Source organism: Mangifera indica, chromosome 11 (genome assembly GCF_011075055.1).
Source record: "Mangifera indica cultivar Alphonso chromosome 11, CATAS_Mindica_2.1, whole genome shotgun sequence".
NCBI lineage: Eukaryota > Viridiplantae > Streptophyta > Magnoliopsida > Sapindales > Anacardiaceae > Mangifera > Mangifera indica.
The window spans coordinates 6,756,957-6,888,333 of NC_058147.1; the positions used below are offsets into that span (position 1 = coordinate 6,756,957).

Below are 131,377 nucleotides of genomic sequence, written 5' to 3' on the forward strand. Positions count from 1 at the left end.
ATATTCAATATTAACTATAACTTTAAGGACTATGTGAATATAACCCAAAAAATGGTTTGTGTTAAAATCATCCAAATATATAAAGGAGCTTTGATTATGGTTGACCTTGCAAATCTTCTATTTTTCATCAATTTTTCAATCAAATTCATCTCCCATATGGGTTATAAGATTAGTATTAATTGATTGTTTTAACTTTTATTGATTTGTTTTTCATTTTTGTTTGGAATTTCAAATTTTTGTGATGAATATATTTTTAAGTTTGAAATTGATTATTAATTTATGAAAATTGATTATTTGTTATACTATGGTGTAATTTGTGTCTTGAAACTATAAAATTTGTTGAAAAATTATAGATTTTATGTGGATAGGAAGTTTAGAGTTTATAGCTAAATTTTCGAATTTTTCTTTAAATGGTAACATTTTTTAAATTAAAATTGGTTGTTGATTGATGGAAAAATATTCATAGTTAATGAATGGTTTGATATGTGGAGTGAAACAATGAATTTGGTCGAAAATTTGATGATTTCTTATTGGTCCCAATAGGAGTGATAAGGCCTATCTACTATTCATCACAGGTAGGAAATAAATTGATAGGCAATGTGACTACTAAGGGCAAATGGATATTTGTCCAACCATGCCTACCTATGGGGAAAATGATATTTTCTATTAGGGGTAAAATGATATTTTACATTTCTGTTTTTTTTTTTTATATAAAGTATGATTGTAAAATTTTCTAACATTGTATTTTATTTTTACATTTAATTGAATTAATATGAATTTTGTTTCTTTATATTCCATAAATTTTAAGGAAGGGAGAAATAGGTTCCCTTTAGTGCAATATTTTATGGTAAAATTTACAGTTAAATGATACAAGAACACATTAGCAAACTTCTAGGAAAGCTAAGTGAGAGTTAAGGCAACTTTTTTTTGGGGGATGTGCTTTGCACCTTTTATTGATGTTGAGAAGCATAGGTTTAGTGTTATGCTCATCTATTCAGTGTTCTTTCGGCAAATCAATCATGAGACTCATTAGTAAAGTTTTGGTTTTGACTTAATAGAGTGGATGTCTGTTTTAGCCTATTGGAGTTTGTCATGGTGCCCGAATTGATGCAATCAATTGTAGAGACCCCATAACCATATGTGTCGGTCTTAAGGACAAACAAATAGAAGTCGAGATATTTTTCTAGATGTAACTCGTTAGTTACGAGGATCTATTTTTAGCTTTTGAGGCATAGGTCTAAGGGACAACAACAAGGATTCTATCAAAATCATGGTATTTATTTTCATCACAATAGGTTTATCATAACACCCTTTCTAAAAGTCTTACCCTTCGAAGGAAAGTATTACTAACTCTTAACCAACAATGTAAAATAGGGTAAAATAAAAACCAAACTCATTCATTCTATCCAAAATTACCAAAATATCCTAATAAATAAAAGAATATGGAAATATCCTAATCTAGGTTGAAAAAGGGATTCAACACCCTAGTCATGTGACTCAATCTTTCAAGCTTGAACACTTATTGAAAATATCCTAATCAAGGTAAGCAACCAATAAAGTTTGCAAAATAGAGATTGTACACTATTGAACACCCACTAATAGTTGTTGAAGGAAACCTTATATGGGTTACTCATGCTTCTGAATGGGCATGCACTTTTTTTCCTTTTTCTTTTTTCTCAATTCGAGTGTATAAAGGATGGTTTAGAGATGCATCTTGAACTGGTTCAATGATTGCTATGATGAAGGAATGTGTCCTAATTAAAAGGGTCAAAGAGGCTAGGTTGGGCTTGACCCCTATATTTTTGGCATGGTCGAAATCGGCCTGACAAAGAAAAAGTGGGTCATGCTAGGCCCACAAGCTTTAATAGGTTATGCCTTGGGCCATGAGATAAGGCTTCCAAGCTAGTTTGACACAACCTACTAAAAATGTTAAAAAATTATATTTAAAAAAAATTATTTAAAAATTATTAAAATTTCATAATTTAGTAGGTCGGCCCGCTAAAGGCCTATGGGGGCATAACCCTAGAGGCCTTGGGTCTTGCCCTAAGCCTGATGTTTTTGTTAGATCAGCCTAGCACAAAGGCTTGCCAAGTGGCAAGCCTTAACCTGACCTAATATGTGTATCTGGTAGGTCATGTTGGGATCAGCCCACCCTGACCTACTAACACCTCTAGTCTCAATTGGATGGTCCTATAAGAGTGACATTATGGTTGAACCTTAATTCGTTAGAATTTTTGTAACATGGTGTTCTCTCATTCCATCTTTCATGAGCATTTAGGAAGTTGTTTTACAATAAAAAGGAAAAGGGAAGTTGAGTGTTATAATGTGTAATGAATAGGAACTTTCTTCAAAACAAGGTTTTCCTTCTAACATCAAACTATTTATGTGATTTTTGTATACCAACTAAAAGTATATAATACATTAGTCTTGCATAAGAGACGCTATGATAATAGTGATTAGAATTTTAAGATAAATTTGTTATCTACTATATATAATGATTATATGTGAAATATCAGGTGAAATTTTGCATGAGCAAATAACAAAGAAAAAAGAGTTTTAACATAGTTCAGCTCATCACTCAAATGTCTAAATCTATTGTTATATTATTTATCTTTGAAAAAAATATTCCAACAAAGGTGTGATAGTTTTTACAAGGAAGTTATTCTCTCTCTCCTCCCCCCCCCCCCCCCCCCCCCCTTACCATTGTGCTGGTCCTTTATATTTGTTGAACGAAGAGGTAAAGCTATGAGTAGTTATTGTATTAAAGAATCCATAATACAATTATACAAACATGTTTCTAGATATTTATCTTATTATAATTACAAATAAATAAGATAATTATATTGATAATATGATCCTAGTTTGATAGGAAACGCTTGTTTTCCCTCAAAGACATGGGATGGAAGAGAAAGATAATCTCATTCAAGTTGAAGAGTTCAATTGTGAAGTAGAATTCTTCTTGTTGTCTTTGAGCAGCGAAATTTCTATCTACATTCTAGTTTGACCTATAAGTAGATGACATGTCTAGTCACTTTCCTTGTAGCTTGTACTAGGCAATCACTTCCTAAATATTATTCTTATAAGTTTGGACACAGAGTTTTGTTGTATAACATTATGTAATAACAAAATCCTTTTGAGAGTTAGAAATAAAAAAAAAAAATTATGAGTTAATAAATACTATCAAATTTGTTTAAACACCCAAAATCATGATTTTATTATTTAATCTAGTCTTGTTAGAAGTCAAAAATTATAATTTTTTTTTTGTTTGTTAGTGTTTTGCAGTAAAACTCCATCTTGACCAAACTCGCAGAATAACATCCAAAAAGCAACAAGCTACTCTGAAGTGACAATTTATATACTTAACAACTAAAACATATCCTCTACATGTAGATCAACCGAACATTTGGATAGAAATCCCTTCACCCAAAGACAATGAGAAAGATGCACTTGGCAGCTTAAGTCCTTAGCTTCTACAAGATTATCTTCTTATTTTATTTAATGTCTACATAGGAAAGTAACTACTTCATTCTAAATCAAGGTCATATAATTGATATAATTATCTTATTTACATATATTTATAATATGAATAAACTCTTTGGATTTATGGTTGTATTAGAAAAGTAAAATAGCATACTTGCATGTAATTTTACATTTTTGTCTTATAAATATAAAAGATTATACACCTAAACAATTCTTATGTAATAATTATTGATACCTTTGTTGGAATTCTTTCCAGACATTATAAATAATATAATCATGAAGGTAAATTCCTGAGTAATAGACTGAGCCACTATTAAAAATCTTTTATTTTTAATACTTAATCAGAAAGAGGTTTATACTTACACCATTTTTTTCAATCTTTACCCAATATAATAGACACAAAATCACTCGACTAATTTCAATCGTCATTATCATATTCTTACACAAAGTCTAGTTTTAGATACTTCTTGTTAGTATACATAGATTTTCACATCAACAATTGGTATCCTTAGACAAGATTTACATTTTTTAAAATTTTCACACCAAAACATTTTTATGGTTGATCAAAGGTACCAATATTGAGTATGACAGAAATTATTTTGATAATGTTGTTTGCTACATCTTATGAAACCAGTAAATATATGTGAAATGAGAGCAACAATATGAACGACATGATAGCATGATTTTCAAATGTTGGGTGTTATTTTGTGGTGTGCCACCGCCACACTGATTAGCTTATTAAAGAAATTTCATTTGAGAACCCAAATCTAGAAGATCATTCATCTTTCCTGTACACAGATAAAATCTATGCCTCATTATTCAACTCCAGAAATTTGTTGATGAACTAATCTACACCACACGATTGGCCGACCGATATCCATATTTTATGATGACATTTTGTAAGCATCAACTAAACATACTTGTTGAAAATTAATCATGCTGCCCATGGAAACCCTTTTTCAGAAATAATTTCTATTTGCAATTGGCGGACACAATTAAACCCATGTTTCATATTTGGCTTTGATATATTAATTAATCACCCATTAAAATTATATTTATATATATACCTTTGAATTCTAATTTTCTCTTTAAAAATTTTAATATTTTATTAATTTTATTTTTTTAATATAACATATACTATTATTAATAGGGTAGATTGACTATTAGATGGGTTTTTTTTTTTAATCAATAAAACTAAGTTAGGTATGATATTACTCCAAAGACTGTCTTCTTCTTGTATGTATATGGTGAAGAATTTAACTTATTAAATAAAAAAAACCTGAAAACGAAAGTGAACAAATCTTGTGGGGAAATGATGGCCTATTATTGCACAGTGATGGGTTTTTCGATAAAGTTGAAGAAAAGTTGAGTTGTATTGAAGCGGAATCAGAGGGCCATGCACTGTAACAGGAGTGAAAGAGGGCGCCCAACTCAGCTTTATATTTCTGACAAAAGTTTAATTGTTTTTTCTACTTAAAAAGTTTTATGTCTTTTTCCAACTTATATATTAAGGGTGCGTTTAAGGCTACCTTTAACTATTAAAAATAAAAAGATTATTTTAAAAATATATTATTTTAAAAATTGTTTAATATAAATTATTATTATATTTAATAAAAGTTAATAAATATAAATAATTATTATATTTGATTAAAAAAATATTATTTTACTTAAATATCTTTAAATAAATAAAAATATAATTATAACAAAATTAAAAGTATCTTAATAATCTTTTAATATATATAATAAAATCATAATTAGTAATAAAAATTATCAAAATATTTTATTACTTATAAATCAAATAAAATAATACAAATAGTAAAACATTAATCACAAAAGTAATATTTGAAAATAGTAATCAAACGCCGTCAAAAAGTTAGACATGACAACTCATGGACATTTTCAAATAGTAATATTATATATATTTTTTTTGAGTATACAAAATAAATATACAAATAATATAATTTTATGTGATTGAATATTATTTTATTCTTAATTTAAAATCACTTAATTATATGATAATATATTATCTGTATACGTATTTTATATATAAATGATTTTATGAATTTCCGTGATGTAATTATTGATAAAGCTAAACCTTAATTTCACTCAATAAAATATATATATATATATATATATATATATATATATATATATATATATATATATATATATATATATATATCATTGCATTTGTGCAGTCTGTAATTGATGAAATAATGAATTTGTGATAAGAGACTTATAGTTCAAGTTATAAGCATAATTCATGATGAGACTTCTTTTTCTTTATTCCTCTTTCTTTTTACAAGTGTCGGATACTTTTCATAATTATAGATATATTTTTTTTTCAAAGTATTTTCTTATTTTTTATTTTGACTTTTATTTATATTTATCAATTTATTCAATTTAATAATTATAAAATTAGTTATTAGATTTGAAATTTAATTTATATGATATCAGATTAGATGAAATTATCATTATTAAAAAAAAAAAAAAAGCCTGATATTTGGTCCATATGAAACAAAAATTTGTTGTCATGTAAGATTCCAACAACTACAAAAACATGGTTGTGTCCTGTTTGTTGTGTGTTTGGCTGATGTCATAAAGGTTTTTTTTTTTCAAAGAAAATAATATAAAGATTTTTATGAAATAAAAAGTGCAAAGAGGGAAAAGTAAGAATGTCTGTATGTAAGCGGCAACCGTGTTTGTTTCAGAGAAATGATTGTGAAATGACATGTGGGCACATGGAGGACCCACTCTTCCACCTCAACACCTGGCAACGCATGCTTCTTTGCTCATCATTTCAAATGCTGCCTTTTAACATGGTCTGGTCTGTGCGAAATTCAACCATCCAGCCTACCATCACTGTTTTTAGAATTCGACTGATAATTGATTTTATTGTTTTATTGTTTTATAATTTAATTAGTTTAATCAAATAAAATAATTTATTTTAAATTATAATATATCTTTTTAAATATTATTTAATATTTATAATTTTTTAAATATAATAATCCAATGCTATTTATTTAATTTTTAATTAAAAATATTTATATAAATAATTAATTTATGTCAACTCATTAAAATTAATTTAATTTAATTATTTTTTAATTAATGTTTGTTTATTTTTAATAATTCTTTTTTTAATTATTATTTATTTATTTTTAATAAAAATTATTTAAGTTCTAACCGATTAATCAATTATACTCTTTTAATATTATCTGTTATTATTTTGATTTTTTTAAATATTATATAAAAAACAAATGTTAATGTTTTTTAGACGAATCCGATCCGATCAAATAAAAAATTATTTGAGCAAATTATAATTATAAAATTGATGTGTTGGGTAAATAGGCCCCCTTTATAATTATTGAAGGTGGTAAATTCAATGTAAATGTGAGACATCTAATTTGACATATTTAATCATCAAAATTAAAACTAGAAAGATCAAACTCACTGGATTCCAATTTCAGGTTTTGCAAATTTAATAATAGTTGACATATAAAAAAATAGCTTACTCTTTTAAATTTTCATTCCTTAAATTTTAAAAAACTAATATTTCATCCATTTATTAAATTTTTTAAAAAAATTTATTAATTTTTTATAAAATTATTAAAAATCAAACCAAATAATACTTTAATCATTTTATTAAATAATTTTATACCACAATTTGTATTAATTTCAAATAAAAAATACTAAAAATTATTAATACAAATATACATAGGGGTGTTAATAATGTTTAATCACATCTTTGAGGTAAATTTTGAAGATATTAGAGGTGTTAATGAAAATTTAATAGGTTTTTTTTTTATTTGAAAAAAAAATTGGAAGTATTTTCAAAATTTCAATATTTTCCTTAATAGTTTCAAATTTGAAAGTTACACCTCTAAAGTAAGGGATGCAAATGATACATTACAAACTATTTCCACAGCCTACTATGCTTGCAGTCCAAAAGCCCTGAAAAGAGAAACAACATAAACACATTGGATGTGAATAACAAATTGTCAATGAATTAGACTTATATGTTTTTATGTACAAAACTAGACTTGAGAGTTTGTATTATAGAATTGTATTCGTATTATGTTAATTCAGATTTTGTATTAAAGACTTTCAATTCTAACCTGACTAGAAATTTGTTAACCTTAACCCAATACTTAAATATTCGAATTGACTCGATCTAATCCAAATTATCCGAAATTATCTATTGTTTTTTTCTCTAAAATGTTCTTACCATTATAATTTCTCCACCAAATTATTTCAACCTGTTATTAATAAAACACATAAGATAATATTTTGTTTTATTTACAAGTGGTTTAAAAATTACATACTATGAACTTTAAAGCACATCATTATTCTATCTAAATAAATCACATTCTTATTACTTAATAATAAAATAAAATATTTAAATAAAAATAAAAAATATTATAAGTAATTACAATTATATAAATATACAACTATATGTAATCTACAAAAATTTTAACTACGGTTGATATTATCTTTTAATATTTTTATAATTTATCTTTAACAAATTCTATTAAAATAATTTTTTTTTAAATATTTGAATCAATTCGGATCCTTTCGGATTATCTTCATGTGAACTTTAACATTATCTAATTTAATTTTAAATTATGTCAGATTTTTTTTTTTTGTATAATGTCATATCGAATTGATGGATTGTATTAAAAATTACGAACTTTATACAAACGTTGGATGGATGTTGGTTTTTAGATGAAGGTCAAAGACGTAAATTAATAAAAGTTGACATATAAAACAAATTAGAAAAATACTCCACTATCTTTGTTAACTGTTTTGTAAAGGTTTTGTTTAACACTAGTTTCTATTTACTCTTAATTTTGAGTCCTTTCCAATAGAATTTGGGATTTCGGTTAATTTTCTTGATCACGAGTGACATACATGATCCTCCTTTTTTAGGTAATTTAAAATATTTAATTATTGAAAGATGGATCAAATTAAAACTGGTGAGGGAAAACAGAGGAAACACACTGGAAATGAAATACGGGATTTGCAAATTACGTAGTGGTACACAATTTAATTATACTAGATGACATAAACTAATAATAATAGGTTAACGGCCAAAAGACTTGTTCCCCCTCAAGTCACAGTAAAATCTCTTAAAACATTACCTTTTAATTTTTAAAAATTTAAATATCTACCTATCAAATAATTTTTGTTAAAATTATTAGTTAGGGTTAAAAGTAAAACTGTTATTTATTAAAAATCAAAGTTTAATCATATTTTCTTCTGTAAGTTTAAAAATCTTATAACTTCCCTCCACCCAAAGTTTAAAAAGTTACAATTTTTCCTTAGGGTTTTTTTATTTTCTCTTCAGCAATGATTCATTGTTTCCGATTGTCGATTGTCCTCCCTCCAACCTTATCTCCCCCTTGTCTCTCTCCTTTTGCTCTCCAACGACTTTCCAAACGAAAATCATGTAGAAATCCAGATGAGTCGTTTGGATGCATCATTGTCCAAATTTGTCTGGATGATGACGCGTCCAGGTAATTCATTTGAACATCGTTTGGATTTACAAACTATTTTCGTCTGGAAAGTCATTAGAGAGCAAAGGGAGAGAGACCAAAAGGAGAGAAAAAACCAAAGGAAAGATATAGTTGGAGACAACGAAGATAAAAGAAAAAAAAAAAAACCTTAGAAGGGAAATTATTATTTTTCAAACTTTGAGTAGAGGAAATTTGTGAAATTTTTAAATTTCAAGAGAAAAATATGATAAAACTTTAATTTTTTTAATAAATAACAATTTTATCCAAACCGACCACTAAACCATGGACTTATGAATCCCGGGAACCAATATCTGGGAATGTTATTGTCACAGCCGCCAAATAGCATGTTGTTTTCAAAACTGTTTAGTTGAAAATTCTAAATTAAGCCATCAACAATCTCTGCCTTAAATTTTATGATAGGGTATAAATATCCCCTCAAAGTGGAACCATTACCCACCAATAAAAACAATGTCCTAAAGCTTATAAAAGATCTAATCTTTCAGTTGTGTGTTTGATTTGTTTTCAATTTCAAAGTATAAGAAGAGATGGAATGCACTGCTGGCCAGGTCATCCGTTTCAAAGGTACACTGTTTTGATATTTTTACATAAATAAAAGTTGAAGAATTTATGCTTAATGTGGACTCAGGTTTGGAGTTTCATGTGTCCCAGTTATCACTCATTTCCGCGACTAATGAGTTGTGTATTCTTTTATGTTAGCTGCTGTGGCGTGGGAAGCTGGGAAGCCATTAGTGATTGAAGAAGTTGAGTGGGTCTTCCACAGGCCAATGATGTTCGTTTGAAGATCCTCTACACTTCCCTTTGTCACACTGATGTTTACCACTGGGAAGCCAAGGTAAATACCTATACCATCGTAACTTTACAAATAATAACTTTTTGTGGTGATCAATTTTACACAGTGACTGAATGCATCAAAATGATTTGTTTTTTGTTTTCCAGGGGCAGAACCCTTTGTTTCCTAGAATCTATGGCCATGAGGCTGGAGGTTATGTGAACTTTTGCATTTGTAAATCAGTTTCAGTATGTCAATGTACATTTAGTTTATGCATATGCTCAACTGATTCTGTATGGTGTTTATTGGTGAATAGGATCGTGGAGAGTTTTGGTGAGGGCGTGACTGATCTCAAACCAGGTGACCATGTGCTCCCTGTGTTCACTGGAGAATGCAAAGATTGTGGTCACTGTAAATCCGAAGAGAGCAACATGTGTGATCTTCTCAGGATCAAAACTGATAGGGGTGTTATGCATAATGATGGAAAATCAAGATTCTCCATCAATGGCAAACCAATTTATCATTTCGTTGGCACATCAACCTTTTGCGAATACACAGTGGTTCATGTTGGGGGTGTTGCTAAGATCAACCCCTTGGCACCTCTTGACAAAGTTTGTGTTCTCAGCTGTGGAATTTCAACAGGTACACAGGAATTTTATTTAATTAATGCAAAACTCAATTCGTTGTTGAATTGGTTATTAATTGATGTCTGTTGTTGTTTGTAAGGCCTTGGTGCCACTCTTAATGTTGCCAAACCTGCAAAAGGGTCATCAGTTGCAATCTTTATCTACCCATATGAACTGTTTTAGTGCTCCTTTTTTTCAAATCCCACACCAATATTATGTTGTTTCCATTTGATTAGGCTGCTGAAGGAGCCAGGATTGCTGCGGCTTCTAGGATTATTGGTGTTGATTTGAATTCAAATAGATTTGAAGAAAGTAAGCTATCTGTTTCGCACAGCCAAACCATAAGGCATTGAGTATTTACTGAAACAAATGCTTCATATTTATCTGTTCAACTCTCAGCAGAGAAGTTTGGTGTGACTGAATTTGTGAACCCAAAAGACCACAAGAAACCAGTTCAAGAGGTTTGTCTCTGCTTTCTTTTTCCTTATATTTGCATCAGTGTTCACAATCATATTTCAAATGTTCTGAACAATTAGCCTACACATATTGAATTACTAGGTTATTGCTGAGATTACCAATGGAGGTGTGGACCGAAGAGTTGAATGTACTGGAAATGTTGACGCCCTGATTTCTGCATTCGAATGTGTCCACGATGTAAGTTCACTTTCCTCCTACATTAAACTAAGTTTAGCTTCAACTATTAGTTTAAAAATCCTCTTTTTGAGAATGGTAATGAGGCATGAACTATAATCTCAGGGTTGGGGTGTTGCTGTTCTAGTGGGGGTACCTCATAAAGATGCGGTGTTCAAGACTCACCCCATGAACTTACTGAATGAAAGAACAGTCAAGGGCACATTCTTTGGAAACTACAAGCCTCGTTCTGACCTTCCCTCTGTGGTGGAAAAATATATGAACAAGGTACACTAACTAATTCCGATCCCAACAGTTTTAAGAGTAATTATCAATTTTGGAAAAGTTTGATAGTGACTAAAATTACACTGATTGACTTGATGTAAAATGTTGCAGGAGCTTGAGCTAGAAAAGTTCATCACAGATCAGTTTCGTTCTCAGAGATCATCAACAAGGCCATCGAGCTTATGCTTAAAGGTGAAAGCCTTCAATGCATTATCCGCATGGAAGAGTAGAATTTGGTTTAAGAAAGCAAAGTTTCTCGAATTGGCACATAAATAAAAGTTATCTTTATAATGATTTTGATTCGTATAACGCACTTGGAGTAAATGTTGTGGAGTACTGTATTCTGTTGTATCCTTTCCCAGATAAGAAAATACGTGAATGTGTTCGATTGTTCAACTTTGGCTTATTTTTCATTTTGTATAATGATTTTCTGATTAGAACATCATTTGGGTTTGGTGAGGAAACACCCTTGCAAATCTATTTATATGTGTTTGGTCATTTCAATCTAGAAAAAACAATATATTAAGATATTTTTAGGGAAGCAAAAATATAGGAAGAAATCAATACAATCAATGTATAGACTTGGTGCCTACTTATAGAAATTTGGAGAAAAAGTGTCAAGCAATCCAAGTCATCTAAGATAGCATGACAAGATGTGTCGTAAAGCCACTTGCAGGCATAAAACGTATCCATATGACATCATAAACATCTTCATTGACTCAATAAACATAAAACTTGTGCATTCGATATATTAAATACAAAAGACAAATCGTCACATTAACAACAAAATGATTCTAACTATTTACATCATTCATCTGTGTAAAGAGAAAAAAAGTTTTTGAAATCCTGTTTGTACTCAAAAAATTAAGAGATAATTGTTATATACTCAAAACTCTTTTTTGATCAAACTCATAAATACCGACAAATAATATACCAACTCAATAGGTAAAAAAAGACTTTGACAAATATATTACTTTGTACAGAAACAATAAAACAAAGGGCGTTATTCATCATGAGTACTACAATTTTTTTACCATTATTAAAATTAATTTCTTATTGTTTTATAACCGTTTTTCACAATTTCAATAATTACAATTAAAATATAATCAAGATCTTAACTTTAACTATTACAATCAAAACATGATGATAGACAACGGAAATGTTGGAAGAAAGACTCATTCCAAATCTTCTCGTTTCCTAAAAGTCACTCTTAGTTTCTCAACCAATCTATATTAAAAATCTGAGTATCCCTTTAATATATATATTTTTTCTCTCTAAATTTCACAACAATTTTGAATTACTTATCGTATGCAAATCATCTCATTACCGATAGGAATTTCTTAAAATATTAAGATAATTTATTAGTTTTTGTATTAATGGAATGGGAGAAAGCACCATTGTCCATGATAAATTGCTTAAATTTTCGACATTTTAACTCTAAGCATGTATACCAAATTCAAAAAACATTTCACACCTTCACTTCTTTATCAAAAATCCAGCTAAATTTCACGCCATGTGGCTTCATTTTCTTGGCTCGCTCATCCGCTACCTCTTGTAGCCTCCTAATCCTCGGCGCTAATCCACACACGAATTCCTGTGCGCGTCTCCCTTCACCCGTCAATCCCTCCACTTTCTCCAACCCCCACTTTCTGACCAAGAACTCCAATATGTCCGCGTAATCACGAGCAGTGTACACGCCAAGCCGTTGAGCCACAGCCGAGAAGTGCTCGAACAGCCGTGGGTCTCGCCCGTCGTACATCAGGTGAGCTGGCATCGTTATCTTTTTCTTCATCAGATCTGAGATGGCCATCATCGCGCCTGTAGGGTCTACTTCCAAGAGCTTCTCTACGATCTTCCCGTATGCAATCTCGTGCCGCTTCTCGTCGGATGCAATCGTGCCGCATATACGCGCCAGCACAAGATCACCGCTCTCCTTGGCTAAGCGAGCCGTGTTACCGTGTGATATGAACGTGGCTCGCTCTTGAAATGACGTGTACACAAAGCCCAAATACGGATTGTTTTCCGTTCCCGGGTCCTGTTAAAATATAATTAATAATAAAATTTACATTAATTAATTATAATTAAAATATTAATCAGAGTAACTCACCATGCCGGATCCGATCAAATACTGGACAGTCCTTTCAATCATGAGCATATCAACCCGACCCGACAAATACAGATAGGTCCGAAGCAAATCTCCATGTCGGTTCTCCTCAGCGGTCCAAGCCCGGGTCCACAAGGCCCACGGGCTGGGGCTTGCCCCGGTGTCGTCCTTGACCCCATCGAGTGTGTTAATCATCGTCTGGTAAGTGGGCAAAGCGTCCTCAGTGATCATATCGCCGATCAAAACAACAAAATACTCATCAGGAAGCCCGCTCGTGCGCTCACGCAATGCACGAACTTGTTCATTGAACTCATCGACGGGCAGGGCCGGGTCGGGTAAGAAGTTCTGGGGCTGCCAGCATTGCTCCACGGGTTTAAGCAGTGGCAACACCTGTTGGGTTGACCAGTCTTCAAGTGACTTAAAGATTTCGATTTTTTCAGGTGGGAGGGAGTGGGTTTTCTGGGGTTTTGTTAGCGCTGGTGCTGCCACGGCGGAGATGGGTGGTGGTAATGTCGGACGGAACGTGATGGTGGGTGTGAAACGGTGGCGGTGGGTGAGATTTGTGTTAATTGGAGTATATGCAAGAGAGTGCTGGAAGGCTTGCATGGTGGTAGTTGAAGAGTTGAGTGAGTGTGACTGGGATTTATAGAAACAGATCCATTACTTCTGCAGTTAATTATGATGATGCCATCATCTGTCTTGGAAAACCATGGGTGGGAGCAGTAGTTTTGAAAAAACAAAGAATGAAGAAATGGGAAACCTGTGGGTCTAAAATAAGGCAAAAAAAATAATATAGTTTGGATACTCGTATTAATTTAGGGAAAAGGACTATTCCCACCCAAATTTTAGGCCACCCACAAACCTATATCCAAAGAAAATGAAAAATCCCTATTCTTATCCATGACCAAACTGTCGTCCAAATTTTCAGTTAGAGACAAGGGTAAAATCATCATTTGAATTATAAACTTTAAAACTTTACCATTTCCCCCTCTAGGTTTTAAAAACTAACAATTTAACTCATCCTCAAAGTTTAAAAAGTTTAGATTTCACCTCTAGAATTTGTTTCCTTCTTCGAACACCACTGACGGATGGAAACTGAAAAACCCCTATTCTCACCCATGACCAAACTGTCGTCCAAATTTTCTATTAGAGACAGGGGTAAAATCATCATTTGAATTATAAACTTTAAAACTTTACCATTTCCCTCTCTAGGTTTTAAAAACTAACACCTTAACCCATCCTCAAAGTTTGAAAAGTTTAGATTTCACCTCTAGAGTTTGCTTCCTTCTTCGAACACCACCAACGACCGATGCATTCCACAGATCTCCTATCTTCGACTATAAAGAACGACAAAGGACAACCTTTCGTCATCCAGATCTAGAAGAACAGACGAAAGACGATATTTCGTTGTCCTTCGTCGTCGCATTGTCCAGTGACGAAGGACAACGAAGGGTCATCCTTCGTCATCTGGGTGGAGTGACGTCTTTTCGTCGCACGGTGGTGCGACAAAGAGATCTTCGTCTTTTCGTCGCACCGTACGACGAGGAGACGAAAATCTCTTCATCGCACCATCGCTGTCGCACCAAGAGAAGGAGGAGGTCGGAGAAGACATCGGAAGATGAAGTTGAAAAATGGGGGTGAAATTGCTATTTTTGAAAGTTATGAGGAGCAATTATGTTTTGAAAAATATGAAAACCCTAGGTTTGGGGGTAAAAATATTACTTTTTAAAGTTTAAAAACTTTAGGTAAAAGTGAAATGTTAGTTTCTAAAACTTAAGAGGGGTGAAAAGTAATAAACTTTATAACTTTTTAATATAAACAATAAAATAACTATTTTACCCCTCCCTTTGATAGAAAAAATTAACAGAAGTTTGTTTATGGGTGGGAATAAGGGTTTTTCATCTCCTATGGGTATAAGTTAAAATGGTCTAAAATTTGGGGGGACATAGTCGTTTCCCTTTAATTTATAAATGACAGCGCATTTTGCACTTGGGCTAATTGTTTATCAGAACCTAACGAACCTTTTATTGTCACTACATATGTTGAGATATCTAAGTCAAATATCAGATTTTCCCAAATTTGGATTACATTTTAGTCTTTGATTTGTTGCAACAATAATCCCAATTTGCACTTTAAAATTTTTATTTTAGTTTTAATAATTAATGAGTATTTTTGTCACTTATACAATACATAATAGATATAATAGCATTTATACTTTCAATAGAATAAACAACCTATATTTCTAATTTAAAAATTATTTTATTTTTCATTTGATTTTTCTCTTTTTCACTCAAACACATTGCATGTTTAGTTATATTATGTTTGTACCCAACAGAGGTTATTAGCAACTTTTTAGAAGGATTGTCTTTTCTCATCTCTTCTATTATTTTCACATTTTTGACCACAAGATTGACCGTCAAACCAACTTTGACGTTACACTTTAAAACATTACACACAATTATAAGCTAAACGACTACATATCATTATGCAAACACCTCTGGTCTAAACCAAAAAATCTCATTGTGTGCACTCTAAGGCATTATGCAAACACCTCCACTCTAGAATAAAACTAAGCTCATTTCAAGTCGGTCATAAAATCAACCATAATGGTTAGTTTATCCTCCACCATAGTCCCCAAATCTTACCACTTCTTCAACATCTCTCTTTTTTTTTTAACAAAACCACTCCATTTTTTGCTCTACTAAATTACCACAATTTTTTAAGAGGGGCAATTAAAAAAAAAAAAGAACTACTTACATCATTTATTTTGATTTAGAGAAGAAGAAACAAACTATCAAGATTGAGAATTTAATACAAGCGAGCGAGATCACCTCTAAAAATGTGAATATTCATATCTTAGATTATCCAGTAGTTAAGAAGTTAGCAAGGAAGAAATCCGGTTTTTTATATTGTTGCTACTATGATGTCTAATTTTGGAATTACCTCCATGGCTATTATGGGTGTTTATTACAAGTTCTATTGGCAAATGGAGGTAAAAAACAAAATTTGTTCTTTGCGTGAACATACACTCTTGTTGATGTTCATATGTCTAACAAGACAATTGGGTTGTTTTTTAATAGGGTGGACATGGTTCTCTCTCTAAAATGGGGGAGGAGTGTCATTATTGTTTAGTTTCGGTTATGACAAAAGACATTTCTTTCTCCACACTAACTCTATAAGTGTAGGAAATTGTTGTGTCGTCAAAGAGTAGAAAATAATCATTTGGCCTCTTAATTGTTGTAAGCTCATAACTTGTATGTGTTTGGTTGGGCATAGTTTCAACTTACATGGATTTGGAATGCCTAAATGATACCTTTTTATATAAATAATAAAAAGATGATTTAATAAAATATAAATTGAGAGAAACTTGATGAAATTTAATAAAGTTAGAGGGTTAAGAGTAAAAATGTAATTGAAGAAAAGAGATTAGAATGTTTAGAGAAAGAATAATATTATATATACAAATAAATTGTACAAATTTATCTATGTAAACTAATGTGATAACATCTGATTGAATGATTTTGAAGTGAGAACAAAATAAATATTTATATCATACAATCATAAGCTATCATTTCAATTTATACAAAAAAATTTGTATAATTATAATTTTTTTAAAATGACGGGTTAGAAGAGTATATAATTTGAGTATATAGATAATGTATCATCATATAATTAGGTGTTACTTTATCTTTAATTCAAAATTATCTAATTATGTAATGATATATCATCTATATATTTAAATTAAATACTAAAATTGTGTGTGTATAGTTTTATTATAAAATAAAATATATAAAATTGTTATTTTTTTAAATTAATTTGACTGTTGGGTGTGATCCTAGGGCTCGGGCTCTGGAGGCTCCGGCCTTGGACACTACCTGACCTAGGCCTAGACACCTCTTCCGAGGCCTGGACTAGCTTGGGCCGACCAGGGATCCTGCCAGAACTAACAAGAAAAGAAATCAAACAAACAAAACTACTATATTATTGAATTTGCAAAAACGTCGATAAATATTACAATTCAGAACTTAAATCATTTATCCACAAATAAAATATGATTAAATATTGTCAGACTGGTGATGATTATCATGTCCCAACGAAGAAGAAGAAGCTCCCACCTGAAGCCGACCGCTTGCTTTTCTCTCCGAACCTTTTTCATGCAACCCTTTTCCGAATTCTTCATTCTTCCTGATAACTTCATCAACATGCACATCATCTTCAATCACCAGACCCACAGCTTCCATTCCATGAGGTCCTTTCACAAAGTCCTCTTTCACCTTCAAATGTTCATCAACATGCACCACCTCCGTTCCTTGAACACTCTTCTTCCTCTTCTTCAAGAAGTAGCAAAGGGCAGCTGCAATGCATGCGAGGAAGAGAATGCCACCAAATGAAACAAAAACTACCACAATCACTGTAGTGTGGCTGCTCGGGGATGGAGGATGTGGGGGTGGTGGACGACGCACAGGAGGAGGTGGTTGGTAGTGAAAGAAAGGTGGGAAGTTGTAGTAAGTGGGGGAGGCCATTTTGATAATGTGTGATGATGATAATAATTTGAAGGTGAATTTTGTTATGGGAAAGATGGAGGATGTGGTGATATTTGTATTGGGAGATGGAGAATTGGCAAGTTTCAAGTCACTTGACTCTCATTTTTTGTTATGGAAATGGAATTGTTTGCATTGAAAAACACTTCTCTGTTTCCTTTGTTTTTGTCTCTGTTGTTGCTGATTTAAAGATTATGTATTATGTTTTTGTGATTTGATGGGCATGTGAATATTCAAAAAATTTTGTCAACGAATGACAAGAAATTGAATGGACAGTCAATATTTAGAAATATTTCTCAAAATGGTGTTGCCATTTCTTAAGTTCTCTAATTTATGCCACATTTTTCATTTTTTTACCAAACCAATAACTTCAAAAAGTAATTTCCTTTCCGCATAATGAGGCATACGATACAAAGGGTTTTCTACTAAGGATGATCTTGGCAAATTGAAGACCCTAAAGGGTACAACATAATATATATCTTTATGCTTGAGAGCAAAAACAAGCAAATAATATCACTTCTAAACAAAACTACATCTCTTTTTCTTCAATAGGATATAAAAGAAGGCTTCACTTGCATTTCTTAAATTTTTCCTTGCTAAATTATTGATATTAAACAAATTGTCACATGTCCTAGTAAAACATTTTCTTTGACTGTCTTATTGCTCTTAGAGCATCAAGCGGCTTGCATGAACAAAATTTTACATGGGGAAATGGCTCTTAGGTCTACATTTGCCTGAAATACAAAAATATGTTCAACATGACCCAATTTACTATGGTATACATGATGGTCACTGGCTTTAAGTAAAGGGGGCTATCAAAAAGTAATGAGACCATTTTTCAAATACATGTTGTTCGAATATATTGTTTTAGCCAAAATCTATCCACTTATTTTAAATTTAGTTGGCCGAAGCCCTAGTTTTGACCCAATTCAGCCAAAGTAAAACCCAATATTCAAGAAATCTAAAAAAAAAAAAGGGGTTGGAATACCCTAAACCTCAATCATATAAAGTCTCAAGTCTAGAATAGAGAACTGAATAAAAATAAGTGAAATAGGGAAAGTAACATTCTTCACAAAAGGGGGTTTTTCTGTAAAATAAGGTTTTGCATAATGTCTATGCAAACTCCCAATTTTGTAAAAATTATGTGAACATAGGTTCATGTGTATTTTTCTCAGTTTACATAAAAATCACACAAACGGGAAATTTCACATGTTTTGACTTGAGTTTCTTGATGTTTTCATAATTTATGCATATCTAAATTTTTAAAATAGTTTACGTAACATAAAATAACACGTTTCACAACATTTACAACACCTTAAATATCAAAACAATTGTAACACTACCAGTATATCACACAGTAATAATACACAATCATTCTAGGTGTAAGATATTAACTAGTGAGATATGTAAATGTAACAATCTTTCTTACTTAGTTTCCGCGCTAAGATTAATCTTAATGATTGATGTAATGCTATTTATTTGCTTGATTTTGTGTTTTAAATATGAGATTTTTCTTATAAGTTTAAGTATGATATATTGCAAATGAAAGTTAGAAATTAATAGGGTGTAGGTTTAGTTCAGGGTTTTTTTCAAAGGTTTGGGGCAAAATTGTATTTACATAAATTGATTGATTACATTCTATAGGTCAAGGATTATTGGTTATCTTCGTATTAACTCTTTAAAAAATTTGTTATTTTATTAATATTTATTTTTTATTGTAAAATATTAATTTTATTTGCCTAGAGATGCAATAGACTCTTTTTCTTTTTTAATCTGAAAGTTCCTGCATATATATTTTCCTTAGTCCAGTATGGAATCTTATCAGGCTATGCAATGTTTGCTTGAAATCAGATTTAGTCATTCAACCAGTAAAGAGTGACAGGCAAATGATTATATCAGAGAGTGAATAACATTTTCCCACCTAATATTTGGCCAAAGAATACTTTTCTATCCTTTAAAAGAATAAATCACACATTTCTATACATAATTAAACTTTGTTTTAACAGTTAATGGTATAAGGGTAAAATAGTAAATTTACCATATAAAAATGATGAAAAATAAAAAAATATATTTTACATATCACAATTTTATATTTTAAACATAACATTTTAACCTTTTTACTGGGTTTTTCCCTAAATATTTCCCCAATATATTTTTGATAAGAAACAATTAATTAATATAACCACATAACACATTTAAATACCAAACCAGTAATATCAGATTACTACAAGTTGATTTAACTTCTTCAGGAAACAAGAATTTCATTCCAACTTTCAATCAATTGTTAGCATGAGAGAATTTTAAAAACTTTTAACAGCAACTTTGTCCAAGTACCCTTGGAATACAATTTATCATCAACTTGGGGGCAGTTAATCCCACAAGCTCAGTCTGATGTCAATAATCATCTCATCAATCTTACCATCCTACTCACATTGTATATCCAGCAGCAAACATTGAATTAGTCAAACTTCTGCCCATACTGCTGCTATCATCAACCATCTTCTACTAGCCAATTATTCATGCTAAAAATAATTAGTAGAAGACCTTATTGTGAAGAAGATAAATAATGTCTTACAGTGCTCCTCTTCCCACCTAAATTCAGAAGCCAGAATTAGTGTTCAAAATCCAACTCCAAAATATGTTAGGCTGTCCTTTGCAAAGTGATCCTTCTCTTCCAGATCACTGACTCTGACTGCCACATTGTGAGACAGTAACTCCCCAGAAACTTATTTTTATTTAACATGGGCCAGTAAGTTGATAGACTCTACTGGCAAAATGCTGAGAATCTCTTTGGCAAACCAGTACAAGGGTCTTATGTCAATTCAGACCATTAAAAACTCTGGCCTTGCATGCTAATCCCCTTGCCCTTTTATGCAAATTGATAAATCAATATATTCCTCATAGAGCATGCATTAAACTGAAAAATGACTAACAGTTTCACATCTGGTCAAGCAGGTATATTTGCAATAACAATCAAGGGTCCTCCCTCACATTTCATCATGCCAAAAAGATTCGATTTCAGGGAGATGGTGATCCTTTTTCATTAATTCTGTCAATTCCTTTAGTACTGCACGAATATCATCTGAATTAGTATGAGATGTATCCCCAGCAACAAATATGTTTGTTTTCTGTCCTATGACAATCCAGCTACATCCAGGAAGCTTTTTCACTCCTTTTTCTCTCATTTCCCTCCTCAAAGTGTTAACCTCACTCCACTTTCCTGATGCTGCAAATATATTAGAAAGCTGCACATATGGAGAAGGATTTTGGGGTTCCAACTCAATGAGTTTCTTGGCAGCCCACCTTCCCCTTATATCATCTCCATGTATCGCACAAGCACCTAGCAGTGTAGCCCAAATCTTAGCATCAGGTTCAAAATTTAGTTTGTTGATGAATTCCTCAGCCTCTTTAAGAAAACCCCATCGACCAAAAAGATCAACCATGCAAGCACAATGATCTATTCTGGGGTTAATCCCGTAGTAGTTTACCATAATTTCAAAGATCTGGTGACCTTCAGATACCTTACCTGCATGGCTGCATGCTGTGAGAACACCAAGGAATGTGACATCATCAGGCATAATATGCGTTTGCTTCATCTCATCAAAGATCTTTAGTGCATCTTCAGCATAACCATTTTTCGCAAATCCAACTATCATTGAGTTCCAGGATATAACAAAATTTTTGTTCTCCATTTCATTGAAAACTTGAACTGAACTTTTCACATCGCCACATTTAGCATACATGCCTACAAGTGCACCACATGTTAACTCATCTAAATCATAACCAATGTGAAAAATTAGAGAATGGATCTCTGCACCATCTCTCAAAGAAGATAGGATAGCACAAGCTCTAAGGACACTGACAAATGTAGCCTGATCAGGCATGACATTGTGGCTACGCATTTCTCGATAGAAATGCAAGGCCTCCTCATTGAAATCATTTTGAGTGTGTCCTGAAATGATAGCAGTCCATAAAACTGTGCTTTTAGGATTTTGGAACTCTGAGAAGAGAATACTTGCATCTTTATTTCTCTTGGAATTCATGTACATACCCAATAGAGAGACCCCCAAGAAGTCATCATCATACAAAAGGCCCCTCTTTATTATAAGACAGTGGATTTGTGTTCCCAGATTAAATGTATGAGGTCCATCACATGCATCTAAAAGACTTGCAAAAGTTATTTCACTTGGGTTCAATCTTTGAAGCTGCATCTCTTGATACAGAACAATGGCTTCCTCTAAATTATTTTGAGCATGACCAGCAATCAAGGCATTCATTGAGACCACACTTCGTTCAGGCATACAAGAAAGGACTTTACGAGCAGCCCCAATATCTCCGCACTTGGCATACATGTCAATAAGCGAGCTTCCTGAGTAAATACTTGTTTCTAGACCAACTTTGACTGACATACAGTGTATCTGTTTCCCTTGCTTGAGACCTTGAACATTGGCACAGGCACTGAGGATGCTGGCCAAGGACACTTCATCAGGCAAAATCCACGATAAAACCATTCTTCGAAACATATGAAAAGCCTCAAACTCATCCCCTTCCTGCACATATCCAACAATAATTGCATTCCAAGAAACATTATCCCGATTCCTTATGCGCTCAAATTGTTGTCTTGCTTCCTTCAAAGCACCAGACTTAGCATACATGTCAACTAATGCATTCCCCACAAATAAGTTAGATGCAAAGTTGTTCTTGATAATTACAGTATGCAACTGGCGACCTACTTCCAAATAGTCCAGGCAGGCACATGAACTCAAAATGCTAGTATAGGTAAAGTCATCAGCATGAAAACCAGAGCCCTTCATAGTGGAGAACAGTTCCAGCACTTCATGGGCATACCCACTCTGTGAATAACCTCCAAGCATAGAATTCCACAAAACAATATTCCTTTCATTTAAAGATTCAAAAACTTTCTTTGCAGACTCCATTTTTTCACACTTAGAATACATATTTATCAAAGAACTCCCCACATAAACATTAGAGTCTAAACCCTGTTTAATAGCCTCAGCATGAACTATCAAGCCAAATTCAAGAGCGGATAAACCTGAAATGGCACTTAATACACTGCCTAACGTGGATCGTGAGGATTTAACACCAGCTTTCCTCATTCTTTGAAAAAAGTTGATCGCTTCTTCCTCGTAGCCTCTCTTTGCATGCCCAGATATCATCACATTCCATGCCACAACATTTGGGTTTTGCATCTGATCAAACACTTCACATGCTTCATCAAACTGACCTAGACCAACAAACGCATTTATCACAGTCACAGAAGCCACCTGGTCTGGAACTCGGCCCAGTTTCTTCATCTCATCAAACACTTCCAAAGCAGCTTCAGGTGAACCAGCCTGAATGTACCCAGCAATCATTGATGTCCAAGAAACTGTATCCAAATCCACTGCACCATCAAAAACCCTCCTAGCATCTCTCACATTACCACATTTAGCATACATATCAATAAGAGCACCCTCACAAAAAGAACTCATCTCAACCCCAAACTTAACAACATGACAATGTATTTGCCTACCGTAATTAACATCTACTAATTTAGCAGAAGCAGATAAAACCATGGCAAATGTGAACTCATTTGGCAACACCCCACAATTACACAACAACCCAAAAGATTGAACAACATGTTCAAACAACCCACGCTTCGAATACATGGACAAAATAGAGTTCCAAGCCAAAATATACCTCTCTTCTAGCCTATTAAACACCTTCTCAGCCAGGTCTACATTGCCACACTTAGCATAAAGATCAACTATAGCGTTTCCTAACAACCCGTTTGTCCCAAATCCAAATCTGAGGCTCTGAGCATGAACAATTCTGCTTGTTTCCAAAGCGTGGGTTAGTTTCTGAGGCCTTTCGTCGAACATGTGGCGGGTATTGATTTGTTTGCATTCTTGAAGACAAGTCTGTAACAGATAAGTGTACACGGGATTTGAGTTGAAGGAAGTAGAACAGGAAGTAATCTTTAAGATGCTTGAGTATTGAACAATGGAGCGTGGCTTGGAGTTTTGTGATGATGTGAAGAGAAACCGGAGGCGCATTGACTCAGTGACTACTCTACTCTCTTAGTTATTCTCTAGTTGGGATTATTTTTCTACCTAAAGTTACAAATTTAAAAAGAAAATTGAACATAGCGTTCGAGCCAAAAGCAGTTTGTCCTGCTATATGCGGGGAACAATATTCGTTGTGAGCCGTACAAGGTTTCCCAGTGAAACTTTGCACTCATTGAGGAATTTGTAAAAATTTTCAGAAACATCAAATCAAATAAAAATTAGAAACACTGTGACGTAAAAATGGAGTGAATTGTGCAAATAGCGAGCAGATTTTTGAACAGAAAGTTAAAGGTTTATTTGTCAATGTTTCATAAAAGGAAACATAGTTTATTATTTTACTTTCTAGGCCAAGTTGGGTACAGGTTGGGGAAGGGAAGAAAATCTTTTCCTACGACTAAAGATATGTGGATCCTATATAGGATAGAGCAGGGACAGAGAAAACATCTACACCCCCACCCCCAACCCCACCCCCACTCCTTCCCTCTATAAGGATGGAAATGAGAATTAAAACATTCGACCATCGTTTTGTTGACACCCTTAACTAAAAAGCATAAATTAAAGTTTCACATTGATAATAAAATATAATGGTTTAACAAACTCAAACGACAATAAAAGATATACCAAAAACTCAAGATAATCATATTTTCATATCCGGAGATTGAATGTGGCTACAGTTTTGTCATATTTGATGCCAAATTTTGAACAAAAGATTGGTTGGAATTTTGAAAATGGGTGACAAATGATGAAAATCTCAGTTTATATAGAGGGCATTCTTATGATTTTGCATTACATAGGTCATAGAAGTTTAGTCTTTAAAGATTCGAAACCGTCATTTTAATTAATAACACATTTCAAAATCAGCCCATTGTAAAGCATTCTAGATCATTTGTAACACTTTCAATCTCAAAATTATCTCTTGATTTGTCTCTCAAACCAAAAAAGTTCAATTAAGAAAGAAACCAAAAGTGGTTAACCCATAAGCAGGAAGAACCAGCATATCATCAATGGAAACAAATAAAAAAGATAAAAGTTAAAAGAAGAATCAACAATCAATAATTTAAGTGCAGCAAGATCATGTCTAACAAGAGCATGGAATTCCCGCTGCATTTCAAATCCACAAACTTCAATGTCAAGAAATACAGCTAAAATAATTGCTATCAAACAATCAAACTTCCACCTATCCATAAAATGAAATGTTCTATTTATCACCAATGAATATGAAGAAAAGACCTATATTCAATTTTCCTCCATCCTCCTAGACTACAATGGAAAGCCTTCTTTTGTCCCTTTGGGTATCTGTAAATAATGAAAAACACGACAACTTTACTGTCTTACGAGTAAAGAAAATTTAGAATCATGAACCAATTTGAATCCCTATCACATGGCTGCAACTCGAAAAATATTTCTTCTCAATCATCTATAGAAGGGCGTGTTGTGTTAGGCAGTCTTCGACCGTGCACAAATGAAGTGAAAAGGTGTAAGGCTCTTGATGGTTGTGCATAGGGTACCATATGAGCAGCACTCCTTACTGTGGCAAATTTCAACAAGTTTCCATACTCAGTGACCCAACCTCCCACCTGTGACAACAAAATGGATACTTAGGAAGAAAGTGATTAAGGGAAAATGATGAGATTGATGGAAGGCAAGTACCTGGCCTTTGTGAAACCAAACTCCATATGGGACTGTAACCTTCAACTTCAGATGATGTGCTAGTTCGCGGACAAGTGTCCGGGACCCCAGAAATGGTACAACAGAATCTTGATCCCCACTATAGTTTATCAAATTTAACAATCAGATTATTATTACCGAGTGAAGAGGGGCCTGAAAGGGGTGGGGCTAGCAGATTATATAATCAAGTTTATTAGATCTTACCTAAATACCCAAACAGGTATCCCATTCTGAAGTATCCTTCCAAGCAGGGGAAGCATGTCTCTGTTACCATCAGTGTCACTATAATTTAGAACCCTGCCAAAAACATGAAATTGCTATAATCAGTAAAGAAAGTAGTTATGTGTTAAAAATTGCTATACCAATTGTTTATTTTAACAGAAGAGTTTGATGATTTTCTAGTTCAAGCTAATTGGTGACATAACTCATGCAGAGATGCAGTAACAGTTGCTATATACGTCAATATACGTATAGGATGAGGATGCCTGCTAGAAGAGTAAATTCATACCTACTGCACATAGACCAGCCATATGGTAATTTAGTTCGATTTGCATGAAGAGCCTTCTGAACCTCAGGAAGGTTGAAATAGAATCGTCTTTCGTAGGTCATACACACATCAACCCCAACACTTATCTTGGTAGCCTGTTCATATGAAAAGAAGAACAATGTATCATTTCTTTACCAAGTTTCAAGTAAAAGATATCTTGAGAATAACGAAAAAACAAGTATACCACTTGCCGCAACCGCAGCTCTTGCTCTACTATAGATGGATAGCAAACATCAAGAATCACATCATAATTATTTATATAATTGCCAACAATGTTGTTTGCTTCTTTGATGGCGCTGTCGCACGAGTGAGACATATTGTGAGGACTAGCAAAGACATAATCATCAAAATCACATTTGTTCATGATGGCAAGGCCAACTTCATCAGAAATCATTCCATGAGACCAAAAGAATTCATATGTTGCTTGAGCATCGCGATCAAGTTTGAGAAGTGGATTTCCAATCTAAATAGAGCAAAGATAAATGAAAGGATTAAATGAGAACAAAATGACCAAAGATATGAAGGAGCACCGCAAGAAACAAAGATACTAGTCATATAATGTCAGGTTTTCTTACAGCAACTCCTTTGATATTGAACTTGAAACCAGTTGAACGAGCATTATAGTCCAGCAGAACATCAGCCAGCTGCGGTATGTAATGACCTGGCAAATAACACCAATAAATGTAAAAGAAATTGTTCAAACTTATAAACCAAGATAATTAAAATGAGATCAAATTAACAGGAAATGAAATGAATCACAAGTCTAGTGATCACAGACACTGAATTAGAATTGTAGCTTCTGATACCTGCATAACTTTCCCCTGTAAGAAATAGTTCTCTTGATTTGTATTCTGGGAACTTCTTATGCCATTTCAAGAAGAATGTGCGCATATCTTTGGCTGTAAAGAAATTTAAATTAGCTTTCGCCACACCAAATTGGACAAGGAACCAAAAACTTCTTAAAGGAAAAAAAATAGATATATGCTGCTTTTTTTACCAGTAGAGTCATCCCCACAAGTATAATCAGCAGTTGTATTAGAGTATGACCAACCAACTCCTGCCGGAGATTCAACAAAAAGTAGATTTGATGCTACAAAAATAAAGACTGAATTGGAATTTCTCATAGCTACATGCTCAAATTAATTCCTAGAAACATGCTATATTAATATGTGTTACTGCTATACCTTTATTCCATGACATGGTGTTCCTTCGAAGTCCTCGGCCATCACCTCTTGGATAAAATGGGCCCAACTCTGTAAAGGCACCTCCACCAATAGATGAACACCCTGGACCTGTTAATGTGAATTTGGCATTTGATGACCTTTTAAAGATCAGCACTATACAGCATTTGCTCACACAGAAATGTGAATTTGGCAGTTGTCTATAGTCTAATCTGAATTGTTTGTTTGCCTCATACAGCATTTGGTCACACAGAAAGAATGAATTGCAAATTTAACAATCTCGTACGTTGCTGCAGTTGATTTATAAGTTTATTCAAAATAAGAAATACCAGCATGCAATTCAAAGCATATGTTACAGAAAACAAAACACAACAGAGGTAGCTTATGGGCAGTCCAAAACTTTATTATAAGATAAACAGGAACCTATATGCAAAGGAAACAAAAAGTAAACACTAGACAAAATAAAATAGTCCAAAGTCTAACCAAAACCCACTTCAAAAACATAAAACAAAAACACTCCATAGTAAACCATTTCCAGATTTGCTTAGTTGACCAGATTCAATTTACAGAAAGAACCAAAAGAGATGCAATCAGCTAACCAACCTCCATTGAGCCAGAGAGTAAGAGGTTTATCCTGAGGGTCAACCACAGCTTCAACAAAATAGTAAAACAAGCTCCTGCCATGCTTCACATCGACATCAACATACCCAGCAAACTGTTTGAACTCAACCTCGGGTTGACCAGGCAATCCGACCACCAGATCCTCAACTGGGTATCCCTTCACTTCAACATTGCTGCTCACAACCAACCACCAAACCAACAGCAAACCTAAACACCACCTACCCGAACCCATTTCAAGATCCTAACTTTTTGCATAAATCTCGCTGTTTTACATATCCATTTGCACAGAATTGCAACTCCATATATATAAGCCAACCAAGATTTAAAAAGATAACACAAAAAAGAATTATATTAACATTGATGAAACCATCAAGGGATTGTCTTTATCACGTGAATTCTAGAGTTGCTACATATAGCGAGTGAGAGAAACAAACTGTTTAAAACCTTGCAGACAACTTGGTTTGAGTTCAACTACCTCATTATCCATACATTTAAATAAAAAAATTTTATTAATATATCTAAAAAATAATTATATATGATAATAAAAGATATTGTTGACATCTTTTAAAAAAGATCAGGTGAATCAGAAACCTTTTGAAATAATTATATAAATATTTATTTATAATCAATATAGTTTTTGTTTTTACATATTATTATTTATAATATGGCAATATAAAATGTGAATTATATTTTAGAATGAAACACTTGCAATCTTGTAAAAAATAACAAAGTGGAATAGACAACATAATAAAAATAAATATTTTTTTTATTTTCCAAATGTTTTATCGAATTATCAAAATTTAATAGTTTTAAATTATTCAATATTTTTATCATTTTGATCATGTGAAAAATGTCATAGATTAGCTTCTTTTAGTGTAAGAGAAAAGGCAAAGGAATTAAAATTATATCAGTTATTTTATTTTTACCCAGATTCTATGCCCCAAAACGTTGCAAATTTCTATTAATGGGTATAGTGTAAGTTTATATTCTAAATGCCAAATGACTATTTTCCACCCAAACTTTGATCACCCTTAAGTTTAGAAAGTCCATTTTTTATCCATATTTTAAAATGGAACTACTCTTGACATTTAAAATATATTTTTATCACTTTATAATATATAATAAAAGTAATATCACTTATAATGTTAATAATATAAAAAAATTTATATTTTCTTCTTACCTATTTTATTTTTTAATTTTTTACCTCCTTATCTTTAAGTTTAATAGACAGTTGGGGAGATGATTTTTTTTTTCCAAATTTAAAGAATGAAAAATGGTCGTCTTTTCAAATTTGGGGTGAAAAGAGAAATTATTCAGCATTCTTCCAAAACTAAAAGGGTGTACTTTTACTTTTGAAACTTGTGAGGGTGTCGAGAAAACCTCAAAGTACGAGCCAATAAATCAAAGTACAGAGGAATATCTTCTATGGAATACTTTAGACCGACGCTTGGTGACGTATCATATTTGAGAATTTTTTATGGCCACGCGCATACGGAGCAAGTGTAGCACACTGTAAAATCAGTGAACCGACATCTGATGAATCCATCTCTGGGCTTGAGTTGCTGGAATCTAGGTTAATATTTTCTACTTTGCCACGGAATAAAGTCGCGACAAATTTAGCCGCCTGCTTGACTTTAAATAACTGGAGAAGGGACATGAGTGCACGCTCTGGTCCAGGATGGAGCCCAGACGCAAGCGCGGGGCTGAAATTGACTCGAAGAGTAGACTTTGACTATTGTCTTTTCTGTACTAGATTTTGGCCACAATCTAGGGCCACCTGCCCGCCTTTCTCTCGGTTCTCTTAAAATTATTTAGGCCAAAAACCTTAATCCCACACAAAGTTTGCGCCGACCCTCAATATTCATTCATACTTTAATTTTGATTATCATTATTATTATTATTAAAAATAAAATTATTATTTAAATATTTTATTTAAATAATAAAATAATTATCTTCTCTTTTACCTTAATTTTAAAAATTAATAATTCTCTCTTAACTTTTTATTTTAAATTTAAAAACTAACATTTTTTTATCAATTTAGGGATCCAATCTCTTATATTTTTTCATTTTTAGCCCACCCTTAGCCTTCTAAAAAATTTCAATTCACCTTCTCTTTAGCTTCAACTTCCATATCACCATCAACATTATTCTCCCTTTGTCTTCGACATTTGAGATCGAGTCATCATGACATTCCCGTCACCATCTTCCCATTTATCTCCCATTTGACAAAAATTCGACCAAAATCGAACAAGGCCATTTGCATCGACACTTTAATCCAACCAAATCGATGTCTCATCGTGCTTCTATTTGATGAATCGTAAGAAGGAGATGGTCCACCATTGTCAACCATCGAAAGAGAGGTTGATGACAACACAAAATTGGCTAACAAATCCAAGACGAAGCCAAAACCCTAAGCATCTCTTTTATTGATTCAGTCAATGACCAATACGTGATTGGCCTTCGTTGTTTATCCATTGAATCCTAAGTGAGAAAGCACCAACGAAATGAAGAAATGCGCTAGAAAGCAAGGGGCAAACTAGAGAAGATAAGGGAATGAAGGTTTCAAAGTATGGGGTGGGAGTTGAAAGAGTGAAAAATATTTGGGGAGGGGGGGAGGTGTGGTTAGCTGTTAGGTTTCAAAAGGGTAAATATGAAACCTTAAAAATAAGAGGCAGTGTCAATTTTATAAACATAGAAAAAATGACTTTTAAAACTAAACTTAGAAAGAATTGTTAGTTTATAAAACTAAGATAGAAAAAAAGATTTTTTTTTAACTTTAAATAATGATTTTTACCTTTAATAATAACAATCGAAATTAATAGATAAGTGAATATTTAGGTTTTCAAAAATTAACGGGTATAAATTTGAATTTACATTCAACCTTGGGTGGAAATAAGTCTTTTAGCCAATTATTTATTTATCTCTTACTTATTGAGAAAAAAATAATATTTTAGATTTAATCTAATTATTAATTATAAATTTTAAAACTTTATTAAATAAATTGTTTGTGATTAGGTCAAAACCCAAGTAGCAATAAATTAGTTTATCAAAATTAAATATCTCATGTGAAAAACATAGCTTCAGATAGGTCAATTGATCAATAATAGATCAAGTTGAAAATATCAATACCCCTTATACTAAAATATGTTGGCTGACAAAAGGTCTCATAATTTCAAATCAATATATGAACATCTGAGGTATTTTACCTTGAAGATATGTGAGGGGACTTGAGGCCCATGATGAGTGTGGTGCTGCTTTCTGCAACTCAAAGCTGTTAAATTTGCAGAGTGGTTAATCCCAGGTCATATCAGTGGCTGCATGCTATGACAATGATGAAAACAACTTTAACAAAGCTAAAAAATGAAGAAAATACCAAAAGCACAAAAAGGGTTTTATTCTAGGCCAAAGGACTTATTCCCACCCTAGGTATAGTGAATTCTCCAATTCTCATCCATCAATTTTGAAAAATTCAAACACCTATTCACAATCAAATTTTCGTTAAAAATTTCAATTAACATTAGAAATAGAATCATCATTTAATAAAAAATTAAAGTTTTATCACATTTTTCTCTTTCATATTTAAAAACTTACATTTGAAAAGTGACAAAACCCCCCTAGGGTTTGTTCTTCTTCCTCCAGCTCCGATTTCTCCTTTCCTAGTCGTCGACCGTCCTCTCTTCCTCTTTACCTCTCCTCCGGTCTCTCTACTTAGCCTCTCAGGCTGTCTTCAACCGGAGACGAAGACGAAATCGTCTTTGTTGGGTGGTTAATCCCAGGTCATATCAGTGGCAGCATGCTATGACAATAATGAAAACAACATTAACAAAGCTAAAAAATGAAGAAAATACCAAAAGCAAAAAAAGGGTTTTATTCTATTCTAGTCATTTTCCCTGGATAAAAATGTGTTTTTCTCTATTCTTGAGCCATAAAAAGTGGGGCTGCCCAGGACAGCAACAAAACTATGAATACTTTGAAAAAAAAGAAAAAAAAGATTTTGACAAGAATCCAATTTAGTGTTTGGTTGTTAATTTAGCATCTAGGGCTGCGTATTATAAACTAATGTGTAAGATTTTTCACTTTCTTGTTCTAAAGGCTCCTCTCCACTTTTGGGGCATAAAGTTTCTACTAATGTAATTACAGGAAAGAAGAGACAGAAATAAAATCAGGAAGAGGGACAAGTGGGTTTTGATGATACAGAAAGATGTTCTTTTCAGTCAAACTCAAGTGCTAAACATCATAATTTATGAGTTTCAAGAATCTTAGGAAGTGCAATAAAAAATCTTGCGGCTTCTTGAATTTCGTCATCACAATGAGATATATGGCACAAATGAACCATTAAGTAAATGCTTTTAGATCACACACTCATTAATCTTCTGTGATCAAGAAGTTAGAGCTGAAGAAAATCAATCACTATCAGGCTCTATTTTTCTTTCACTCCTTCCCTCTAAACCTTATGTTCACTAAAAGGGAGTTCATCTTCACATCCTGCCATTAAGCTATGGTTTCTTATGGACAATTGATATCACAATGAACAAAAAAGAAAAGATGATCAATAAAAGTTAGTTTGTATTAGGTTCTTAGCAATCAAATGTGGCAATAGTAAAAAGGCCAAATATGGCTCAATGAGAGAGAACACCAATGGAATTTAATACGAAAAAGATTTCCTTTCAAAGTATCCACACTGATGAAGACTGAAATATAAATAAGCAAACAAAGGTTTATAATAAAGAAAGCAAGGACCAAGATAAACAGCTTTAACGATTTTGAAAATTAAAAATCAGGACCAGAGCTAAAGTAATGAGACAGACAGATTCTGTAGTGTAATGTTTTCCAAAGTGCACCAGTCAAGCAACCAAATAATTACAATTATTTGGGTCTCTCAATATTTAAATTTAATCAACCCCAGAACATACTTAAAAAATTCTGTCACACAACCAACATACAATTGCAAAAATACAGAAATTGCAATGAGAAGTCAGAAATTTTTTTTAGTTAATGGTAGTGTGCAGGCTGTTAGTTATCCGACATGAAATTTTGTCAGATCATGTTATGTTTAGGCTCAAAATGTAAAATGACCAGAACTACCAAATCTATATTCTGGAAAGGTATCAGCAGCCCAGAGGATGCTGAAGGATTTGAGACAGGCCTAACTTATTTTCTGCTTAAGCTTTCACCTTAAGCTTCTTTCTAGCAATTTGGAAGGTCCCTGAATCTAGACAATAGAGTCACACAATTAACAATCAAATACCAAGATACTACTGGTATTTAGATCCATTTTAATAATTAGTTGGATTGGACTGAAAGGACTAAACTAAATATTCAACAAGAGGCACTTGTGGAAAGAAACCCTACTCACTAAGCTACTTCTCAAGAATATATATATATCATGCACCAAAAGCCTGAAGGACAAAAATAAAAGATCCAATGGTGAAGTCATACCTTAATTTCCAGGTAACCAGAGTGAATGCCATGAAGCCGAAATAGACTAGTAAAACCTTACTTTTCAGTTTCAAATTGCACTGCATCAGAGGATGTGACATCTTTGGTTTTTTCAGCAATAAAGTAAGAAAAAAATCCATATAAACTTCGAACTGTCATGACATGACATCAGAGTCCTACGTATTTATTTCAGTTTCTAGGACTAGTCAAGGTGGTGAGGAAGTTCTGAGCACAGATTGAAAATTTTAACCCAGAACCTCTCTAAAACTTTACCTATTATGCTTACAAGTAGTTTCATTCATCCCTGTCTCTTCTTATTCTTCTCAATCTTGACCCCGTAAATTTCAAATCTCCATCAGTTTTGTCTTCCTCATTTTATTTATTTTATTTTTTTTGATTTTATCCAGATAAAATCAGTAGTATATATGCACATAAGAAAGATCTTACAACTCTTACTCGTTGATAGAGGCCTAATTACCAAAGTTTATTTCCGCAGGCCCAAGAAGAGAATAGAGGAAGCAGACCCAGATTCAGAAGAAAGGATGAAACTCTCAGCTGAAGATTCCAGGATGGACATGATGGAGGGCAATCTGGAAATTACAGAAGCTGATCTGGAGCAGAATAAGCTTGGCCATTCAGCTGTGACCACTTGGCAGTTTATGAGTGAGCAGGAGGCAGAATTCGGTTAAGGGAAATCATGCTTTTATAGGGCAGCAGAAAAAGGAGAAGAGAGTCTGGTTTTGTTATGAAAATGATGTACTGAAGTTGTTATGAAGAAGGAGAGATCTGGCTCTCGAAATTCCAGAATTATCAGTGTCCATTTATTTTGTTCCAGTTTATTTTTCCTTTTAGTTTCAGTGCTCTGTTTTGTTGCTTGAGTTGAGTTGAGAAACATTTGGTGTAAACTTTGCTTGATGAATGAATGAATGGGAATGGACTGCATTGTCTAATGGCTGGATGGAGTTCATTTTATTGATTGAGGGCTTATTATTTAAACTGAATGCTGCATATTGAAATCTGGAAATTTTACAGACTTTCATTCTTTCACTTATTTGGGCTAGAATAAACTGAAGCTTGAGCAGGGAAGGTTGCCGACCAACAGGTACGCAACAAACTTGGTATCAGAGCCGTTGTTGCTGGGTTATGGTCAAAACCAGAATGGAAGGGAGAGTGAAAGATTTAGAAGAAAACCTTAAAAACTTAATGGAGAAAGTAACCATTACGGATGAAAGATTCACAAAAGCTGAACATCACACAGCTTCCCGATTTGATAAGCTGGACGAAAACTTACATGAGATAAGGCAGCTATTGCTTAAAGACATGAAAAGTAAGGGGAGTGAAACAGTAGCAACCTCACCCACCGTCATCCAAGAACCACCACAGCATTTCCCAGAGAGGGTACCAAATGGAGGAAACTTTGGGTTTCAGCAGCCGATTCCCCCACCACAGCAACCTCCCTACCCACACAACGACGGTGTAGCGTTTGGAGAATCGTCCAGAAACCATCGACCACCGCGTTACGCCGCCACGGAGATGACAAATCGTCGTGACCATTATCACCGAAAGTTGGAGATGCCTTTGTTCAGTGGAGTGGACTCATGGGGGTGGGCAGCCAAGGCCGAGCGCTATTTCCAGATGAACGGCATGGACGAACGGGAACGTTTGGCGGCAGTAATATTTTGTTTGGAAGGAGAGGCGTTGAGTTGGTTTCAGTTCAGGGAACTCTGGAGGCCATTTCGTGAATGGAGGGAGGTGAAGGAGGAGCTTCTTTTGCGATTCGGATCAACACAGCACCGGACGCCCTACGAACAGATCATCTTGCTTCGGCAGACGGGAACGGTGGCCGAGTACAGAACTCGTTTCGAACAGCTGGTGGCAATGCTTCCGTCGGCACCAGCAGAGTGGGTGCGAAGAGCCTTCACTGCCGGTCTGAAACACCGAATTCAGGCCGAGCTTCGTCTCCAAGCACCGGCGGATCTTTTCACCTTGATGCAGCAGGCGGCAGATATAGAAGAAAGAGACCGGGTCGTGCACGGGTCGGATTGGGACCCGGATCCAACAGGGGCGGCCCAAGCCTTTGCAACTCCAACCAGCGCTCAGCCCAGCCACACAAATTCAACTAATTGCCCAGCCCACCCAAACGCGTTTTCCACCACACCACTTTCAACCCAACCCAAAAACACCAGCCCACACTATCATTCACCCACCCAAACTGCTCCAACACCCAACCCAACCCAACCCAAAAGCCCGCCCATCAGCCTGACCCATACCCATTCCACCGACCCGACTCAGACCATAATTTCCCACCCACGCGTTCGACTTTCTCCCAGACACACTCTAATATTTCAGCCCCAAATTCAGCCCCACCTCCGACGATTTCTTCCGCCATTCCACCAAATTTCCCACCATCAGAAGCTATCCATCACTCTCCCCATAAACCTCCTACGCCCAACCAGCCACCAATTCCTTTTTCTCCTCGGTTCAACTCGTTCAATCGCCGCCCTAACCTACCTTCCAGACCGGAATACCCACGCCTCTCTCAATCTGAAATTCAGACCCGCATAGCGCAAGGCTTGTGCTTCAAGTGTGCAGGCAAGTTCGGTCCGAACCATCAGTGCCCCTTCAAACAACTTCGTTTGATGCTCTGTGATGAAGATGAACAGGACCCACCGGAATTTTCAGAAGACACCAGCCAACTCAAGCTCCGACACAGTGACGAAATAGAGCTTTCCCGTCACTCTGTTGCTGGTATCAGTACCCCTAAAACATTAAAATTTTTGGGCAAGATTCACTCTTCCCCTGTCATCATTCTGGTGGACTCCGGCGCTTCCCACAGCTTCATTTCTCAACAACTGGTCAACAAATTGCAACTTCCATGCTCACCAGCAACCTTCCAAGTGATCATCGGAAATGGCAATTCCGTCGCCGGCGGAGAGAAGTGTCCAGGCGTTGAGCTACTGTTACCAGAGATGAAATTTCTTCACGACTATTTTGTCTTCCCGTTGGGCAACGTGGATGTCATTCTTGGTGTGGATTGGCTACCTCACTATGATGTTTCACTGGGAAGGACGGAAAATTACACTTCAGGGGGATCCCTCATTAGTCACCCAAGAAACTTCTCTTAAGGCTGTTTCAAAATCACTTAAAATGGGTACCCATTGCTATTGGATTCAATTAGCTGCCTCAGAAAATATTTCAGAAGAGCCTCCAGAAGCAGTTCAGAGAATTCTGGTAAATTTTCAACATTTGTTTGAGGAGCCCACGGGGTTACCGCCATGCCGAAAACATGATCATGCCATCCGTTTGTTTGATGGAGTCGCACCGTCTAACGTCCGACCTTATCGGTATCCACATCACCAGAAGACTGAAATTGAGAGACAGGTTCGTGAAATGCTTCATGCTGGAATTATTCGCCCAAGCCACAGCCCATTCTCCAGTCCTGTTCTTCTGGTGCAAAAGAAGGACGATGGCTGGCGTTTCTGCGTTGACTACCGCGCCCTCAACAAAATTACCATTCCAGATAAGTTTCCTATTCCTGCTATAGATGAGCTGTTAGATGAATTATCTGGTGCTACAATCTTCACCAAACTTGATTTGAAATCTGGCTACCATCAAATCAGAATTATTGATTCTGATGTGGAGAAAACAGCTTTCCGGACACATAACGGCCATTACGAGTTTCTGGTCATGCCCTTCGGCCTGTCCAACGCCCCTGCCACTTTTCAGGCCCTCATGAATGAAGTTTTTCGGGCCCATTTACGGCAGTTTATTCTTGTCTTTTTCGATGATATTCTGATTTACAGCAGCACTTTATCTGCTCACTTGCATCATCTCAGTTTAGCATTGCAGCTTCTTTCCGACCATCACCTCCTCTTGAACAGAAAAAAATGTTCCCTTGGGGTTTCTCGTTTGGAGTACTTGGGCCACATAATTTCAGCTGAGGGTGTAGCTGCTGATCCTCAGAAAATTCAGTGTATGATTGATTGGCCGCGACCTCGCGATATTACGGCACTTCGAGGGTTCTTGGGACTTACAGGCTATTACCGCCGTTTTGTACGCCACTACGGACAAATTGCAGCCCCATTGACACAGCTATTGAAAAAGAACTCCTTCCACTGGAATGAAGACTCTACAGTAGCATTCGAGAGGTTGAAGGCAGTCGTGACTACTGTTCCAGTTCTTGCCATGCCTGATTTTACCCAGCCTTTTCTAGTTGAGACGGACGCTTCTTCCACAGGCGTCGGGGCTGTTCTCATGCAGGGGGGTAGGCCTATTTCTTTTATGAGTCAGGCTCTCTCCCTAGAAACAAAGTAAAGTCAGTTTATGAACGTGAATTAATGGCCATTGTCTTAGCCTTGCAAAAGTGGCGTCACTATCTATTGGGGAAGCATTTTATTGTCCGCACCGATCAGAAGAGTTTGAAACATTTAATGGATCAAACCATCATTAGTGGAGAGCAACAACGATGGGTGATGAAACTACTTGGTTTCGATTTTGAGATTCAGTATCGTCCGGGAATGGAGAATAAAGCAGCTGATGCCTTGTCCAGATTACCAGAAGCCTCTCTTTCTTTACACTCCATTTCAGCCGGCCATTGGATCGAGGGGGAAGTGATTGATCAAGAGGTTCGCTCCGACAACCGGTATAAACAAATCATTCAGCAGCTCCTCCAGGACCCCTCCAGCCACGCCAACTTCTTATTAAAGAATGGCACTCTATTTTACAAAAACAGGTTGGTGATGCTTTCCTCTTCTGCCCTACTTCCAGCCTTGCTTCGGGAATTCCATTCTTCACCTTTCGGTGGCCATTCAGGGTTTTTTCGCACTTACAAGAAAATAACAGCAGTTTTTTATTGGATTGGCATGAAAAAGTGTATTAGGGATTTTGTAGCCCACTGTGAAATCTGCCAAAGAAACAAATATCAAGCCATGAGTCCTGCAGGCCTCTTACAGCCTCTTCCCGTCCCTGATAAAGTTTGGGAGGACATATCTATGGACTTCATTGGGGGTCTTCCAAGAACGAAAAAGGGAGATACCATTTTGGTGGTAGTGGACCGCTTGACCAAATACAGCCATTTCCTTGTGCTCTCCCACCCGTATACGGCCAAAGAGGTGGCCGCCTTATTTGGTAAAGAGATAGTTAGGCTTCATGGTTACCCACGTTCGATCGTGTCGGATCGCGATCGCCTATTTATGAGTCAATTCTGGGGGGAGCTTTTTCGTTCCGTGGGTACAACTCTCAAGTTCAGTAGTGCATATCATCCACAATCTGACGGTCAAACAGAAATTGTCAACCGTGGCCTTGAAACATATCTCCGATGCTTTTGCTCTCAACAACCAAAGGATTGGGTTAAATGGATCACTTGGGCGGAGTATTGGTATAATACCACTTTCCATAGTTCTCTTGGGATGACTCCCTTCAAGGCTTTATATGGGAGAGATCCCCCAACGCTCTTTCGGTGGGGTTCCGAAGCCTCCAAAATTGATGAGGTTGGCGCTTTTCTACAGCAAAGAGATGCCATTCTGCTTGAGTTGAAACAGCAGCTCCATAAAGCCCAAGATAGGATGAAAAGTCAAGCCGATTTGAAACGTCGCGAGCTCCACTTTGAAGTTGGTGAGCAAGTGTTTCTTAAAATTCAGCCTTATCGTTTCAAGACTCTTGCTAAGAAGCTCAATGAAAAATTGAGCCCTCGCTTTTATGGTCCTTATTTCATCATTGAAAAGATTGGTTCCGTTGCCTACCGTCTTGCTTTACCTTCCACGAGTAAAATCCATCCGGTTTTCCATGTGTCACAGTTAAAAAGGGTCTTAGGGGCTGCTATACAGCCACAACCTCTGCCTGGCTGCCTTTCGGGGGACTTAGAATTGCAATTACAGCCGGAAGCTTTATTGGATACTCGTTATTCACAAACTGGTCACCTGCAGGTCCTCATCAAATGGCATTCTCTTCCGGACTGTGAGAACTCTTGGGAGGATTACATCGCTTTACGGGACTGCTTTCCCGAATTTCACCTTGAGGACAAGGTGCGTCTCCGTGGGGGGGGTATTGATAGAGGCCTAATTACCAAAGTTTATTTCCGCAGGCCCAAGAAGAGAATAGAGGAAGCAGACCCAGATTCAGAAGAAAGGATGAAACTCTCAGCTGAAGATTCCAGGATGGACATGATGGAGGGCAATCTGGAAATTACAGAAGCTGATCTGGAGCAGAATAAGCTTGGCCATTCAGCTGTGACCACTTGGCAGTTTATGAGTGAGCAGGAGGCAGAATTCGGTTAAGGGAAATCATGCTTTTATAAGGCAGCAGAAAAAGGAGAAGAGAGTCTGGTTTTGTTATGAAAATGATGTACTGAAGTTGTTATGAAGAAGGAGAGATCCGGCTCTCGAAATTCCAGAATTATCAGTGTCCATTTATTTTGTTCCAGTTTATTTTTCCTTTTAGTTTCAGTGCTCTGTTTTGTTGCTTGAGTTGAGTTGAGAAACATTTGGTGTAAACTTTGCTTGATGAATGAATGAATGGGAATGGACTGCATTGTCTAATGGCTGGATGGAGTTCATTTTATTGATTGAGGGCTTATTATTTAAACTGAATGCTGCATATTGAAATCTGGAAATTTTACAGACTTTCATTCTTTCACTTATTTGGGCTAGAATAAACTGAAGCTTGAGCAGGGAAGGTTGCCGACCAACAGGTACGCAACACTCGTACACAGATTGGTCCTGTCTAATGGCATTCAGAGAACTCATTATGTTAACATACCTGGCTTCTTTATGGAGTTTCTGATGAAAACACATAATTTAATGGATTAAAAAATAACTAGAAAACAAAATTCAACAATCAGAGTACAATCGGACCAAACGCAAGGAATCAAATGTTGTATCTAAACGCCAGTCCCGTTGCTTTCTGCTGAGTGGTCTTCCTTTCCCTGCTTTTTCTCTGTTAATTCTCACATCTGCCAAACCCCAGGTGCAACATTGTGTTTCCAGGTCAAAAGAGATAAGCCTGAAAACACCATCACTTTCTGAAGATGAACCTGTTGCAGCCACTTCACTGACATATTTCACATACATAGGTCGATCCTTGAACCGTTCCAGCTCTTGTGGAATTCTAACTACCCTTTCAACACCAGGAGATGAAACCTGAAATTACCCCCCCAAAAAAAAAAAACACACTTCTAGTTAGACCAGACTGTTCAACAGAGAACTTGTGCAATTCAACAATCAGCCTTAAATTATTAGCCACCAGTACAAAATCAATTCTGCTCTTTAATGACCATATAGATGACAAAAACCAGTCTATACTATACATGCAATTCATTCCTTGCCTTTTAGTTGTCATTTTCAACCGATTGTCTATAGAGGATTGCATCCTCTACCGGAAACAAATACAATAAACAAACTAAGGAAAAAACTGTAACAGAACAAATATAAATTAGCAGCTACCTCCAAAGATATGTTCTCAGGTATGGATTTTGCATTCTCTGCTTCATCTAGCTTAGCTCTATAGGTTGCAGAAAAAGCTTCAATGTCTTCCATACTCGGGGAACCTGACCTGTGATATTTTGCCAGCAAAGAGAGCCCCGGGCATCTATTAGTTAATCTTATGGTGAATAAATTCCTTACAAGGAAGTAATAACCAGAAAAAGTTAAGAGGAAAAGGAAAATTCCTAATGAAATATTAGCCATTCAGACAGTAGTCAAGAATTTGATTGAGCATAAATGAAAAACAGGAAAAGAAAGAATTATGCAGAAGAATCTTTAGAACATGAAGTATCCTTGTCTTATGACAGAAAGTTTCCTCATCATGTATAATTTTATTTGAGCTTAATTGACATTTTTGGTTCAACTCTATGGATACGTTACTTAGTAGATTACAACTTCCAATCTCATAAGCAAGAGTTGGTATTATCCACAGAAAGCATTCCATGATATATATACACTCAATTTTTTGTGCAACCAATAGTATCAATTTATAAGCCCAATAACAGATTTATAGCAAAGGAGTATAACTAACAAAAACAGAAATCCTTTTCAAATTCTTGCAAGTAAATGCCACTTTACACACTGATAAAGCTAAATCAATCAGAACCCTATGACAATGTCAATAAATTCTTACCTGTTTGACATATTCTCAATGCGCACTCGAATAATGCAATTACGCGTAGTCTTGAATGCGTATAATTTCAAGACACCATCAAAAGACAGACAGACATCTTCTACTATAGCCAAAGCTTCTTTATCCCACCAAGTCCCAGCAAGGGATATTCCACCTCCTTCACCTCCATCCCCAGCCTTCAAAAACGAACATAAAATACGCAAATCACAACTTCAATTTACAAAATGACTAAAACACACAAATAATTCCAGCACCAACTTACACAGACTTCACTATCCTCTTCTGCATACTCATCTTCAAAATAATCTCCAACATCATCGTCCATTATCTCCTCTACAAAAACAAAAACAAAAAAAAAAACGAATTACACAAAACAGCTTTAAATATCAGGGGATGAATTTTGTTTCATTGAAAAAGGCGATTAGTACCATCTTCAAAGTCTTCAAAAAGAACATCTTCCTCTTCGTCCATTAACACTTCTTCAACTAAATTTTGTTTGAGAAGTGAATCAGACTTGGAGTTTGAGTTTCTCTTCTTAGCAAGGACAGTGAAGGACTTGTTTGAAACTGGTAATCTGAAGTTACGAGGTGAAGCTAAGAAGCTACTCGTGTTTGTGATTGCTGGAATTAAAATCTGGGTGGCTTTTATATTGAAAAATGAAATCAAATCCATTTGCGTTAAGTTGGAACTCAGAAAACGTAAAGCTTCAATTCAAAGTGTTCGTGCTTTGATTTTGAGAATCGCGTTGGTCGGTCTGGTCGAAATGGATTGCCTTTAATTGATAAGAGAAACGATGCCGTTTTATGGATAAATATTTCACAAATTTATTTAAATTTAAAATTCAAAATAATCTAATTATATCATGATATTATTATTTATACTAATTATTTATGGGTACATGTCTTAGAATTTAGAAAGAAAAATCAGAAAGCCCAACAATGCAGCAATTTATCCATGCATTTTCGCATCATTTACATCACAACTTTCAAGATCAATGGTAATTAAATTTATTAAAAAATTTCCTCCAATTGTCAAGTTATAGCAAGAAGTTGTTCAGTACTCAACTCTTTCATACAAGTGTGCTACCTCAAGAACACCAAGGGCGCACAACTCCATGATACCCGAGTGTAAAATGCATTCGCTAAAAGGTGTGTACAATATTGAAGTATGTAAGAGATATCTTATACAGTCTATGAGAGCAAGACCATGAAGAAGATACACTTCCTGATGAGATTGGTTGATGAGCGAAATTTGTTAACTCTTCTAGATGCTAACATTGAGATAGTGAGAATGAAAGAATTACCGATCATGAAGATGAAAGAGATGCAGTAGTAATGGCTGGTGGAGCTCGAGTTGCAGTTGCATTATCTGTCCAATTTTTTTCACCCCAGTGCCACAACATGCTTTCCCAGAAGCAGAAATCCTCAAAGCATGTTTCCAAACGTTTGTCTTTTATTTTGATCTTCCAATGACCATCAGTGTAGTTGCCTTTCTCAGCTTGCCTTCGATCCCACTCCAATGCGGCCTTCTGTTTGGACCTAAGCAAGTAGAATTTTTGTAAGTGTTTTGGCATGGCATCATGTACCCTCCACCATCTTTAATGAGCAACATCACTAGCAAACTCTTGTAAAATGTCCACATTCCAGTTGCAATCATAGTCCCGAAAGCACAGCCATGGTTTATTTCCCAAATAGTGGAGGACATAAACGATGGGAGGATCAGCTCCAAAAAGATGAATTTTCATCTGTTTCTTCTCCTCCTCATCACCTTCCCAAAAATGCTTCAAGAAGTTCATGTGTTTTGGAATCCGGTGCCACCATGTGAAGATTTCATTCAGATAGCCCTGGTCCCCCCCATTATAAGACTCGATCTCATTGATGTGATCCATTAGCAACTGGAATGTACAATTTGATGGCTCAACCACCATAACACCTGAATTGAACAGGGTAGCATTGTTTCCTGTAGCAGTTATTTCTGGCATTTCAAATAAAAAATCAATGTTTCTAAGTATAAGCAAGTTGGTATCAATGAAAATAATCTTGTCATAATCTGTTAACTGCCACAGACGGAATTTGCTGTAATTCCATTCATTGTATGCATCATGTTCGGCTTTTGGGTTCCTGATTCTCTGGATTGTATGCACTTTCCAGCCTGCAGCCTCCAATCCACCTTTATGATACTGATAGGTACCTGGTGATCGCAGCTGTTCCCAGATGGTTTCCTCCCCTGTGCTGTTCCAATGAAGAAGGGATTCCAGGAAGTAGCAAAGAGACGTAGGAAAGTTTGTATGGTTTTCTGCCTAATGTAACAGTGATTGTTGTAATAAACAGAGCAAGGGATTCAGTAAACTAATTGAAATATTTCATTAAAGATGGAATGTGCATAACATTGCATATTTGCTATATCCCTCACAAAACAATCAGCACTCCCAGGCTGGATACATGAAATCCTCCAACAGCATAACAATATTCAAACAAACTAATACAAATGGTAAAGCAATAAACCAGTAAAAAACAACTCCCCACCAGCTTTCGAGAGGCTGGAACTCTCCCCTACTCCCTTTCTTCCTTTTCTCCAAAATTCCCTTTCCTTCATCCCGGCTTCCTATTTCTAGTTTCCTCATTGTCGCACACCCAGTCCTCTGTTGCCAACTCAGCATCCAATGTCAGCACAGTCTCCCCTTTCCCCAGCATATCTCTAAAGTTTTGCTGCATGTCTGATGTTCTTTCCACCACTTAAAGGCTGCCACCTGGAGCTCCCCTAGGCTGCACACTAACTTTGTTATTAGCATTTTCACCAACAGCTTTTGGACTGCTACCCTCCACTCCCATAACCTGTTCTCTGCCATTGCTATCACCGATCTCCTCTGTCAGCTTTTCCGTTTGCGCCCTTGGTTTCATTCTTCTTCCACTTCTCTTCTTCTTTACGTAGACCCAAGCTCTAACAGATACTCACTAATTGTTTCGTCCACAAGTATCACAAAATCTCATGTTGAGCCTGCCATGCGGATACTCTGAGCTGCAGTAATGGCCCCACAAACATACACATGCGCAGAATGAAGGATCGTTGCATATGCTTCTCTATGCGGCCTTTCTGAGTAAAAATGTTCTGTTCAAAAGTATTTAGTTAGTATCTTCCATTCATGTGGCATTGATCCAGAGGTACACAACCTAACATAAACAGGTTCCAGCGAATGTGCTTTACAGCTTATCAAAATGAAAAAATGAACAGAAAAGCAAGTAAATTATTTGATCTCAATATACTCTTTGCTCTTTTTATAAGAACTCGTAAACTTGACAGTCGATTTAAGATCACCAAATTAAGTTCTCAACAATAAGATGACTTCAACCAGTGGCAGATTTATGAACTCCCAATGAAAATGAGCTACTACTAGTGTGACGGATCTGTATCAAGATGGATTGATATACTAGTCAATATAATTCAACAAAGCACCATAAATACTTGTACATTGTGAGACAAAGGGGAAAAATGTTCCAATTGGGTAAAGGATAGAATCAACTTGCTGGATTCCATTTCAACTAAATTCTAAGCGGATTGCAGAAACAAACACAATGAAAGCGGTTTCTGACTGACCTTTGGCCTTGAGAGGAACTGCAAGTTCACATGATCCCACAGGTAGCTGCACCTTTTCTCTCAACCAATGAAGGTTTGGCTTGTATAGCCATGCATTCCCTGTATGAATAACAATATCCTCGCAAGTGAAGAGATTTGGAATTGGAAAGCAATTAGTTATCAAAAGCACATGCACTGGATGACGGCTTTTAGAAGAGGCAGCAAGCCTTGCTGCTTCAAGCTGCAGGTGTAGACGGGCCACATCTCTTGACCATCTCCCCAACTTGTTGCAAGGAAGCTTGACAACAATAAGATCAATCCGTGGTTTTCCAGGTACTTGAATCTTAGGCAGAGAAGGGCAAGTGGGAACTTCAAATTCTTTGTCTTCGTCAATCCATTCAGGGTATAGCACTTCCCAAGTTATGTTGTTTGATACATGGTCAAGGTGCAGAGCAACATGTTCAGCATCTGGTAATAACTGCTTCCAGTGTTCTATCTCGCTGTCATTAAATTTTAACAAGCCAACACCAAGATATTTGTTCCTGTCAGTCAATTTCTCTACAACATTTGACATTTGATCCCAGTCCACATCTAAAGTAGATAAATAGCGAGGATCTGCAGTAGCACTCTCTCCAATCCATCTCCTAAAACTTGACCTGCATGCAATTATATTCTCAGTCAGGAACAACAAAAACCAGCTGCCTCTTGCCTTTTAGTCATCAATAGTTTAGATGACTCGTAAAAAAAGATTTTATATGTACTCGTTGAGAGAATGCGACAAAGTTCTAATCTGGGAAACCCAGTTTCAGGATGAGAGCAACCACAAAAGCTAAAACCTACCAAAAAGCAAAAAAAAAAAAAAAAAAATTCTATTAACAACTGAAAACTCAGTGCATAGATGATCAAATATACCGAGATGCAGCAGTAGAAGGATAATCAGCAACAAGAACCGCTGGAGAACGGAAAAGCCTGAGCAAGGCTCCCAACAAGATAACAACCAGCAATACATTCAGGCTTGAAGTCTTGCAGTTAAAATGCCTATATTGTACAGGAACATGGAGCACTTTCTCAACATCTCTAAAAACCCTATATCTTTGCAACCTCCTTTTGTTTGCCTCTTCACTGCCACTGAAACAAATTCGTGAGCACAGCCAGCACAGATGATAGATCGACAGATAAATAGATATAGACTTCAATTCATAAATCAAAATTCATTCAGTACACTGCAGAATCTTAAGCTCAATGAACCAATAGTCAACTCTTGGATTTCATCGAAATGTTCATTCTTCAAATTAAGCGTTGAAGAGCCGCAATTATCAGTCAAAGCCAGAATTCGAGTCACCAGTGATGAGTTCAAACAAAGACTAACAAATTCAAATTTTAAATAAATGAATAGATCTGAAGGAAAGCTACTTTGATCATTAACGGTCAGAGCAGCAATCAAGTGCTTCGACCGCATGATAACCAGTTTGCGTTCATCTAATGAAAATTATAATGAGATTTGAAGAGAAAAGTACCGACAATGAAGCGGACAGTCGGTGCCTGGCCTTTAAAGGACTAGGGGAGGGACCTCTCATCTTCTTCGACTCAATTGCAGCATCTGATTTTATATAACAGCAAGTCAATGAGAAAAAATGACAACAAGAAAATCAGTTTTTTATGTAAGTTGAAATGTTGAATTGAAGAATGTGAATTGTGATGGTGACAATTAAATTTACGGTCTCAGACAAAGCACAGAGGTTTAAGTAACAGGCTTTCTAGTTTTGATTAGAGAAGAGGAGATTGCAAATTAAGATTAACCGTAGTTAATCTCTATCTTGGCCAGATAATTTTATTTTGGCCGAAACCACCCAGGGTTTGGCCTATCTCAAAACTTTCACCAATTGAATTTTAAAAACTTAAATATTCATATTTCTATTAAAATTTTTTGTTAAGATTAAAATAAAATTATTATTTAAAAAAATATATAAAGAAACTAAAATTTTATCTTAATTTTTATGATAGATTAAAAAACTAACAATTTTTCTCATTTAAAGTTAAAAAAATTATATTTTCTCTCTAGGGTTTTTTCTCTTTTTTAACCAAGTTTTTCATTCCAGTCGACAATCGACCTTCCATACCTATCTTCTTGTTCCGACTACTTGGGAAATGCCATCAACGATAGAAAAAATGGAAGAAAACAATTCATCTTCATCTAGACGATCCACGGTCCAAATGATGGATGGATGAAGACAAATCCAAAAGAGATGAGACGAGATGAGATATGGGAAGACCTCTGAAGAGAGAGAGAAGAGAGAGAGAGAGAAGAGAGGCTACCAAAGGGAGAGAAAATGCCAGGAGGGAAAGATCATTGGAAAAGGCACCAAAATGTCGTCAAAAGGAAAAAGATCGCTGGAGAAGGCACCAAAATAAGCAGCCAAAGAATGAAATATAAACCCTAGAAGAGAAATGTTACTTTTTAAAACTTAATCTGAGAAAAATTATTAGTTATTAGGATTTAGGGGAGAAAATGAAATAAAATTTTATTTTTTAATATTATTATTAAATAATAATTTTACTCTTAAAATAAATAGATTTTATTAATTTTAAGAGCTAATGGATGGATATTTAAGTTTTTAAAATTTTGTTTGTGAGAGTTTGGAAATGAACTAAACCTCCTGTTGGAGTAATTTTTTTAGCCCTTATAATACTATCAATCAAGTTTCAAGATTTTCTTTATAACAGAAACAATAAAAGTTAAAATCTATTACTGCAAGACTATTTAGATATAAAACTGATAAAATAATAAGTTTTTTACTGTAACTGGGTTAACAATGTAAACCAATATTTTCCAACATCAACAAATTAAATGATGAATTAATGAATTGGTGGTAAAAAATAGAAACAAAAAAGAAAAATATGGAAGGGATTTTCAATTTTGGAGGAAAAAGAACGCAAATTGCTACTATTTGGGTTGGAATTTGTATACATAATATAAAACCATGTTATTTATCATCTATTAGAAAAATAAAAAATCTAACAATATATAATACGATCATTTAATACAACAAATGTAAAATAATGTATTACACATTTTTGGTTGAAGGATACAACAAAACATTTTTAAAATTAAAATGTGATCGACACATATAAATCCTTGCATGGATCGCATATTCACTAGCTAGGAAATTAAGAAATTGTTAATGGGTTAATTAACTAAAATAACAATTTTTAGGGGTTTACCATATTAGCCAAGAAGTTAAGGACTAAACCAATAGCCAACATATTTCAAATTGACTAAAATGCTCCTATATGTAAATTGAATTTTTGTTCATTGTCCGTCATTTCCAAATTTCATCCCAATTTGACACATTTTTTGGGTAATAAATCCAATTGAAAACCTACAAGGTGTGTTTCTGTTTCATGTTCATCTTCTTTGTGTTCATTGTCTTTTTTCTCCACCATTGCTCTTCATCACCGTTGCTCTCCTTTACTGTGATTGATGAGCTTGATTTCAAATATTTGAATCACATGTGAAAATGAAAGTAAGTGTTTTTGGTTTAAAGATAAAAGTTATGGATTTTATACTTGTTTAGGTTATGATTTTGTTAAAAATCCATTAAGTTTGAAGTATATTTGTATTATATTAAGTGAATTTATACAAGGATGTGGCTCATATTAACCAATTTTAACCTAGAAATTGAAATTCAGTGTATACCATAAATTTTAAAGAACATTCAATATACCATGTTAATGTTTTTATATGTGTTAAGTGATAAATGTATATGTCAAGAGGGGATCCTATAATTTGCCTTCAAACACCAATTTTCGAAAGTCTTTCCCTTCGAAGATGTCATGACTCTTGACTACTTATGTTTTATTAACACTTTAAGTATCACACTTAGTACAAATACTCAGTCTACCAAAAATAACCTCATGTTAACAAACTCGAAACCGTATAAAATATGCCATAAAACCCAAACAATTCAACATGTGTAGTATAAAATATATAAAGTCATAAATAAACATATTTCATAAACATCTAGCATAATATCATAACATAACAAATCAAAACATCAACTTCTAATAAGTTCTTCACATTCTTAACGCCAAGTTAACCAACCGCTATGAAACCACTATCATCACATGTTATCTCCCGCATAGTAACATTCATTAGACATATTATGTAGTTTTCTATTTATTATAACCAAAGTAACATGAAACCTTATTACTTAAATTACAAAACATACTATTAAAATTTTTGGCTTGTAATTTAGAAAGTATGAATGTGATTTGCCCCTCACATGGTAAATAGATAATATAGTCAAATAACAAATAACTTCATAAGGTAAAATTTCAGTATACCCTTGTATGGTTAAATATTAGAAAACCTTTATGATAAAATATCAATTTAATTCCCACAATGAAAATATCAAGCCCTCCTAATTTCTCTACCATTCTTGATTATGGAACACAATTCAAAATTTATATTTAACATATTACAAAATAATTTACAATAAATAAATAAATGAAATTTTGAGTTAATGTTCGTATAAATATATCAATACAACAAACTTTCCCACTTGATTTAAAAATCACAATGTTAGAATTTGAGTGAGAGTGTGAAAATGTAAAATTTCACAACTTATAAGATCTTATTATGACACTCTTTTGTTAGTATAAGTTTAGAATTTATATGAGAAAGGTTGAGGGTTACTTTGATATTAAGTTAGGATATTTGTCATAGGCCAAAAGACGTATTCCCACCCAAGGTTTGTTACAAATCTAACTGGTATCTATTAAATATTAAAAATTCAAACTTTCACCTATGAACTGTTAAAATTAATAAAAACAATTAGTTTCAAGAATAAAATCATTATTTTATCAGTAAAATATTAAAAATAATAAAACATTATCCATTTATTTTCTAGATTTAGAAAACTAACATATTCTCTCTAGATTAAACTTTAAAAAATCACAATTTCCCCCAGGTTCTTCTTTCTGGCCACCTTCTCTGTTGACGACCTTCTTTGCCAACAACCTTTCTATCTGTCTTCTCTCTTGACGACAAACAGCTCAGTGGACTCTTCGATTTTGGTAAACACATTTCCTCATCTAGTGGTCGCATCTTGCCATTGTCAAACGTGTCAAAATTGAATGACGATGAAACTGTACATAATTAGTTATGGACTTTTTGTTTGGCATATAAAGAGCATCAATCCAAAAGAATCGTCACAAAAAACGAAGGAAGACAAATTAGCGATGATTAGATTTGATGAATGAGTTCTTCATTCGTCTTTATCTCTAACGAGAATGAACATCAAAGGGCAGATGTCAATGGAGAGAAGTTGGCCATCATCGGGCAAAGAACAAATGGGCTGAAAATGAGACCCTAATAAAGAGAAATTACTAATTTTCTAAACGTAGAGGTTAAATAGATAATATTTTATTATTTTTAATATATTACTAGTAAAATAACGATTTTATCTTTGAAATTAATTGTTTGTATTAATTTTAATAGTCAATAGATAAGAATTTAAATTTTTAATACTTAATAGATACTACTTTAGGTTTGCAACAAATCTTGGGTAGGAATACTTCTTTTGATCTTTGTCATATTCAAATTGATCAATTTTGTTGAGATGCCTTGAATTTGGGTCGTTTTAATAATTTTCCGTACTCAAAAAAATAAATAAACGATGTTGGGGTATGTTATTGGTTTCAACATTCAACTGAGATTCTCATTCTGTGATAGCTGTTAAATCTAACTAACGTCAGTCAATTACAGGGGTGTACTACTGTTTTAAGAGATTAAACGATGCGTTTCAATGTTAAAATTACAAAAAGTGGCCTCGTCGTCTCGGGACGAACCAGAAAAACGGTGCGTATTGCTTTGTATCTAACAATTCAGTTTAGGTCTGTCTTCGTAGATCCGCACCGCGTTGAACAAGAAGAAGATTATACCAGTTTAACTTGACCTAAATTTTTTCTTCAGTATCACCAAAATCACAGCCCTAGATCTTCAGGGCATACGAAAATGGTTCTAGTTACTTCTGCTCGGGATTACATCAACCGGATGTTGCAGGACATCTCCGGCATGAAAGTTCTCATTCTCGATTCTCAAACGGTAGTGTTTTACCTTATAATATCTTGATTTAAGCTCTTATCAATCAATTCAGTTTTCTAGGATGCTTTTTATTCGTTCATTAGCATGATATTGAACAATTCGACGCGATCCGGTTCTACCAGTTGAGACTTCGTTATATGATAGCACTAGTAGCGGAATTTTTTTAATGGTTGTATCATGATACTCGAATATTACGATGTTCTGGTACGTCACCGAAATGGAGTTTTAGTGACAATTTAGAAGTTGTAACAGATAAATGTTAACTATTAACATTATATTTTGTTAATGAATAACATTGTAAGCCGACATCTTAAAGCTACAGCTTATATTTGGTGATTCTAAATTGACATAATTGAATGATTTGGTTTGCTGCAATTTTTTTAATCGTTTTTGTTGCTGTATTGTGTGGTTTAGTTTAATAGGCAATTGAGCTAAAAGGAAATGTGGTGTGATTATGGACCCATTTTTGTTGTCTACAGGTTAGTGTTGTAAGTGTGGTGTATTCTCAGTCAGAGCTACTTCAGAAAGAAGTATTTTTGGTGGAACTGGTAGATTCCATTTCCAAGTCGAAAGAGTCAATGTCACATCTAAAAGCTATTTATTTCCTTCGGCCTACATCGGAGAATATTCAGCATTTGAGACAGCAGCTGGGTAATCCTAGATTTGGCGAGTATCACTTATGTAAGTTTTTGTTTTCCCTTTTTGCAGTGAAAATATCCAAGGTCATGTTAGTATGTTTCCAGCCCATTCAAAGCCCTTTCTGATTTCATACTGAATTTTACAGTTTTCTCCAACATGTTGAAGGATACCCAGATTCATATTTTAGCTGATTCAGATGAGCAGGAAGTTGTACAGCAAGTTCAGGTAACTCTTCATTTATCAATGTCATTGTGCTTGACTGAATTTCTTTTCATTTGCATTTCTCTGTTTGGTATTTAATATTTTTATACAAAAGTGTTTGATAATCAGTAATGATTTTTTTTTTTTGCACATTTATGCTGGGACATTGCCAACTTTATTTGGTTGAACTTCGACATAAGAAAACTGTGGTGAGTGTCTAGCAAGGAACAATTGTTTGGTGGGAGGGCGCCAAACTTCTAAATAGCCAATTAAAAGCACAAGTCAGCATCCTGATAGGTCATTGGAATTAAAAGTTTTGAAAGTTGTGTTGTATTTAGATTATTCCACCTAGGCCGGCTATGATAGAGTGGCATGGCATCATGGTCTCTTTTATATTAAATTCCTGGGAAAAGAAAAATTAGAACAACTAGGAGAAAAATCTTTGAGCTGGAGTGGATGTTCACATGGGAGAGTGTTTGATGAATTGGTGTTCTGTCTATGTCAACTTAGTATTCTGATTTATTAGAATTAGTGATTTTTTGTCTTGTCAGAAAATAATTGTAATATAGAGGGTCAACCACTTCTTGTTCTAGGCTGAAATCTTTTTACACTTAAATTGTATTATTCTCCTTCTGACACATGATCAAATGCATTTTCATTTATGTCATACTTCTGTTGTAGATTTTGTTATTATATTGTAGCATCACTGTAGTTTTGCCTACAATGTAAATTTGACCAAAGTGTTAATTGATTTATTGGTTCTGCAGGAATTTTATGCAGATTTTGTTGCAAATGAACCGTATCATTTTACTTTGAATATACCCTCAAATCATCTTTATATGCTCCCAGCAGTTGTAGATCCTTCAAGTTTGCAGCACTTCTCTGAGCGAGTTGTTGATGGTATTGCTGCTGTTTTCTTGGCTTTAAAAAGAAGACCTGTTATTCGATACCAAAGGACCTCAGATATTGCAAAGAGGATAGCCCAGGAAACAGCTGTAAGTAGAATTGCATGTGCTGAATTAGAGGCTTCCAGTTTATTGCATGACTTTTGGAGTCAGAGAGAAAACTAAAATTTTCATTTTTTGGGATATGACAGAAACTGATGTATCAGCAGGAAAGTGGTCTTTTTGATTTCAGACGTACAGAAGTTTCTCCATTATTGCTAATAATTGATAGAAGGGATGACCCTGTGACTCCATTGCTGAATCAGTGGACCTATCAGGTATGTGACATTATAAACATAATCTTACCAGCTGGGGCTTTCTCAAGCATAAGCTAGGCTCTTGATCTAAGGTAGTCTTAAAATGAGAAGGGCAGCTTATTGAGTGTGTTATTTTTCGTAGGCAATGGTTCATGAACTAATTGGCATTCAGGATAATAAAGTTGACTTGAGAAACATGGGCAAAGTTCCAAAAGATCAGCAGGTAGATTTACTCTTTCGCTGTGCTGCACATTTTTTTGACTACCATGCAATGGTGAACTGTTATTTTTTTGCTATTCATATGCTTACAGGAGGTTGTGCTGTCATCAGAACAAGATGCATTCTTCAAATCGAACATGTATGAGAATTTTGGAGATATTGGAATGAATATCAAGCGGATGGTTGATGATTTTCAACAAGCTGCTAAAAGCAACCAAAACATTCAGACTATAGGTTTGTAAACAGCAGAATTATGTATTTTAGATGTATTGTTTGCATGTTTAGTTAGCCAGTATTATCATTTGTGGCTAAAATACGCACTCAAATCACTAGAACACTGATATTCTGCAGAAGATATGGCCAAATTTGTTGAAAATTATCCAGAGTACAAAAAGATGCACGGAAATGTTTCAAAACATGTGACATTAGTCACAGAAATGAGCAAGATAGTTCAAGAGCGAAAACTCATGTTGGTTTCAGAAACAGAACAGGAGTTGGCTTGTAATGGCGGGCAAGGAGCTGCTTTTGAGGTACTGTTTTGTCTTTATTTCTCTTGGATCCTATTAGTTATAGGCATCTGAGTCAAGAAAATTTATTTTTCTCTGAACTATTTCTTAATTACGTGGAAGCACAAATAGTAAAAAATGATTGCAATGGCATTACAAGTTTGCATCAATATCAATGACATAATTAAACTTACAGCCTTTTCTTAATAGTTATCGATCTTCTTACAAAAGGGACAAGGAAAATAGACTATTTGAGCAAATAATATGAAGGGAATTCTAGAATGATTAAGTTACAGTTGATAAAACATAAATTACTCTGAGAACTAAAGTATGGCAGAATGCAATGGATATAAATCATATTCTATTACAAATGGAGTCCACCCCATATTAAATATGCTGAATTTGTGTAACAAAGGGATCACAATTATATTACCGAACACAGAGAGAATGCTTGCTATATGCAAACAAACCTAATGCAAGAAATAAGTTTTTATTCTTGATTACTAGTATGCTATGCTTTATTTATTAAATAAATGTTCTTTGCACTTATGATCTGGCCTTCACATCATTGTATGAACTGATTCTTTGTGTCAGATACGCTTCAGTTTACCAGTCTTGAATATAGTCACAATTTTACCTTTCTGAACTACTTCCATCTGTAAATAGTGACATCATTTAGTAAGAGATGGTAACTGAGAATTTAATTATCCTTGTGAGAAACAAATATGAGTTTATCAATGATAGTAATAAAGCTAATTAACTTAGCAATATTCTTTACGATGTTAATTTGAAACTAATTGTTACAAAGTCTTTCTAAACAATGAGAGTACAATTTTTTCATCGATTCATTGGTGAAAGTGTGATGCCATGACTTTCTTCCTTGCATATTTCTTTCCAGGCAGTGACAAATCTTCTAAACAATGAAAGCATATCTGATATTGACCGTCTGCGCCTAGTAATGTTGTATGCTTTACGCTATGAGAAGGAGAGCCCGGTTCAGTTGATGCAGCTTTTCAACAAACTGGCTTCTCGATCTGCCAAGTACAAGCCTGGGGTAACATTACCATATTATCACTGGCTGCCTGCATCTACTTATAAATATTGTTTTTTCTCATTATATTATTTTTTTATATATAGATGTCTGACGATTTATATACATTAATGCATATCAGGGCAGCATCCATCATTTGTTTTGTGGTCAGCCATGATGCTTGTTATATAGTTTCTGATTGCTCTAAACCTGTCATATTTGCACAAAGCATATATTCCATGAGAAATTTCTTAGTTTTAATAAAGAATTTTTCTTCATCTTGGGACACTCTTGCATGGCTGCCTACATTAATATGGGCTGAAGCAGCTCTAACTGTTTTAATCTTTCTTTTACATTCTTCTTGGAGATTTAGCTGTCTTGAGAGTTTGGTTGGACTGTAGTTGTGACATCCCTTGTACTTGGCATATAAGAAACTAACTATTTCTGTTTGTTGTCCATTGTGGTATGGTAGCTTGTTCAGTTCCTCTTGAAGCAAGCAGGCACCGATAAGCGGACTGGGGATCTTTATGGAAATCGCGATTTTCTGAATATTGCTCGAAATATGGCTCGTGGCCTGAAGGTTTGTCTTGAAAATTTGTTCCTTCTGCTTGGATTTTATTTCATTGCGCTGATAGATCATTCCCACTAATTTTTGTAGGGGGTTGAGAATGTCTACACCCAACACCAGCCTCTGCTGTTTCACACTATGGAGAGCATAGTCAAGGGACGGTTGCGAGATGTGGACTACCCATTTGTTGGAAATCATTTTCAGCAGGGCAGGTTTGGTGCTATAAAAGTTCTCAACCAATGTTTTCGGACCCGGACCGGCTATTAACTTGGTGAAGGGGCCGGTTCGGATCAACCAACAGTTAGACTAGTGTGTTGTTTAAATATATATTAAAAATAATATTCAAAACAATTTTGCTTTAAATATGAAATTTGGATCACATGTCTTCAAAATTGGATTTGGCAACATGTCCATCTTTACTTGTAGAGCAATACTATATGCACACACTTTTGAGTACAGAGATGATGTGTCATTATGTAATTGAGTATTATTTTATCTTTAATTTAAAATCACCAAATTATATGAAGACATATTATCTATATATTTAGTTGTGTATTCAAAAGTGGATACACATAATTTTATTATTACTTGTAAGAGTTGGGTTCGAGTCCCAACAATAAGAAAATTTTGCAAAAAAGTTTCCTTGAAATGGGATGTTTTGTCATGTGTTGAGACTTAGGTTTAAGTCCCAATCTCGACAAATTTCTATAATTTTATATGATGACATTAGCATATGGTTTTGACCAGGATAACTTGATGGTCAAACAACAAACTGGGATAATTCTAGTTTGACTATAGTTCACTCCGGTTTGATAGCCAAAGCTGGTTTTGGGGCAAGCTCGGGCTGGTTTTCAAAACATTGTTCTCAACATGAATGCTTAAGTTCATCATTTTACTGTATTTTTAGAAACATTTTGATTTATTTTTAATATTTGGAAGTAGGTAGAGGTTATAGAAACTTGACATGGAAAATGTAATATCCTGTTGGCAAAACATCTAGGGTTGAAAATTGTTGATTCAGGCATCAAATCCAATTAGGAAGTTGAAAGTTTTACACACAAACACATTCTGTTCTTTTCAAATTGCTTCTTACTGGCTTGCTCCTGTCTTTGCCCATTTAGTGATGGACCTTCAATTACGATTATTTGCTCTCTCTTTCCCACTCACACTCCCTCTAGATGCTTTCATTTTTTAGTGTAACACCGATTAGTATTTTCCATTTTAATCTTTCTTGATTTCATCATTTATTGAAAGATATTTGAACCAAGTCAAATCATTATCAAAAAATAAATTATGCCTTTTTAATGCAGAAAAGCTTATACTGACTATTAAGTTAAAAAGGATTAACATTTCTTGTTTTACATTTTATCTAAGCAGGCCACAAGATGTGATTATTTTCATTGTCGGTGGGACAACATATGAGGAGTCACGTGCTGTTTCTCTACAAAATGCCAGCAATTCTGGAATTCGTTTTATACTTGGTGGCTCTGCTATTCTCAATTCTAAGAGGTACGCTGTGTTTATAATAGTGGAGAGCTAAAGATAAGATTATGACATATTTGAATCCATGCCTTGGCAGCTTGGTTAGTCAATTCCAAATGGCTAGGATAATAGTTTTCTTTAAATGAATTCAAAATATAAAGTTTTACTTTCCCATGTCAGTTTATCAATATTTTGGCTGCGTGCATTGATGCTTCCAAATATGTGGGTTACTGTTTTCCTGAAGAAGTGGTATCTTTTCAAAAATATATGTGAAGGGAAGAATATACATGAAATTTGTCTGGTGGTTTGTTAATCTGTCCTAAATGCGCAGGTTTTTGAAGGACCTAGAAGAAGCACAGAGGGCAGTTAAATACAGTGCGAGTGTTGTCTGAAAGTTAAATCCACGTCTTGCATTTTGCGAGCCATGTAGATAATTCAGGGCTTTGTTTTTGGCTTTGAAGTAAACTTCTGACTGAAGCTTTGGGAGGGTAAATATGAAAGTGAGCAAGTTGGACAGGGTTGAAAACAATTTGGAGGTTTTGAGTAAAATCCATCAGTTGTTATTGAACGATGATATGTATAGAATCTCAATGCTCAACTGCATACCAAGCTTTGACTCTGAGCTCAATACAGTGTCATTTTTAACCCTGGAGAAAAAGAAAGAATTGTAATTTCACATACAAAAACGAACTCGGTTTTCTTCTATGTTTTTAGTACTTGAATTATGTATCCTTCTTGTAGTTGTATAATCATGTTTCTGTGGAAAGTAAGGGCCATGAACTATTAGCATAGTTGTTCTCTATCGGGGTAACCATCGTTTAAAGGCCAAAAGCCTATTTTCCACCAAGTTATTTAATACAAAGATAAATATATATTTATAATATTTTAAAATTTTAAAAATTAATTTATTAATTAACTATTGTTATTTTTTTGAAATTTTAAAAATTCGAATTTTATTTTTAACTTTAATTTTAAAAAATAATTCTCAAATTTTTAGGATTTTCTCCACTGATGGCGACGGCGGTTGTCATTTTAAAAATAGTTAGATTATCTGTTTTTTTTTAAATAGATAATATCGAAGAAAATGAAGAATTTCTTTAGAGATGAAGAACTTCGGCTTTGACGAAACAAAGTTGGCTCGGTTTTTCGTCGAGAAAGAGACAGACTCAGAGATTTTTTTTTTTTTTTCTGTCGATTATAAAATATTTTCTTAATTAGTTAATCAGTCTTATCATCATTTAATCAGTTCAATTATCTGTTGTACTTGCAACAATTTAAATTTAGGGAAGTGCATCGTTTCCTTCGTCCTCATAAAATCCATGGATTGTTTCGTAAAGTGAACCCATCTGTAGTGTACCTACTAAACAGTTTTATAGATTATGCATACAGTAGATTCTACCCAATACAGAATTTGTCCATTTCTACACTTTTAGAATTGTTACTGTTACCATTTCCCTTCTTGGCAGTTGAAATAGGGTTCTGCATTTTCGTTAGAAATATAACTAATATCTCATATTTTATACCCATGTAATTAATTAATTAATTCAATTATATGCAAGTTTGTTTTTATATTTTACCTGCCATCAAAACTCCTATTAATTAATTTGTAACTCATTCTTTAAACTTTTATTTGCATTAATACTCTCTTCTAACCAAAAATCATACCACAAGTATTTTTAGAAGGTTAGTTTCAATTTGTCCAAGGGTAAGGCGGCAAAGAGACCAAGAAAGAGAGATAAGATAACTAAGAAGGGTAATGTTGATAACTAAGGGACGGTGACAAAAAGACCAAAAGAGAGAGATAAGTTAGCCAAGAGAGAATAACTATGGTTGGAAAGTCATTGTTTATCGGAGAGGAGTAGATCAAAACTCTAAAAGAAAATTTATTACTTTCCAAGCCTTGGGTGTTGGGAGAGAGCTCGGGGGAGAGAGGGCGAAAGATGGAAAAGAGAAAATTATTAGATTTTTGAATCTGATAAAAGAAAAAAAATATAATAAATTTTTAGCTTTTTAACTATTTTTATTTAATAACTATTTTACTTCTATTAATAACTAAAAAAATTAATAAATGAATTAATGTTTCAGTTTTTTTAATTTAATAAATGAAAATATAAATCGGTTAATGAATGAGCGAGAATAATTTCACCAAACTTTAATTCAATTGTTATTAGGTATAGGATATAAATGGGTTATATACATTTGTATAAATTCTTATAAAAATAATTATTCTAATTAGTAGTCTAATTATGACCATAGAAATAATGGAAAAAACTTAACCAATTTCGGTGTACAGAGAGTGTCTAAAAGTAGACCAGCAAAAATATCAGTTTTAGTTTGAACTTCCAAAAACTTATTACCACCTTTAGCAGCAGCAGAGGGGCAGTAATCAGCAGAGAAACTGCAGATTTTGACAAGCCAGCCATTAATGGAAACTTTCCTATTCTCTCTCTGCCTCCAAAAACAAAAACAATAATCAAGATACTGCTTTTACAGCAAAATGCTCGTAGATTGGTTGGGATTATAAGCAGTACGTACGTAAGATTTTGCTTCTTCACTTTGGGAGTGTAAAACCAGTCAGTAATAAGTTTTTTTTGGTAGGTCAGTCAGTAATAAGTTGTCCTCTCTGTACTTTGATAATCCAAGAGATCTGTAGCAATCATTTCGCTTGGCAGATCTGAATTCCAGTACCGCCCAACTTTCCATTTTCTGAAAGGCCGGTGTTCCCTCGAAGATTCATTAACTTGCAATATTTGCTCACTCTCAGCCTGAATGCATGCATACCGCTGCATGGACGACGAAGTGGATGATTTTTCAGAAACTTTCTCCCAGTGATTTTATATGGAATATTAATTAAAATAATTTATTTTTTTATTTTATATATATATATATATATATATCAAAATATAAAATATTTAAGATTTTTTTTTATTTTTTTAACCAAGATATAAATTTATCCAATTGAAATATAAAATAGTATATTTAATCGGCAAATCAATCTACTCAGCCTACCTGTTTGATCTTGGTTAGTCGGCCAACCTAACTGACCAACTACCCAATTAATTTTAAATCTCAAAATCTTCTTCTTTTAGAGATAAAAACAAACTAAAAAGTAACTATATTTATATAATAAAAAAATATAGTTATATATATGTATAAAAATAAAAAAATGTGACTATTTTAATTAATAACTCATCTAATTTCTCATTATTAAAAACTATTTACTAACCTTGGTTTTGATTCAACTTTTAGATTTGTTTGATTCAAAATAATCGAAAATTTTTGTTAATATATTTTTTATTATTGATATTATCTTATTTGATTTATTAATAATAAAAAATTGTATTAATTCTTTATTATTAATAGTAATGTGATAAATAATATATGAAAAATCTAATTACTAACTCTACCTTAATAATTAAAAGATAAATTGTATTATGTGTACATATAATATAAAAAATTTTATGTACAAATAATGACATGTCATGTTATGATTTGATAGTTTTAAATTAGAGATAAAATAATATACATTATATGATGATATATCATTATTTATGTACATAATTTTATTATTAAAATATTATTAAAATAATATTGATTTTATAATTTTATTTTATTTATTAATTTTTAAGGTAAAAATACTCTTATTTTCAATTATATATTACATAATATTAAAAATATTATAGAATAATTATGTTTAATAATTTTTAAAATATTTAAATTATATCAATCCAATCAATAATTATTTAAATTTATTGATTTTTTATTTTTAATAATAAAAATTACTAAAACTAAATCCACCTTAAATTAACTAATCTTGAACTCATTAAAGGGCTTTATTTGCAATTGGATTTTTTTGAGTTGGAGAATGCAAGATGTTAATCTAATGAATAATATTATATATATATATTTATTTTAAGTATATAAATAGGTACATATTTATATATATTATTACGTAAATAAATATTATTTTATTTTTAATTTAAAATTATTTTATTATATAATAATATACATCAAATATGTATTTATTTATATATTTAAAATAAATATACGGATTTTATATACAAGGACTACGGTACCAGACAATTTTTAGTTTCAATCCAAACCCAAACGCCAGGTTTTAAATATTAAAATTAAATGACTTGTACAGTCGTCCCTTTCACACTCTTTCTTCAAGCTAGTATAATAATTTGAACAGTGGAATTCTAAGTCTCAATGGGAGGCAGAAGGCATTGATCTACCAGCATGCATTTGTCTTTTGTGTTGTGTACTCAAAGTTACACATTGGATGTATAAAAAGTCAGAAGTTTCGTCCATGAGATAACATTTGTTAAATCGTTATTTTATTAATAATATTAAAAAAATATAAAATTAATTATATTTTTCTTTCATAGTTTTAAAAACTAATAATTTCACTTTTGTCTAAAGTTTTTTAATTTTTTAAAGTAACATTCCCCACTCCCCCCCCCCCTTCTCCCAAAAAAAACACTAAAAATTATTTTTCAAATGTTCTCCGGTCATCATCTCTAACAACCAATAACAACGCTTCAACTTACTATCTCATCAGCGACAAAATCTTTATTATCCGATGCAAGAAGAGACGACAAAGACATGTCTTTGTCAATTCCAAATGAATCGATAAAAACAAGTATCTTCATTTATTCTTCTAGGATCAACGAAGTTCGTCAATTCCATAAGAATCGACGGAATCAACCTAGATGGGTCTTAGTCAATTCTTCTAGAATCGACAAAGATACATTTTCAGTACATCATTTGGAAGCTTTAGAGGTGGCGATGAGATAGTGGGTTGAAACGCTGTCTTTGATGGTTGGAAAGTCTTTAGAAAATAAACGTTAAGTTTTTTTTTTTGGGGGGGGGGGGGGGGGGGGTGGAGGGAAATACTACTTTTGAAAGTTAGAAAACTTTAGACAAAGTTGAATTTATTATTTTTAAAATTGTGGGGGTAAAACATAACAAAAGTTAGCCCATGTGTGGGATTTCTGACTTTTTAAACGTTGTAGGTATGGTTTTGAGAATATACTAAAACTTGGGTGGGAGGGGAGATTAGAAGTAGCCCTTTGGCCTTTGTGCTTCCCTGTGAATTGCTCTGTTGACTTATAATTTCATTGTGCCAAGACTTCCTGAATCTCTTACTTGGAACGCAATCATCTAAATTGTCATCCCCAATTTTGATTAGGACGCCAACATTTAATATTATATTTTCATTCATATTTTCCTTACACATCAACTTCGAATGCCTATTGGGTTTAACTTTTTGGTATAAAATAAATAATTATCCCATTAATTCAATCACGTCAAGAAAAAAAAAAAAGGCCAAAACACATATTCCCACCCAACGTTTCATGTATTCCCACCCTCTCATATGTTCACTTTCAAAAATTTAAAAACTCACATTTCTATTAAATTTTACTGTTATTATCAAAAATAAAATCATTATTTAAAAATTTTATTTTTGTCTTTTAACTTCATATTTTCTAAGTTTGAAAAATGACCTTTTTTTCCCCCAAATCTAGAGTTTCAACTCTTATATTTTTTATATATACAGTCGCCCTTTGCCTTTTAGAAAATCACAGTTTCACCCCTCCTTCAGTTTCAGTTTCCAATCGTTGTTGACATCCTTTTCCTCTGTTGTTAATGTGCTCCTCCTCCAAGACTGAGCTATCAACATCTTTCTCCCCCATATGGTGACTCCTGTTGGTGCAAAATAGGGTCAAAATTGAGTGAGAGATCTCGCTAAATTTCAGTTGGATTTGCATCGACAACAAGGGGGTCACAGTGTCGACAAAGTGAAGTACGTTGGACTTGTTTGATCTCGATGGACAGTGGTGGCAAGAAACCTAGAAAGAGCACTCGACAATGATGCAAAGGAGAATAAAAATTGCATCTGAAGCTCACCAACAAGGAATGAACTTGTCAAAAACTGGTACTAGGCTTGATGATAACTTGACCTCTGGCAAATTGGTGGCCAGAGACACAGGGGATGACACTAGAAAAACAGTAGCAACTGGATGAAGAGATTAGGGTGTGCACCAACAATATTTCAAAACCTTGGGATGGCGACAGACAAAAAGAAAAATATGTGAGACTTTTTGAAAATTTGCCAAAGAAACCCTAAGACCTTTGGGGAAAAAATCAGTTTTTAAACCTTGAAAATATAAAGTTAAGAGGTGGAAATAAACATTTTCAAAATTAAGCATAATTTTAAAATACGATTTTAAATAAATTTTCTAAATAATGATTTTACTTTTTATAGTAATAATAAAATTTAACAAAACGATAGATATTTAAATTTTCAAAAGTTAAATTGGACGAGAGATTAGGGATATGTGAAACCTTGGGTGAGACTATGTATTTTGGCCAAACAACAAAAACAACTACTTTTAACAACAATAATGGAGGGAGGCCTATTGTATGTCAATTTTACAAGTGCCTCCAGGCTTGTAATTCTTTGATCTTATCATCATTCCATCAGATTAATTATATTGTTTAACTTCTTTCAGACTTGTAACAAATAATTCCCAATAGGACAAAATGAAAGACATAAAATATTGCTCTATTATGATGAAACATGAAAGTGAGAAGTTACATCAAAGATTCAAAACTAGGAAGGTTTGCCTCAAGAAAACAAAACTTAGCCAGAACCAAAAACATTTTGGGTTATAATAGAGGACAAAATACACATTACCCACTTCACAAAATTGGCATCTCAATCCAAAATCATCACAAAAATTTCTATCTTTTTCTCTATGCATTTCCTTAATGATGATTGCCCTTTGCTAAATATGTCATCAAAGGACAACAAACTATACTAACATCGTTGCCTTTTTGTTCACTCTGATTTGATGACAATGGGAGTTTCTTATAGTTTGTGGAGAGCCATTTTGCCTTCATGTAATTGGCACTTCTCCATGGAGGAAAATGGAGGCCTTTTTCCTTGAAGGATTTCTCACCAGCTGGGGAAATTAATGATATTATCTCCCTTAGCTTCTCCTCAGTACCAACAAAAATCGTTGGAAGAATCTTGACGAGATCGTTGTAAGTTTGTGTAGGCCTTGCCACTTCAAACTGAGACCTGAAATCTATATCCACTAACAGCCTTGTTGGTATGCCGCCATTAATGCTGCTCTTTTTGACCATAACTTCAATGTACTCATAACTCTCTGTTGATTGGAACGCTTGAACATAACAAGAGAAAGTTAGATAAAAGGATATTGACATAGTTTGTGTTCTTATTTTCTGACTGAAAATTTGTGTAAGCTAACCTTTGGAAAAACAAGAAGAAGAGTCCCAAGTCGTCTTGCATAGAGACGCTTCAAAACCATCAGCTTTTAGTCTCATAGCTGCCCATTTTCTCTGATTTTTTGTCTCCACTAAACTTCCCGAATTCTTGATGTACATGGAAATTTTCTGCTGAATCTCAGCTTCAACATCTGAGATTTTCCCAAGGATACCCTATATTACATATATAAGCCAACCAGGAAAACAGTTCAGAGAAAAATCAGACCCGGAAAACACAAATATGAAGCAGAAAAGAAAGAAAGAAAGAAAGGGACCTGTAGAGTGAGATATTCAGATGGATGAAGAGGTTTTGAAGAAGAGAAAGAGAGGGAAGAGTGTGAGTCAGAAGATTCAATGTAGTCTCTGACCATCTGATCAAGTTCTTCTTCTCCCAAGCTACCCATTTTTAGTTTGATGATGAGACTGTTTGTAGTTTGAACAAGTCTTCAACTTAATCTTGCAACAAGTTTCCATTTATTTATGCAGTGTAGCTTCCTTGTATTTATGGGGTGACGCAGCTTTGTAATAAAAGTTTATATTTATTTTTAAGAAATGGATAAGAAAATATAAAGATTTAATAATTTAATTTTTTTTAACAAAATAATTTCTTTTATCTTGCGTTAATGGGATGTTAAGTTTGGGTATTATTTTATTATTAAAATTAAAAAATTATTTTAAATATAGATTATTTAAAAAATTATTTGATATAAATGATTACTATATTTAATAAGATTTAATAAGTATAAATAATTATTATGTTTAATTAGAAGTATTAAAAGAATACTTATAAATTATTTTACTTAGAATGTCCTTAGCAATAATTATTTTAAAATATTTTTATATGATTTATTATATTAATTAAAAATAAAATTATTTTTGTTCTAAAAAATTAATAAATAAAAATATAATTATAATAAAATCAAAATTATTTTGATAATATTTTAATAGTGAAAGTGAATGTGGTAATTAGATTATCATCTACATTACTTTTTATATCATCATTAGTAATAGAAAATTCTCGTAATAAAATCAAATAAAATAATATAAATAATAAAAAATAGATTACCTAGATAATTTTTATTGAGTTGGAATCAAACAGTCTCTAAGTGCAATAGAGTGAGGTTCCAAATATAAGAGTAAGGTTTTAAATTCTCTTTAATAATATTTTAATATTAAAATTTTGACTTATTTATTTAAATAATTATGTGATTGATTATTAAATTTAAAATTTATTTATTTATTGTGAATGATTTAATTTAAAAAAAAAGTCTAATTTGTCAATAAAACAGAAAGAGAAATGTATTGGATTAGAATTGTTTGCACTTCAATTTTTAAATGTTAGTAGACTTCATTTTCAAGGCCATTTATGAGAGAATTCCTAAATATTGTAAGCTTAATTAAGACTTGGGAGCCACATCAATTGTGACTTACAATTGCCACATACATCTGATAAGGATAATAATCTTCAAAATTAGAACTAATTTGATTGGCAATTTGGACACAAACCATGAATGTGCCAACTTTGCTTACCTCTAATTACACTTTTAAACAAAATTTTAGACCAAGTCTTATGGACTCAATCAAATTTTGTCTTATTTTATACCACAAAATTTGTAGCCTTGCCTCATTTTACTTTCACTTGATTACTATTGGAATTATTTTTTAGTTATACCTATATCAACATAATAGATAGTTTGCTTTTCTAATCTTACGTATGCGAGGACTATAATTATCAATATCTTACAACACACAATATGTATTTTATAATACGATACGATACAAATGAAAAACGATACATACATATTACTAATACAAATAGATGCATTTTTTAAAGAAATAATAATATAATAAGGGTATAAATGAAAGTTCTTAAATTTTTAATGATATTTGTGATATCTTCTAAAATAATAACGTGTTAATTATATTTTATAGGATATTTTACAACTTAACTACTCAATTTTAGAAGGTAACATTATCTAGAAGAATCATTATCACTCAACTTCAAATTAATGACTTGTCCCAACAGATAATGTTAATTTGAAAAGAATTATTATAATCTACCCAACTAATTCTAAAGGATAGCATTATTTAGATGAATCATTATAATTCAATAATTTCAATATTAATGACTTGATTTAACTGACAATATTAATTTAAGAGGAATCACTATTTTCAATCACACAATTTAATATTATCCAAGTGAGTCATTATAACTCAGTTTCAATGTTAACAATTGACTTCGATTGATAATGCATACTTTAAGACCATTCCTTTAAAGATTCACACTATTCTTGCATGAACACAAATAAATACTCAATATAGGTGTAGTATTATTAAAGTTTGTTTGAAATATTATTATTTGTTTTATGAAACCCGTTATTAACCAATAAAATATAATAATTTTTTTATTAAACACATAATAATTAATTATTAAGAATGAAATCAAATTAAGTGATGTATCATGTATATTAAAAAATTAAATTATACATGAAAAAATTATTCTACATAATCATGTTCTACCAAGCTTTCAAAACAATAGTTTGACACCATAAATGATCTAAAAGCACATCTGATTTATTATGCACATCTAGTAACTTTACATATCTAATGCCTTTAGTTTATTAATTATGTACATTTAGCATTTTCACATATGGAGTACATTTAGCTTATTATATGCTTTTCTTACACGACACAAGAAGAAAAATTAGTTAAGTAAAAATAAATCCTAACCTTAAGTAATGAGTTTAAAATTTTAGTCAATACCCTAAATTGAAAAGTTGGTTGAATGGGGGTGTAAGTTATATTTGACCAACTATATGAAACAAATATTGGGAAGTACTATAGCTTTATAACCCTCATCAAGCCATTACTTCTATAATAGATATTAATTGAATATTAGCGAAATTTTGTTCAGAGACCTTACTTTTGCCACACAAAAATTTGGTCGAATGATCCAAAAACACAGCTTTTGGCCAACCTTCTTTCTCGCAATATGGTTGAAATCAATCCTAAACAAAGATTGTGTTTTTTGGCAAAATTATGGATTTGATCAGATTATTTACTTAAACTATCTTTACGGTTTATATTATCGATATTTTACATCCATTTCGACAAATATTTACCAAAACACTACAATTAGACAACATATACAATCAATCCACATGACTTAATGAACAATAAATAATCCAACTAACAATAGGTAGAACAATGTTAATTTAAATCTAAAAGCACATAACTATAGATACGGTGAATTAGAGAAGAGTCAAGATAAAATAAGTGTAAAGATTATCAAAGATCAAAGAGGCTTATATTATTGGATTTAAGAATATTTTTGTTTGTGAAGAAGTATCATTCCATGATTTATAAAATATTACTTTTATTATTAATACGTTGTAATTTTAAATTTTCCTGAGAGTGTTTGAATTATATTGTAAAGAGTACTAATATGTATAACTTTTGTATACAATTTTGTGTATAAATAATAATATTTTATTATGTGATTAAATAGTTAAAAATTAAAGATAAAATAATATTTAAGCACATTAATATATCATTATTTATACATAAAATTAAATATAAAAATTATATACATAATTTTATTGATATTAAAAATTGAAAAATACTTATAAAAGGAATTGAGTATATGATCAAATGATATTTTTGGGAAAAGAAAATTACCCTTTCACCACTTCTGCTATAATTTAGATGGAAGCAAAATTTGTGACTAAAATGTGAACAATTTTCAACATAAAAAGGCCTAAAACCTACCATTCTAAAGCGCCATAAATAAATATATAACAACTGACAACCAACGCCTACCAGTCTCCTGATGACGTGGACTAATGATACAACGTGCACATAGTGACGTGGAAAACTTTCTTTTTATCTGATATAAATCAATCAGAAGACAGACACACAACACTGTCACAAACTTCGTTACCACAGCCTTACACCTGAGCCAAAAGTAGACAACAGTTGCGCCTTCATCATGTAAGACACAATGAGTAAGTAAAGCAACGGTCCAGATCTCGTCTGTGAGAAAACCAATCTCAGAGCTATCGTGACAGTAGTCTATCAATTTTCTAAAGGGACAAAAGCCTACTGAAATTATGTTCCAATTTGCTGCCGCCCCAACAAGAACGGTTTGCTTTCCTTTCGTCTTCGTTAAACGAAGAAAATTTTCTTTCTCATCTTCTCCGGAAGATAGCGCTCATACTTTCCTGGGAAAATTCAATCACAGGTACCAGCGCCTAAACGTTTTGCTTTCGTTTCAGTTAATTCATGTCTCTAAAGTGATCGATATATTTTGTTTGCTTGTATTTGGTTTTGTTTTAATATTTTGTGGTTTGATTGATATTTTAGGGTTTTGACTGTTTGATTTTATTTCTTTTAGGTGTTGGTTATTAACTTTTTCTGTTCTTGCAATTATTATTGATTTTAATTTTCTATTTGGTACGTTTGATAGCTTACAAAACTCGAACATCCGTTTTATTTTGTTAATTTATAGTGAATTGCACCTCAATTAAGCCCAGTGCCGATCACTAGTTCAGTTTAGTTGAGGTTCTTGTTTTCTCTCTCTCTTATTTTTAAAATTTTAAACTGAGTTCAGCTTCCACTTTCATTTAATTCCATTAATGCAATCACAACTATTTAAAGCCCGCTTAAGTTTTAATTGAAATAATATCATTGTAGATTTATCTGGAAGAAGTAGTGATTGTGCTAATTAGTATATGGTTTTCAAGGTTATACTGGTTATATCCAATGGAGGAGATGGGCGAGATAACTGCTTTGTTACAATTTTGTGCTAAACTTTTTAAGGAAAACAATCTTAAAATGCTTTTAAAAATAATAAATCTGTAGTGTTATGTTCAAGTGCATTGTCATAATTATTCCCTAATCTTTTAAGAAAAATCATTACATGCTTTCACAAATGATAAGACTGCACCCCTACATGTATGAACCTATCTTTCTCTGGTAATGCCGTTTTGTTTCCTTTACACATTTTGGAGTTTTTGGAAAATTTTAAGGTTAGATTGTAGGAGACAAGTTTACATTTGAGGTCACATACTTGGGATTTACTCCTAGTTCTAATCTAGGCCATTTACTAGGGTTTTCACTATTCACTATGCTTCTTGCTTTAGTTATTCTCTGTTCACTCACTTTGTCTATGCTCATCACAGGCCTCTGTCTCTGGGAGCAAGCTGTCACTCTTTTCTTCAAAGAACTTGAGCATATGCAGTTCAGAATAGTTTGAACATATTGTTGTAGTACAAAAGAAGGCCAAGATAGACATATTTTATTCTTTGAAATATTGTAATGAGAGGGGTTTTCTTATTGACATTGATTAGAACGAAGAAACAAAATTTAACGACAGAGAAAAAAGTTTGTGTAAGAATTGGAAGGAAAATCCCTCTGTTTTTGTGACATGAAGTCTTAAATGAAGTATAGCATTGACCAAGCATATAGAAATATTGAAATAGTTTTGGATCTGCTCGATGGGATGGAGAAGTATATTGTATTCTTTATTTTTTCTTCTAACCGTGGCCGAGTCATCAAATAGATCATGGAAAATGTGGTTGTCAACTGTGGATCCCGAGCCAGATTCAGTTGTAGCCATCAGATGGCCAATTTTCAGTGCAAGCATATTTGTTGTTATTGCTCTCGTCCTCTCCATATATCTTATCTTCGAACATTTAGCTGCTTACAATCAGCCTGAGGTTCATTCTCATATTCTCTATTGAGGACTCTTAACTTTCTTTTGTACAATATGATTATTGCTATGCTCTATTTATGTTTCTTTCTTCTCTTCGTAGTACTCTCCTATTTTTCTATTGACAAAGTTGTCCTAGTGTAATAATCATATATCTTTACCAATTAAAGTTAAGAGCATCTATGCTTTTCAGTTAATTTATTGCCTATGATGATGTTCAATTTCAGGAGCAGAAGTTCTTGATTGGACTCATACTGATGGTTCCTGTGTACGCTCTTGAATCGGTATGAAAATTAACTATGATCTCCACTTTGTCTAGTTCCTTTTTCTACTTCATATATTCTGAAGGTTTTAATTTTTAACTGATTTCTAGGAATTGCCTTATTACTGCAATGATTTTATGGCCTGCAGTATTCAGCAAAGTCATGTTTACCTAATTGTCTATTGAAATTGTGAATTCTGTTGTTACTTTTATGTAGATTTTCCATATGAAGTACATGGTTATCTATGTATGTGCTGATATATTTTTACTTTTTTGAGAAAAAAATAAAAAATCATCAATGCATCCGATGCTATATTTTGATTAATGACCTTTTTAGCTACCCTTGGGTGCCCAAGTGAATACTACATTGCTCTGGTGATAGCAGGTTCTCTGCAAGAAAAATGTTGGTCTGCAAATACTGTAATTTTGTTATCTGAGAGTGGGATTATTTTATGTCTTTTTTATTGTGTAAATAAATAACACATTGTTATGTAGACACCCTGTCCCTGTCCCCACAAAAATATTACTGTGCAAATGCTTCGATTTGTTGAGTTATTTAGGAACTGTTTTGTCTTTTAATCAATCATGTGTATATCTTTATGGAATGTGATATGATGAAGGTGGCAACCTTCAGGGGAAATACTGGATTACGGTAAAATTGTCATGTAATATATTATTAGGATACATAAATTGTGGCAGAATAATGTTTTTTTTTTTCTTTTTTGGGCAGTTTCTGTCGCTATTGGATTCAAATGCTGCATTCAACTATGAAGTGATTCGAGATTGTTATGAAGCATTTGCATTGTACTGTTTTGAGAGATACTTGATTGCCTGCTTAGGTATGATGCGAGTGCCATGAAAATGTTGCATTGCTCAATTTATATAACATTTTAAAATTATAATGTGTGATGTAATACTTTGTTTATAGTACTAAAATATATCATACAAAATGGTAAAAACCTCTGCTGAAAAATTAAACAGAGAAACTTCCCACAGCGGACTATTTAAAATTTTTTCTTTCAATGCTATTGACTAATAATTTATTTTTCTTTTCCTTTTGTTCTTGTTTGTTTTTTGTTTTTAATTTTTTATTAGTAAAACCTTTCTTGCATCTTTTCCTACTCAGTATGCCTCTCTTACAATAATGTTCTTTTTATATGTTTTCTGATGTAATGTGTGATATAGTCTTGTGAATGTTAAAAAAATCTGCCTCTAATTTGACAAAAATAACGTTGCTTAAAGGTGGGGAGGAGAGTACAATTGAGTTCATGGAAAGTAAGACTATAATCACTTCCAGCACACCTCTTTTGGAAGATGCATATGCCTATGGAGTTGTAGAACATCCTTTCCCATTGAATTACTTTCTAAAGGACTGGTCTCTTGGTCGTGAGTTCTATTATGCTGTAAAAATTGGCATTGTTCAATATGTATGTGCTGAATTATTTAATAGAAACTTTTGAATATTTCTTTTTTAACTTTTAAACTTTCATGGTCATTAAGCACTTAGTTGAACATTTATTTTCCAGATGATACTGAAGATGATCTGTGCAGTGTTAGCCATGATTCTTCAAGCTTTTGGGGTTTACGGAGAAGGGAAATTTGAGTGGAGATACGGGTAAGCTGCCCTTGTTCACTCTTTCAACGTCTCAGATTGCCTGATTATAATATTTTCATACCATGCATATGTTTAATTCTTTCATGGGATGGCTGATCATAGTTAAATGGGTGTATTTCTTTTTTTTTTTCTTTTTTGTGTGTGTTGCTGGCCATATGCTAATTCAGTAATTTGATATATAGCTGAATATTAGCACTACCACATCATTCACTGTCAGCACTAGATGATATTGTTCATTATCATATGTTTATGAACTGAAAATCTGACTTGCTTGCAGCTATCCATACTTGGCGGTTGTTCTTAATTTCAGTCAGACTTGGGCCTTGTATTGTCTTATACAATTCTATTCTGTTACTAAAGATGCATTGGAACCAATTAAACCATTGGCCAAGTTTCTCACAGTCAAATCTATTGTATTCCTGACTTGGTGGCAAGGTGTTGCTATTGCGTTTCTTTTCTCAATAGGAGCTTTTAAAGGGTCTTTGGCTCAAGAATTGAAAACACGAATACAAGACTATATCATTTGCATTGAGGTAAGTAATTGTATCAGCGTTTTTCATTACGTCAGTAAGTATTAGTAATTTATATTTCATTTAATTTATGAAAATTCAAAAGGGCAATATGTTGGAGATACTCATATCAATTTGTCAAGCAGATGGGTATTGCAGCTGTAGTGCATCTTTATGTCTTTCCAGTTGTACCTTACAAGCGTGGAGAAAGATGTGTCCGAAATGTAGCTGTTATGTCTGACTATGCATCTTTAGGAACACCTCCAGATCCAGAGGAAGTTCGAGACTGTGAAAGATCTACAAGAATGCGCATTGCCCGACATGATGAGAAAGAAAATCGCTTGAATTTTACGCAGAGTGTTCGTGATGTGGTCCTTGGTAGCGGTGAAATTGTAAGAAAGTTTATTTGCCACACTTTTTGCAACTGCAGTTGATTTTTTTGGGCCAAATTTCGGCTCTTAACCTTGCCCCTCCCCTTTGTAGTAGTCTTTGATTTCTACTACATTTCTGACTTGCTTTCTCTATATGTTCTCCTAGATTGTTGATGACATGAAGTACACTGTGTCACATGTTGTTGAACCGGTTGAAAGGGGAATGGCAAAAATCAATAAAACCTTCCATCAGATATCTGAAAATGTGAAACGTCATGAAGAACGAATGAGAAGCGCCAAGGATGACAGTTATCTTATCCCTTTAAATTCATGGACGAGAGAAGTTTCTGAAGGTCATGATAAAGCACTTGAAGGGAGTGTCAGTGACAGTGGTATGTCCAGGGAAAAGAGACCGCGTTACCAATCGAAAGCATCAAGAAGTAAAAAGGTTTCTGATATATAAACTTTTTCATCATATTTTTTCCCTGCAAGTTAAATTCAGAAGGCGTTGCTAATCTTATTGCCATTTTAGGATAAGACCTTACACTCGAAAGTATGTGCAGAAAATCCGAATTCTTAATAATTTCTTTTCTCACCTCTTCTTTTGCCTTGGTTTGCTGCTTTCTAACCACGAAAATGTATACAGGGAAGACTCAATTATACGGCCATTAATGGAATTTGTTATAGTTTGCTGCAAAATGGGGAACTTACAGAAGTTTAAACTTTGAATACAGATTATAACATTGGATTTTTTAGCGGGTAAAACAAGACGGCGTTTATGCATGATGATAATAATTTGATAGTTTTAAAATTTTGAAAATGTGCAATTTTCAATTATATTCATTAGATCTGCCCTTCGGAATTTGTTAGTTGAGGTGGCTTATATTTCTTGGGTGGAATGAATAATACTGAGGTATTGTTTAGCAATAAAAGTATGTGCAGTTTTGAAATGAAGATCCCAATAGCACCTAATTAAGTACTAAAATTGAATTTACATAATAAAAGTCATTGTTCATTTCTTAAAGGCCAAAGGGCTATTTTCTACCTATGTTTTACACCAATAGAAGGTGAAAAATTCAAACATTTATTTATGAATTAATTTATGTTAAAATTTTTGGTTATAGACGAAGGGAAAATTATTATTTTAATAATAATATTAAAAATATATATAATTCAATATTTTCTCTATAGGTTGTAAAAATTGACAACTTTATTCCTATATAAAGTTTTCAAGTTTTAAAAAGTAATATTTTACTCTTTTCCAAACCTAGGGTTTCCATCTTTTTCTAACGTTAGTTGCCCCTAGAACTTTTAAAAACAACAATTTCACCGCTTTTGAACTTTAATTTTTGACATTCTTTCTAATGTCCTCTTCGTCCATCTTTGGCCTCCTTCTCTATTTGAGCCAACAGGAAGTGATGGTGCGACATCCTCCCATCTTGTGTCATCAAAACTTCTCCGTTTTAACATCCGAAGGATACTATCTCTAGACTTTCAAACTGTATAACCCCTTTCATATATGCATAACTACAATATTGAAAATACGTTGTTAGTTGTACATAATCATTTATAAAATGTAAGAGCAAAATTACTATTATTTTAATACTTAAGTTGCCTAAAATGTCACTACATATCTTATCATCCCATAAGATAATACATAGATATCCTCTTTATACGGTGGATATGCTTTTGAAATTTCATCATACTTATTCTCTATCATTCGACTTATACACTTTGTCATCATCCTTAAAACGATTGTCCACTATAGATATCTATTAAACATATCCCAATCATCAACTATATTGATGATGCATTCCGATATGACTTTCCTATCATTTGATTCCATTATTATATTGGAGCAAATATAGAGAGCTATTTTCGCTGCATCCTTATTATTGTTCCATCATGCGTTTTGTTTAAAAGCTTTGCATAGATCACCATACGACACATGTTTAATACCTAGAAAGTACCTCTCTCAACTATATTCTTCTTGTCATAACGTAATCACTTGTATCCATCTTCATACTAAATTTCAACCCCGTTATCATAACAAATTTAACATGGTCAAATTTACAATCCATCCCATTAAGTCTAAATCAAAATAACTCTCTTGATACTCATTTGTTAACTTGTCGGAAGAGTATACAATGCATCAAAGTAGAGTTATGTTTATGAACTTCTAAATCCAAAAATTGTCCAAAACAACTTTCTTAAACATCTCATTTTGGACAAAAGTAAGGTTAGTCCTTATACATTTAACTGTTTCTATGAAACTTCAAACACTTATAATACCCCTGAAGCTATGAGTATCATTATACTACCTTTCCTCAACCTAATGATTAACTAGAATGCCTTGAAAAACTAAACATTGCAGTGTTAATCCATGTTAAAGAAAAAAAAACCATTCTATGAATAGTTGGAATGCGAATGCGAATCCAACTTTCTTTTCCATCGAAGACAACACAATCAGACAAAAAATACGATCAAAATATATGACTATTGTAAAACAATCATCACAAATCGGGCCAAAACCCTTAACCCTACCCTAAAAACAAACAAACACTAAATCGATCGACACCTAAACTGAATAAAAAAATACAGTCAAAATATGCAACTATTGCAAAACAATCATCACAAATCAGGTTGAAACCCTTAACCTTACCCTAAAAACAAACAAACACTAAATTAACCGAACTGTAAATAGATGTAAAAAACACTAAACCCATTTCTTACGATTGCGAATACAAATCCAAATCCAGCTTTCTTCTTCGTTGATGACAACACAATTAGGCAAACAATATGGCCAAAATATACGACTATTTGCAAAACAATCATCACAAATCAAGCCAAAACCTTTAACCCTACAAACCCTAAAAACAAACAAGCACTAAGTCGATTGAACCTTAAACTGATGCAAAAAACACTAAACCCATTTCAAACTAAGCCAATAAATCAAACTTATCTTATTGTCGAAATAGTCTTTGCCTAAAGTTCAAAATGCAAGAAATGGAGTCGCTTGCGCTCTCGACTATGATTTAATTTGCTTAGAAATGTTTTGGAGGAAAATGTCTTAGGTTAGATTTCAATAGGGAGGGTAGAATAGGTATTTTCTCATATACTTTGCTTATAAACATAAGTGTGTAAAATGTTTGCCCAAAAAGGTTTAACGGGAAAGTTTTTTATCTATTTTAATTAATATCTCTACAAATAATATAGTAATTTATTGTTATAAAAAATTATAGTTTAATTGTTATTTTAATGATACATTAACATAAATATGGTGGCAGAAGAGGTTAGAATGGGAATAGGAGAATAAATTTTAAGGGCAGAAATGTCATCACAATGATAAGCGTAATTAGGGTTTTGAGGCTTGGCATTTTTATTTGACCCCTCATCTAAACTAGCCCAGCCCTTTCTAACTTGTATTAATAAAGAGCTTCGCGATCCTCCACTAGTCACTCTGAATCTCCTTAGTTCCTTTCCTCTTCTCTCAACATCAAAGATTTAGGGTTTTATGATTCATGATAATATATAGAGAATCGGGCAGTGATGAATAATTTGAGAAAGTCATGCACCACGCTGAGTGACTAGTGCTGATAACTCTCTCACACCTATTTCACATCTGAGCCCTTCGATTTTCCCATTTTTCCCCTTTGTTTTAAAGGGTTTTGTTGTTAACTAAAGAAGGAAGCCAAGTGATGGGATCTTCTTCGAGAGGATCGAACCATGATGCGGACCGAACAGCTATTTTTGCTTGTGGGGATTCTCTTTGGTTCCTTCTTTTTGCTGTCAAATTATGAACTTTATTAAATAATGGTGTTTTTGGGGGATTCTGGTTCTATGGACTTGGGATTACTGATATTAAATAATTTGCCTCAGCGGTGTTGTGGTTTAAGATGGCTGTGAATTTACAAACTTGATCCACTAACTCGATAAAAAAATGGCCGAGTTGATTTTTTCATAGGAACTTTATTTTGAATCAATCTCGTACAATTCAAAACTATGTCGAATTGCTTTAGGGTACATCCAACAATAAAATTATATATATAAATAATAACAAATTTCTTTATAATTAAATATTGGTTGATATATAATTATTTATATATAAAATTGTATATAACATTATCATATATAGAACTAATCTAAATTAATTTGAATGTTTTTACAAATATTAACAATAATTAAAAGGCCAAAGGACTATTTTTCATCTTTATTTTGATACGTTTTCAAAATCACATCTACGGATTTTGAAAAAACCTAAAGTCCCATTCCACTCATAGGTTAACTGTCGTTACAATTTTCTATTATAAATAAGGGTAAAATCGTTATTTTACTAATAATATTAAAAAAATATAAAATTTATTATATTTTCTCCTCTAAGTTTTAAAAACTAACAGCTTCACGTATAAAGTTTTTTAACTTTAAAATGTCACATTTTCCCCTCCAAACCTTGGGTTTTTTTTTTTCACCCCTCTGACGACCATCTCTTGTGTCGACGATCTCTCTTCTCCATCCTAAACCTTTCACTGATACACAGGAAGAGATTTGGAGATACCAACGACTAGAGATCTCATCGGAATCGATCTCTTCGTCGAAGAAAAGATCTCCAGCTGTTGGTGTCTCCAAATCTCTTCTTGTGTGTCGATCAAAGATTTAGGATGGAGAAGGGAGGTTGTTGATATCAGAGATAGTGGTCAGAAGGGTGAAGAAAAAATCCTAGGTTTGGAGGGAAAATATGAGTTTTTTAAGTTAGAAAACTTTAGACAATAGTAAAGTTAATAACTTTTAAAACTTAGGAGAAAAAAATAATGAATATATATATTTTTAATATTATTAGTATAATAATGATTTTTTTCATACCTCTAATGAAAAATTCTAACAATAATTGATTCATGAATGAGGTTTTAGATTTTTTAAACTTTATAAATATGAGTTTATAAATGTATCAAAACTCGAGTATGAATAAGTCCTTTGACCTAATTAAAATCCTTAAGTGTAATTGTACTTACTTCAATTGTCTTTTATTTTTATTTTAACAGTGAGAGTATGATTTTTTGTAGTGTTAGCATTGGCGCAAGAATTTTAGTTCTATTTGTAAGCAAGACAGAGTTATCTTGTGCATTTTGTTAATAATTGAATAAGATAATTTATGAAAAAAATTAAAATACTAAAAACACTAATAAAAGTGAAAATAGGGACAATTTTAGATTAACTTAGATTGTGAAAAATTAATTTAAATATAATTTAAAAAAACTGAGATATTTTGATAAAAGGTTTGGTCAAAATTGAGAATTTTAATTCAAAATCTAATCTAATATGATAATGACATGAAATTTTATGACAAATTGAGAGATCACAATCGAGATACAAAAGGGCAACGACACCTAATCTTATTGGGCAGGGCATTCAAGTTGTTTAGTGGTTGGTCCCAAATCGGATGAATGACCACGACCACTATTTGGGTGAAATATACACGTGGTTCGGAATAGTCAATAGACACCAGACCCTATAATACTAATTAACTGGGATGGGCAAAAGGATTTATTCCCACTTAATGTATGATTATTTTCGAGTTTTTATTTTTTAATTTTAAAAATTTTAAATATTCACCCATAAATAATTAGAATTAATGAGACTTTAACTCCTTAAAATTTAATCTCCTTTCCTTTCTTTGAACCCTAAAAACTTAGAGTTTTCTCCTATATTAAGTATTCAAAAATGATATTTTCTTCTCTAAAGTTTAGTTTTTAATCTTTGACACCATCATTGGTGACAAAAAGCTCCAACGCATTATCATGCTCTGATGATCTCTCTCCCCTCTTTTGAAACTCTAACAGACGAAGATCTCGTTTGGGAGATGAAGACGAGATTTTCATCTTTGTTTTCTCAAACCACATCTTCATCGTGTAGAGTTTTAAAGGAGGGAAAAGAGACCACCGGAGTATGGTGATGGGTTGGGAACTCTTCGTCGCTGGTGATGATATCGAATTTAGCGTTGGAGATTGAAAACTAAACCCTAGAAGAGAAAATATCATTTTTAAAACTTGGTTTATAGGGAAAACTTTTAGTTTTTAAGGTTTAGAGGGAGAAAAGAAAATTAAATTTTAATTTATTTTAAATATTATATATAAAATAATAATTTTTCCCTTAAAACTAATAGACTTAATTTTTTATGGGTGAGTGTTTAGGATTTTCATAATTAAAAAGTTGGTATTTGGGAAAACAAGATGCTTTGCTGGAAATGAGTCCTTTGGCCATTGGGATAATATAACAACTGAGACTTCACCTGCTACTATGAAAAAAGACTCAATTATTTACTAGATGAATTTGTGTTGAGATTAAATACGAATTGTGCTGCCTGCCAAAACCAAAATGAAACAAACGCCCTCAATAATAACATTTTCTCCTTCCTTTAAGCTGACTGAAACTTGACCTTTTTATTATTTGCCGCCATCCTGGACTTGTACTATTATCCATGGCTTGATGGGTAAGTAATTGGACTAAAATCGTTGCCATCATTAAAATTTTCCTTTTTGTATTAGGTGATTTTTGCCTTTATAAATATGTATCTAATTAACCTCTCCTTTGTCACCAAAACTCAGACTCAACTGTAAGAATTGATCTTCTTCTTGCACATGGCATCTTCAAGTGTGGAGGGAGGAGACAAGTATCGCTCTCACTTGTATGGAGAAGCTGAGAAAAATACCAAATGGAGATTTGGTGCTCCTCCTAACTATGATGTTGTCAACAAGCTCTTTGAACAAGGCAGAACCAAGGTTTCTTTCTATGTTTAATTACATACACAAATTAATTAATACACCAGTTGTTTTTCCATCTGTTTTTCTTTTTCTGACTTTGCAAATTTGTTGCTGGAAGATATGGCCTCCTGGGTCACTAGAGGAGAAGGTTCAAAACATTGTGAAGACATGGGAAATGGAGATGTTCCATAAGTCAAATTTTGAAGACTATAAAACAGTGAATCCAAAGAACTACACTTTTAGCCTCAATGGTAGGTAGTTAGTTAATTACAAATTCTTTGAATTTACCTTTTAACGTCAAGGATCAGTGGGTAGATTGACTGTAAATATTCTGCAGGAAGGAAACCTATAACATTGGAAGAAAAAAGGAAGCTTGGAGGAGGGTACAATTCCTTTATGCAGACCTCCTTACCAGAGGAGTTCAGGTGCTACAACCCAGCTGAGGAAACTGCAGATTCATCTCATGTGGCCTTCACAACAGCATTTCCAAGAGGGTTTGCTCTAGAGATTCTCCAGGTTTATTCAGGGCCACCACAGATTGTATACAAGTTCAGGCACTGGGGTTACAAGGAGGGTCCTTTCAAAGGCCATGCCCCCACTGGAGAATTAGTAGAACTCTTTGGAATTGCCATCTTCCAGGTACATAACTTATATGGGTATATATATCTTCTACATATTTTTTGGTTCTGGAAAATTCCTTAAGACAATTTTCAAGAAAATTTGTGTGTTGGAACAGATGGATGAAGAAATGAAAATTGTGAAGGTTGAGTTCTTTTTAGACCGCGGAGAATTGCTCGGAGGTCTTATGAAAGGTGGTCGATTGGAGAGTGGCAATGAGGAAGTGGCTTTTGGCTGCCCTTTCCTGAAGAACACTGGCTGAGTTGACAAGACAAACCAAGCTTAATTACCCTTATAAATTTCCTTAAATTGTATGAATGAAATAAACAAGCAAAGTATCTTTCACCAAGCTGTATTGCTGAAAATAAAGTTGAGCAATGCAATGCGTGCATACTTTAAGTATACAAATTGATATACATTAAATGTGTGTTATTACATGATACAATGATTGAATGATATTATATTTTAAAGGTCAAAAGACGTGTTCTTATTCAAGGTTTGGTACAAACCCAACCTCTCATCACTAATTAGTAAAAATTCAAATTTTTATCTATAGAGTATTAAAATTAACAAAAATAATTAATCTTATGAGTAAAATTTTCATTTAATTAATAATATATTAAAAATAATAATACATTATCTACTTTTCCCTAGGTTTAGAAAATTAACAATTTTTTTTAGGATTAAACTTCGAAATTTTATATTTTCTTTCCTAAGGTATATTGTTTTTCTCCCTCCCCTTTTTCCAACATCAAAACCAATCGGTTTTTCTCTCTCTCTCCTCTTTTTTGGCACCTTTTCGACGTCTTCCCTCATTGTGAACGCAATAGTCACCAAATGAAGATAAATTATTTTCATTCGGTGACAAAGACAATTCATCGTCACTAGATGAAAATAATTCATTGTGGGGGGGAAGACATCGAAAAAGGGGAGAGAGAGCGAAGTCGACAGATTTGGATGTCGAAAAGGAAGGTAGAAACCCTAGGGGGAGAAAATGTAAGCTTTTAAAGTTTAATATTAGAAGAAATTATTAATTTTTTAACCCTAAAAGGAAATGAATAATATTTTATTATTTTTAATATATTACCAAATCAAATGATAATTTTATCCTTAAAATTAGTTATTTTTATTAATTTTAACAATCTATAGATGAGAGTTTGAATTTTTTATAATTAGTGGTTGGAAGATTAGGTTTGCATCAAATCTTGAGTGAGAAATAAATATTTGACCTATCTTTAATTCAAAATTATTTAATAATACATTATTATTAATACATAAATTAATTTTCATTATTAATAAATATAATTTATTGAAAACTTGTTTATAATAAATTACGAAATTAAAAAAAAAAATGAATGGGCACACGTTTTTAACAATTCTTTTATCGACAAGTTACATATAACCTTTCAAAGCCAACCATGTTGAATTTTAAAAAGAAAACAAAATATATAGAGAGAAAGAATCTTTTCGCTTCTTATTCAATGCCACAGATTCAAATATTCTGACCATACATGTTTATAAAATTCAGTTAATATTAATATTTTTAGCTCTCAAATCAATATTTCTTTTTTTTTTATTTTTTATTTTTAATTTTAAAAGTAGTAGTATTTCATAAGAAAGTGGAATACTTGTTCTGAAGACCAAAAGTGTTTTGGTTACTACCAGCTTACTAGTCAGCAACGTGTTTAATTTAAATTATAAAACTATGTATCTCTTTTTTGAATACACTAATTAGTGTATATTTGATATGTCGTCAAATGATTGAATGATTTTGAATTAACAATAAAATAATATTTAATTATGTGAAAACATATTATTTATAGAAGAAATATTATTAACAGTATTATCCTGCAGAATGAACAAGAGAACGTTTAACTGGGCTTGAGTCTGCCTCTCAGGTGTGACACCATTTTAGCAGTTTAATTATGTTAATTAAAGTTCGGAGTTTTAATTAAACTTAATTAATGAATGGTTGTCATTTCACAGAGAATGGTTCCATTCATTGTAACAAACATAACATATTGAATAGTCAATTTATTCAAAGGATGACTTGGTGGGTGGTTTGGTATGGCATGAGGCTCAAATTTGTAGATTTCAAGTCTAGTTTTTGCCTATATAACCTCTCTTCTGTACCTTGAAATTTCACCATTAATCTTAATCTTGCTCATATAGCTCCTTCAATGGCGTCTTCAGGTGTAAAGGGAGACAAGTATCGTTCCTTCTTGAACGATGAAGATGAGAAGAATACCACCTGGAAATTCGGCACTCCTCCTACTTATGAAGTTGTCAACAAGCTCTTTGAAGAAGGCAGAACCAAGGTCTCTCTCTTTCTCCACGCTTCTTCAATTTCTTTCACATATGTAGTTCTATTTCTATGATCTAATGAATCTGTGATTTTCCCTGGAAGATTTGGCCTGCTGGGTCACTCGAAGAAAAAGTTCAGAATCTTGTCAAGGCATGGGAAACCGAAATCATGCACAAGACGGACCCCAAAGATTTTAAGACAATGGATATAGAGAAATATACCTTCAGCCTGAATGGTAATTAACACCAAATATATAAATTAAAACTCAAAGTGTTGATCCTGATTCAATTACTCTACAGGAAGGAAGGCTATGAATCTGCAGGAAATTGGAAAGGTTGGTGGAGGATACAATCCGCATTTTCAGACTTCATTGCCAAAGGAGCTGAGAGTGTATGATCCTGAAGAAGAAACATCAGTTTCATCTCACGCAGCTTTGACCACAACTTTTCCAAGAGGGTTTGCTCTGGAGGTTCTCCAGGTTTACAGTGGGCCTCCAGTTATCGCTTTCAAGTTCAGGCACTGGGGTTACATGGAAGGTCCATTCAAGGGCCATGCTGCCACTGGAGAATTGATTGAATTCTATGGCATTTGCATCTTTGAGGTATATAAATTGCAATAAAACTATGTGTACCCATTTTTAGTACACAATTTGTGTACACAGATGAAGTGTTATCATGTGATTGAATATTTCTTTATCATATGATGACACATGTTTTAAAATCACCTAATTACATGATGATATATCATTGTGTATATGAATTGTGTACTAAAAATGGGTGCACATAGCATTGCTCATATAAATTGATTACTTTGAAAAGTTTTGTGATAAAAATGAACGGTTTGATGATATTTTGTTGATGAAACAGGTGAATGAAGAGATGAAAGTGGTGAAGGTGGAGTTCTTTTATGATCGTGGAGAATTGCTTGGAGCTCTTATTAAGGGTGCTAAAATTGATGCCTCTGTTGAAGAAGCAACTTCAAGGTGCCCTGTCCTCAGGAGCACTGGCTAGTTCATAGAATTGTTTAATGAAAATTATAAATATATACAAGGAATAAAATTAATAAATAATATAAAATTCAATAAATTATTAAAAGTATATTATAATAATCCCTTTTTATTCTTCATGTTCTAAAATGGATGCTTGGTAGTTTCATTGTCAATATTTGTAAATAAATCCCTTTAAAACAATTATTCAATAACTCCTCCACCGTTCGATTACGTAATAGACTTCAATAATATTCATAGCAAAAAGTCTCTTTCCTAATAAATCTAAGTGTTTGTCCAAGTGCATATCAACGAAAATCCTACCAAGTTGACATTTAACTTAGTTGTTGAACTTTGAAAATTCATGAGTAAAATTCTACAATACGAATCAATTTACTTTTATTAAGATTAATGTAACAAATGAATTAGCAGGATCAAGACCGGTCATACACAAAAGCAACCTTGTATTCGCGTTGTCACAACGATTTACCTTTTAAATAAGTCATTTTTTTATCTCTAAGTCATGATCTTCTATTTAACTACATGTAAGATTAGATTTGAGTAAAATTAAACTTGAACAAGATGAAACTTGTATTTAGGAGGGCTCAGCTCGGGTTTGACAGACTCGCCTTGTGTTTGACTCTAATTCGTGTAAATAAGTTGAACTTGGCTCAAACTTGTTAAACTCGTTTATTCAAATTTGGTTCACTTGTGGTTTGTGTGATATAGCTTAAATTTTGTTTTTAATATATTTACTCAGGTTTGAGCTCATAATTGGTTTTTAAATATATTTTAATTTAGATTCGGGTTCGAATTCATATATGTAAGTTTATGTTCATTCGAATTAAACTCGTATCAAACTTGTGCAAATTTGCTTTAAATCCAACCCTAACTACATACTTATCATCCATATTCAATGTATCTATACCATTTTAACAGAAAATATAGAATCGTCAACTAACAAAGTCCTCTCTTATCCTTGCAAACGATATTTTGAGACATTAACAAGATCAAAACATTTAAAATATCTTAATAATTTCTTTGTAAAACTCATATTCAATTCTTTTGTAAATTTTATATATATATATATATATATATATATATATATATATATATATATATATATATATATATATATATACTTCTAAAAAGAGAAAAAACTACTTTCTGACAAACAAGCGGGAAAAAATTCCAAGTGATCTAAATTTCCCATGAAAAGTTATCAAAAGTGGAGGATTTTTCTTTTTTTTTTTTCATGTGAAAACAAGGCTTTGAAAAAAAATATTTTGAATTCCCAAAAATACCAAGTCTCGAAATCAGTTAAAATCTGCACTTGGAGCTCTTGACAAGAAAGATTTTCGTGTTAAAACAGATGAGTGCAAAGAGGAAGACTGGAGGCTTTTTAATAACCCCGGAGAATATATTTAAGAAATTTAGCCCACTTCTCTTTGTAATTATCTACTTAGATAATTTATTAAATAATATAAAATCGATTTCTAATAGAAAACTTCAAAAGATCCAAGTCCACTTCTCATCTTTTCGTTCACCACTTTTATCAAGAAAATCTTTGATCGCGTTAGTTTGTTTAATTGTATATACAGTTTGATATAATTTGAACTAAAAATTTTTTAAAATCGAACTAAAAAAGAAAACATAGTAAAATAAAATCTTAAACCAAACTAAAATATTTTGTACCTTAAACCAAAACTAAACTAAATTAGAAAATTATTATTAATCCGATTTGATTTATGATATAAGTTTATAAAATAAAATACAGTATTTATAAACGAAGAATATGTCACTAAACATATTCTTAATATTTTATTCATCTATTTATCTATAAAGTTTCCTGAATTTTACATATTTTTATTATTAATACTATCTCAAGGTGAACAAAAAAATATTGTAAATATTTATTGTTATTTATGTAATTACTTATATTATTAATTGTGAATAAAAAAAGTGAAATTTTTGTCCATATATATGAAGAGAAAATTTTGAATTTTAAATAACAATGATATAATTTTTGTATTTAATTTTGATTAATATGCTGTTGTTTTATTAATGAAATCATTAGATAGACTCTAACAAATTTACTTCTTCTATAACGCAGAACCACTCTTTCCTAACAAGGCATTTTATATTTATTATGAGTGTTTATTTTATTATAATAATATACATCATGTTAGGTACAAATGCTGTATAATAATTTTATTCTTGCTTTGAGTCAAAATTAAACGGTTGAGACATAGCAACAACCACAATTTGAACGGTCTAATTTAGTTTTACAATTTGAACTCTTTTATGTACATCTCTAAATATGATATATAAATGGCCAAAGGACTATTTCCCACCCAAGGTATGTTCTATTATCAAGTTTCTCTCTTTTAACTTTGATAATCCTAAATACCTACTCATGAACAGTTAAAATTAATAGAACCCTAATTCCTTAAAATTTTATCTCTTTTTACCTCCTAAACTTTAAAAACTAAAAGTTTCCCCCAGCTTAAGTGTTAAAAAATGATAGTTTTCCCCTAGAGTTTCGTTTCGAGATTTTCGATGTTGTCTCCGGTGCCATTGCCGGCAACCTCTCCCTCCCAAAGCTTACTCTCCCTCCGACGGTCTCTCTCCACCTATTTGGACATCTGATCGACGCCGGAGGAGCCGTGAAAGACAAAGAGCTTCATCTTCCATGGATCCTCCGAAGCCGCTCAGACGTCCAAATGGGAGGAGAGAGACCGTCAGAGAGAGAGTAAGCTTTGGGAGGGAGAGGTCACCGACAATGACATTGGAGATAACGTCAGAGATCTCAAAACGAAACCCTAGGGGAAATTATCATTTTTTAAAATTTAGGCTGAGAGAAACTTTTAGTTTTTAAAGTTTAGGGGAGCAAAAAGAGATTATATTTTGGTTTATTTTTAATATTATAGAGAAAATAATGATTTTACCCTAACTGCTGTTAATTTTAACTACTCATGGATGAATATTTGAGATTATCAAAGTTAAAAAAGGGAAACATGGGAATGCAGTATACCTTGGGTGAGAAATAGTCCTTTGGCCTATATAAATACATATCAATTCAATATAAACACACACAAGCATTCGCATGTGCATGCACACACGTGCACACACACATATATATATACACACACACGATTTAGGGTTTGGTAAGATTGGACACAACTGTGAACAATTTTGAATAATTTGGTCAAGTTTTAGTTTTATAGTTTGAATTATTTTATGGACAATATTATAGATTTTAGAAAATTTTGAAAATTGGCATTTGAGAATTGTACATCAAACATATTAGGTTTTTTGTGTATAAAACTATTTTCAATATTAATATATAATTGTGTGATTTTAAATTAAAAATAAAATAACAAGTATGTCGTGTTTATTTAAAAGAAAAAGTTCCATTGTCAAATGTCAATAACTCTTCCGAGGAAATTTTGAAGTGACACAGTTTTTTTAATTTTTGTTGGGGTTGGTGAAGGAAGTGGTTAAATTTTTTAAAAACATAAATTTTAATCTATTTGTAGTAAATCTTGGAGTTGTTATGGTATTATAAGAATGGCATGCTGACAGGTTTTTTCATTTTTTTTTGGATATTACCTATTGCCATGGTTGTTTTAAGATTGAAGTGGTGATAATAGCCATAAGATAGATAGAGTGGTGTTATGCGCACACATATTATGTATCATCATATCATTGAATATTATTTTATTCTTAATTCAAAATTATATAATTATTTGATAACATACAAAAAAAATATGTGCTTATTTATATACTTAAAGTAAATACACATAGTTTCATCGCAGAATGATAATATAAAATGACATGTAATTACTTGAGGAAACTTGAATTCAACAAGACAATGCATTACTTATAACTGAACATTTTATAACAAAGACATGACAACTTCAACTGAAGTAGTCTTGATAATGAAACGAAGGGAAATCCTTTAGCTGCTGCAACTTCAACTTGAGTCTTGACTGCAGATCTCTCAACGGCAAACCCAAGCGCCTAATACGATCTCTTATTCATAAATTCATTCCCTTTTTATATATAACATACGTGAGCACCGTCAAGATTTTCCTTTATTTATTTTTGTTACATACGAAAGTTGGCAAGGCAACATCAGCCAATGTGGCTGAGCACAGGGCAGCTTAAAGTTGCTGTTGCTTCTTTAGCTAACCCATCTATTTTGGCACCCTTGAGAAGACCAGCAAGCAATTCCCCACAGTCGTAAAAGAATTCCACTTTCACAATTTTCATCTCCTCATTCACCTATTTTACATTGAAAATATTAAGTAAAAGATCATAAAAAAAAAAAAAGATACTTAAAATAGTTTTCCTGTAAATTAATTAAGAAACCTCAAAAAGGGCCATGCCGAGGAGCTCTATCATCTCTCCAGTTGCAGCATGTCCTCTAAAAGGGCCCTCCATGTAACCCCAGTGTCTGAACTTGTAAGCAATCACTGGAGGCCCACTATAAACTTGGAGAACCTCTAAAGCAAAACCTCTTGGGAATGTTGTTGAGAACGTCTTCATATATGAAACTGCTGTTTCATCATCAATTGGGTTGTAACCCCTTAACTCCTTTGGCAACGAAGTTTGCCAGTTTAGGCCATACCCTCCATTAAGCTTAAGTATTTCTTCCATGGTTTGAGGTTTCCTTCCTTAAAATCACAATGATCAACATGTTCACACATGGCAAAAGTTAAATTCATTTAGAATAGATATGCATGCTTGAGTGTATATTATTTAGTGTTAATTAAATTAGAGCAATATTATTTGTATCTACTTTGAGTATACAAATGAACATATACTTATATGTGTCATTATGTGATTATATGTTACTTTATTCTTAATTCAAAATCACTCAATCACGTAATGACACATATCAAATATATTTTTTATTTATGTATGTATAATTTTATTAATTAAATTAATATAATACCATTCAGGCTAAAAGTAAACTTGTTTTGAAGTCTTCAATACGAGTCTTATGAATCATTTCCATTTCCCATGACTTGGCAAGGTTTTGTACCATTTCTTCGAGTGATCCAGCAGGCCATACCTTCCAGGCAGAATATTCATACGTTAAGCCTCGTTTAAAGACAAATATTTATAAGTAAAGGTTTTAACAAAATGAAGAATGAGTAAATATATGTAGAATTCTGCGAGGAAAACGATAGAAGAAACCTTGGTTCTGCCTTCTTCGAAGAGTTTGTTGACAGTAGTGTAGCTAGGAAGGGTGCCGAATCTCCATTTGGTATTCTTCTCTTCTTCTGCATGGAGGAGAGAACGGTATTTGTCTCCTTCAACCACTAAGGCTGCCATCTTTCTTACGTTGCTATCTTTGGATAATTAAGATTAATTGGAGTAGAGTGAAGTTTTTGTGTGATGGAGAGTTCCTTATATAGGCAAAATGTAGTGGATATTGTTAGTAAAAAATAAGGTGGCTGGAGTGTCAGTACACACAACATACGAAGTCAACATTTTGATATAACTGGCTGATAATAAATTATTGGAATCTTATCCACATTTCATGGGATACTCATTTTTCAATTAAGGAAGAGGATTATCCAGCAGTCCTCATCCTCAAGCTCTGATCTCACTCATATCTCCAAGAATTTACAAATTGAATCCCAATCCCGAGCAATAACTTTTGGCTAAAGTCACATTTAAATAACCTGCAAGTAGGCATTTAATTAAAAAAAAATGTTGGAATGGGAGGATAAAGACCTACCCACAACGACACCAAACTTTATAGTGTTTTCAATAATAAAATTGTGCGTATATATTTTTTAATATATAATTTGATATATAGATAATGTATCAGCATATAATTAACAATTTCATTTTAAAAATAGTGTAACACTTAATCATATGATAATATATTATCTGTGTAATGAAAATTATAAACATGTAGTATTGCTCTATTTCCAAATGGTGTTGCTAACCCTTTAGTTAGTGTTGGCATCATGCAATTACTACTAATGTTTTTAAAACTGGACCGATGATCAAATCGATTATCTTACTGTTGTGTGCTTCGATTGGTTTAAACAGACAATCAATTATCAAATTATTATGTATTTCTTAAATAGTATCAAATATTTACCATATTTTTAAACATAAAACATATAAAACATAATTTCAAATATATTAATTAAAAAATTATAAATTTTATCATTAATTCAATTAAGATATTACAAATTATAACTTTTTTAAGTTTTAAAGAGACAAAAATTGTGTAGTATTATATAAACCCGATTTTGCTGATTTTAAATAGTTTTTCTGGTTAAACGAGTTTACCAAGTTTGATTGATTTCAAACAAGTCAATATTTATGTATAGATCAAATCAAATTATGAAACTTGACTACATTATAAATTGGTTCATAGTTTAATCAGTTAAATCAGTTGGTCCAATCTAATTTTAAACACATTCATTACTACCTGGCCATTTCATTTTTTGGTTGATAGCTTCTTTTTACCTAAATAACTATTTACTACCCAAGGTTGATGAAATGACAATTCTTATGTTAAGTTTGAAATTATCAATTTTCCATCCATGTCAAAGTCAACTTTTAATTTTAAATGCCAAAGAGTATTTATATTATTGTAATCAAATATTATAATTGGGGTGTATTGTGAGGGTGTCAATATTACTTTTAAAAATCTTTCTAAGGGTAAAAATGAATACTTTTCCTATTTTATTTTAAAAAATTATAATATTCATCTCATATATTTTAAAAATATAATATAGTTTTAATAGTTCGTAGTATGATTAAAATTCCTTATTTATTGTATATTTTGGATGTGTAACTGTTAATTTTAAAACTATTAAAATACATATTAAAATTTAAAAAATTTAAAAACATCCACAATTTTTAAAACTTCAAAAAGCCTTTAAAAATTTCATTAACATTGTTAATATTTTTCAAGAATTACAAATTATCCCAAACATATGATTATATTTCATTGATACACTCATTTATTTTTGTATCAATAATTTTTTTATTATTTTTAATTGAAATTAATATAAATTTGGGTAAGAGTAAAATATTATGTAGCTAAGAATTTTCTTATCTTTTCAATCCTTGGGTGGAAATGAGTCATTTGGCCTTCTTTTTTCAATTAAACTTCCTTTCCAACTTAACTAAATGAACATTGGGTGGGGACAAGTCTTTAGGCCTTTCCAAAATGTTGAAGAAGAGATGATAACATCGTTGTTCGTTATTTGATGGCAGCAAATTACCTGTTCGGAATTGGAACCGGAACCATTGAGTATTCAGTGATCGATTTTGGTTCCTACCCGGAACCAAAGGAAATAGGATAGATTTCGGTAACAAACTAAAAGAACCTGCAAATTCTCTTGCTCTCAGGAATCGGAACCAACCTGGGACTGACCCGATTTGCTCATTTAAATCATTGGGTCTGGTGCCCCATCCGAAAATCTCAAAAAAAAAAAAAAAACTATTACATAGAAACCCTATTTCCTTTTCCTTCCCCCATTCTCTTTCTCCCAATCGCTGCTTTCAAAGTTTTTCTCTGCTTCCTTTTGGTTTAAGTCTTCCATAGGTTTAAATCAGAGCATTAGACGAAATTTTCATAGGTATGATCAGTTATTAGATTACAATGATTCAAGGTAGATATTAGATTTTGTTGAACTATTTATTTTTCTCATCTGAATGGCTGAAGAAGATGGTCAGATAAGTTAGATGCCAATAAATAAGGGTAGCTGTAAATATGATTTTGTTCAATAAGTGTGGGTACGTGTATTTTAACATTATCTTCTCTTTTTCACCCAAAATAAAAACTTTATTACAAGATTTTACATTTAAAAATTTATCTTCTTAATTATAATAAACATTCATTTAATCTGATGATGAAAGTGTTAGTTTTCATTGTAGGCATCAGATCATCAACTTGCAACGCAAATTTTTTCTCCTTTGCTCCCATGCGGATGGTTGTAATTTATGTGCTTTGTGTACAATTTTATATATATAAAAGAGGTTTCGGATAAAAATTAGAATTCACCCATAACCTATAAGTCAATTTTGAATAGAAATCTATCTTACAAGTTTCAAGTTTCGATTTTTATTTTTAAAAATGGATTAATTATGATATTTAAAAATTTTATAAGTTATTTGGCCCACTCACCCTTATGACAATATACAATGTAATTATTTAATAATAATGAAGAATACATAAATAATATATTATTCTCTTTTTAAAAAAAAAAAAATCGGTGGCATAGTTGACTTTAAATTACTTTGATTTTTAAAAGTCATTTGTAATCCAACCCAAAAGGAGTTTAATCATCCACTATTGAATATCCTCCTAGATCATTTGATGAGTTTACACTAATCCAACCCAGAGGGAAAGCATTAAATTATTTACCCTATTTTATTATTTTTTAAAACTGAATCGCGTACACTAAATATATAAATTTTAAAATTTAATATAATTAATCTTATAATTATTATATCAATTAAATTAAAATTTTAATTTTATATATCACTATCAGATTTCGAATCCATGAAACATGTTTGAACACCCCATGATGCTTACTCAAACTCGCATTGAGGTTCTAAACAAAAGTTATTACTTACATGGTAGTCTAATAATATTGTATCATATGTTGAAAATTTAATTTTTTATATCGTATATTAAATATTGTATTAAATTGTATAATATAATTTTAAAAAATAAATAAAAAATATAATTAATATATCATTATTTTAAAAAAATATCACAAATATCATTTAAAATTTAAAATTTCTTATATACACTTTTACTATATTATTATTTTCTCAAAAAAATTTATCAATTCATATTGGTAATATATATCGTATCATACGATATATTTATTATATTATATTAATTTAATATTTTTTATAATATATATTATTTTTTATTTATATTTATATTATAAAATTTGTATTTATGTAATATAGCGTATTAATAATTATGTTGCTTGAGGTGTGGAGTTTCAGGAATTTAATAATAATTTCCTCCAGATGAGTGACATCAGAGCTTCCAGCTTCCTTAATTGATAAATGATTATCCGATTGGCTATGATGAGATTCATAAATATTTAAGTAAAATTGAGGTATCAATAATTCATCATCAATTCGTCAGCCAATCACGCCAAAATGTTGACTTCGCGCGTTGCGTGTAATGACACTCAACTCAACCTTTCTTTTTTCCACCCAAGTTTAGTGCATCTTTAAATATTTATCTGTAGAATTTTAAAATTTTATTTATTATTTAATTTTTGTTAAAATTTTTAATTAATTACAAAAGATAATTATTTTATTATTAATATTAAAATAAATGCTTTCGTTGGGCTAACGCTTTCTTTGTAAAAGAGATGGATGAAGGGAAGAGATTTGCGTAAGTGGAGATATTTTGCGATGGTGGAGAATTGCTTGAAGGGCTTCTGAGGCGTGCTAAACTAGGCGGCTGTTGTGAAGCAGCAGCTTCGAGCTGCCCTGTATAGGTTGTGTTCAAGAGCACCGGCTAGTGGCTAATGTCGCCGGACTACACTATTGTAAACACAAACAACAAACAATAAATGCTCAAAAGGGGTACTTCAGTACGAGTCAATGAAGGATCGATTCTTTTTCTTTGTTTTAGAGTCTTCATTTCATCCTTTCTCAGCTGACTCTCATTTTTTTTTTCGCATGTCATTTCGTCTTATCGTGGGTATTTCGAGAATTTTTCAGTCCAAAATTATGTTAGATCATAGAATGACAGACATAAAAAATCATTATGAAAAACTGATTTCACCTTTTCGTTATTAGAATTATATACTACAATATCAAGAGATTCACTGCAGCATATGTTCTGGGAAGCAGATTTCTCATTTCTGGACCCCAAACAAGCAATGTCACTATTAACTCTCAACTAGTAATGACAACACACTTTTATCTAATCTGCAGCCAAATGATATTCTCATCTATTCACCTTTCTATGATTTGAATGGAGATAAGAAACAAGTTTGTAAGAAACATTATCAGCTCAAGCATCTATTGTCTGATTGATCTATTGTGTGATCGTTTAGTTATATTCAGATCATGACAAGTAACACGCAGCAGTGGTTAATTTAATTGAGCCCAAGGGAGAAACCCTGTATAAGGAGCTGGCCCACAGTATCTGAACAAACCTTCAATTTCAGGACATCCTCTGGGGTAAGGTATTGCCCGATGAAAGGGATCACGGCCTAATTTTTTTCGTCTTAGTGAACCTGAACACCCATATGGATCAACTTCAAATTGAGACCTTACCAATGCCTCACCTTTCAAGGCTGCCTCTCTTGAAGTTGTTGAAGCTGCTGAAGCTGGAGTGCCAATGTAAAAGAATCTCGACTCTGGAAAGCCAATGGCTGTGCGATGCAAATGCGAAAATCTGCCCTCTTTGAAATCATAACTTACAACCTGATCCATAGGAAACAACATTGGATGCGTTCAATGTCTAAACAGTTAAAAGGCGAAAACCTAATAACCTAAATTAAAAACAGAATGCTGACATAAACTGGGCCAATATCATAGAAACTGATGAACTTGGCTTCTGTAAAAGCACAGAATTAATACATGCCAAGACACTGAAGGCTATTATATTGGCTAAAGTATATGGAGAACTGTAAGATTCTGCAAATGCACAGACATGGGAACATTTACACAAGGAAGACAAATAGCCTCAGCTTGCACAAAAAAGTTCAAAACCAGGAGGCTATCCATGTCCAGTGGGCCCACAGGCACAAAAGATTCACAAAGATTGAAATCCCAGGTTCTATCTTGCTTGAAAACAGAATTAAAATTACCCTAGAAAAAAATTGAAAAAGAGGAAAGGTCAATAATGATTCGCAAGCTGGGAACTTCTTGGTGAAAGCTCCATCATATTCGTTATAGATGAAAAGGTAGCATATTTGTCTTTTTATCAGATAATTATTTTCAGACTTAATGATGCCAAGGACACTTGCCAAACATTAAAGATCTTTTCATTTGATCATCAAGGACAATCTGTATTAATCTTCCACATGATTGTGCATAAAAGGAGCCTCGTGTAGAAATTCCGAGAAATAATAAATGTGCAACACCACTGAACATGATCACAATGACACTTAATTTTACAGTCTCTATTTCACGCTAGGAGCCAGACTATATACCTAAATGAAGATGAAACACGCCTCTGCTGTGATTCCCGCTATCATTTTACCCTATCTCAATATTATTTTGCATATACATAAGCTATGAGTAAAACAAACAGAGAACTTCTTATACAAGACACTTACAGTTATGTTATGAGGATATGTGCCTGTAAGTTCTCGAAACCGACAAACGCTAAATAATAGATTCTCAAAACTATCTCTCGCATGCTCTTCGGTCATTGCTCTCCATTTCACACTTTCTTCTTTGTCTGACAGAAAATCACAATATAACAAAACAATCAAAACCAGCAGTCTTCTCTTATCATCTTTGTCAATTATGAATATCTTGATAAGAATGTCAGACAATAAAGAAATGTACAGAAATCAAACCTGAATTTCTTTCACAAGCATCAATTCATTTCATCTAAAATTACTAAACAGGTTGAACTCTGATCAATACCCTTGAGTTGTAAGAAGCTAACTTTTAGAATATCAAACAAGCCATGCGGCTAAAAAAAACTTACTGGCAGGAAATGTGCATGTTCCATAACACCTACTAACTTTATGTTGCATGAACATACACTTTGCAATTGTATATAGGTTGCATGAGCAGGTAAAAAATCCCAAAAAATTACAATGTGAGAATCATTTCTTATTGCAACAGACTTTCTGGGTCCCATAGTTCAATAATGAAATGGTAAATCAACATAAATACATGAACAATTTTAATTTCACCATCAAAATGGCACATTAAGTAAAGTCGTTAAAAATGTATAAGAACTCACCGAACCATCCTTTTGATTCAGCAACAGTCCAGTAACTCTGTGCCTCACTGCGAGGACCAGCATCTTTCCTAGTCTCTCCACCACTAAACAAAAGTATAGCATCCTGATCTTGGGCCACTAATTTGACCCCCTCCTCAATATGTGTTACAAAACTAGCAGCCTGACCAGGATGCTTCTGATAAGGCTCCAAAAACCAAGAATCCTCCTTATCAACCTTCCCACAACTACTACTTGTATAAACTGAATGTCCAGCAACCATTACAAGATTCTTTAGGGTTGGAAACGGATACTTATCAACCCCAACATCAAATTTTCGGTAGGTGCTCATCATCCGAAAATGGCTCTCATACACAGTCAAAATTATCAATACAGTAACAGCAATTGACAACGAAATACATAGTACAACGAGTGGATGCAACTTCTTGAAGTATTGAAGGCGATTAAAAAAAGATTTGATCATTTTTGGTTTCCGGGTTCTTTTGAGAGTCCCTAATTCTAAGTCAAAATCACCTCTAGGGTACGCATTGAAGGACTTAGGACTATTTGAATTTGACCCAAATGAAAATCTGCTCATTGTAATACAAATTCAGCTAAAGGGCTAGCAAATTGAGCAAATTTAAGCATACCCTGATGAGAATATAAAATAATTATGAAATGGCATCGTAGATTATAAAGCGTATATGGTTAAAATATATGACTAAATGAAGAGAGAAAACTCACCAAAGATGTTGTGAGTTCGTTTGGTTTGAGCAGAGACAAGATCCAAAGAAGGATATAAGCGCTTATTAATTAAATTACAAGATCCCGATTTTGCTTCATTACGTTTATGATACGAGCTTGAGAGTGATTAATGGTGGAGAAGACGAATAGCAGTCAGTTATGATTTGGATATTGTGATGCCGAAAGGCCAAGGGAATTTGCTTCATTTTGGCCCATATTTCCAAGAGCAAGAGTAGGTAGGAAAAGACATTTTTATGGACTTGAGCCTTGGCTCAACACAGAAAACCTACAAAGTTTCCAGTGTGTTGTTAGAGCTATTTTTGCCATCTATAAAATTTTTTCGGAACTCATTTTTTTTATATATAAAATATATTATTATATAATTAGATATTATTTTATTATTAATTTAAAATTATATATATTAAAAAAAAAATTAACACGCTAACACTTTCTCCCTTGATTGAACCCTATGATAGCAAACACAAAAATGATTATTCGACACCAAACACTAAAAAAAACAAGTATAATAGAAATAAATACCATAATTTAACGTGAAAACCTATTCAATATGAAAAGTAAAACTATGAGGTATCGCTTAAATAAACCAATATATTGTATTTACAATAAGAGTATACTGCTTTTCAGTTTACAAATGAGTACACAACCTTTCAAAACAACAAAACACAACAATAATATAATTGTAAAAATTAGAGAATTTCATAGCAGAACTCATAAAACAATATCTCTGGTCACACAACGAATATACATTTTTACCGTTCACAATCTAGCAATAGATGTGCCTAAAATATTGTAAAAATTTGAGAGCAATCTAACAACAGAAAAATGTGAACAAAATATTTTTTTAAGAGTTGTTTAAACTGAACTGTAATATACAATCAACTATGTTTTAACACAAATAATAAGTTATTTGGGTAACCAAATGATTTACACTGTTTAAAATTAAGAATCAAGAGTCTTCTATAAGCAGTTTTAATTTTAAAGTGATCTAACATTGAAATTGAGAGAAAATGAAAATCTTTCACAACTGCAAAGTCAAAATCCAAGCATATTTTTTATTTGTGTATACTTTGCATATGTTGCTTTGTTATGCTGAACTTTATTTTTAGGGAAATTGAAATTTTTAGCACTATTTTATTCCGTGTATACAAAATTGTCACCTATCCAAAAGTTTTCACAAATATACTACAACAGTATTCACCTTCCCCAAAATACCCCTCTTCAATATTTCATGTACAAATTCTCCCTCTTCTTCCTCTTCTTCCAAAGTAATAAAGGAATCACTCTCTCTTCTTCCTCATCTTCAAAAACAAAAGCAGAAAAAAAAATACTAAAATTTTCAGATTAAGAATTCTCCAAAGTAAGGATTTAAAAAAAAAAGAGCAACCTAAAAAAAAACTCAACCACATCCATTTTATACCATGAAAGAAATGACAATGGAAGAAGATCATTTAGTATGTTTTAATTGAAAAAAAAAATTAACATTTAAAGATTGAATCTAAAAAAAATTTTTTACGTTAACGGAAAAAAAAAAAAGTTAAAGTTGCTGGGTTTCCAGGGGTTGGCGTAACACCAACCCCTGGAGATATATACATATAAGGGTTGGCTATATGTATATATATTATTAAATTATATTATTATATTAATATTAATATTATCAAATAATATTATTATATTAATATAATATATAATATATTAATATTATATATTATAATTATATTATAATATAATATATTATAATATATTATATTATATATATTATATAATATAATATTATATATATAATATAATATAATATATTATATTATATAATATAATATTTTATACTAAATATATTATAATATATTATATAAATAATAGCAAAGGTTGGCGATCGCCAACCTTTGACGCCACCAAGGGTTGGCGATTCCGCCAACCTATGATTTATATATATATAATTAATTAATTATATATATAATTATATAATATATTATATATAATATATTATAATATATAATTATAATTATATTATATATTATAATATATTATATATAATATTAATAATATTATATATTATGTATAATATAATATATAATAAGTATATATTATTGCCAGGGTTGACATTTCTGTCAACCCTTGCATTATATTTTATATATTAAAATATATATATATATATATATATATATATATATATATATATATATATATATTATGTAATATATTATATAATTATAATTATATTATATATTAATATATAATATATTTTATTTAATATATGTATAAGGGTTGGCGTTGCCAACGCCAACCCTTATATATATATATATATATATATATATATATATTATAATATTTTAATTATAATTATAATATATAATAATAAATAATATTATTATTTAATTTTATATATAATATAATATATATAATAAGTTATTATATATTATATATAATTTGAAGAATTCTTAATATTATAATATTATATAATAATATATTATTATATTTATATTATATTTTTAATTAGAATAATATAATTATATTGTAGTATAATTAAATGATTGATGCTCCTGAAGTGACCTATGCAGAGAATCTCTGTAATCTGAGAAAGGAATCCCAACAGCATGAAAATAAAATATTAGTATTAATGGTAGGAAGAAGACATGTGATTGAACAATAAAACCCGTGAGAATCCATTATATAATATAATATATTATATATATAATATAATATATTATATATATTAATATAAAGGGTTTGCGGAATCGCCAACCCTTATTAGGTATATATAAAATATATTATAATATAATTTTAATATATTATATTATATATTACTATAAATTATAATTATATTATAATATTATATAATTTAATATATAAAATAAACTAATAAGGGTTTCTGCCAACCCTGACAATAATATATATATATATTATATTATATAATATAATATATATTATAATATATAATATTATATATAATACAATATATATAATATTATATATTATAATATATATTATATTATATAATATTATAATATAATTATAATTATATTATATAATTTTATATAAATTATATATTATATAATATTATATATATATATATATATATATATATATATATATATATATTGCAGAGAAGAAGAGAGAGAACCTCTGCATTCTTCAGATTAAAAATTCTTCAAAATATTATATATATAACATATTATATATATTTTATTATATATAATATCTTATATAATATATCATTTATATAAAATTATATAATACATTATATTATATAATTATAAATATTAAATATAATATACTATATATGAATATATAATATAATTATAATTATATTATAATTAATGTAATATAATATATATTATAATTAATATTTTACATATATATATATATATATAATATTTAATAAGGTTGGCGGAATCGCCAACCCTTGGCGGCGCCAAGGGTTGGCGATTCCGCCAACTTTTACTATCATATATATAATATATAAAATATATATTATAATATATTTAATATAAAATATTATATTATATAGTATATTATATTATATTATATATTATAATATAATATAATTTATTATATATATAATATTATATTATATTATATTATATATAATAATATAATTTAATAATATATATACATATAGCCAACCCTTATATGTATATATCTCCAGGGGTTGGCGTTACGCCAGCCCCTGGAAACCCAGCAACTTTAACCTTTTTTTTTTTTTTTCCGTTAACGTAAAATTTTTTTTTTTAGATTTAATCCTTAAATGTTAATTTTTTTTTCAATTAAAACATACTAAATGATCTTCTTCCATTGTCATTTCTTTCATGGTATAAAATGGATATGGTTGAGTTTTTTTAGGTTGCTCTTTTTTTTTTTAAATCCTTACTTCGGAGAATTCTTAATCTGAAAATTTTAGTATTTTCTTTCTTGCTTTTGTTTTTTAAGATGAAGAAGAAAAGAGAATGATTCCTTTATCACTTTGGAAGAAGAGGAAGAAGAGAGAAAAAAGTTGCAGAGAAGAACTGAGAGAATTTATGCATGAAATATTGGAGAGGGATATTTTGGGGAAGGTGAGTACTGTTGTGGTATATTTGTGAAAACTTTAGGATAGGTGACAATTTTGTATACACGGAATAAAATAGTGCTAAAAATTTCAATTTCCCTTATTTTTATGCTAACACTGGGAAATAGTGGTTGGAATTTTTCACATAAATCAAATTTGGGTTTCTCCCCGTAGGAATGGATCCAAAAACCCAACAATCTGTCTACTACGTTTGTGCAGAGCGAAATTCCAACAACAGCGAAATTCCTTATATCCAGTGGCATTTTGTGCAGCTTGGACGGCTGAGGCTTTCAGAGCTACATAAATAAATCACAAAAATTCTGTGTCTCTCCCCCACAGACAAATTAACCTCCATTGAAATCACCGTAATAACTAAGGACAGTTTTCTAATCCCCTCTTTAGACAGATAATTTATCAATTTTATTATCTTTAACCTGACATCAGTTGTGAAATTATTAAGCCCAACACGCCTCTCTTTGCTGTTACATGTTCAGTGAAAGGTCTCAAAGCCTCCTGGAAAATATTATCAAATGGATACGTAACAGCACATCTCATTTGTATGAAATGGAAAGTTCATCACAAAAAATAGATGAAAGGATTAAAGAAACACACAAATGTTATTTACTTCAACGGAGAAACATTACTAATCAAGCCATTTGTATATTATATGCACTAATTCTTGCAGCCTGAGAACAGCAATTGCTTGTAGCAAAGACCTTGGAAGTTGTTAATCAACCAAAATCTCAGCCTTGGAATTGTCATTATTTCCTTTTTGTTTTTTGTTTTTTTTCCCTTGTATAAAACTTCCTGGAAGACGTCATATTCATCAATTATGCCATACTCCCTAGGTTCTTCAACGCAAACCTCTGCATCTCATGCAGAAATGCAGCCTGTTAGGTTTGTGCATTCAGTTTCCGCGGCTGGTCGGCTTCTCCCTTCAGCCAGCAGATGGAACTCTATAGAAATTGAATTCAACCTGGCCCCTAAATCTTCTACTGGATATGATTCACTCCCTTCAAGATACTCGAAATCATTCGATTATGATCTTGTTATCACTGATAGAAAGTACTTCAAACGTTTTCTTGTCATATCTGCCTCGGTGCTCCTTTTAATACCTTTACTTGTTCTCCCTCTGCATTTCTTGCCTCGCAAGCATCACCTACATGAACCTTCCAAGAATCTCACACTTGCATTGAGCCAAGCTCTAACATTTTTTGATGCTCAGAAGTGTAATTTTCTGGTACTCTTTCGCATTTTTCTTGCAAACCCTAGTCTTCTGTTAAGATTCTTAAAAGAATTCTTTTTGCAGCTGGGAATTATCCATCTAACAGTCTGGTAAATTTTCGAGGAAATTCAGGATTGAAAGATGGCAGCGAGAGTAACATTGACCTTGTGGGTGGATTTTATGATTCTGGAAACAATATCAAGTTCAGTTTTCCCACAGCTTATACTGTTACACTCCTGAGTTGGACTGTGATTGAATACCATGAAAAATATGCTGACATAGGTGAGCTTGACCATGTCAAGGATATTATCAAATGGGGTAGTGATTATTTGCTCAAGGTCACAAATTCCTCTTCCAATAAAACAGTACTTTATTCTCAGGCAAGTCTTTTTATTTAATGCTATAGCTATTACTATTTATCTTGAAATGCAAATTTAGTGGAGATATTGTATTGTGATTTTAGGTTGGTGCTGGCAATGGCACTGGGGTTAGCAATGACTTAAATTGCTGGCAAAGGCCTGAAGACATGAGCTATAAGAGACCTATTTCTAAATGTAATAGCACAGCCTCTGATCTAGCTGGGGAAATTATCGCAGCACTATCAGCAGCATCAATGGTCTTCAGAGAAGAGTTGGACTACAGTGGACAGTTAATCAAAGCAGCAGAGAAGTTATACGGTGTGGCTACTATCGAAGAAGACACCAGTCATAAGCAAGGAACTTACACTTCAGTTGAAGCATGTGGAGGAGAAGCAAGGGAGTTTTACAACTCAACTGGCTACAAAGATGAATTAGTTTGGGGAGGAACTTGGTTGTCCTTTGCTACTGGGAACATTTCTTACCTTGAATATGCCACCAGGAAGTTTAAAGAAGCTGCAGACGAAGAAAAAATATCGGAGAAAGGGATATTCTATTGGAACAACAAGCTCATTGCTAACCAGGTAATTAATTGATTAAGACTTCCTGGAATTTTTGAAGATTTGAAATGTGAATTTGAGGGAAAGCTGACACAATTTCTAAGTATGATTTGCAGGTTTTATTAGCTAGAGTTCAGTTCTTTCGTGACCTTGGCTACCCTTATGAAGATGCCTTGGGATCTTCATCAAAAAGGACTGAGGAGTTAATGTGTTCTTATCTATCTAATCAGATATTCCATAAGACCAAAGGTTCATCAGTTTTATATGAATGTGTACAATATTCATGAAACTATAGCTTGAAAATTAATGGTTTATAACTTCCTACAAGTTTCTTCATATAGGTGGATTGATCCTCTTAAAGCCTAATTTTGGTCAACCACTTCAGTTTGCTGCCACAGCATCTTTCCTCAGTAAGTTATACAGTGATTACCTTGAGCTCCTGCAGCGATCGGGTGGTGTTTGCAGCAGTGATGGATTCTCCCTTAAAGATTTAAGGAGCTTCTCAATGTCTCAGGTTAACTATAGCAGGTTTCCAGGTTCTGATTATGCAGCAAAATTAATTTCCACTTGTTTACCAAAAAGGGTCTTCTAATTTTCCCTTCTTTTCATAGGTCAATTACATATTAGGAGATAATCCTATGAAAATGAGCTACATGGTTGGCTTTGGAGACAACTATCCAACACAAGTTCACCATAGGAGTGCATCAATTCCTTGGGATGGTCAATATTACTCTTGTGAAGAGGGAGATAAATGGCTAAACTCAAAAGAACCAAATCCTAATGTTCTTTTGGGGGCCATGGTAGCAGGCCCAGATGAATTTGACAATTTTACTGATGACAGGGGCAAGCCATTGTTCAGTGAACCAAGCATAGCAAGCAATGCAGGCTTAGTTGCAGCCCTCATTGCTCTTCATGACCCCCCTCACAAGTCCTCAAATCTAAACGTCCTCAATTTAGGCATTGACCAGTTGGGCATCTTTGACAAAATTCGCCAGGTTTCTTAGCTCCCTTAAACCTTTTACCATCTGGGGTAACATATGTGATGACATATGCAGAAGAGAAACTTTGTTGCTAACGCTTGACCAAACAAGCTTAAACAAGTTTCATTGAGGATGGTTCTGCATTTTTTTTGAATAATGTAAAAGCAAAATTTACTTTGACATTGAAATTTATACAGTATTAGGATGGTGTTAATAGACACAGCTCTATCTGTCTTCTTTATTTTATTTTCTAAATTATAGTTTCTTTTGGGTTTGTTCGTTTATATATGCTTGAAAATCCAAACTCATAAATCTGTCAAGATGGTGGACTTCATATTTGAAAAATTATTGAAAAAAAAAAGCATCTAAACTATACATAGAAATAATAGAATTCACCATTTTTCAGATTTGGAAGTTTTGTCAGAATAGTTAGATTTTAGTTTACCTTTTATGTAAAATATTAACTATAAATGATTAGTGTAAATTCCTTTGCTTATGTGATGTTGAAGTAACCACAAATCCACAATGTCAAATGCTGTAATTCTATTGCAACTGATACAGAGTTTCAGTAATTAGCATTTTCCCACCAAGGTTTCATGGAAAACACTTTTCCGGCTGTAGTTGACATTAATAATATTTTTTTCGCCCAAATTGTAACTCTGTCAATGGAAAATTAGAATAAAAAGGCAAAAACATAATTTTAATCAATTGATGTACGAAGGTTGGGCTTGATGCATGCAAACGGTCAAAGATATTTTTATTTTGTCAGTGCAAAATCAATTGCTTTCTTCAAGTGATATATCTTCCAAACTCTATCTTTCTCTTCGTTTCTATTTGTTTTCTCCCTTTCAGACTCTCTCTTTTGCTCTTTTTCTTTGTTATATAACTTTTTTTCTTTAGTTATCATCTTCTCAATTCACATAAAACTCTGATGCAAATCCTAAATCAAATTTTATATAAAAAAAATACTTTAAACCCTAAACTTAGTTTTATTCTTTTTTTTTTATAGCGATAAAAAAACAAGTGAAAAAACCAAAGTGGACTTTCGAGATATCAAAAAAGATAAGTATTGTCATGTTAAGGAATTTACGGTTTAAAGTCAGATTGATGAAAGTTGGTTTTAAAGGTGGTTGGGTTGGTAAGGGTTTGATAAATAGGAGTTAGGTTATTAAAAATGAGTTGGTCTAAGGTTTATAGTTAGTAGTTGGTTTTGAAAGTAACTTATACCGGGGAAAATGGTTTAAGCTTCAAAAGTGGGTATATAGTCTAGTGTTTGGATTGGACTGAACAGGGTTTTGTAAGTAGGGATTGGAATTTTAAAATAAGTCCATTGAACGTTTATGGTTGGAAGCTTGGATTGAAAATTGGTTTAAGATGATGAAATTGGTTTAGGTTTCGAAAGTGGGCATGTGGTTTAGGGTATGGGTGGAAAATTGGTGTCGAAATGGGGACATATATGTATGTATAAAGAGGAAAGTTGTTTAGCTTATTGTTTGGAAGTTAGTTTGGATTTGGATTTGGATAATGACAATAATGAAGACTTAATTTGTTGGGCTTAATTTTAATATAACATATTATTGGTGAATTATCTAGATGATAGCATATACGAATTAATTTTTATATAACTTCATATCAGCTGGCCACAGTCGCTTATTTTCGGAAGGACAAAATCACCCACATTTTGGATGAACCAAAATACGCTTTTACCCTTTATCGTTTAAGTTGAGTTGGGAGATTAACGGAGTCCAGCTTCTTCTGTTTCAAATCATGGCGATTGCTGTAAGTATGGTGGCCTCAGCAGGAGCACGTGTACTGGCCCAGGCTCTGCCACGTGCATCGCTATCAACAAGAAGGTCATGTTCGAAGTCGGATTTCAATCCTATGCAGCTAAGGAGAATTGTACGGATACAATATCCGCCAACAAGAAAAAGTTTGATAGTAAGAGCTGCAAGAACTGAGCCTCAAGGAGTCTCCTTGGGCTTCAGAGCCCCTCATTTTGAGGTTCTTCCTCATTATTATAAATAAAATCGGAGTACTTGGTTACTTTCTCTATCGTTTTGAAGTCTTAATGCAAATTTCATTTTTATTTAATTTTGTTTTTTGTTTTTGGAGAAAACTAGTTGCCAGAACCACTAACTGGGAAACTTTGGAAATTGGAAGATTTTGAAGCCTATCCTGCGTTATTGGTAAGATTGTAATTCCTTCAATTTATTATGCCTTACGTTTCTTTGTTGATGGGTTGGAAAATTTTTTTCTTCGCAATGTTAATATTTGAGATATTTGCTCTCCTATAGAACAGTTTAGAAGTCTGTCATTGTGATATATAACTTACATTATTCGCACAAGTGACAGTTCTAATTTGCAGTTGTGTTTTTAGCGTACATGTTATATATAATGAGCGTTACACTTGTTTGGTGGCTTCATTTTCATGGGAAGAAGAGCATATGTAAGAAGTTTGTACAAATTAGGATAGAAGACTAGAATTTTATGATAGTTTATTTTCGATGAAAGGAGTTGTCTGTAAACAAGCAAGTTATTACAATATGATTGCATTCATTTTACTATTGAAAAGCATAGCACTGGGGGTGCTCCGCTCATACTAATATGGATTTTATTGGTTATATTTGAGAATTATTCAATGAAATAGTCAAATTTTAAGCCAAGGTTCTTCAAGATTAAAATTTTAAATAAAGTCTGATATTGTTGGAGTTCAACTAATGAGCTAGCTTATTGAATCTTTTAAGAAATAGAAGTGATGTAAATATGCAAAATGATGGTGTTATCATTAAAAATTGTTCAACTCTTGAAGCTAACCGTTAGGATGTTGGAATTTAAGTACAACGTATGGGATAAAGCACTTTTAAATTATGCATTTAAAATTTTTGTTTTTGAGCACTTTAGTCTATTTTACTCAGAGGTTTAATCATATGTAGTTTCTGTGGTCAAAAAAGGAAATGATCATTTTACAAACACTGCTTAAAGTTTATACATTATATAAGCCTGGTACTGTGCCTAAGAGAATGACTGTTATTGATTCCTCTATTTCATCTATTGTACAATGAATATCAGTATATTTCTCTCCCAACATATAAGCTTTCATGAAATGCATTATAACTTTATGGTGGTGCAGGTTATGTTTATTTGCAATCACTGCCCATTTGTTAGACACTTGAAGAAAGATTTTGTAAAGCTTGCAAATTATTATATGGAGGTAGGCCATTCCTCCTGAAAGGCTGATGCCTGCTTCATTCTGGAGTTGCACCAGTAGCACATCCTGATATCATTGTATATTTCTGCAGAAAGGACTTGCAGTTGTTGCTATATCTTCAAATTCTGTAGCTACTCACCCTCAGGTTTTGGTGACTCCATAATTAGATATTAGAGCTGAATTGAAGCTATTGTATGATTTATCCAAATGAAAATGTTCTTCACAGGATGGACCAGAATTCATGGCTGAAGAGGCTAAATTATTTAATTACCCTTTTCCTTATTTGTATGATGAGGTATGTTGATGCCAATCTCAAGCTGCCCTTTATTATTATTAAATTTTGTAAGGTCTCTTATAAATATGTCATTTCCTCTTTTCTAGGATCATATATATTTAGCCTCTCCTCAAGTAAAATGGTTTCGTTTGATCTGCCATAGTAATTTTTATAACTGACATCTCCTTTGGTGTGCTTTGTTCTATGAATTTGTAGCTGGGAATATCCTGATATGTGCAACTAGTACTCTGGAATTTGTAGCTCATTGTTTTAGACAAAAGTTTCTTATGTGTTCTCCATACCATTATGGAAGTTTTGAGGATGGCAGGATGAGCCAAACTTTGACTTTGTGACTTTTTGTAGTTAGTTACAATCTAACTGGAGAGACAAATGTGGTAAACCATGTCTGCAAAAGAATATTATGAACCAAAGGGAGAAAATGAAATTTGTACAATAATTGTGGCATCTGTTCTTGATTTTAGTGATGCTTGGCATGTTCCTAATATATTTTGAATTGTTCTGTTTGGGAAATGTAGTGGCATGGAGTCATTAGTTTACTCATATCCAGAAGATCCTCTCATTCAGTTGAATTCCTTTCTTTCATTAATGGTTTTTGGAAACGAGAGTGGGTGGGACTGTGAAATAAATGTTTCACTTAGATCTTGGTAATTCCATTTGTTTCTAAACTAATTTAATTTAATTATTATCTGAATATAATTTGTTTGATTGCATTTAGGAATTTCACATTTGTATTTTGAGGAAAGACTATCAAGGAATGGATTCCTTGGAAATCATAGCAATCTTATTCAGCTTGTAGTATTATAGTTTTACATTATTGTAACATGTGAATGTTTATATTTTTTCTTCTTTATTCAACTACAGTCACAGGATGTTGCACGGGATTTTGGAGCTGTCTGCACTCCGGAATTTTTCCTGTATAAGAAGGTGATCACTACTGACACTGACTAAGTTCTTTTTTTCAACCTGCAGTTTTCAACTTCACTCACTACTTTGCTGTGTGAAAACCACCACATGGCTTCTACTGAGCCTGGATGATTGATGTTCTAACTGTATCACACAGCCTTCTAAGAGAATTCTCTGTTGGATCTCATAAAGCTAAATTTTAAACTTGTGATTAGTGCTGAAGGATTTATGTAGCTGGTTCTGGGTTGGGGTTAGATTGAATTTCTTATACGAAACCTAATCCTGGTTCTTGCTTGAAGGCTAATTTTTATGGCTACCATCATAGTGTCCTCTTCGGACCAAGTATTGTGATCTAAAGTTTTGAAGTAAACCTCTTGTGTTTTCGCAAAGACAAGAATTTTTTTTTGCTTATTTCCTGACATAGGGTAAAATGAATGAAGGATGGTCGGAGGCCATTTGAGCTGGTGTATCATGGCCAATTTGATGATTCGCGGCCAAATAATAATCTGCCTGTTACTGGGAGGTCTGTTTACTCTTTCTTCAGTTCATGTGGATCCACTCTCTCTATTTATTCATTATATTTTTTATATTCCATATCTATGTAACTGATCTTCTTCAGTATGTATTGCATAGGGACATATGTGGTGCAATTGAATGTGTTCTCAGTGGACAACCAGTATCATCAGTTCAGAAGCGCAGGTATCCTACTTTACTATCTGTCATTATGCATCTTTTTTAGATGTCTTTTAAATCAATGGTATTCCATGATTACATGCTAAGTCATTATTTTCCATTTGCCAAAAGTGTTGGTTGCAGCATAAAGTGGCATCCACAGATGGAGCGGTGATCTGAGTGCTCTTGATATCATACTGTATGACTGTAAATTTTGTTTTTAAGTGTGGGTTGTCTTCCTTGTAATGGTTGATATCCATTCAGATTTTAGATAGAAGTATTTACATGTTTTGTTTTTCTTGTTTTATTTTTGTGTATCACCTAATTTCATATCTAGTATCATTTGGCTCATCACTACGGAGTCCCGTAAGTATCACAGAGAAAAGTGAAACTGAATATAACATTTAATAATTCTGTTTTTTGTGTATTAGATTAGTTTTACTATATCTAAGACAATTTTGTAGCTTCTTGGAGCCCCAAAGGTTCAGTTGAGTGGTAAAGGTGCTTGGTTTTTACTCAGAGGTCAATGATTTTGTCCCGGATCATCTAACTCGAATATTATATCCTACAAATTTTCTAGCAATCAAAATTGTAGGTTTTTGAAGTAGCCTGCAATTATAACTTGTTTAACATGTAGGAAAGGCTTGGTGATCTTTGAGCTACAGAAATTAAAAAAAATAAATTGTAGATTTTGGTTTAAAATTTGTTAGGAACCCAACCCCTAATTCATCCAAAACAAGAAAATAAAATACAAAAACATAATAAACCAAAATTATTTTATTAACCAAAATATTACAAAGATAAACCGAACATTTCAAGGAGTTCAGGGCCTCCAATTTTCCAACCATTCGAGATGCCAGAGACTTCCTACAATCAGCCAAGGATGGCTGCCTATATACAAAATCCTAATATTTTTTTCTTCCCCCCTTTTGAAACCCAAAACATATATTTATAATAAAGAGTAACCATTGGATTGAGGACAAGTTTCTCAATCTTAACATTTCCCTTCCTTTCAAAATCATCTTGTCCTGAAGATGAGTTTTTTTTTTTTCCAGTTGTGCCCCATTTCATTCTATTGCCTTTTCTCTTTTTTTTTTCTTTTATAATTTTGCCACCTGTCTCTTGTTTTACAAATCTGTCTATCTAAAGCTGTTTCCAGCCCACTGTTTTTACTTTTCTTTTTCATTGTTTACAGCTAGCCCTTTTCTTTTCCTTCTTTAATTTTTTTTCTCTCTCCTTCATCCTTCTTCCTTCTACTTTCTCTTTGCGTTTTCTCCTTTTTGTCTTCTGTAATTTTTTTTCTTTCTTCAGGCTTTTGCTGACATTCCGTTTTCATCTCCCTCTTCTTCTTCTGTTTTTGTTTTCTTCTTCTTTTCTTTTTTTTTTGGGCACTTTTCCAGTATGTACCCACCAACTCATTTCTTCCTGTGATGATTCATCTTCAAGTCAGCCTCCTCCATGAACATTTTCTGGCGATTTTTCACTTTTCTGACCATCATCTGTCTTCTCCGTTGGATTGAATGTTCTGATACTATTTTGTTAAAAACCTAACCCCTAATTCATCTAAAGCAAGAAAATAAAACACAAAAACATAATAATTAAAACTATTTCATTGACCAAACTATTACAAAGATAAACCGAATATTTCAAGGAGTTTGAGGCCTCCCATTTTTCGGCCCGTTCGAGACGCCGGAGACCTCCCACAATCAACCAAGGATGGCTACCCACATACAAAACCCTAATATTTTTTTTCTTCCCCCCTTTTTGAAACCCAAAACATATATTTATAATAAAGAGTAACCATTGGATTGAGGACAAGTGTCCCAATCCTAACATTATTGTTAGGACTCATATATGCTTATGGTAGGAAGAAAAGAAGAAAAGAGGCCAAGACACAAGGCAACAGCTGGGAGATGACAGATGGCAACCAACAAATTAACGGAAGAGCAACAAACCAACACTCATCAAATGAAGGCATAGCAAGCAAGCAGCACAGGGTGAAACAAACTGTGGGAACCACTGAGATTTCTATAACTAAGCTGACAGAGCATAATTGGAAGGCAATCTGGAGGAGTAGTGCAATGAAATAGGCTTGGAGAAAGAAAAGCAAATCAGAGAAGAATTTTGAAAAAAGGAAGAGATTTGAGGGAGAGAAACCAGCCTCTCGAAAGCTAGCTTATATATCGTATTTTGGTTGTTGATTTCTCTGTCCATTTTATTGGCTTTTATCTCACCATATTTGGATTTGATGCAAGGAAAATTATTTAGTTCAATGACATAACAATTATAAGACAAGTAAAGTTAGTTAGGATTTATCTTAAAGCCATAGGAATTTGTGTTTGGGAAAGAAAGTACTCAGCACCATTTTTACCATTTTTGTCTTGGGATGATACGTTCAAGTTTATTAATGATTTATGGTTACAACATGATAATGGTTTGCAATCAATCTCTAAACAATGAGATTCCTTATTCTGGGCTAGCAACCTTGAGAATGAGCCTATGGTTGAAGCTAAGTTCTCAATGAAAGTTATCCAAATGGTTGTTGAGAGTGCAAAAGTTGTTAGAGCTAGTGTTGGTCGTGGAAGCAGTAGTGATAAAATGCCAGTGTTTGAGAATCGTGGGACGAATATGACCAAGTTACTGAACGAAAATAAATTAGGTCCTGTTGTTGGAAGACTGTCACAAACACATGTTAGTCAAATCTGGGCTGTCGAACTAAGAAAAATCAATTTCCAATGGGAGAACTTGTTTGTGTGATGAGTGCAAAGGCATGATCCAAGATTGCAAAAGCGCACGCGATATATAGAAAACAAAGAAGTAATGGAGTCTGAAGTTGACCCAAAGTGGGATTTCAGTGTTATTTTCGCTTACCAAATGCCTCCCATAGTGCCAAAAGGAGATGATGCTTTAGAGAAATAATTGAGGAAATTGAGGCATGCTTTTACCCTATTCACCTTGAGGACAAGGTGATTCTCGTTCGGCAGGGTATTGTTAGGACTCATATATGCTTATGGCAAGAAGAAAAGAAGAAAAGAGGCCAAGACACAGGGCAGCAGCTAGGAGATGACAAATGGCAACCAGCAAATTAACGAAAGAGCAACAAACCAACACCCATCAAATGAAGGCATAGCAAGCAAGTAGCACAGGGTGAAACAAACTGTGGGGACCACGGAGACTTCTAGAGCTGAGCTGGCAGAGCATAATTGTAAGGCAATCTGGAGGAGTAGTTCAATGAAATAGGCTTGAAGAAAGAAAAGCAAATCAGAGAAGAATTTTGAAAAAAGGAATAGATTTGAGGGAGAGAAACCAGCCTCTCGAAAGCTGGCTTATATATCGTATTTTGGTTGTTGATTTCTCTGTTATTGTCTTAAACTTTTGTGAATGTTTTGTAGATGATGCTAGTCTAAGTTTGTAAGGCTTTTTGTTATTGAAAAACTGCTCAAAAAATCCATTACATCAATACAAATATCAGTTCATTATATTTCAATATTGTGTTTTGCGTTTGCTTTACAGTTTATCATCCAAAATACATAAATACATCTGCAACACTCCAAAACTTTGTTAGTTTCTTGGCCATTTGAGAGCAGCAGCAACTTCAGTTGAGTCAGTCTACTCCAGGTCTGTATCAAAATTGCATTATGGATAGGTGTTCTAAAAGATGAGTAAACCCAAAAGAGGTCAAACAGAGAGTTGGATGGATGAATTATCCATTAGAATCCGAACAACCCCATCATACTTCTGAATGCTTATAGGCAAACATAGAGTGGTATAGCCTTGAGGATCAACCATATGCAAGACATTTAATGCCAAAAACTATGAAGGCTCCTTAACTGCAACATATTACTGTCTTCTCAAATACCTTCATTCATCAAATACTTGAAAAAAAGACAATGATCGTGGGCAAATGCGCATAATGATGGCCATAAGCATACTGAAACATGTAGAATTTGTTTTATAATTTGCTGTCCAAATTTTAATTGTAATGATAGGTCTTAGAAGAGTTAGTGATAAAATGATATCAACTTGCTGAATTAGAAATGTGTTGCATAATGTTATGTTAAGAAGGGCATTCTCAATAGCCACTGCTGCAACAAATTTCTAAGACAGAAATTGATTGTTTCTTTTCTTGGGTTTGTGTATGATTGTTATGCATCTAGGTGTCTTCTTAGGAGTGGTAAGCATGAATTATTGGGTTGGTCTCCTATAAAATCTTAATCTTAATCTTATTGTGAGTGACAATGGGACCCCATTACATGATCAGACAGAACTTTAATAAAAAAAGTAATTATTCACTCTTAGTTGCTAATTAGGTTCGGTCTGTTGTTCATGTGTCAGTATCCTGCTTTGCTTGAATGTTTGTGTCATGGATTAATAGATTTGCATTGAAATGTAAGTTTCATAATCTGCATAGGATTTTGCTTTATATTTTACTGAAAGGTCTAGACGGTTATATTGCAAGGTATCTGAGTTGCTTTATAATAGCTGGTGGATTTGATTTTATTAAAGCCTAATATGCATGAAATCATCTTGTAATGTAATGAAAACTGTAAGTCAGATGAGAGAAAGCTTGATATCAAATCTCTAATTTATTGTTACTTTCTTTGTAGTTTCTATAAAATGAAGGCATATAAGATATAGATTGGTTCCCAGATGAAATTAAGTACCTATTACTCTTAATAATTAAAGTTCATATTGCTTGATGAGAAATATCTCATAAATGTTACTTCTCTTACTGGTTGCTTGCATTCTTAGCCATTGAAGATTGATAAGGTACAACAATGTATTTGTGGGCCTAAGATGGGTTGATGTCACATGGCCAGAAACAATGAATCCTTTCAAAAAAAATGGGGCATGAGATCTCTAAATCTTCATTGAAATTGATGCTGCAAAAGCTTGTGGGGAATGGTGGTCCTTTTGTTTTTCCATGATTTTATGTTCTATTAGGCTCATGCCAACCAAAATTTGGGTCACCACCTTAACTATTGGCCCAGCTCTTCACAGACAACCCACTGGACTACAAAACTACTGTTTGCCTCTGTTTGGTCCCCAGTCTGAAAATTACAATTGCTAAGGCAACATGTGGAACAAAGGATTAAAACTCGTTTAATTTTGATTTCCAGTATGAATATGAACTGTGAAAGCATGAATTATTAATCCTTTAGACTTTCAGAATTTGAAACTAGAGTTGTCAAAAAAGTTACCATATCGACTCTTGGTATACAGTTGAACTTTTCATTATAGTTTACATCCACTGTTGGGATAATAGTTTGTGATATTATTTTTATATTTTATAGATGTTGTTTAGAGCAATATTTTTGCAAGTTTAGCTGAATATTGTATACTGTTTCTTTATTGTTGGCATAGAACTTATCAGATTGATGATATTTGGGTCCCTTAATTTGGAGTATATGCATATCTTCACAGATATAAATGCACTGGATTTGGGGAAATAGATAAAGAGAGTTAGTTTGTGATTCATTAGAAAATGCCTTATTTCTGTAGAAAATTGCAACTTATTGAGAAAGATGTGTCATTTTGTCATTTGCTTTCATTTTTTTCTCTAATTTTGAACTATGAATGGAAGGATGATTGAACTACATGTAAAATACAAGATTCAGTAATACAAAGTCAATGAGCCAACAGTTTGACAATTATTGGTACTACAAGTTATCAATCTATACAAATTATTAGGTTACTTGAAAAACTAATACTGATGAAAAACTGATGCGCAAGTGAAGTATGCAGTTAGGAGGGCGATCTAATTAGAGGTTCTGATGATCTAGAAAAACTAGAACAATGAACTGCTGCTTTTGGGTTGGACACTACTCTGCCAAGAGAATTTGGCTTTTCTATATCTTCATTATTTTCATGTCTGATCTCCTTGAGCATTACTGTTACATCTGTCATTGTTGGTCGTTCCTCAGGGCAAGAATGTACACAGAGGAGAGCCACTCCTAGAACTTGAAGCATTTCTCGAATTTGTGTACTTGATCTCATTAGTAGTTGCTGGTCAAGAATTGTTGTGAAATCTTTTTTCTTTTCTCTAAGTTCCCTGTTGATCCAAGTGGTAATGTGGATGCTGCCCGGAATCTGGTTATCAGTTGGTTCTTTTCCAGTTATGAGCTCTAGAAGTACTACACCATAGCTGTACACATCACTCTTCTCTGTGATCTTCAAGCTGTATCCATATTCTGCAAAGTTAAGAAATGGAAACTTAATCGATGAGAAGAATACATCTAAGTTTGTGAGTTTTTCTTTGATGTTAAATCAAAACATTTTGAAATTAACAAAAATGGGTTGTCTTAAGTTTAACAAAGGGAATGATTAGGCCAATGAGGAAGAATTAACACATGTTTGCTCCAAATTAACTCACCAGGAGCAATGTAGCCATAGGACCCTGCAACTAAGTTGGAGACTCTTGAATTTTCTGAAGAATCAACAAGCTTTGCAAGTCCAAAGTCTGCAAGAAAAGCGTCAAATTGTGGTCCTACCAAGATGTTGTTTGCCTTGATATCACGGTGAGCTATTGGAGGAATACAGTCATGGTGAAGATAAGCTAAACCATGAGCTGCTCCCAGTAAAATCTTGTACCTTGCATCCCAATCCAAGAAAACCTTCTTCTCATGGAGCAATCCAGCCAAGCTTCCATTACTGATGTAATCAAACAAGAGCAATCTAGTTCTTCCATTGGTGCAACACCCCAGAAGCCTCACTATGTTTTTATGCCTTACTGATCCAAGAGTCTGGACTTCTGCAGAAAACAAGTCTCTCTCTGGAAGCTCACCATTCTTTAATGGCCATAGCTTCTTTACTGCAATAACCTGTTTTGTTGGAGTCTCAACACGGTAAACCATCCCGGAATAACCCTTACCAACAATATTTGCATCTGAAAGATTGGCCACAATGTCATTTACTGAGAAATTAAGCTTTTGAAATGGGGTGAAATCCCATTCCAAATCAGTTTCTTCATCATCATTCCTTCTAAATGTGTCTCCACAATATCTGATAAATATCATAACTCCAAAGATTATAATCAGCATAGTAACAGTTACACTGAGAAAAGCACAGGTGATAAGACTGATGTTGGATTTCTTGCCACGAAGACTATCTTTTATGTGACACTGAGTTCTGTTAATGCAGAGCTCTTTATTCCCAGAAAATGCAGAAGCAGGAAGGTCATTAAAGAGCTTGGTACTGGGAAGGAGACCTGCAAAATTATTGTTTGAGACATTCAGCGAAACAAGGTTGTCAAGACTACCCAGTACTCTCAAGCTTCCTGATAGCATGTTATTGGAGAGGTCTAAGTTGGCAAGTTTCGAGAGGTTTGAGAAGCTTTCTGGAATGGGGCTTGTTAAAGCATTCCAACTCAAGTTCAAGAGGATATCAAGTCCTTGCAAGCGACCAAGCTCTTCGGGGATGGAACCAGTGATCCTATTGCTGCTCATATCCAAGAGCTGCAAATCCTTACAGAGTCCTAGTGACTTTGGAATCAAGCCAGTAATGTTGTTGTCACTGACCATCAGTTTGTTTAAGTATGTAAGCTTGCCCAAATTTTCAGGAATAATGCCTCCTATACTGTTCCTTGAAAGGTCTAAAACATTAAGGCCAACAAGGAATACAAAAGATGTGGGGATTGTTCCTTGAAGTTTATTTTTATGCAAATCTACCATTTCTAGTTGAGTGCAATTACCAATTTCGGGAGGAATGTCTCCCGTGAATTGATTTTCTGCCAACTCAAGGAAACTCAATCTATGTAAACGCCCTATTTCTGATGGAATATGACCAGAGAAGTTGTTTGATCCTAATCTTAAACGGATCAAGCCAGTGCAATTGCCAATATTAGGTGGAATTTCACCTGAAAATCTGTTTGATATCAACAGCAACTGACTTAAGTTCTTGAGATTGAAAAGGGAACTCGGAACTGAACCGGTAAGGAAATTTTGTGAAAGATCCAATGCTTGAAGTTTTTCACAGTTGGCCAGTTTATCCGGTATGCTTCCATGTAGCTGATTCTGCCAGGCATAGAACAGTGAAAGCTCCTTTAACTGCCCAATAGTGGGTGGAATCTCACCAAAAAATTTGTTGGTATCCAACTCCAGTTGCTTTAGGCTTGAAAAATTGCCAACAAATGATGGTATCCTTCCAGAAATGTTGTTCTCAGACAGAAGAATCTCCTCCAATGCAGCTAAATTTGCAAGAGACACAGGAACCTTACCACTTAGAACATTCAACGAGACATCAATGACTGTCAAACTAGTACAGTTCCCCAAAGTTCCAGGAATCCTCCCACTCAGATTGTTCTGCCATAACAACAACCTTTTGAGATTTTTCAATGAACCCAATTCTTCAGGGATCTTCCCAGAAATTTTATTTCCATACAGAAACAAGTCCTCTAAAGCTGAGCAGTTACCAATCTCTGGTGGAATATAACCGGCAATGTTGGCAGTGTAAACTGAAAGAGTCTTGAGATTCTTCAGCTCCCCAATACTACTTGGAATCTGTCCTGAAATCCCAGTATCTGCCAGGCCAAGAAGCATTAGTTTCCTGCAATTTGATATTTGCTCTGGAATTTCACCAAGAATTCCTGAATTACCACCCAACCGGAAGATTTCTAGATCCTGCAACTCTCCTAATTCAGTTGGAATCTTTCCTGACAGCTGATTATCAAATAGTTCAAGCTGTCGAAGCTTCGAACAGTTTCCAAATTCTTTTGGTATCTCACCATGTAAGTTGTTGGAGTTAAGTGACAGTAACTGCAACTCAGCTAACTTTCCTATGTCGGCTGGAATATTCCCTGTAAAAGCATTGAAGCTGAGGTCCAAGTTGATCAATGAAGAGAAATTTCCTATTGCAGGGGGAATTTCTCCAGTGAGGTTCACATTTGAAAGCACTAGAGTGGTGAGATGACTAAAGCAAAGAAGCTGAGAGGGAAAGCTTGAAGGAATATGAATAGAAGTTATAGTGATTTCTGAAACAAAACCATCCCCAGAACATTTGATATAGTCCCAGTTGCATGGAGTTGGGTGTGCTGGATTCCATGAAGTGAAAAAATTAGCAGAATAATAAGACTCAACAGTTGAAAGCCATGAAAGTAGAGAGAGACCTTCTTGGTTCAAAGCAGAGATGGCTGGAAACAAACAAATGTTAAGAAACAAAAGAATAATTATGATTGCATTGCTTGACATGATGAGCTTTTGTGTCTTGCAAGTGTTCTATCTCATCTAATTCTCTCTGGAGGTAGCTTTTATCCTGAATAATGAAGCACTGCCGGCACCAGGCCCTCAGTTTCTTCCAAATTTTCAGGAAAGAGAAGAACAGTGATATTTTATACAATCTTAGAGGCTTTTATTTCAGCTTCAGGAAAAGCATTCATTTGTTGTATTGAAGTAGGCTGAGAAAGGCAATGGAAAAAAATAAAAAGATTTATATCAGATGAATGTTTTGGTATAACTGATGGAGTGTTCAGATTAGATTGTATACTTTATAATTGGGGTTTTGAAAAGCTTGTCCCCTTCAAGATTATTGGCAACTTCAATCACAACAGTACATACTGCATACTGTATATCATGCCGCATATTTCAAGTGTACTTTGCTTTTAAGATCTATCAAGATTTTGTGACGCAACACACCACTCTCATTAAAATAATTTGTTCTATCAAGTTATGCAATAAAGAAGAATATTTGCAGTGCAAATGGCATTGTCCCCTTCACTTCTACATCTGGGTTTTGGTAGATTTTATGGTTTTACTTCCTGTCTTGTGAACGTTTGCATTTCACATACTGATACATATAGCCAGAGAATCCAAATACTTAGACACTGTTCATCTTCTGGAGAGTTAAAAATGAAATGAAAGGAAATGCATGACGATCAGTCGACTGAAAATGACAAAACAACACCAGAAAGATGAGGTAGACACAACAACTTTTTTTCCAGAGACATAACAATGGTAAGGCCTCAAAATCTGATGTAAAGTTGTTATCATCAAACAATTAAAGTAAGCCACTGATTTTGAGAAAGGAAATAATTTAATTAAAATTGAATAAGTAAAATAGTAAGATATGCCCTCATTCACAGAGGACCCATTCACATGTCTGTACTTGAATATGCATTATTAATTTGGTTTTTGCTATTCTCTTGTATGAAGTGAATGCCTTAAATTGTTGGACAAAATCTGTCAATTTTTAATATAAAAAGATATTGAATGAAAAAGCTATCACCGGGGCGAATCAAGGTGGGGTTAAGGAGGGTCTTGACTTTTAAAAAATTTCAATTTGATTCCTGTAAAATTTCTCAACCACCTTAAATTTTGAAAAATTTTCCAATTTTACATATATAAAATATAAATAATTCTTAAATTTTTATATTAAGTCTTTTAAATTTTCTTATTTTTTTTATTAACTATAATATATTTTACTTTGGTTCAATATTAACCCTTCTTAATTTTATTTTTGAGTCTACCATTGATTATCTCTAAGGAGTAGTTTAAGTGATAATAGAGAGATTTCATGCATAAGAAGGTATGAGTTTAAAATTCATCTGGTGATATTTCAAGATTAAACTTTTGACTAACATGATTCAAAGCTCAGACAATAGACTTCTTGACCAATCAATCATAGTGTTGATAATTAATATGAAATAAGTGTGATTTAAGTAAGAAAAGATGATGATTAGATGTATGAATTATTTGGTAATACAAGTAGATAAGAATAAGGAAATGAAATGAAATGTTTGGAGTAAGTTATGGAAGGTGGGGGCAAGTGATTCCCCAACCATAACTAGTGACCTCTTTGAAATTGCAACTTCTTCCATTTGGATTTTTGCTTTGAATTGAAACTCATCCTTCATGTTCATGCACCCACATCTCAAATGTTCTTTTCCCAGCATCAGTGAAAGAAAAGTCTTCAATCTCTTACCCCTATTAGGAAAATGTATCTTTCGAGAAAGTGGGTTCAAAATAGAAAAAATTGGGAAACACTGTCTGTACATTATATTTCAAAAAATGACCGCTTTCAGAAACATACCATGAATTATATGATAATGTTATAATTTAAGTTTCTGTTTGTCCAGGTATGTGCCAATGGTAGCAAGTCTCTTATTTTAGTTACAGAATAAATGCAGCCACTTACATATAAATAGGGGACAATAATTGAGGAGAAAGTTTCGGAGTGTATGGCAACAACACAAGCTTTTCCATGGTGGGAAATAGCAGCCGACTGACTCGAATGGGTAGTTTGATTGGTAAAAATTGTAAAGTCTCTATACAATCTCGCAGGACAGCTTGGTTTCGAGACCCGTTAGCACCAGAGTGAAAAAAAAACTCATGTTCTATCCGATCCAATGATTATGAGGTGAATCATTAGACTCAAAATAACTTTTGATCTATCTAATCTAACAATCGTGAGGCCAGAATGGGATTCCTCATTATTAAAAAAAAAAAAAGGACCAAATGTTTTACTGCAGATATTATTTATCTCTACTTTCTAAAACAAGCATAAACAACTCTTCAAGTTATTAGATTCAATATAAAGCAATCCTAAGCCTATATATTTTGAATTCACAAATTTGTATATATTTAATATGTATCATCATATGATCGAATATAATTTTCTCCTTAATTCAAAATTTACCAATCACTCACATCAAATACATACTTATTTATGTATTTAAAATTGGTATACATAATTGTATTATTGATAATGATATTCCTGTTTTATATATTTCATTGGCATTAATTCTAGAAGGTAAGCCATGACAGTCCAAACTTATTCCCATGGCATAACAAACTCCACAAACATAAAAATAATTCATTTCTGTAATTACAGGTATTGCTTTTTGTTGATCCATTCGAACTTACATCAACATCAGAAACTTTATATATACATGTATATAACTTGTTCCCACCCAAGGTATAGTAAAACTTCAAAGTCTTACCTTCAAACTTTCAAAAACTCAAACACCTACGTATGAACAAATTTCTATTAAAAATTTTAGTTAGAATTAGGGGTAAAACCGTTATTTAATAAAAAATTTTAAAAACTAAACTTATATCATTCCCCCCCCCCCCCTCAATTTAAAAATCTAACAATTCCTCCCCAAAAAATTTCCTTTAAAGTTTGAAAAGTGGCATTTTCTCCCCTAGATTTTTTCTCTTCCAATGACTCACTCTTCCTGGCCATCGACTGACCTTCCCTCTTTTTTCACCCTTAGTTGATCGCCTCTCCTTGCTCTGATTTTACCTTAGTTGGAGACGAAGACCATTATCTCTGTCTCAAACGAAGACAAAAACGTCATCTTTATCTTAGACAAAAAGTTTTTGTCTCTCATAAAAAGACCATTCATCTTTATCTGAGATAAAGACGATTTGTTTTTATCAAGACAATGGTCTCTATCTCTGACGAAGGATAAAAGAAAGAGGCAACCGGTTAAGGGAGAAGAAAGAGGAAAGGTCGACTAACGACTGAGAAGAAATCAGTTGCCAGAAAGAAGGAGAGAAAACCTTAGGAGAGAAATTGTCACTTTTCAAACTTTGAAGGAAATTTTTTAGGGGAGGAGGAGAAATTCTGAGATTTTCAAATAGAAAGAGAAAAACTTGTAAGATTTTTAAATTAAGGGGGGAAAATATGATCAAAATTTAGTTTTTAAATTTTTTTTTGTTAAATAATGATTTTATCCTAACTCTAATTAAGATTTTTAACAGAAATTTTTTTATAGGTAAGTGTTTCAACTTTTGAAAGTTAGAAGATAAAACTTTAGGATTTCACTACACCTTAGGTGGGAAGAAGTCTTTGGCCAATATTCTTATTTCTTAAATTAAGCAATAAATTTATTGGACCGTTGGGTGCTCATTTCTATTTTTAATTGTTGCTCTGTGTTGGAGAATCAGTTAATGATATAATAATACAAGAATAATGCTATTATCACTTTATTTGTATTATTCTTTATAAGCATAGGATTATATATCCTCTAATAATAATAATCTCACGTTCTATTTGCATATATAATTTTATAATTAGATATTAAATATTGAAAAATCAAGGTCAGATCACTAGAGTTGGATCTGGTAATTCGTGTCATCGAATTATATCCATAATATTAGCTTGGATCTTGGATAAGAGATCCCCAACCTAATCCGGCTTAAAATAAAATCGTATTAAAATTTCTCAATTATAACATAATCTCAAAAAATTTTTAGATTAAGTTGATATGACCCAAACTACATAATAAGCTATGACGATTCAAAATACAACATATAATGACATGATTTACTACATATCTTAAATTTATAAAATATCGTATGAAATATTGAATTATAAATTTTGATTTAATAAATGGTAAAAGAAAAAGAAATGTTATGAAATTGAAAATCTTTTAAAGTAATTGTAATTTATTTTATTTCTCTAAAACTTGTTAAAAAATCATTACAATATAATTATGGTTAATAAAAAAATTATATATGCCCTATCAATTAATATTTTTATAAGAATTATGATTTATGACAAAACTAATCTTCATTAAAACTAATATCTATTTTTTCAGTAGTAAGTACTATTTTCCTCTTTTATTTATGTTCAATAATATTTTTAATTATTATATTTATTTTAATATATTTATAAATATTTTGATGGAATTTATAATTAATATTACTTATTTATATTATAATTGAAGAATTATTTTTTTAAATGGTTTTGTAGTTAAAATAAAGTTTCTCATATCTAATATTTTTAAATGGTTTTCTTTGATTATTATATGTGTGTGTGTGTATTAATGAAGCCATTGGTTATTTTTTAGATTTATGAATTAAGCAACTATACAATTAATAAATAATTATGTGATTGGATTATGAACTAAAAGGAAAACTGAGACTGTCAAATTCAATCGTGATCAAAGGAAGACATGAAACATGAAGAAGCATGTGATAGAGGTTGACATCATATACGGTAATTATGAAACTACCTTCCAAATGGAAGATGACAATTGAAAATGAAACTACCTGCCAAATTAAATGCAAGATTACGACCATTTTGTCTGTATTAGTTGGGTGATGGTTTTGTTTGTAATTTCCACGCTACATCCACATGATGTAGGGTTTCAATGATGCACAGGATCAACATCCTTCAGCATGTCATGTCATGTCATGTCATGAATATCCACTCCATCATCTTCATCATCCATTTATACATTATTATGCTAGTTTTCCAAAGACAAATTTCGTTTATATTACATTCCGAGATATAATTAAGATTAATGTTATTTATACAAATCTTTTATATAATTTTATATATAAATAATAATATGTTATTATGTCATATAATGATATATTGTTATATATATACATAATTTTATTATATAATTAAACCCAAGAAAATAAAAAATAAATTAGGTTACTCAAACTTTTAAATTTTTAATTTGTAAACCAAGGTCAAGGACTATTCATTGGCTTAACAAATTGGAAAGAAAAAAATCACAGTTAATCTTTATTATTTATTAAAAACTTAAAAGAGGAATATTATATGTATATATTTTTTGTACATAAATGTGTATATACATGAATATATCATCATATGATTGAGCGTTATTTTATCATTAATTCAAAGATTGAATTGTTCTATCCACATGAAAGACTGAGAGAGTATACGATAATGATGTTTAATTAATCAAATTCTCATATGTTAAAAAACTTTTAATGTTTAGGGTTTGCTTCATAAAACTTTGTGTTTATATGTACCTATTTGGTTAAATAAATAAATATATATATGTGTGTGTGTGTGTGTGTGTATATATATATATATATATATATACATACTTGGGTATGTAAAGATAAATATATAGAGGTGAATTTTAGACTTCAAATCTTGTTGATAGCATTTCGGATGAGTTACATTAATCAAAGAATAGTGTTATACGCATAAATAATGATATATTATTATATAATTGGATATTTAAAAATTAGAGATAAAACAATATTTAATCATATAACGATATATTATTATTTATACATATGATTTTATTATTAACGGAAATGATATGTGATATATCTTGAGAGTAGTTACTAATATCAAAGTGAAACAGGATTACATAATGTACATGGGCCTTATTATAAGAATACATTATCCTTAATTACCATTAACATAATTATTGCTAAATTCTAACACAGGCTTGGATAGCGGATTTATCATATTTCTAGTATAATATAATATTCATACCACGAACCTTTCTAATGGCATGCAAAACTAAAATTAAGCTTTCTTCAACAACAAGCAGTTCAACTAGATTATAGAAGGAACTTATCAAGAATTTTAAAAAACTTATTGTAAATTGCATATGAATAATTAAGGTCTTGAGTAGACTTCATATCCGGCTGAGAAATCGAAGGAATTGCTCCAATTATCGTTCATTAGATTTGCAGAAGCCATTAACTGATTGTCAACGTCATTGGCTGCAAATGAATCCAACTCTTGCCGTGAAAAATTAGGCAGAGTTGCAGCCGCATGGTCCGCCCACCATGAATCCGGAACAACAACTTCATCATCCAACGAAGTTTGCAATTCGGATGCAGCATTATTCACGTTACTCATTTCCCCCACAAGAATTTGATTGAAATCTTCAAGAATCTGGTCATCCCTCGGTTTCTGGCATTCCATCATCGCATCCTTGTGGACACTATCCAATTCCTGAGAAACAAACTCTTCAGGATTATCAGAATTGCTCGAGCTCTCATTCAGAAACTTGGCGAAAACGACAGCCATGTCAATATCCACCGAGTTCCCATCAGAGGAACAACCCTTGGTTTGCTTACTTACGTTATCGTCAAAGCCACTGAAACGCTTACTGTAATTCACAGAAACACGTTCATTGAGCCTGGAAGCGGACTTGAGTCTACGATTCTTGCGACAGCCGCCACCCACGGGCACATTTCTGAGCGAACCCCCTTTGGTCCAGTATCGTCTACAGCCTTTGCAGAAGTAGCGCGGCTGCGACAAGCTGTAGTTGTTGTAGTAACAAAACTTGGTGTTTGACGAGGCACAGCGAGGACAGTTGGACGCAACTTCAGCTGTGGATTTATATCTCCGGACCATTGGTGGCGATGGCAATGGCATTGGAGGGCAATTCAGAATTTGGTGATCAGTAGCTTCTGAGATCATATTTTTGAGAGAAGCTGTATTTAGGGGAGAAATGGGAGAAGAGTAGACTGATATAAAATTAGACTTTGAGTTGGTGAATTACGGGGAATGCGAGCTGTGTTGGGTAATAAACGTGGGCGGTTGCGAGCCGCAGGGCCAAGACAGTGGGGGACGTTTGTGCGTGTGTGCGTGTAGGTGCGAGTAAGCGTGATGAGCGTGTGTGCGAACGGTGGTCCAAATGTGCTGTGGACTATCCTTCACACGTGGTGATTGATTGATAAGTCGAACCTTATAGTTGTCCTTCTGTTTACTCTATAGTATTTTTTTCCTTTAATTGACCAAGATGCCCTTCCTACTACAGGTATTTATTTCTTAATAAATATTCCAAGGTAACTTGTAAAAATTAAAATTTCAAGTAGTCTTAAAATATATATCTCTATATATGGAGATGGCCAGTTTGGTAATTACGTCTGAGAAAAAAAATGCAAAAAAGTCGGCAACAATGGACCACGTGCTTAATGATCGACGTGGCACTCCTTCATCCATTGAATTTTACAATCTTTATTAATTATGATAGCCTCATTCTCTCGGTCTTATTAAATCAAATCCCTCATTTTCCCCTTAAAATTTCAACATTAATATAAATATTTTTTCATAACATTAAAGGGTATTAAATAGTTTATAAAAATCAATAATATTGTTATAATTTCACGTTCAATATTATCAACTAAATAATTATATATTGTTGATTAATTTCACTATAATAATAATAATATTATAAATAAATGATCTCATAGATTAATAAAATTAATGAAATATTAAAATATTTAAAGTAAAATTTTGAGTTTAAGTTTTTATCACGTTTGTAAAATTTTAACTTATTTGATACACCAATTATGAGTCCGATAACTATGCCCTAAGTTTACCCATCCAATAAATACCAATAAGATTTTCGGTTATAAAAAAATATATATATTATGAATATATGCTTTTATATGTCCAATATAATTTTTTATTTAATGTTTATTAGTGCATGTGTTAGAAATTTTTTAATGTGGCTTGACATTAATTATATTTTTTATTTAATAAAATCAGATAATTAAATAACATAACATAAGTTTATAGATAAGTTTAATTGATCAATAAAGATAAATTAATATGAGTAGACCACATAATTGTGAGTATTGAGAATTATTAGACCTTAATAGAAGGTTAATTAACCTACTATATATTAGTTAAATCTCTGATCCAAAAAGAAATACAGTATAACGACAAAATATCTTGCCTCATTAGAAAATTATCATTCAAAGAGATTTCTAGAGTAAAAAACTAAGTTATGTTGAGAGATAATCTTATTAGCTTTACATATTCAAATTATATAACAATCCAGATATTTTTACAACTCTAAATTTAATTTAATATTTTATATTCTATATATAAATCATAAAATTATAATTAATTAATTTATTTTATTGAATTTATACCAAATAAATTTTCCAGAATGGTCAATTTATGAATCTACATTCTTTTACATTATAAATAAATCAACAATAATAGAAACATGGTGCGGGGACTTTCTCAATTAAAAATTCTCACCATTAAAAACACATGGAAAAATATCGTGGCATCTAGAATTTCCACGATATGTCACTTTCTGTAGGCTGTAGCCCACATATAGCAGATAAAGACAACCTCCTTAATTTCCCTTCTTAATTTCGCATGAAACGCTTGTTTTCTTTATTTCATTTTAGGCCAAAGGCCAAAGGACTATGTCCCACTCAAAATATACGGATTTTTCAAATTTCTTTTTATTAACTTTGAAAATCTTATTTATCTATCTAAAAATAGTTAAAATTAACAGTTTTAAGAATAAAATTATTATTTTATTTATAATATTAAAAATAAACTTAAATTTAATTTTATTTCCCCTATTAAATCTTAAAAGTTAACCATTTCTCTCAACCTAAGTTTTTAAAAACAATATTTTTCCCTTTAAAGTTTCCAAACTTTTAAATTGAATTTTTTTATTATGACCGGCAATGTCTCTTCCTCTCTAATGTCTCCCCCTTCTGACCATGCTCCTTCTCATCCTCCTTGGAGTTGTCGTCGCGTCTTCATCGATGAAGACAAACTGTCTTCATCGACGATGACTCCAAGGAAAGACAGGAAGGAGTATGATCGGAATGAGACATCAAAGAAGAAGAGACGTTGTATAGAGATTATCAATCATTACCAAAAAATTTAATCTGAAAATTTGGAAACCCTAAGAGGGAAATGCTATTTTTGAAAACTTGGGTTGGGAAAAAATTTTTAGTTTTTAGGGTTTAAGGAGGGAAAATAATATAACTAATAGACTAAGTTAATTTTAACAGTCTATAGATGGATAAATAAGATTTTCAAAATTAACAAGAGAAAACTTGAGAAATCAATATATTTTGGGGGGAAATAAGTCCTTAGACCTTCATTTTACCCCCAAAACTTTTCGTGGGGATTGGAAATTTGAGGATCAATAGCTTCCCTATCTCATGTATATGTAAATTTATAATGAATATTATTTTAAATACTGATGATGATATGTTATTAAATAATTAGAAATTATTTTATTATTATCATAACATATATGATATTCAATAAAACTATATTAATTTGGACACTAATATAATATGTTTTTAATGTGATTAAATAATTTTTTATTAAAGATAAAATAATATCTAATAACATGATAATATATTAATAATTGATACCTATTTTAATTCTTATTATAAAAGCACGTTTCATTACTTTATACTACTTTCACACCTAAGCTAACCCACAGTGCTTGTCCATTTTGATTTTATATATATACACACACGTGTTTCGTGAGTGGGTTGAGGATGGGTTATGATAAACTTTTCAAAAGTGGTTAGGGTGAAATGTAATTTGGTTATATTTTTAAGAAAATAAGTGACATTAACATTGTCGTATTTAATAAAAAAACTTTTTTGACTGTCAAAAAAGAGGAGCCCCATGCGGGGCTTTGATCCCCTCATCAAGGAGAGAAAGATGCAAAGAAGCACAGTGATGTTTATTGTATAATTTCTTAATTTAGTTTATTGTACATGTTCTCTTGTTCCCTCGTATAAGATTCAGACTCTGGTATAAATTTGTAGCGTCAACATTTTATTAAGTACAAAAAACTACATAATCTTTCTTTGCACCGCTTTCCTTTTCACTTTTACCATGGGTTTACCATATTGTCTTTTTTACCATTGTCTCCCCTCACCTTTAAAAACCTTTAGTTTCACCCCTATCTCAAAGGAGGCCTCTCTTTGCCTAACCATCACTCTTTCTTCGACATTGATGACTCACCTTCCCGGTCATAGACAAACGATTTTCTCTTTTTCACATCACTGAGGACTCTTTTACCAACTATAGTTTGCAATTTTTGTCAAAAATATGATAGTCAAATTATGTATCATATTATATATCAAAAATTTAAGTTTTTGTATCGTATATCACATATTTTATCTTATCTTAATATATATCTTTTAAAAAATAATAAAATAATTAAAAATTTTAATAATTACTTCAACGTCTTAAAAAATATCATAAAACCCATCATAATCTAAATATTCTCAATTACACGGTTATCACATTATCATTTATTCAAAAATGTGTATTAAATTGTATTAATAATGTGTATCGTATCATATGATACGCCTATTATATCATATAATTTTTTATACACTTTATTATATTTATCATTTTTCACTTATATAGTATTGTATTATACAAGATATATCATATATCGTAAAATTATAATAATTATGCTCTAGCAATACCAGTGAACCTGCAATTTATCTCCTGTGAACGCACAAGTTCTGACTTCTTTGGTTTTCATCTTAGGTGAACCCTCATTAATACATAAAAATTGTCAAGATGTTCTTTTCTTAGGTAATACATGTACTGACTTACAACACTAACATTGAATCCAATGTCTGGTTGAGTATGTGAGAGATAAATCAATTTTCCCTTAAGCTTTTGATATCTTCCTTCGTCCACTGGCGAGCTTCCTTCTATGATCTCCAATTTCTTTGTACAGTCCATGAGAGTTTGAACAGGTTTGCATTCAAGCATCCTTGTTTCTTTGAGAAACTCCAATGCATGTGTTATGAGACATTAATGCCCTTATATTGAAAGAGCTAGCTCCATTAATATTCCCATAAAATATTTGAGATGTCTTAGATATTTTATCTCAAATTCACTAGCTAAAAATCTTTTAAACCAACGATTTTGTCTTCATCATGTCTTGTAAGTACAATGAAATCAACATAACAATGAGAATAGAACCTTTTTTTCCTGTTAGAAGAACGTTTGATGAAAAGTGTATGGTCTGTCAAAATCGTGAGTATTCGAAATTTTCCATTGCCTTTGCAATCTATCAAACCAAGCTCTTGAAAGTTGTTTTATATCCATAGGGTGAATTTTTTAACTTACAAACACTAGTTGAGTCTGTTTTGTTTTTAAAGGTGAAATCTCTATATAAACTTTTTGTTTTCATTTGTTAACTAGAGACGTTGTCTGTATTTATTAGACTAGTAACCGGGACATAATAACTGAACTTACAACCACTACACTAGGTAAGTCAAAACTCACAAGCATAATAAAAACTCAAACCGAAACTTTCACCTAAAAAGTTATGATGTTCTTTTAGTTTTGTTAACTTTTAGGGTATTCATATAAACTTATTTCTCAAGATCTCAATTAAGAAATACATTTTTAGCTTCCAGTTGATGAAGGGGATAATAAAAATTTTGTTGTTAAAAGTGGGCATTGAGTTTTGCCATGGGTGCAAATGTTTCTTGATAATAAATTTCATAGAACAAGTCTTGTCTTGTACCTATCTATACTCCCATAAGTCGTGTGTTTAATGATAAATATCCATTTAAAGTAGATCGTTTTCTTCCTTCATAATAGATTGGTTAAATCTCAAGTTCCCTCTTTGTCGAATCCTCCAATTTCTTCCATAACCACAATTTTCATTGTAGATATTTCAAAGCTCAACAAATGTTATTGGGAATAGATTCAGTGAAAAAATCTGTAATGAATGCCCAAAAATTAGGAGACAATTTATAAAATCGAATCAAAACACTTAAAAATTATGTGGTGGTTTGGTTTGGGTTGATAAATTTTTGAAAAATAGTTTTTAGTTTGAGTTGCGGTTTGAGAGATTTTCAAAACGATCCTAACCCTAGACCATATTTTTTAAAAATATATATATAATTATATTTGACATAATTTTTTAATAAGTAATTAGGTATGCAACCTATTTTTTTCATATTTATTTTGTCATTGTTTTACATATATATTGCATATATATTTCATATTTATTTTACATGTTTATATTATGTTCTAAAAAATTATAATTCAATTAATTTTATTAAATAATATATATTTAAAAGTAAATTATTTTAATAAGAGTTCGGTATAAAACTTTAAATGATTTTGTTTGATTTAAAAAAATTTTAAACTGTTTTTTTCTATTTGATTTTAAAAGCCTCTCAAATCACATCAAACTGAATTATACATACCTTTATAAGAAACAAAGTTAGAGGTAGGATACCAAAAGTTGCAAGCGCGAGATCTTACACATTTTCAAAGAGCTATGGGCAAATTAAGATAATTGACACTAGTCATTTTAAGAAATGTATCACTATTACCTTCATTTTCTTAGACTTTAGAATCCAATTCATACTTCTAATTCTACATGGTGTGTGAGTAGCTCTGACTCTTTTTGAATAGATAAAGAATTTGAAGGAACAATATTATTTGTGAGAGGTATGTTGGATTGGACATGTTTGAGGTTTGAAAGAACAACATTATCTATGAGAGATGTCTAATTGGGCATGTTCAAGAGGTGGGTTTGAAGGTGGGGAACGTGGAGAACTTGATGGAGCTAGACTTGGACAAACTAGAGGTAGGATAATTTTTCAAAAACCGATATTACTCTCCCCTTGATTATCAAATTTGATTTTAAAAGTGTTGATTTTCAAAGAAGGTTACATCCATATTATGAAAGTTCTGAAATATTTTTCCCACCTCTGACTTTTCTTTCTTGAGACATACCATTGCAACCCTAATGTGATTATCAACAAAGATAACAAACCACCTAGAACCATGATAATCAAATCACGTATTATATCATATATTAAAAATCTAATAATTTGTATCATGTGTTGAATATCGTATTGTATGATATGACTTTTAAAAAATAAAATAATAAAAAAAATCTAATTAATATGTTATCATTTTAAAAAATATCATAAACATTCTTAAAAATTTAAAATTTTTTATATACACCTCTACAACATTATTATATTCTCTAAAAAGTGTATCGATCTTTATATCAATAATATGTATCGTATTGTACGATATGTTTATTGTATCGTATTAATTTAATATATTTTATAATATGTATCATTTTACATATGTATTATATTATATTATAGTTTATGCATCGTATATGGTAAAAAAACGATAACTATTCCTAAAACCAATGTCATTTTTTTCTCTAAGGCCCTCACACATCACCATGGCAATAGGATTGGATGGTTTACCAGGAGCATTTGGATGTGGATTTCAATCATGTTTTGGTTGTTGACAAACTTCAAATTAAAGAGAAGTTGGATCTAATTGGATGATTTTTAAGTAAGTATTCAAGTAAAAAAATCACATTATTTAATCACAAACTGTCACATCTGTTTGTATAAATAAGTATACATAATTTATTT

General features: G+C 32.6%; 17 protein-coding genes, 1 non-coding gene and 2 pseudogenes across 25 annotated transcripts; 8 read left to right on the forward strand and 12 right to left on the reverse strand.

The window, feature by feature from the left end:
- Window positions 1-9,538: 9,538 nt before the first annotated feature.
- LOC123229682 lies at window positions 9,539-11,776 on the forward strand (annotated as a pseudogene).
- An 896-nt stretch (window positions 11,777-12,672) lies between these two features.
- Window positions 12,673-14,150, reverse strand: LOC123229050 (stearoyl-[acyl-carrier-protein] 9-desaturase 6, chloroplastic). The gene is made up of 2 exons (XM_044654618.1): window positions 13,432-14,150; window positions 12,673-13,359 (listed from the first exon to the last, which is right to left on the reverse strand). The coding sequence occupies exons 1-2, from the start codon at window positions 14,032-14,034 to the stop codon at window positions 12,793-12,795; spliced, it is 1,170 nt and encodes a 389-aa protein (XP_044510553.1). The 5' UTR covers window positions 14,035-14,150; the 3' UTR covers window positions 12,673-12,792.
- A 3,333-nt stretch (window positions 14,151-17,483) lies between these two features.
- LOC123229683 (protein TRACHEARY ELEMENT DIFFERENTIATION-RELATED 7A-like) lies at window positions 17,484-17,951 on the reverse strand. The gene has a single exon (XM_044655600.1). It carries the CDS (start codon window positions 17,949-17,951, stop codon window positions 17,484-17,486), a length of 468 nt encoding a protein of 155 aa, XP_044511535.1.
- A 2,253-nt stretch (window positions 17,952-20,204) lies between these two features.
- Window positions 20,205-24,467, reverse strand: LOC123228954 (pentatricopeptide repeat-containing protein At3g09040, mitochondrial). The gene has a single exon (XM_044654480.1). The coding sequence runs from the start codon at window positions 24,023-24,025 to the stop codon at window positions 20,957-20,959; it is 3,069 nt and encodes a 1,022-aa protein (XP_044510415.1). The 5' UTR covers window positions 24,026-24,467; the 3' UTR covers window positions 20,205-20,956.
- Window positions 24,468-25,067: 600 nt separating this feature from the next.
- On the reverse strand, window positions 25,068-28,532 carry LOC123229346 (serine carboxypeptidase-like 42). Of its 3 annotated transcripts, none has more exons than XM_044655113.1 (10): window positions 28,037-28,532; window positions 27,437-27,544; window positions 27,250-27,309; window positions 27,059-27,151; window positions 26,828-26,913; window positions 26,437-26,715; window positions 26,214-26,347; window positions 25,910-26,002; window positions 25,688-25,805; window positions 25,068-25,614 (listed from the first exon to the last, which is right to left on the reverse strand). In XM_044655113.1, exons 1-10 carry the CDS (start codon window positions 28,284-28,286, stop codon window positions 25,447-25,449), a joined length of 1,389 nt encoding a protein of 462 aa, XP_044511048.1. In that variant the 5' UTR covers window positions 28,287-28,532; the 3' UTR covers window positions 25,068-25,446. The 3 variants fall into 3 exon arrangements, with proteins under 3 accessions (XP_044511048.1, XP_044511046.1, XP_044511047.1); XM_044655111.1 differs by having other exon boundaries at window positions 27,250-27,357; XM_044655112.1 differs by having other exon boundaries at window positions 27,250-27,342; window positions 28,037-28,531.
- Window positions 28,533-40,195: 11,663 nt separating this feature from the next.
- LOC123229347 lies at window positions 40,196-42,370 on the reverse strand. Its single transcript, XM_044655114.1, has 5 exons — window positions 42,034-42,370; window positions 41,868-41,938; window positions 41,606-41,781; window positions 40,933-41,041; window positions 40,196-40,629 (listed from the first exon to the last, which is right to left on the reverse strand). Exons 1-5 carry the CDS (start codon window positions 42,275-42,277, stop codon window positions 40,321-40,323), a joined length of 909 nt encoding a protein of 302 aa, XP_044511049.1. The 5' UTR covers window positions 42,278-42,370; the 3' UTR covers window positions 40,196-40,320.
- A 218-nt stretch (window positions 42,371-42,588) lies between these two features.
- On the reverse strand, window positions 42,589-44,505 carry LOC123229684 (annotated as a pseudogene).
- Window positions 42,589-46,887, reverse strand: LOC123228598 (putative UDP-glucuronate:xylan alpha-glucuronosyltransferase 3). 2 transcript variants are annotated; one of them, XM_044654024.1, is made up of 5 exons: window positions 46,700-46,887; window positions 46,091-46,306; window positions 45,200-45,834; window positions 44,558-44,713; window positions 42,589-43,786 (listed from the first exon to the last, which is right to left on the reverse strand). In XM_044654024.1, exons 1-4 carry the CDS (start codon window positions 46,753-46,755, stop codon window positions 44,592-44,594), a joined length of 1,029 nt encoding a protein of 342 aa, XP_044509959.1. In that variant the 5' UTR covers window positions 46,756-46,887; the 3' UTR covers window positions 42,589-43,786; window positions 44,558-44,591. The 2 variants fall into 2 exon arrangements, with proteins under 2 accessions (XP_044509959.1, XP_044509958.1); XM_044654023.1 differs by lacking the exon at window positions 42,589-43,786 and having other exon boundaries at window positions 43,945-44,713; window positions 46,700-46,886.
- Window positions 46,888-51,022: 4,135 nt separating this feature from the next.
- Window positions 51,023-57,921, forward strand: LOC123229847 (vacuolar protein sorting-associated protein 45 homolog). 2 transcript variants are annotated; one of them, XM_044655833.1, is made up of 13 exons: window positions 51,023-51,284; window positions 51,764-51,965; window positions 52,069-52,148; window positions 52,892-53,119; window positions 53,221-53,346; window positions 53,468-53,548; window positions 53,637-53,778; window positions 53,896-54,074; window positions 54,949-55,104; window positions 55,553-55,660; window positions 55,739-55,860; window positions 57,023-57,157; window positions 57,462-57,921. In XM_044655833.1, exons 1-13 carry the CDS (start codon window positions 51,195-51,197, stop codon window positions 57,520-57,522), a joined length of 1,710 nt encoding a protein of 569 aa, XP_044511768.1. In that variant the 5' UTR covers window positions 51,023-51,194; the 3' UTR covers window positions 57,523-57,921. The 2 variants fall into 2 exon arrangements, with proteins under 2 accessions (XP_044511768.1, XP_044511769.1); XM_044655834.1 differs by having other exon boundaries at window positions 51,025-51,284; window positions 57,026-57,157.
- Window positions 57,922-63,885: 5,964 nt separating this feature from the next.
- Window positions 63,886-64,894, reverse strand: LOC123230134. Of its 2 annotated transcripts, none has more exons than XM_044656265.1 (3): window positions 64,702-64,894; window positions 64,411-64,600; window positions 63,886-64,308 (listed from the first exon to the last, which is right to left on the reverse strand). In XM_044656265.1, the coding sequence occupies exons 1-3, from the start codon at window positions 64,828-64,830 to the stop codon at window positions 63,905-63,907; spliced, it is 723 nt and encodes a 240-aa protein (XP_044512200.1). In that variant the 5' UTR covers window positions 64,831-64,894; the 3' UTR covers window positions 63,886-63,904. The 2 variants fall into 2 exon arrangements, with proteins under 2 accessions (XP_044512200.1, XP_044512199.1); XM_044656264.1 differs by having other exon boundaries at window positions 63,886-64,323.
- A 3,520-nt stretch (window positions 64,895-68,414) lies between these two features.
- LOC123229834 (protein LAZ1 homolog 1-like) lies at window positions 68,415-73,488 on the forward strand. Of its 2 annotated transcripts, XM_044655816.1 has the most exons (10): window positions 68,415-68,666; window positions 68,934-68,986; window positions 69,607-70,143; window positions 70,364-70,420; window positions 71,129-71,237; window positions 71,641-71,825; window positions 71,925-72,013; window positions 72,291-72,546; window positions 72,669-72,914; window positions 73,060-73,488. In XM_044655816.1, exons 3-10 carry the CDS (start codon window positions 69,922-69,924, stop codon window positions 73,354-73,356), a joined length of 1,461 nt encoding a protein of 486 aa, XP_044511751.1. In that variant the 5' UTR covers window positions 68,415-68,666; window positions 68,934-68,986; window positions 69,607-69,921; the 3' UTR covers window positions 73,357-73,488. The 2 variants fall into 2 exon arrangements, with proteins under 2 accessions (XP_044511751.1, XP_044511750.1); XM_044655815.1 differs by lacking the exon at window positions 68,934-68,986 and having other exon boundaries at window positions 68,417-68,666.
- A 2,946-nt stretch (window positions 73,489-76,434) lies between these two features.
- LOC123230236 lies at window positions 76,435-76,523 on the forward strand. The gene has a single exon (XR_006505048.1). It is a non-coding gene; the product is annotated as a small nucleolar RNA Z221/R21b (small nucleolar RNA).
- A 2,928-nt stretch (window positions 76,524-79,451) lies between these two features.
- On the forward strand, window positions 79,452-80,685 carry LOC123230047 (pathogen-related protein-like). Its single transcript, XM_044656149.1, has 4 exons — window positions 79,452-79,669; window positions 79,770-79,902; window positions 79,989-80,290; window positions 80,388-80,685. Exons 1-4 carry the CDS (start codon window positions 79,529-79,531, stop codon window positions 80,529-80,531), a joined length of 720 nt encoding a protein of 239 aa, XP_044512084.1. The 5' UTR covers window positions 79,452-79,528; the 3' UTR covers window positions 80,532-80,685.
- A 1,713-nt stretch (window positions 80,686-82,398) lies between these two features.
- Window positions 82,399-83,671, forward strand: LOC123229234 (pathogen-related protein-like). The gene is made up of 4 exons (XM_044654894.1): window positions 82,399-82,587; window positions 82,677-82,809; window positions 82,874-83,175; window positions 83,441-83,671. Exons 1-4 carry the CDS (start codon window positions 82,450-82,452, stop codon window positions 83,582-83,584), a joined length of 717 nt encoding a protein of 238 aa, XP_044510829.1. The 5' UTR covers window positions 82,399-82,449; the 3' UTR covers window positions 83,585-83,671.
- Window positions 83,672-87,435: 3,764 nt separating this feature from the next.
- LOC123228534 (pathogen-related protein-like) lies at window positions 87,436-88,229 on the reverse strand. The gene is made up of 2 exons (XM_044653936.1): window positions 87,934-88,229; window positions 87,436-87,846 (listed from the first exon to the last, which is right to left on the reverse strand). The coding sequence occupies exons 1-2, from the start codon at window positions 88,219-88,221 to the stop codon at window positions 87,697-87,699; spliced, it is 438 nt and encodes a 145-aa protein (XP_044509871.1). The 5' UTR covers window positions 88,222-88,229; the 3' UTR covers window positions 87,436-87,696.
- A 5,109-nt stretch (window positions 88,230-93,338) lies between these two features.
- On the reverse strand, window positions 93,339-96,520 carry LOC123230198 (uncharacterized protein C57A10.07). Its single transcript, XM_044656358.1, has 4 exons — window positions 96,224-96,520; window positions 95,504-96,130; window positions 94,863-94,987; window positions 93,339-94,005 (listed from the first exon to the last, which is right to left on the reverse strand). Exons 2-4 carry the CDS (start codon window positions 96,075-96,077, stop codon window positions 93,670-93,672), a joined length of 1,035 nt encoding a protein of 344 aa, XP_044512293.1. The 5' UTR covers window positions 96,078-96,130; window positions 96,224-96,520; the 3' UTR covers window positions 93,339-93,669.
- Window positions 96,521-100,987: 4,467 nt separating this feature from the next.
- On the forward strand, window positions 100,988-103,627 carry LOC123230172 (endoglucanase 25-like). The gene is made up of 6 exons (XM_044656319.1): window positions 100,988-101,515; window positions 101,596-101,891; window positions 101,975-102,451; window positions 102,544-102,676; window positions 102,769-102,941; window positions 103,039-103,627. The coding sequence occupies exons 1-6, from the start codon at window positions 101,119-101,121 to the stop codon at window positions 103,429-103,431; spliced, it is 1,869 nt and encodes a 622-aa protein (XP_044512254.1). The 5' UTR covers window positions 100,988-101,118; the 3' UTR covers window positions 103,432-103,627.
- A 1,427-nt stretch (window positions 103,628-105,054) lies between these two features.
- On the forward strand, window positions 105,055-108,915 carry LOC123230133. 2 transcript variants are annotated; one of them, XM_044656263.1, is made up of 9 exons: window positions 105,055-105,408; window positions 105,528-105,593; window positions 106,538-106,618; window positions 106,707-106,760; window positions 106,842-106,910; window positions 107,772-107,834; window positions 108,254-108,336; window positions 108,433-108,512; window positions 108,618-108,915. In XM_044656263.1, exons 1-9 carry the CDS (start codon window positions 105,175-105,177, stop codon window positions 108,632-108,634), a joined length of 747 nt encoding a protein of 248 aa, XP_044512198.1. In that variant the 5' UTR covers window positions 105,055-105,174; the 3' UTR covers window positions 108,635-108,915. The 2 variants fall into 2 exon arrangements, with proteins under 2 accessions (XP_044512198.1, XP_044512197.1); XM_044656262.1 differs by having other exon boundaries at window positions 108,447-108,512.
- Window positions 108,916-114,071: 5,156 nt separating this feature from the next.
- LOC123229022 (LRR receptor-like serine/threonine-protein kinase RGI2) lies at window positions 114,072-117,944 on the reverse strand. The gene is made up of 2 exons (XM_044654578.1): window positions 114,859-117,944; window positions 114,072-114,676 (listed from the first exon to the last, which is right to left on the reverse strand). Exons 1-2 carry the CDS (start codon window positions 117,668-117,670, stop codon window positions 114,231-114,233), a joined length of 3,258 nt encoding a protein of 1,085 aa, XP_044510513.1. The 5' UTR covers window positions 117,671-117,944; the 3' UTR covers window positions 114,072-114,230.
- Window positions 117,945-123,539: 5,595 nt separating this feature from the next.
- On the reverse strand, window positions 123,540-124,719 carry LOC123229094 (dof zinc finger protein DOF1.2). Its single transcript, XM_044654673.1, has one exon. It carries the CDS (start codon window positions 124,626-124,628, stop codon window positions 123,816-123,818), a length of 813 nt encoding a protein of 270 aa, XP_044510608.1. The 5' UTR covers window positions 124,629-124,719; the 3' UTR covers window positions 123,540-123,815.
- Window positions 124,720-131,377: the final 6,658 nt, after the last annotated feature.

Excerpts from the sequence above, each read along its gene's own strand:
- LOC123229683 (XM_044655600.1), bottom strand. The coding sequence starts at position 17,951 with ATGGCCTCCCCCACTTACTACAACTTCCCACCTTTCTTTCACTACCAA.
- LOC123229346 (XM_044655111.1), bottom strand. The coding sequence starts at position 28,286 with ATGGGTTCGGGTAGGTGGTGTTTAGGTTTGCTGTTGGTTTGGTGGTTG. Across the intron at positions 27,152-27,249 it reads TTGTGGGGATGACTCTACTG|CCAAAGATATGCGCACATTC; the intron begins GTAAAAAAAGCA and ends ATTTCTTTACAG. Across the intron at positions 26,716-26,827 it reads TCAATATCAAAGGAGTTGCT|ATTGGAAATCCACTTCTCAA; the intron begins GTAAGAAAACCT and ends TGCTCTATTTAG.
- LOC123229022 (XM_044654578.1), bottom strand. The coding sequence starts at position 117,670 with ATGTCAAGCAATGCAATCATAATTATTCTTTTGTTTCTTAACATTTGT. Across the intron at positions 114,677-114,858 it reads CTATGGCTACATTGCTCCTG|AATATGGATACAGCTTGAAG; the intron begins GTGAGTTAATTT and ends TTAACTTTGCAG.
- LOC123230047 (XM_044656149.1), top strand. The coding sequence starts at position 79,529 with ATGGCATCTTCAAGTGTGGAGGGAGGAGACAAGTATCGCTCTCACTTG. Across the intron at positions 79,903-79,988 it reads CTACACTTTTAGCCTCAATG|GAAGGAAACCTATAACATTG; the intron begins GTAGGTAGTTAG and ends AATATTCTGCAG. Across the intron at positions 80,291-80,387 it reads TTGGAATTGCCATCTTCCAG|ATGGATGAAGAAATGAAAAT; the intron begins GTACATAACTTA and ends GTGTTGGAACAG.
- LOC123230198 (XM_044656358.1), bottom strand. The coding sequence starts at position 96,077 with ATGAGCAGATTTTCATTTGGGTCAAATTCAAATAGTCCTAAGTCCTTC. Across the intron at positions 94,988-95,503 it reads TGAATCAAAAGGATGGTTCG|ACAAAGAAGAAAGTGTGAAA; the intron begins GTGAGTTCTTAT and ends ATTTTCTGTCAG. Across the intron at positions 94,006-94,862 it reads CATATCCTCATAACATAACT|GTTGTAAGTTATGATTTCAA; the intron begins GTAAGTGTCTTG and ends CCTATGGATCAG.
- LOC123229834 (XM_044655816.1), top strand. The coding sequence starts at position 69,922 with ATGGGATGGAGAAGTATATTGTATTCTTTATTTTTTCTTCTAACCGTG. Across the intron at positions 70,144-70,363 it reads CTGCTTACAATCAGCCTGAG|GAGCAGAAGTTCTTGATTGG; the intron begins GTTCATTCTCAT and ends GTTCAATTTCAG. Across the intron at positions 71,826-71,924 it reads AAATTGGCATTGTTCAATAT|ATGATACTGAAGATGATCTG; the intron begins GTATGTGCTGAA and ends TTTATTTTCCAG.
- LOC123230134 (XM_044656264.1), bottom strand. The coding sequence starts at position 64,830 with ATGGGTAGCTTGGGAGAAGAAGAACTTGATCAGATGGTCAGAGACTAC. Across the intron at positions 64,601-64,701 it reads CTGAATATCTCACTCTACAG|GGTATCCTTGGGAAAATCTC; the intron begins GTCCCTTTCTTT and ends TATGTAATATAG. Across the intron at positions 64,324-64,410 it reads TTCTTCTTGTTTTTCCAAAG|CGTTCCAATCAACAGAGAGT; the intron begins GTTAGCTTACAC and ends GTTATGTTCAAG.
- LOC123229234 (XM_044654894.1), top strand. The coding sequence starts at position 82,450 with ATGGCGTCTTCAGGTGTAAAGGGAGACAAGTATCGTTCCTTCTTGAAC. Across the intron at positions 82,588-82,676 it reads TTGAAGAAGGCAGAACCAAG|ATTTGGCCTGCTGGGTCACT; the intron begins GTCTCTCTCTTT and ends TTTCCCTGGAAG. Across the intron at positions 82,810-82,873 it reads ATATACCTTCAGCCTGAATG|GAAGGAAGGCTATGAATCTG; the intron begins GTAATTAACACC and ends ATTACTCTACAG.
- LOC123229050 (XM_044654618.1), bottom strand. The coding sequence starts at position 14,034 with ATGCAAGCCTTCCAGCACTCTCTTGCATATACTCCAATTAACACAAAT. Across the intron at positions 13,360-13,431 it reads ATTTGATCGGATCCGGCATG|GACCCGGGAACGGAAAACAA; the intron begins GTGAGTTACTCT and ends ATATTTTAACAG.
- LOC123230172 (XM_044656319.1), top strand. The coding sequence starts at position 101,119 with ATGCCATACTCCCTAGGTTCTTCAACGCAAACCTCTGCATCTCATGCA. Across the intron at positions 101,516-101,595 it reads ATTTTTTGATGCTCAGAAGT|CTGGGAATTATCCATCTAAC; the intron begins GTAATTTTCTGG and ends TTCTTTTTGCAG. Across the intron at positions 102,942-103,038 it reads GGAGCTTCTCAATGTCTCAG|GTCAATTACATATTAGGAGA; the intron begins GTTAACTATAGC and ends TTCTTTTCATAG.
- LOC123229094 (XM_044654673.1), bottom strand. The coding sequence starts at position 124,628 with ATGATCTCAGAAGCTACTGATCACCAAATTCTGAATTGCCCTCCAATG.
- LOC123230133 (XM_044656262.1), top strand. The coding sequence starts at position 105,175 with ATGGCGATTGCTGTAAGTATGGTGGCCTCAGCAGGAGCACGTGTACTG. Across the intron at positions 106,761-106,841 it reads CTGTAGCTACTCACCCTCAG|GATGGACCAGAATTCATGGC; the intron begins GTTTTGGTGACT and ends TGTTCTTCACAG. Across the intron at positions 108,513-108,617 it reads TCATCAGTTCAGAAGCGCAG|TGTTGGTTGCAGCATAAAGT; the intron begins GTATCCTACTTT and ends ATTTGCCAAAAG.
- LOC123229847 (XM_044655833.1), top strand. The coding sequence starts at position 51,195 with ATGGTTCTAGTTACTTCTGCTCGGGATTACATCAACCGGATGTTGCAG. Across the intron at positions 53,120-53,220 it reads GGATAGCCCAGGAAACAGCT|AAACTGATGTATCAGCAGGA; the intron begins GTAAGTAGAATT and ends GGGATATGACAG. Across the intron at positions 55,661-55,738 it reads ATATGGCTCGTGGCCTGAAG|GGGGTTGAGAATGTCTACAC; the intron begins GTTTGTCTTGAA and ends TAATTTTTGTAG.
- LOC123228598 (XM_044654024.1), bottom strand. The coding sequence starts at position 46,755 with ATGAGAGGTCCCTCCCCTAGTCCTTTAAAGGCCAGGCACCGACTGTCC. Across the intron at positions 45,835-46,090 it reads CCTTCTACTGCTGCATCTCG|GTCAAGTTTTAGGAGATGGA; the intron begins GTATATTTGATC and ends AATTGCATGCAG. Across the intron at positions 44,714-45,199 it reads AGTTCCTCTCAAGGCCAAAG|AACATTTTTACTCAGAAAGG; the intron begins GTCAGTCAGAAA and ends ACTTTTGAACAG.
- LOC123228534 (XM_044653936.1), bottom strand. The coding sequence starts at position 88,221 with ATGGAAGAAATACTTAAGCTTAATGGAGGGTATGGCCTAAACTGGCAA. Across the intron at positions 87,847-87,933 it reads TCGGCATGGCCCTTTTTGAG|GTGAATGAGGAGATGAAAAT; the intron begins GTTTCTTAATTA and ends AATGTAAAATAG.
- LOC123228954 (XM_044654480.1), bottom strand. The coding sequence starts at position 24,025 with ATGCGCCTCCGGTTTCTCTTCACATCATCACAAAACTCCAAGCCACGC.
- LOC123229347 (XM_044655114.1), bottom strand. The coding sequence starts at position 42,277 with ATGGATTTGATTTCATTTTTCAATATAAAAGCCACCCAGATTTTAATT. Across the intron at positions 41,782-41,867 it reads AAGAGGATAGTGAAGTCTGT|GCTGGGGATGGAGGTGAAGG; the intron begins GTAAGTTGGTGC and ends TCGTTTTTGAAG. Across the intron at positions 40,630-40,932 it reads CTGAGAACATATCTTTGGAG|GTTTCATCTCCTGGTGTTGA; the intron begins GTAGCTGCTAAT and ends GGGTAATTTCAG.